This window comes from Leucoraja erinacea, chromosome 19, assembly GCF_028641065.1.
Source record: "Leucoraja erinacea ecotype New England chromosome 19, Leri_hhj_1, whole genome shotgun sequence".
In the NCBI taxonomy this organism is placed as follows: domain Eukaryota; kingdom Metazoa; phylum Chordata; class Chondrichthyes; order Rajiformes; family Rajidae; genus Leucoraja; species Leucoraja erinaceus.
This window is the reverse complement of record NC_073395.1, coordinates 14,780,007-14,914,874: the sequence shown is the minus strand read 5'-3', so window position 1 is coordinate 14,914,874 and position 134,868 is coordinate 14,780,007. Positions and strand designations below refer to the sequence as shown.

The 134,868-nt window shown below is 43.4% G+C and overlaps 1 protein-coding gene and 1 long non-coding RNA gene across 3 annotated transcripts; both read right to left on the bottom strand.

Annotated features, from left to right (window-relative positions):
• Positions 1-16,517: 16,517 nt before the first annotated feature.
• LOC129706241 (uncharacterized) lies at positions 16,518-87,911 on the bottom strand. The gene is made up of 3 exons (XR_008725024.1): positions 84,993-87,911; positions 23,945-24,009; positions 16,518-17,161 (listed from the first exon to the last, which is right to left on the bottom strand). It is a non-coding gene; the product is annotated as an uncharacterized LOC129706241 (long non-coding RNA).
• A 9,003-nt stretch (positions 87,912-96,914) lies between these two features.
• LOC129706240 (putative nuclease HARBI1) lies at positions 96,915-103,227 on the bottom strand. 2 transcript variants are annotated; one of them, XM_055650359.1, is made up of 2 exons: positions 103,081-103,227; positions 96,915-100,957 (listed from the first exon to the last, which is right to left on the bottom strand). In XM_055650359.1, the coding sequence occupies exon 2, from the start codon at positions 100,330-100,332 to the stop codon at positions 99,046-99,048; it is 1,287 nt and encodes a 428-aa protein (XP_055506334.1). In that variant the 5' UTR covers positions 100,333-100,957; positions 103,081-103,227; the 3' UTR covers positions 96,915-99,045. The 2 variants fall into 2 exon arrangements, with proteins under 2 accessions (XP_055506334.1, XP_055506335.1); XM_055650360.1 differs by having other exon boundaries at positions 96,915-100,979; positions 103,081-103,150.
• Between the last annotated feature and the right edge of the window lie 31,641 nt (positions 103,228-134,868).

Below are 134,868 nucleotides of genomic sequence, written 5' to 3'. Positions count from 1 at the left end.
GGTGTGCCCCACATCCACAGCTTTACAACAGTTGAAGATGAAGTTAAGAAAGGTGAGATCTTCAGATGTTGCGGGGGTGGGTGCTAAATGGAGAGTAGAGTGGAGACAAAAGAGGTCTTTGAGAACAATGACGAGCTTTACAATTTACATCTTCTTGGACAGTGTAAGGCATGCACTAGAAGGATGATGGCCATTGGGAATAGGATGATGCAAAACTCTCGACAAGAAGAAGTCTGTGTTGCACATTATGTCATTATTTTAAGGGCATTTTGGTTTCTATTTATTGAAATAAGTTTTATGTCCGCCAAGTCATTGATTGTAGCGTTGCAACATCCTAGGATATTAACTGTCCTTGGACACTTACATAGAAACATAGAAAATAGGTGCAGGAGTAGGCCATTCGGCCTTTCGAGCCTACACCGCCATTCAATATGATCATGGCTGATCATCCAACTCAGTGTCCTGTACCTGCCTTCTCTCCATACCCCCTGATCCCTTTAGCCACAAGGGCCACATCTAACTCCCTCTTAAATATAGCCAATTAACTGGCCTCAACTGCCTTCTGTGGCAGGGAGTTCCAGAGATTCACCACTCTCTGTGTGAAAAATGTTTTTCTCATCTCGGTCCTAAAGAATTTCCCCTCTATCCTTAAACTGTGACCCCTTGTCTTGGACTTCCCCAACATCAGGAACAATCTTCCTGCATCTAGCCTGTTTCTATAAGACCCCCCCTCAACCTTCCATTTAGAGAGCACTTCTTCCATAGTGCTCTCCAAGTGGAAGAGTTGGGGAAATTATTCACTTTCTCTCAAACCCGGAAGGGTGAAAATAATTTGTTTCATCCAGATGAGTTGATTGTGGATTATTTCACATAAACATCACTCATTTCCAGTGAATAAACACTTACACATAACTAATGGATATCTCAAACATGGATTCACAGCATGGAGTAAATATTTCCTCTGGCCAATAATCTTAAGGTCAGATAAAGGGAATTGAGTGGGGACTTGGGGGAGTAAGAGCACTGGGATAAAAACTACCAATAATGCCGAGTAGCCTGTCTCTGTGACATACATTTAATGAATGGTGATTAGCAATAGCAACTCTGTCAGATGTGAGACAAAGTCCACACAGGCTCCCCACATCATCTCACCAGTCAACATAAAAGGAAAGATTTCCATTCATAAAGCAGTTTTCATGATCTCAGGTCATTCCAAACAAATTAGTTTGACATGTAGTCACTGTTTGAATGCTGTGTCTGCAGCTACAGAATAGGCTTCCACAGCAAAGAGCCAAATATAATTTGTCTTAGTGACCTCAGTTGAGGGATAAGTCAGTGGGAAAAACTTCTCTTCCTGAAACATCACTATTCCTTTTCTCTAGAGATGCTGCCTGACCTACTGAGTTACTCCAGATTTTTGTCATAGTCATAGAGTCATACTGTGTGAAAACAGACCCTTCGGTCCAACTTGACCACACCGGTTCCAGCTACACTAGTCCCACCCGCCCGCATTTGGTCCATATCCCTCCAAATCTGTCCTATCCATGTACCTGAATAACTGCATCTTAAATGTTGGGATAGTCCCTACCACAACTACCTCCTCTGGCAGCTTGTTCCTTACACACACCGCCCTTTTGTGCCTAATCATCTGCCTTGTGATTCAAGGGCTCATTTTTGAGCCATTTCTCTCCAGCAGCCCTGCTTCAGCAAGTGCAGCAACTGGGAAATTGCAAGTTTCAGTGTGAGTGTAAATGACCAACAGTGAGGGTGTAGCCCAGGAGTGCAAACTGTAAACTTCCTGAAGAGGCCAGGGATTGTAAATGATAGGGCACAGAAACAGTGGACTTCTGCCCACCAGGTCTGCACTAATCATCAACCACCCATTTGCACTAATCCCATATTTCATTTCCCCTCAACTCTCCCACGTTTTTTTACGATTCGCCTACACACTGGAGAGCAATCTGAGGAATCTGCAGGAAGTGCTGCTTCACTAAGGCAGCTAATATCATCAAACACCCACACCAACCTGGTCCCATCACATTGCTGTCATTGGGAAGGTACAGTGGGCTGAGAACCATTACCTTCAGGTTCAAGAACAGCTTTTCCCATCAACCATCAGGCTCATGAACCACCCTGCACAACCCTAAGCACAACTCTACAGCACCAAACTACGATAGACTTTGTATAACATACTTCAGTTTACACTATTACCTAGTATAACTAATAGTATACTAACCCAGTTATTATAACCCCTGCAATCGATCTGAAGAAGGGTCACCGAGCATCTTGTATCTATCTTTGGTATAAGCCAGCATCCACAGTTTCTTTTTATTACGTTTTAACTAATAATTTATTATTAGTCAATTCTTTAATGTATATTTGTTGGTTGTGTTGTTGCAATAATATGCCTGTAAAGCTGCCGCAAGTAAGAAATTCATTGTTCCATTCCCTATGCATATGACAATTAAACACTCTGAACACTGTGCGGAGTTTGCCAGTTCCCTCTGTGACCATATGGGTCTCTTCCGGGCACACCAGTTTCCTTGCACATTCCAAAAACATGTGGGCTGGTATGTTAATTGACCACTGTAAATTGACCCTATTGTATTGGTCAGTGGTAGTATCTTCGGAGAGTTGATGAGAATGTGAGAAGCATAAAAAGATGAATTAATGTAAGATTAGCGTGAATGTGCCATTGATGGTTGGCACAGACTGGGTGGGCCGAAGGGTCTGTTTCCATGCTGTCTCTATCGCTCTATATTGCTTATGTTCTTTCAGATTAACTAATTCTTTGCATTTCTAAAGATGGGGAAATAAATATGAGTTAACAGATTGGCAACAAGGATTGGAATTGACACCCATATGAAGCCTGTTTCCATCCAAATCCTTGCTCACAATTCCACATGGTTCAATATTATCTGCAGACTTAGATCCATGACTTTCGGTCACCTCAGCCAAATCAATGATACAGCTCATGGATAGCTGGGGCTTATGTATTGGTCTCTGTTATAAACTGTCCCCTGAGAAAGATCATTTTATTCCAACTCTTTTCTTTCTGTCCGACACTCAATTCTAAAACAGATATTGCCCCAATTTCCATATCTCCAACATTGTAGACCAACTTCCTGACTGACCTGGTGCAAAATCCAAATAAACTACATCCACTTTAGTGTTCCACCTTATCTATTCTACTAGTCACATCCTGAAATCATTTTTTGTTCCACATCACCATGCTGCTTCTGCTCAACCGTTCAAAGCGCTCTGTTAATATTGCTTTCACATTAGACTTCAGCACCCCCATTGACTTTAGGCTAACAGATTGTTGTATTTCTGTTTCCCTTTCCCTCCTTTCCTAAACTTTTACTGCCCTCTAACCCACAAGATGATGATAATCAAAGTGCTCAGTATTTCTATAGCCAAAAATTTCTGGATGCAGATCAATGAATCCTTGGGATGTATCAGCGTTTGTTGTTATCAACCTCTGTAGCACAACTTTTTCCAATCACGGCTAATTCACTTCAGTCTGTATGTTGCCACGAGTCTGGTACTTTTGTAGCTGTTCTGTGTCTTCCGTGATGACAATAATTGCAGGGATCAGGTGGCAAGTATGTGGTAATGAGGGTTACACAAAAAAGCTGGAGAAACTCAGCGGGTGCAGCAGCATCTATGGAGCGAAGGAAATAGGCAACGTTTCGGGCCGAAACCCTTCTTCAGACTGATCGGGGGCGGGGGTGGGTGGGGACAAGAAAGGGAAAAGGAGGAGGAGCCCGAAGGCTGGGGGATGGGAGGAGACAGCAGGGGGGCTGAGGAAGGGGAGGAGACAGCAAGGACTAACAAAATTGGGAGAATTCGATGTTCATGCCCCCGGGGTGCAGACTCCCCAAACGGAATATGAGGTGCTGTTCCTCCAATTTCCGGTGCTGCTCGCTGTGGCCATGGAGGAGACCCAGGACAGAGAGGTCGGAGACGGAGTGGGAGGGGGAGTTGAAGTGCTGAGCCACCGGGAGGTCAGCTTGGTTATTGCGGACCGAGCGGAGGTGTTCGGCGAAACGATCGCCCAACCTCCGCTTGGTCTCACCGATATAGATCTGCTGACATCTAGAGCAGCGGACGCAATAGATGAGGTTGGAAGAGATGCAGGTAAACCTCTGTCGCACCTGGAACGATTGCTTGGGTCCTTGAACGGAGTCGAGGGGGGAGGTAAAGGGACAAGTGTTGCATCTCTTGCGGTTGCAAGGGAAAGTGCCCGGGGAGGGGGTGGACCGAGAGGGAAGGGAAGAATTGACAAGGGAGTTATGGAGGGAGCGGTCTTTGCGGAAGGCAGATATGGGGGGAGATGGGAAGATGTGGCGAGTGGTGGGGTCACGTTGGAGGTGGCGAAACTGACGGAGGATTACTTTTTGTATGTGACGGCTGGTGGGGTGAAAGGTGAGGACTAGGGGGACTCGGCCCTTGTTGCGAGTGCGGGGATGGGGAGAGAGAGCAGTGTTGCGGGGTATGGAAGAGACCCTGGTGCGAGCCTCATTTATGGTGGAGGAGGGGAACCCCCGTTCCCTGAATAATTAGGACATTTCAGATGTCCTGGTGTAGAACGCCTCATCCGTGGAGCAGATGCGGCGTAGACGGAGGAATTGGGAGTAGGGGATGGAGTCCTTACAGGAAGCAGGGTGGGAAGAAGTGTAGTCCAGATAGCCATGGGAGTCAGTGGGTTTATAGTGTATGTCGGTCAGAAGTCTATCACCTGCAATGGAGATAGTGAGGTCAAGGAATGGTAGGGAAGTGTCGGAAATGGTCCAGGTGTATTTGAGTGCCGGATGGAAGTTAGTGGTGAAGTGGATGAAGTCAGTCAGTTGTGTGCGGGTGCAGGAGGTGGCACCAAAGCAGTCGTCGATGTAGCGGAGGTAGAGGTCGGGGATGGGGCCCTGGTATGTATTGAACAAGGATTGCTCGACGTAACCTACAAATAGGCAGGCATAGCTGGGGCCCATGCGTGTGCCCATAGCTACGCCTTGTATTTGGAGGAAATGGGAGGAGTCGAACGTGAAGTTATTGAGGGTAAGGACCAGCTCCGCTAGGCGGAGGAGAGTGTCAGTGGCTGGGTATAGGTTGCTTCTCTGGTCGAGGAAGAACCGGAGGGCTATAAGACCATCGTGGTGGGGGATGGAGGTGTAGAGTGATTGGACGTCCATGGTGAAGATGAGGGGGTGAGGGCCTAGAGAATTGAATGCGCTGAGACGACGGAGAGTGTCTGAGGTGTCTTGAACATAGGTAGGGAGGGATTTAACCAAGGGTGATAGGATGGAGTCAAGGTATTTGAGCCTGTCCCACTAGGGTGTCATTTACGCATCATTTACGCGACAGGCCGGAAGTGACTGTCGCGGGAAAATTGTCTAGCATTACGGCAGTCGAGCGCCAAGTGCTCTTGAGGGCCCTGCGTCTTTTGGGATGTTGTTCGTACTTAATCCGATCTCCGTGGCAAGTATTTTCCCAGTGAAAAAATTTTGAAACTACGCGCTCTTTATACCCGGGTGGTCAGGTGGTGTGGCGCTCAAATGATGTGCAAATGGCGCGCCGACGACGTATGGGCAGCGCATGGTTACGGACATGGATGCACAATGGCGCATAATAAATTAACATAGGCGATGTTCGTGCGTCAGCGTGCGTAACCATGCGTCACCAAGTGCTACATGTACGCCATCAGTACGTCAGCGTGCGCAGGTAGCGCGCGAGGATTTTGAGCATTCCAAAATACTGGGGCACCGCGCATTACCGCGCATCACTGCATACGCCACCAAGCCTCACCACGCGCCATGCGCGTTTCACAACGCGCCAACCAATTTTTAGGATGTTGCGTAAATGACGCGCAAATGATGCCCAAGTGGGATTGGCCCTTAATGCTATCGGGCCTGCGCATTAACAACAGATTTGTATTATTGTGCATTCAAATATGCATAGGCTTCTCCTGCAGGCACTGTTGTGGAGTTCCATGTACCGTGAACTCCGGCTACAGAGCAATAACATCTCTAGTCAATTATGTGAATGAAACTGCAAATTTATCCCGTGATTAAAGTACTGCAAATGGCAGATGATGAGGCTTATTGAACAGATGTACTTTTCCTCAGCTAATTATGGGACAATATTGCCAACAGACATGAAACGAGTTCATGCCTGGATTCAGCCCAAAGCCATTCTACCGTCCATGGGTAAAAACACTAAAGCAATACATTACTATATTGTCATTACTTGTCCTCCAATATATAAAGGCTGCAGATTGACTTTCCTCTGTGACTTTTCCAATATGCTGAGCATGTTTCTGTTGTGCAATGATTATGTTAGAAGTAACTAAATGCATCATTCCTCTTTTTGTTTATGAGTAATGCAAAATGATTTTTTTTTAAGGGGCAGCAATTTTCCTCATCTGTTGTTCTCAATCACCAGCCAAACAGGCTGCTAACATTTTATCTGGGCATTTATTAAAGGCTGTTTCTGTTCTGAAGGTGACAATCTCCATCAACCTGATTGTAATCATACCAGTGAAACCATGGCATTACCACCTCCAAGTGCAAGTTCCCATTAAGGAACCGTTCACTTTTTATGTTGCTGTGGACGTAACAAACCATATCCTCTTGCAGAAGGTTTGTTCAAAATGTAAGTAGCTCATTTCTTACAGGATTCAAAGTCTAGTTCAGTTTCTTCTATTCCTTTTTCGAAAGTACTTTTTTTTTCTTCTTTGTCTTATTGTTAATGTTTTATGTATGTTATAGTCTATTTTGGGGTGGGAGATTGCAACCTTCACATGGTCCGCCCAGTTTCGACGAATGCAATCAACCTGATGTGCACAATCAAATAAGATCACATAGAACAAGTTGTCCTACAACTTTAGGCTGTGCACGCCATATGCAAGAAGAAGAAGATAGTCTATTTTTAGTTGTGTATTATGTGGGGGGGGGAGGGGGGTGGGGGGGGCTGGTGGCCTCCAATTGGAATCGATCTCGAGGGCTCCGATCGCAGAGCCTGTGGATTTACCATCACGGAACTGGCTGGCTTCGGAGGCATGAAACGTGGCGCTGCAGCTGCGACCCTACTTCGGAGGCTTCGGCCGTGGGCCCTGTGGACTCGGGAGCCTGCAGGCCCCTGGTTGGTGACCGATTTTCGGGAGCTTCAGCAACAGCAGCTTCGTCCGCCCCGAATCGTAAGGCTTGAAACAGCCATTTTGCAGGGCCCTTCATCGATTGGCGCGGCTTAAAATCAGCCGCAGGGTGTTCCATCGTCCAGCAGGAGCTTCAATATCGGGAGCCTCGATCGCCTCGACACAGCAGTTTGACTACCTGATCGCGGGAGAAGAAGCAAGGAAGAGATAAGACTTCTTTTACCTTCTATCACAGTGAGGAGGTGCGAGGAGGAGAGTCACTGTGATGGATGTTTATGTTAAATTGTGTTTAATTGTGTGTTTTTGTTGCTTTCTTACTGTTAGGACTGCATTACAACAACATTTTGTTCAAACTTGTTTTTGAATGACAAATAACGAAATTTAATTCAATTGAATTCAATAAAGTCCCACTTGGGCAGTGTACAACACGGTATGAACATTGAGTTCTCCAATATTAGGTAACCTCTAACAACCCTCGCTCCCCCCACCCATTTCTTCCCCCTTTGCCCCACTTGAACGCATCTGTTTCTCCCCTCCCCATCCACCTCCCACCTCCCACCTCCTCCTCCTCCTTCCTCTGGCTTCACAATTTGCAAATGTTCAGTCGTCTCTCTCACACTTCTGCTTTAATCTCTGGCCTTTGTTCCAACAATGTGCCTATCAAAACCACCCTCTCCTGTGTCCGCCTAATATCTGCTTTGTCCTACCTCATGTCTCTCCCAGCTTTCTTCCCCCCCCACACTTAGACTGAAGAAGAGTCCTGACCCTAAATGTCTCTTATCCATGTTCTCCAGAGATGCTGACTGATCGCTGTTACTCCATAACTTTGTTCTTTCTAATGTATATAATTGTTTTGTAGTATTTTACATCTTATTACCATTAATCATTTCACACACCCATGTCATATTAATGTAATACTTGTATTTATATTATTTAATTTCTGGCTTTGCTCAGTTTTAATCCGAATCCACGTTGACCATCGGACAATTTACAGAGGCCAATTAAACTGCAAACCCGTATGTCTCTGGCATGTGGGTGGAAACCGGAGCACATGGAGGAAATCCACGTGGTCCCAGGGAGATCACGCAAACTCCACACAGATAGCACCCCTGGCCAGGATCGAACCCGGGCCTCAGGCGCTGTGTGAAGCAGCAGTTCTACCAGCTGCATCAGTGTGCCGGTTTACCTACCGCTCTCGTAGCCTTGATCAGTGTTACCGCACCCAGGTTCAGGCTGAGCTGATGGGATAGGTTTGAGATAACCCGATCTTCCTTATTACCAGCCAAAACAAATAGCATTCTTAATCTGATCTGTAAAATACTACCACATGAGCTGTTCCAGGCCTTGGATTGTGATCGTTACTATTCCGCTACATGCTAAACGGAGCACCTAGTTCCTAAAGAATGGTAGGATGACCATTAATCTGGTTGAAATAACATATTATTTTCTGTTAAAAAAACATTTTTCACACTTTTGACAGCTGCCAGAATTGGCCCCTCAAAGATTTCAAGTGGGTCAGCTTTGATGAAGATTACTTATCTAACTACGCAGAGCAACGGATGTCTCCCAATGTCAAGCAACTTGGTCTCCCAAGGTATTCTCTCTCGGCACAGTGACTAATGTTACTATGGACCTGTGGACTGATGCTCTCTGTCAGAATCTACAAACCCAGGCCACTTGTAATCCTCCAAAGCAAATCCTCTTTTATTCCAAACCGCCTCAGGCTTGTCAGTCCCAGAGGAGAGGGAGGAAGGAGCCAATCGCAATAGTTTAGTCTTGGACTCACAGCAGCCAAATTAAGAGAATCGCACTTTTTAAACTTCAATTTGATTAAAAGCAAGATCACGCATCTTTAACAAATGGCATCATTAGGCAGTCTGAGCTGTAGTCTAATTAAAACAAAGTGCTTTGAAAAGTTCAAATTAATTTGCCACCAGCTGCAATGGAAAACGTAATTCTTCAAAGCTGAATTTTATCTTTTTTTAAAGCAACGCAAATTCAAATTCAAACCCCTGAAGCCTTGTTACCTTTTTTAAAACATATCTGCATATAAACCTTTAGCATAACAATAACCTAATGATGTGGCTGAAGTTCCTTTAATTGTCTTGACCTAACTGCATTTTCAAACTTTTGACATAACTGGTAGCATTTTTTAGACTAATTGACTTTTGAGGCATCAGCATGATGTTTCTTAGTTTTTAATAGTTTTTTTTTCAGTTCCATATTTTCTTCTCTATGTTAAAGCACAATCCAGCTTTCCATTTCTGCTTTAAAATATGGCTCACTGATTGATCGCTTAGCCAACACCTCTCATTGTTTTTTGCTCAAAAGCAATGAAGCACACTTCAATAATTTACCATGCACATATGAATTATAGAACATACATTTTCTGGTGCTCCTCTCAATTTTTCTAAAACTGTGGTCTATCACAAGCAAAACATTCCCTTCTGATTTCTGTGATAAATTATGTGGCACGGTGGCACAGCGGTAGAGTTTCTGCCGTACGGTGCTGGAGATATGTGCTCGATCCCGACGACGGGTGCTGTCTGTACGGAGTTTGTACGTTCTCCCCGTTACTGCATGGGTTTTTTCAGTTCACCCAACACTCCAAAGATGTACAGGTATGTAGGTTCATTGGCTAGGTGTATGGGTAAATTGCCCCTTCTGTGTGTAGGATAGTCTTAATATGCTGGGTGATCCCTGGTCCGCGCGGACTCGGTGGGCCGAAGGGCCTGTTTCCGCGCTATATCTCTAAACTAAAAACTAGCCAATCCCAGGGATCTAAAATAATTAAAAAACACAGACAATAGAAATAGATAGCAGGCCAGGCAGCAGTTGTGCAGAGAGATGCAGATATCAGAATAGCTTTCCATCTGAAGAAGGGTCCTGATCTGAATCTTCACCAATCAATGTCCTCCAGAGATGCTGCCTGACCTGCTGAATTACCCCAGCACCATGCAAGAATTCAGCATTTGCAATTCCTTGTGTCTCAGCTTTCCACTTATGTTTGTTTAGGGTGTTGGTTACAATTTATAATGTGGTCATAAAGAGATAGACACTGGTTTCGTTAAGTTTGAACCAACAGTCTCTTCATGTGTTGTTTTCCATCTTTAACAGAGGCTCGTCCGAGAATGCCTGTGTTAGTGGTAAAGACATCTGAGTAGTATCAAAAAAGAGACTAGATCTGTAACAAGACACCTGTGTGACTTAAGGGCCTGTCCCACTTTCACGACCTAATTCACGACTTCTGCCGAGTTTGCCCTTGACGCATACTCGCAGCATGGCCGTAGGAGGTCGTAGGTAGGTCGTAGGTAGGTCGTAGCAGGCCGTGATGCTAGTCGTAGGTACTCGTGGCATCAAGTAGGTCGGGGCGTTTTTCTAGCCTGATGAAAAATGTCCACGAGTGAAAAAGGTCGTGAATTAGGTGGTGAAAGTGGGACAGGCCCTTTAGCCCTGAACAGTTACAAATCACAAGCTTTTAAATAGAAAATTAAAATACTGCAGAAGGTGGAAATCGGAAATTAATAAAAACACACTTGAGATTCTCAGTCAGGTAGACATGATGTGCGGAGAGAGAGAGAGAGAGAAGTCTGCATAGGGACAGGAAGTTTCTAGCAATTATTAGCCCATTGCTGGCAATTCCCCAACTACATACAATCATAGAGTCTTATAGCGTGGAAACAGGCCTTTCAGTCCAACCTGCCCACACTGGCCAACATACCCTTTCTACACTAATCCACATGCCTGCATTTAGACTATATCCCTCTAAAACTATCCTATCCATGTACCGATTTCTGAAACGTTGTGATAGTACCTGCCTCAACTACCTCCTCTAGCAACTCGTTCCATACCCCTACCACCCTGTGCGTGAAAATGTTAACCCTCAGGTTCTTATTAAATCTTTCCACCCTCACTTTAAACCTATGTCCTCTGCTTCTCGGTTCCTCTAATCCGGTAAGAAACTCTGTGTGTCTACCCGATCCATTCCTCTCATGATTTTGTACCTGTCTGCAGGTTATTGAATCCTGCGGAACGGTATTTGCCGCTATCATTCCTCTGGCGCTCTGAAACTGGACTTGGCTTGGAGTCTATCAGTGGTGGACAAACCATGTACTGTCCCAGTGTTCATGCCAGGACACCTGTCGACTGAACCTGCACCAGCTTCGATCTTGTCAAAGTCCAGGACTCGTTCCATATCTGCTGTGGGGGACAATGGCAAGAGAGGGCTAGTTTCAGGTAAATTCAGGCAATAACCAAATTATTTTTCCCACAGGATTTTCAATAAGTTAACAAGTTATTAGCTGAGTTAATGTATTTAATTATTTTTAAGTGCTTTCTCGTGCTTAAAGTTTTTCTATGTTAAATATATTTTTTTAATTGTGGGTTTAATATTTAATATCGTAGCTGCTAGAACATGTTTGCACATCGCTAACTGGATACATTATATTGGGGGATCGATGAATTAGGGTACACTATTTGCATGGAAGAATGGAAAAAAGTTACATGGAAACATTGGTATTGTATAGTTTTTCCATGCAACCTCCCTATAGTAATCAAGCATCGTTGGCTCTTAATAACACATAACGCTTTCTCCACGAGGGATCATTGAAATTGACAAGTGATTGCTGCTAATGACACTTGTGCAATGATATTCCATTAAACAATGTAAATATGGCCTTTAGTATTTTTAACTTGCCGTATCAAATGTGAACTTTTGTTAAAAAAGTCTTTATTATTTGAAAATTCTGCAGGGAAAAATAATGTTGTTGTCATGTGTCTGTAACCCTCCAGCCCCTCATTTTTTCCCCCCATTGACACAATTGTTTTTATAACGTGATTTTCTGCACCACGAGTGTTCTTCGGAATACAACTATTGTGTTACAGCAGAACTATGTCAGACACAATCCAGTTGTTCAAGTTATTTGATAGCATTGACGGCTGATTTAGTCCGGGGGATGTGGTTAAACAGGCTGTCAAAACACTTCTGAGGAATTTGTGGACAAGTGGCCCCACTCAGCACAGCACCTGGCCTGTTTGTTGGAGTTACTTTGAATCAGGAAGTTCTAGTTGGCAGATTTGTTTAAACAAAAAATGAAAATGCTGGATAAACTCAGCAGGTCAGGCAGCATCTGTGGAAAAAGAAACAGGAAGCATTTCAGGTCTGGGATCATAAATTCATATGTTCATAAGTGATATGAGCAGAAATAGGCCTTTCGGCCCATCAGGTTTACTCTGCCATTCAATCATGGCTGATCGATCTCTCTCTCCTAACTCCATTCCCCATAACCCCTGACACCTTCCTTCATCAGACTGGTAGGTGTGGGTGTAGTGAGTAGGTGAATGCTGAAGAAGATCAGCGTCTTCCTTCATCGAACCTGCAATGAGAGAGAAAGTGTAAAGTTTTGGATAAGTTTGACCTCTCTCATTTAATGTAACTTATTGTATTTAATTGTTTCAATGATTTGTATTTCTTAAATTAGACCAATCATTTTTAATGTTATGTTACATTCTGAAAAGTTATTGAACATTATAGACATTCTCAATCATTCAATCAGGTCCCAGGAATTTCAGTGCAAATTTAATTTCAGTTTACTTTAGAGAAGACTGGACCTTCTGTCCACTGAGAACACGTTGACCAACAATCACCTGCACACTAGTTCTATCTTGCACACTAAGGACAATTTACAGAAGCCAATTAACCGACAAACTTGCACATCTCTGGTGTGTGGGAGGAAACCAGAACACCCAGAGAAAACCCACATGGTCACAGGGAGAATGTACAAACTCTGTAGAGACAGCGCCCATTCTCAGGATTGAACCTGGGTCTCTGGCGCTTTAAGGCAGCAACTCTACTACTTTGCCACCGTGCTGCCCTCCTTCAACCTTTCATTGATAAAGAAGAAAAGTTAAGCAAGTTGGTCGACCACTAGTCAACCACATTTTGTGTCTTGTGTGGGTTCAGCTTCACAAATAAAATACCATTTAATAATTCCATTTCCATTTTTCATGATTTGATTCATTGCACTGGGTAATTTCTGCCATTGTTGTGCGGCAGTCAGGGGAAGACGGTGCACCTGGAATCCTCTCAAACATCCCTAGTTTTTAAAAACAAATTAAAAAAAACTTCCAGGGAGCATCGTGGACTTTGTTAGTTGTTAGCAGTTAGTTGTAATTGAAATTCAACTGGCTTTGTGTTATCCAGCATCCTCTGCTGGAAGCTTTGCCCCCATGACCAGAGGCGAACACATTACCCGTGCCTTTTTTGAAGGAAGCACCAGTTAAATATCCTGTTCAAAGGTTCAAGGTTCATTTATTGTTGCTTACACCAATTGGTGTAGGGAAATTCAAGTTGCCATTGCAGCACACTAATAAGAATACAACACAACATTAAAGAAGAGTTTAACATAAAACATAAATCACCCCCCACAATGGTTCCCACTGTGAGGGAAGGCACAAAGTCCAGTCCCCGTCCCCTTGTCCACCCGTAGTCGGGCCTATTGAGGCCTCCGCAGTCGCCGCTAGGGGGCCCGATGTTTCAGGCCCTTCTCGCCGGGTGATGGCGCTCCGGCGTCGGGAGAACCCTCTCAGCGTGTTGGGATGCCTGGAACGGCCGCTTCCTTACCGGAGGCCACGGCTTCCGAAGCCAACAGGCCGCGCTGGATGGAGCTCCACCACTGGCAATCTCAGCGAAAGATCCCAGGCTCCCGATGTTAAATTCAGCGCTGCCGCCCTGTTGACGATGTTGCCATTAGTTGCGCAGTAGGGCAGATCACTGGGCAAGTAGCCAGAGAAACTCAGTGCCTGTAGAACTGCATCTCAGTAATCCCTCTGACTCTGTTTTTCTGGACACAATAGGAGTCACATGGTGGTGCAGCAGTAGAGTTGCTGCCTTACAGCGCCAGAGACCTGGATTCGATCCTGACCACGTGTGCTGTCAGTAAAGAGTTTGTACGTTGACACCTGCGTGGGTTTTCTCCGAGATCTTCGGTTTTCTCCCACACTCTAAAGACGTGCAGGTTTGTAGGTTAATTGGCTTGGTAAAGATGTAAATTGTCCCTAGTGTGTGTAGGATAGTGCGAGGATCACTGGTCAGCCCAGACTCTATGGGCCGAAGGACCTGTTTCTGCACTGTATCTCTAAACTAAACTAAAAGAAAACAAAACAATCTGGAATGTGGGATGGTGATTGATATTTCACCAAAGCAGTCTGTGGATACACGTAAGTGATTCCACTTGCTCCTAAAATCATCCCAAGCAATCAGCTGATTATGGAAGATGGCAAGATGGACAAAAATGCTGGAGAAGCTCAGCGGGTGAGGCAGCATCTATGGAGCGAAGAAAGTGGGCGAGGCAGTACCCTTCGCTCCATAGATACTGCCTCACCCGCTGAGTTTCTCCAGCATTTTTGTCTACCTTCGATTTTCCAGCATTTGCAGTTCCTTCTTAAACATGGAAGATGGCAAGATGGCTCTGGCGATTGAAATGGATCATCCTGATGCACTTTGACAGGTATCAGGCATCGCCACGTCACCCATCAACGTGAAACTTAAATAACGCAAGATCGTGAGGCTGCAGATCTAATTTTAGCACTAGGACAGAGGCACTAGAAGAGAGGCACATATCATCTTAGAACCTCACACATTACCTCTGAGAGCATTGCGCAGCAGAGACACGCTTTTTGTGAAGGGAATATTGAGGAGCTAGCACTTCATTTCTCTTAATGGGGAATCATTAGCAATGCATGTGAGGGTTGTGTTCCACGGGGGGGGGGGGGGGGGGGGTTTCACAATTTCTGTCAGGGAGGTTATGAGCAAATGTGTCAATTAATTCATTGGCCAATGTGATGGCAAAGTGAGTGGTGGAGCGGAGAATTGTTTGTCACCGTGAGCTGTAATTAAGGCTTGTTCTGTCAGTAGTTTTTCCTACAGCTCATCTCCGAGCTTGGTCTGAACCCATCGGGTGAAGAAAATCAACTCAGACTCGCAAAGCAACACAAGTCAGAACTCCCTTTGACGAAAAATTATTAAAAGCCGACCTAATGCCACAAAATAATGTAACACCAAACACTGCAAATAACATGACATACAATGTTACAAGTAATTATTTAAAGGTAAGACATAAAATATTACAAACTGCAGCGCACTAATACAAGTTTTATATAAGAATCATAGTCATGCAGCCCTTGGCCCACTAACTCCATGCTGACCTTTGTGCTATGCCACAGTGGGTTAGTGGGATACATATTAAATATTAATTCAATAAAATAAGATGAAGGGATAAATATTCAGTCATTGATGACATGTTTATGAAGAAGACTGCGTTCAATATAGAGACCTAAAGTCATATAGCACAAAAGCAGGCCCTATCGATCCAACATGTCCATACAAAACATTCAGGTAAGCATCAACACTAATCCCATTTTTCAGTGCTTGGTTGGAATGTAAATGACAGTCTAAACAGTAAGAAACAGTGAACAACAATTGCTCATCTAAACGCTTCTTAAATGTTGTGAGAACGTCTGCCTCCAGCACCTTCACAGTCTGAAGAAGGGTCCCAAACCGAAACGTCACCCATCCTTTCTCTCCACAGATGCTGCCTGACCCACTGAGTTACTCCAGCACTTTGTGTCTATCTCGAGTAACAAATAATCAGCTATTCCAGTCCGATATTTCACTTTTGCAGTACTCAATAATTTTTTCTCCCTTTTGGTCAGCTTGGATTTTGTTGCCTTCTCTCAGTTACACCTCCCCCAGACACCTTGTGTTACTCGCCAGCCCGTTCCACCCTTTTTCAGCCAACACTACGTCCACCGCATTCAATCTCCGTCAGTCTCCACTACGTGCAAATGCCTCCCCTTTAGTTCTCTACCACCATCCCCCTACCCCACATCCTGGCTTTTATTGCAACCTAACACGTTTTCGGACACTGACTTTCCAGATGTGATGACAGGTCATTGACATGGAATGTTACATATATTTCCATCTCCACATCTGCTGCTTGGCTGTACCAGTATTTCTTGCTTTTGTTTCAAAAAGGTTTCCATCAGGTCTTTGGAGGCCAAGTCATTGAATATACTTCAGAAAGAGGTAGGCATCAAAAGATATGATGCTTCATTTTCATCTCATGCCATTCAGTGTGATGGCAGAAAGTAGCCTGTTTGGAGCATGTACGAGCAAATGAGCCAGTTGCACGGGTTCAGGGCCAGACACTTTATTTCCCTCTGATGCACCAGCTACAATCTGGAGGAAAGAAAATTAATAACGTACTGTGCTGTGAAACATTTCTACACACATCATTGCTTTATTGCAAGAATGGATATTAGATGCATGACAAGACCATTTAGCCCCTTGTGCCTGTCCACTATGCAGTAAGAATATGGCTGATCTTTTATTCCAGTGCCATGTCCAGCAGTCTGGAATACCCTCTTGGCATTCTTCTTCTTTGCTGTATAGCTCGAGGCTATACAATAATACTCTTATTTCTGCCTTGAATATATTCAGTCACTAATCTGCACAGCTCTTGTGGGTAGAGAATTGCATACATCCACTATCTCTGAGTGAAGATATTTGTTCTTATATCAGTCCTGAATAACCAACCCTTTACTTTAAGATTATTCACCCTTGATCTGGCTACCACAGCAAGCAGGAAAAATCAATCTCTCATTTACCCTTTAAGAATTTTGTTACATTTCAATGAGATCACTATTGTCTTTTTTTAAAAGTACAGCCTATGTCAGCTTAACCTGTTCAGTGCCACCTCTGAGTATACTCAGGCCATGGGCAATAGTGGAATTTTTTTTTGTCAGTAAACAGGTTAATCCCTCCACGTTAGATCAATCCCCCCACCACCCCTCCCCGACCACTCTAGGAGTCATCCTATTATCGCACATATATCTTTCCTTCAGTAGAGAGAACAGACCTGAACACAGTCAACCAGATGCAATCTCTCCAGGGCTGCATTTTATTTTGTATAATAATCATTCAATGTACCTCTTGGGAACTTGGTCTTGAGTCTGGAAATAAACAATGAAAGCTACAGTTCTTAAACGATAAGACAGAAACAGTGAAAAATCTGATGTAATGGATTCCACATGCATTTGTTATATCATAGCTTGTTTTACTGCAGACAATGACAGGATTATTTTCCAAATTCGAGAATGCACTGCAACAATATTAAGATGAATAACCAACTAATATATTTTTACTGTTATAAGTTGATCGAGGAACGTGGGCCAACAAATCTATAGAACTCCTTGCAGTAATGTGTAGAATGCCTGAGGATATTTAGCATCTGCTGAACCATGAGAACAGACTAACGCAATCTGGGTTTAATGTTTCACTCAAAAGTTGAGAGTCCTGTGAATCTTGAAGCGTGGTAGGGATGACTTAAGCAGAGCTTGTCATGGTTCCAACGTGAATATTTCTGTATTGTTTTTCTTCTACGTCACATTGGATAGACACTCTGGCAGTTAAGATGTTGCCAGTGATTATAGAGTGATACAGTGTGGAAACATACCCTACCACCCAACTTGGACACACCGACCAACATGTCCCATCTACACTAGTCCCACCTGCCCGTGTTTGGAACATACACCTCTAAACCTGTCCTATCCATGTACCTGTCTAAATGTTTCTTAAATGTTGCAATAGTAAGTGATTAGTTAAATCTTGAGTGGAACCAACCTGTGTACAAAAATAGAAGGGACAATTTTTTTCCCTCCCTTGCTATCTCGATCACTAAGGTTCAGTGAAATTGGATAATTAATTATAGATAGGGTTAGGCTGAAACATTCATGGGTTGAGCAAAGCTGTCTGTTCAGGATGGGAATGGAGCGGTGAGGATCAGGGAAAGGCAAACTGTTTCCCTACATAGACAGCATCACAGTTGTTACTGACTGCAGCAGCTAATACTCAGCATAAATTCTGACAGCTAATGTTTACTTCAAGGTGAGTTTAATGCCAAAACATTTTTTGGCTTGGAAATAATTTTAACACTGAGTCTGTGTTATAAAACAGACAACGCTGGATTTAATCATTTAATTACTTGAACAGAAACCTTGTGTTGCGGATCATTTAGTACATCAATATTTACTGATTGTGTTTTATTAACTTAGCATTTTATTACATATATTTGAAGGGTATTAAAATGGAAACTATTGTGTAACTGCTACTGATTAGGACAATAACTTAATGTCCAGTGCATGCACGTTTTATCACAAATTGATTCAAATTGTGCATTGGTGCAGGTTTGAGCACCCATGCAGCTAACCACTGGGGATAGCTAAAAGATCAGTGTGCGCAGCTGTTTGATGCAAATCCTGCAATGTTGCAGAACGTTGTTGTGGTCCCTTAATGGGCCTGTCCCACTTAGGCGATTTTTCAGCGGACTGCCGACGACTGTCATGTTGCCGGCAGTCGCCTGAAAAACCGGGAACTGGAACGGCGACTGTCAGAATGGAACAAGTCAAGTCAAGTCAAGTCAAGTCAAGTTTATTTGTCACATACACATACGAGATGTGCAGTGAAATGAAAGTGGCAATGCTCGCGGAACAACAAAACAACCAAACAAATTATAAACACAATCATAACACACATATTATTTTACATAATAAATAATAGAAGGAAAAACGTTCTGTACAGTTAGTCCCTGGTGAGAAAGGCGTTTACAGTCCGAATTGCCTCTGGGAAGAAACTCCTTCTCAACCTCTCCGTTCTCACTGCATGGCAACGGAGGCGTTTGCCTGACCGCAGCGGCTGGAACAGTCCGTTGCAGGGGTGGAAGAGGTCTCTCATGATTTTGTTTTCTCTGGAGTTGCACCTCCTGTTGTATAGTTCCTGCAGGGGGGTGAGTGAAGTTCCCATAGTGCATTCGGCCGAACGCACTACTCTCTGCAGAGCCTTCTTGTCCTTGGCAGAGCAATTCCCGAACCAGATGGTAATGTTCCCGGACAAGATGCTTTCCACCGCCGCTGCGTAGAAGCACTGGAGGATCCTTGGAGACACTCTGAATTTCCTCAATTGCCTGAGGTGGTAAAGGCGCTGCCTTGCCTTACTCACCAGTGCTGAGGCGTGTGATGACCATGTCATATCCTCAGAGATGTGGACTCCCAGATATTTAAAACAGTTCACCCTATCCACAGGATCCCCATTTATACTCAATGGAGTGTACGTCCTCGGATGATGTGCCCTCCTAAAGTCCATGATCAGCTCCTTCGTTTTTTTGATGTTCAAGAGGAGGCTGTTCTCCTGGCACCAGAGTGCTAGATCAGCCACCTCCTCCCGGTAGGCCTTCTCATCATTGTCTGAGATCAGGCCCACCACCACAGTATCATCAGCAAACTTAATTATTGAATTGGAGCTGAACCTAGCCACACAGTCATGTGTGTACAGGGAGTACAATAGGGGGCTGAGGACGCAACCCTGGGGCGATCCTGTGCTCAGGGTGAGGGACTTCGATGTATTTGAGGGACTTCGATGTAACACACCCACACACAGCGCTCCCCACGCTTGCCTTGTCTAAAAAATTCACACGGTGCAAAGCCAAGCTGATACAGACACACACCGTGATGAACAGGAAGGTTGGCGCTGTAAAAGTAAAGCAGAGTGTATGGTAAGTCCTTTAAAAGAGGGGGGGAGAAGGGGGAGAAGGAATGGAGACAACTTTTAAGAAGCCAGAGATACACGGCTGTGAAGCTCGGCGGACATTTAACATTACCAATCGGTTATCCTTGGTTCTGAAAACTGCTTACCTTTGTTTCCCAATGAGCCAATGAAACTCACCGGTCAGCACCGGCTCCAACCCACAAGAACCTCCGAGAACCTTCGACCTCCTGGCAACCCACTAGGACCTCCTGCTGACCCACCTACGGCTCGAGAATTCTCGCTACTCTCCATGGCGGCTTCATTCTAATCGCCGCTAATTTCTCAACATGTTCAAAGTCACGGCGACTGTAATGAGGCCACGACTAGTTCCCAGAATGCGGGAGCTCCTCACGATCATGAAGGCGACTCCCCGGCAACCACCCGCGAACATGTGGCGGCCATGTGACGACTGCAGAGTCTCCTGCAATTGCCTAAAAAGTCGCCTAAGTGGGACAGGCCCATAAGCTTGAAGATATGGATATTATGTGAGTGTCTCACCAGCCGGCACGCCAAGCCTTTTTGCCATCTCCAGGACACGTGTCAGGTGAGTGGTGGGGTACTTCAACGATTCAATGATTTTAATTCAATTACTCAATGATACCTCATCACCTCATGCACTAAGGTACAGTGAAATTATTTGTTTTTGCAGAATTACACAAAGTACATAAAGAGTCATCACACTCTGGCGCCGATAAAGTCACAAAAGTACTAATTGGAGTCATATTGGTCCTTCTTTGTTCTTGGATCTCAACTACATGTGGAATTGTAGGTTAACTCGCCTCTGCAAATTGTCCCTAGTTTGCCAGGCTTTGTTCTGCCCCATCACTCTTCCCGCTTTCCCCCCCCCCCCCCCCCCCCCCCCCCCCCCCCCCCCAACCACCCACCACAATCAGTCTGAAGAAGGGTCCCAACCCAAAATGTCACCTATCCATGTTCTCCAGAGATGCTGCCTGACCTATTGAGTTACTCCAACACTTTATGTCCTTTTGTATACCTGCTTCTGCTGTTCCCTGTTTCTACCTTTCTTCTCTTTTCGCTTTTGTTTTGCTTCTGTTTCTGCGACAATATCTTCCCCAAGAAAATCAAAGCTGTGTCAGTCGGATCAGCAAACTGCTTAATGTCTCTTTAAAAAGAGCCACTTGGTTTATAGTTTTCCTTCAGCGGTTCTCTGAACATTATTTGCCCAAAATTAGAGTTGATTTTAATGTTTTGTTTAAGCAGTAACAAGTTTTTATTTAAAAAAGAGAGAAATAGCAGCTGGGCTGAATTAAGGGCCCTTAATATATTAATTCATTAACTGGAAGTTGCTTTCCTCGGGGATGGATTTGCATACACAACAGGTTGTGAATCCTTTTGATTTCTCCATCTGTGAAGAGGAAGATAAAATAAATAGATGTAGAGAAGAAGATGTAATTCAGAGATGTGAAGACTGCCAGGGCAGCGGGTTAAGGGGAATCTGCAGTTCTTTGATGGAGGATAATGATCAGATACAGGTACATGCGATGGTTGGAAGATATCTTGCCTTAAGTCACGTCAGGCTTAATCTTAAAGAATTACTTATTTTAAGTTGTATTATTGTGCGAAGATACTTTGTATTGACTAAAATATGTAACCCTTGTTATTACTGGTGCCCTCCAAGAATCTATTGATCGTTATCTTGAATATACTGGAAAAAAGCATTTGCAACTAGCTCGGGTCGAGAATTTTATAGATCACAACTCATTCAGTGATTAATTGTTCCATTTATCTCATTGCCAAATGGTTAACCCCTTACACTGAGGCATGTAACCAGAGTTTATATTCTCCTCAGCCAGTGGATAAGCCCTTTAAAGATCTTATTTTTCTAGGCGATTATTCTTGCTCCTCCCCAAACTAACAGGAACAAAGAGCATCACCCTCTCCCAGACATGAGTCAATAATGCACTCCCTCAGTATTCCAAATTCCAAATAGAGGAGGGGGTGCCATCTTGTAGCAATGTTACAAAATTTTGAGATTTTAAAAATCAAGTCTGCAATTTATCCCATCAGATAAAGCATAAAAAGAAGTTTAATGTGACACCTAATTCACTTTCATGTCTCAACTATTTAAAAAGTTATGGCCATTTTCATACTCGGAAATTAGCATCTTGTTCCCTATTGATTTTCTATGGATATAACAAAAAAGCTGTGATCGTGGACAGTCAAAAGCCCATAACTTTCTTAAAAATTAAGAGAACTGAATGAAATTTTCAGTTATCATAGACTGAAGCATTCTGAAACAAATATATATCAATCTTACTTGGATGACCTGAAATTAAAGCATATAATTAGTTAGTTACCCAATTGTAGCTAATTTCAGTTCAATTACTAGATCTAAACATCTGTCTATTTCTTAATAAATGATTAACATTTTTAAATAGCCTAAGTGTCCAAATAATATTCACAAATAATTCACAATAAAACAAGATTTTTAAATCTCATTTACATTAATTTATAGGCCAAATGGAAGGAATTTAGTGTTCAATTGCTGTAAATTAAAGTCCATTTAAATCAGCTTTCTAGTGGGTTCCTGTGAACGCGCTGGTTTAGAACGTTCACATTGCACTAGATTTGTGCCCTCAAATGCCCAGAAAAATACTGCGGGATATAATGGGGCCAAAATGAGCTACTCGCAACATTAAACTTTGTATAAAGGGATCTTAAGAAGCCCTTTTTAATGTAAAAATAAACTGCCTACCTTCTGTTGTCTGCTGTATGAGACCCTGCCGGTTGCCGGTGGTCATGGTTTTAGAGGTTAATTTTTAAACTACTACAACAATTATATCAAGCCTTTAAAACTAATAATAGCTAAAGCGACGGAATATTCCAGCGATTTCCCGTTAATAATTAACTAGGCTGAACATCCTCGATTGGAACAGCCTAGGGAAAATCGCGTTTTAAACCCGCCCCCTCTAAACGGCGTCAACATCGCGCGCACCCGCAGCGACAGATTTTCAGTGACGCTTCAGGTAGGCTTTGCAACATACCTACATCTTGGGGCACGGCTGCCTAGCCAGCAGCTGTCCGTCTTTTTCACTCTTTTCCTTAATTTTTAGTGAGTTTTGTGTTTTGTTTTTTGGAGATCTAGACTTTTTTATGTGTGGGGAGGGGGGGGGGGGGGGGGGGGGGGGGGGGGAAGGGGGAAACTATTTTTCTCAGTCCTTACCTGGTCGGAGAGGAAGCTTTTCTCTGGGCTGCACCGTCGACCCTTCCTCGCGGCCTACCAGCGGGCTTGGAGCGGCGTTTTCCTGTGGGACCGCCCAGCACCTTCGGCCAGTCGCAGCACAGCGCTGGAGCGCTACCGCGGAGCGGAGCGGGCGATGCCTTGCCTGGGTCGCCGTGCTGGAGCTCCGGTGAGCTGAGACCGCTGAGAATAACATCGCGGAGCTGCGGGTCTGTGGAGCGGGCAGCTGCGGGTTGCGGAGCTGTCTTTAACATCGGGAGCCTGGGATCTCTTGATGAGATCGCCAGTGGTGGAGCTCCAACCGTCGCGGCCTTGTCGGCTTCGGAAGCTGCGGTCTCTGGTAAGGAAGCGGCCGTTCCAGGTGTCCCAAGCCGCTGTGAAGACTCTCCAGACGCCGGAGCATCATCACCCAGCGAGAACGGCCTGGAACTTCGGGCCTCCGTAGAGGCAACTGTGGAGGCCTCAATAGGCCCGACTATGGGTGAACTGGGGTTGGGGACTGGACATTGTGCCTTCCCTCATATTGGAAACCATTGTGGGGGGATGTTTTTATGTTAAAGATTCTTATTGTTCCGTTTCCAAGATGGCTGCCGGAAGGGAGAGTGAACGCTGGCGCGATTAGCTGTCGCTGCTCTCTCTTTGAATTGTGTATTGTTGATGTCTTTACTATTTTTATTTTTTATTTTTTTTGTTTTTTTTTTTTGTTTTGTTTCATTCCGCTTACATGTTTTGTAATCTGTTTACTAAATTTTGTAAGGTGTCCTTGAGAGTCCTTGAAAGGCGCCCATAAGTATAATGTTTTATTATTATTATTATTATTAAATCTGCTCTTATTAAATTTACTTATAATTGCTATGAGCTTTTAAAAAAAAAAACTTTTATGTACTGTGTAGGAAGGAACTGCCGATGCTGGATTAAACCGAAGATAGACACAAAGTTGGAGTAAACTCACCGAGCCAGACAGCATCCCTGCAGAAAAAGAATAGGTGGCATTTCGGGTCGAGATCCTTCTTCGGACTGTGAGTCAGGGGAAAAGGAAACGAGAATTTTAGACGGTGATGTGGAGAGATATAGAACAAATGAATGAAAGATGTGTAAATAAGCAACAATGATCAAGGGAACGGTCCATTGTTGGTGGAGAGGGTCAATAACTTCAAATTTCTGGGTGTGCATATTTCCGAAGACCTTTCCTGGACCCAGCACACCGATGCAATTATAAAGAAGGCACATCATCGACTCTACTTCCTGAGAGGATTCGGCATGTCGAAGAGCATTCTCCTAAATTTCTACAGGCGCACGTTAGAGGGCATTCTGACTGGTTGCATCGTGGTCTGGCTCGGCAACTTGAACGTCCAGGAGTGAAAAAGATTACTGCCCAGCCCATCATTGGCTTTATCTCCCCACAGTCGAAGGGATCTATCGTCGTTGTTGTTGCCTCAAAAAGGCACATAAAATCATCAGGGACCCACACCATCCTGGCCACATACTCATCTCACCCTTGTTAACAGGAAGAAGGTATAGGAGCCTGAAAACTGTAACATCCAGGTTCAGGAACAGCTTCTTCCCTACAGCTATTAAATACAACAACAAATAAGCTCTGAGCTCTGAACTGCAAAAGACTATATGATTATTTGTTATTTGCACTATATTTGTTATTTATTGAGCTTTTTATTTTTTTTCTCTTCCCCCATTATGTACTATGTTTACATAATTAAATATTCTGTTGTGCTGCAGCAAGTAAGAATTTAATTGTCCCATCCGGGGCATATGACAATAAAACACTCAAAAGGACGACAGTGAAACTAATTTGATGACTCGGGTGGGGGGAGGGGTGGAATCCTTCCATGACTTGAGGAGTTTCGTGTCGAAGGGTTTCGGCCCAAAACTTTGCCTATTTCCTTCGCTCCATAGATGCTGCTGCACCCGCTGAGTTTCTCCAGCGTTTTTGTGTACCTTCCTTCCATGACTGATTGCTACAGCTGCAAATCAACTTTCTGTGATTCTTGCGAAAAAGATCTGTGGGTCACTCTGAATATCCAATTGTTAATAGTTAAAAAATAATCTGCCTTTCCTGTGTTCCTACTGCAATGGATAATTTTACTCCTTTCCATAATATTACTTTACACAGGTCCAGTGAACCTGTCTACATTCCATTATAACCGCTTGGAAAATTCATCACAGCTTTCTTTTCCATCCAGCTTTACATCATCAGCAAAGTGCAAAGTATACTTTATCCTGCAACTTAAATCACTGACGTGAATCGCAAATAACCCTGGCATTGATCCATTGGACGGCTAGGAAGGCATATGGTGTCCCTGTATTTATCAGCAAAAGGGCGGCATGGTAGCGCAGCAGCAGAGTTGCTGCCTTGCAGCGCCAGAGACCCGGGTTCGATCCTGACTACAGGTGCTTGCTCTAAGGAGTTTGTACGTTCACCTTGTGACATGCACGGGTTTTCTCCGGGAGCTCCGGTTTCCTCCCACACTCCAAAAGAAGTACAGGTTTTTTAGGCTAATTGGCAATGTAAAATTGTAAGTTGTCCCTCATGTGTTTAGGATAGAGTTAGTGTGCGGGGATCACTGGTCTGTGTGGATTCGTTGGACCAAAGGGCCTGTTTCCGCACTGTATCTCTAAACTAAATTAAACTAAAGACTACAAGTTCTCAAACACTGACTAGTGGGCTGTGTATAGTCTAATCACCACATTACAGGAAGGAAGAAGAAAGATCTCAACCCGAAACGTCACCTTTTGTTTTTCTCCAGAGATGCTGTCTGACCTATTGAATTATTCCAGCATTTTGTGTATAACTTTGATGTAAACCAGCATCTGCAGTTCCTTCCTACACAGGAAGGAAGTCCTAACATGAGAGAGGGCAAAGAGGTGATTTGTGAGGCGGTTACCAGAAATGAAGATTTTCAGTGATATGGAGAGACTACAATAGAGGAGGATGGAGATTGAAGTCATAGATACATGGAATTGGGCCCTTCAGCCCATCGAGTCTGCACCAACCATCAAGCACCATATGACACTAATTCTACATTATTCTCATTCTTCCCAACACCTCCCCAAATTCTACTACTCACTCACACACTTGGGGTAACTTACAGCTTGTCAACCTCCTATGTCTTTGGGACATAGGAGAAGATCATGGCTCCTGGCATGGACAAGGTGGACAGAAGAAGCCTGTTCCTGTGCTGTACCTTCAATGGTTCTATGAAGCTCAGGCTGTGCAGGAGAATATGCAAACTCCACTCAGACAGAACCAGAGGTTAAGATTCAACTCCGGTCACTGGAGTTGTGAGGCAACAACTCTATAGATGCACCACTTGCCACCCTTTAACTTAACTGCCACGTATAAAAGTATTAAAGTTCTAAATCATTATATGGAGGACCAATTGAGAGGCCAGGTCTATTTAATACTCTTGTTATCCTTTAAGGAAAAGTTAATTGATCACTTTCAACCTTGATATAAAATTATATCACAATATGTCTGCTGCTTCCTAAACAACAATCATAACGTGATAGAATTTTATATTAAGATTGGAAATTATTTTGTTCAGCCAGAAACCAATGTCTTAAACCTGATCAAACTAAACTCACAGAGGCATGATGTGTGAGTTTGTGATGTTACGCTGGGAAACAACATTAAATGGTCCCAAAATAAAACAGCAATAGGTGGCATTCGAAGAACGAATGTGTGTTTTGCTGTTAAGGCACTGCAAAAAATCAACAGGAAATGTGGTTTGCCCATGGCTATCAAGAGAAGTAAAAAAAAAATAACCTTAGTCGATAAAATAGGTTGAAGATAGTATTAGATCAAAGGAAAATACATAATATTGCTGCAAGAAGTAGGTAAGCTGGAGAATTGTAGAAATGTCAGAATTCAGCAAATGAAGACTGAGGCATTGATAAGGAAAGGGAAGACGAATATAAGAGCTGTTCAATGAGACACATGAAGCTGACTGTAACTACTGGTGGTTAAAAGCTTGTTTAGATACATCAAAGGGAATGAATAGCAAAATTGATGTGGATCTCATACACCGATACAAGATTATATCGGGGAATGAGGAATTGAGTATAGAGTCATTATAGAGTAATAAGAGTAATTGAACAAATATTTTGTGTCTGAATTGAGCGAAAATACAGAAAATAACAAAACTAATTGAATATGACACAGATTAAAGTGACGTGACTCAAACAAGGATAGGAATGATAAAAGTAACATACTTGGGAAATTATTGCGACTAAAAGGCTGCCGTAAAGAAAATAAGAATGCATATTATTGATGTATCATATTAGCATAGGAAAACGGAAGATCCCTGAACTTGTCTTCATTGGTGGAACGGTATTGAGAGAGTCAACACCTTCAAATTCCTGGGTGTGTACATCTCTGCAGATATATCCTGAACCAAGCACATTGATGCAATCACAATGAAAGCATATCAATGCCTCAACTTCCTCGGGTGTTTAACATATTGGTCATGTCGCCATATACTCAATCAAACTTCTACAGGAGGGATGTTGGAAAACATATGAAAACCTCGTGTCAAAAGATCTTATCCATCAAACACTGTTAAAATGGATGAGGTACCAAACTGATGGAACTGTGATGCATGTGTGCTAAGTGGAAAAAACTGCACTCAATATTAAAATGTTCAAGAAGGAACTGCAGATGCTGGAAGATCGAAGGTACACAAAAATGCTGGAGAAACTCAGCGGGTGCAGCAGCATCTATGGAGCGAAGGAAATAGGTGACGTTTCGGGCCGAAACCCTTCTTCAGACTGATGGGGGGTGGGGGGGAGAAGGAAGGAAAAAGGGAGGAGGAGGAGCCCGAGGGCGGGGGGATGGGAGGAGACAGCTCGAGGGTTAAGGAAGGGGAGGAGACAGCAAGAGCTAGCAAAACTGGGAGAATTCAATGTTCATGTCATCCGGTCGCAAGCAACCCAGGCGGAATATGAGGTGCTGTTCCTCCAATTTCCAGTGTTACTCACTCTGGCAATGGAGGAGACCCAGGACAGAGAGGTCGGATTGGGAATGGGAGGGGGAGTTGAAGTGCTGAGCCACCGCTGAGTTTCTCCAGCATTTTTGTGTACCCTCAATATTAAAATGATTGGCGGAATTCTTGGGGGGAGTTAAGTTCATAAGTTCATAAGTTCATAAGAGATAGGAGCAGAATTAGGCCATTCAACCCACCGAGTCTCCTCCACCATTTAATCATGGCTGATCCATCTTTCCCTTTTAGCCCCATTTCCTGCCTTCTTCCCGTAACCTTTGACACCCTTACAAATGAAGTATCTATCAATCTTCGTTTGAAAAATACCCAAAGGCTTGGCCTCCACAGCTTTCTGTGGCAATGAATTCCACAGATTCACCACCTTCTGGCTAAAGCAATTCCTCCTCATCTCTTCTTGATGAGAACGTGGGAAGAATAAAATGGGTTAGGATTAGGCTAAAAATGGGTGCCTGGTTGTCAGTGTGAATTTGGTGGGCCAAAGGGCCGTTTCCATGCTGTATCTCTCTATGACTCGAAGCCCATCTAAGATAAGTCTGATCTTTTCCAATGTGTTTATTGAATAGGACCTTTATTGTTCCCGCTTGTCATTTTTAATCTCTTCTCCATCCCTTGCATTTCCTCTACTTGCTAACAGCAGCACACTAAGGTAGAAGTATTGAAAGTGAGTGCAAGAAGGAAGGGACTTGTGTGTGCAAATGTGAATAATACAAGTTTGGGGTATTTAATTTGAAAAAGATCCCTGCTGTTCTAACCTTTGGTTTAGCAATACTCTTCATTTCCCCTGGAGATTATGTTAAAGGAAATTACATGGAAATCTGCCATGTTCCTGGTTGTTCCATTTAAAATGAAAATCTGTCTCTTGCACTTAGTGTTTCAAGCTGTTTCCACTCAAGGGCACAGGCTGCTGTTCAACTCTGTGGTGAATACCAAATTCATTTAGTTACATGGATCAAAGTCCAGTGTTGTATTTTTCAAAAGGTTAATTAAAATCCTGCAGGAATTCAGCTGGAGTTGTTTACCTCACACACTTTACTGCATTACACAACTCATGGAGACTGAGTCCCCTGTCTGAGTCCCCAAATACAAGGCGTAGCTATGGGCACTCCAAATACAAGGCGTAGCTATGGGCACACGCATGGGCCGCAGCTACGCCTGCCTCTTTGTCGGGTACGTCGAACAATCCTTGTTCAATACGTACCAGGGCCCCATCCCCGACCTCTACCTCCGTAACATCGACGACTGCTTTACAGTGCGACTGCGACTGTGTTTATTTCAAGTATCCAGTATCGACAATACTTTGTATTGTGAGATCAGTTGCAATGTAGACCAATAATCTAAAAGCCTGAAATAGTGATCAGATGAATGTTCCAATCCAATCCAACTGAAAAATATCACAAACCCTCTGCAGTTTGCATATCGGGCAAATAAATCTGTGGATGATGCAGTCAACCTGGGCCTGCACTTCATCCTCCAGCACCTAGGGCTAGTGGGAAGACAATTCAATTGTGGGGAATTTACTCCGTTTCGATAATTCAAGTCACCCGATTGATCCATATATAATTCGCAGAATCGTTCTAAGAATTCATCTGCTCCCTCGCCCTTTTTTGGTCTTACATCCAAGATTTTGGCCAAATCAATTGGTTTCTGAAGGGTATTCGCAAGGGCCGTTAAAACAGCCTCTTCTCTTGCACTATTGTCTGCTATTATATTTGCTAGAGCTTCATGTGTCGGATGTCCTAGAATTGTTAAGAATCTGGTGTGTTCGGTTGGGGTAATTATGTGCTGGATCACTGCCCATAAATCTAGGGAGTCTGCGTGATATACGCGCATTGTAGTTCTTGGACGATCCACAAAGGAAGCAGGTGAAACGATCGGGTATTTGACTTAAAATGGTCATCATCTCATTGGGCTTCCATGGGATATAAACTCTTATTGTACGGGGATTATTTGCACTCACGACATTGGCCGGATCAAAGGAAGGATTAGGCATTTCCCTGACAGGGAACTGTGTACGGGTTGCTTGTTTAGTTTTTGTACTTTCTGCCAGATCAAGATCTATCTCGGTATCTTCAATTGTTGTCGTATCTTCCTCTTCACTAGGGGGTTCACAGTACATTCTACTCCCTTTCCTCTCTCGCTCCTCGTCCAACTAATCTAGGTTGAAGCTGGCAAGAATACCCTGGTTTCTGTACCCTTCCACTACTTTCTTTGTCCATAACTGCTTGAGTTTCCGTTTTTGTTTTGCTTCTGGTACCGTGAACTCTCGGACTATTTATTATTAATGGAGCGGTCGGGGTTAAGGAATCCTGTGCTGCAGAATCTGATTGTCTATTCCGTACACAATGCATATTTGAAGTGCTGGAAATGCAAGAAGAATAAGGTGGTGGCCATGGATTTCTAATTTTAACACTTTCCCAATCTTCTAAGTACCCATGGTCGTCCCCCTCAAAAGTACCGCCAACTGTCGGATCCTCATGCTCGAGACCTACTGGTGCCAGTTTCCCTTTGGAAGATTTCCCTCTCCCCTTCTCTATAACACATCCATGCTCTTCTCTCAAGATGCCTGGAGGTCGGTAGGCTTCAGTATCCTCCAATTCTATTCCACGCTTCACTTCCTTCCAACTTGCCATTCTCTCAGCTTCTCTACTCCACTTCCGTTCCCCATAATAATCTTTCCACAATCCAATTAACTCCTTTGCCTCCTCACTAACGCTACATTGCCAGATAATTTGCTCAATGTACTTCACTCCCTTCAATGTCCCAACACCTCCCTCGGGCCATAATTTGTCCCCAAATTCTTTATTTAATACCCCAGAAAGGTTTCTCAATTGTTCAGCTCTTTGTGGAAATCCGCTGCATATTAATTGCAACGGACTTTCGGAATCGACAGGCATATCTTGTTCCACGTGATTTTGATTCCCCATGTGTCTAGACAATGGAAGCAACGCCTAAGCCACTCACACCTTCTTAACAATTCACATTCTCAATCTCCGAAGCTATCGAGCTCGCGCTCCCGAACAATGGCCAAAGGCTCCGGAACGCCAGCAGTCTTGCACTTCTCTCAACACAATCGCACCATCAATCCTTTTAATCTAGTATCCAAGTTCTTCTACTGTCTTGCACAAACCAACACAATTTCAACTCCTACAATTTTAACAATTCTCAATCATCCAAAGATTAAGGTGCACCGGGGAACAATCAAACGCAGTCAAACACAATCAAACACGTTCCAGCAGCCTGTTTCCTATACCCAAAGCAACCTTAATTCAAACTCATGCAAATGAGCTCCAAAGATGAGCAAAATCGTACACAGACAAGAAATTATACCACCTATTATTATCATACAAACCCACACTCCTATATAAGCTACAAGCATTCGTCTAATATCGCATTCGTTAACTGTACAGTTCCAAAAGTTAATCACAGTATATTTTAATCCCTCCTCGTGGTGTGTTCGACCAATGGAATAATCGCTCCACCGACACAGCGATCGGAAGGATACGCACCCCTGCCCGAACAATCACGTCGGACTCCAATTATAAAAACAGTCCCAACCAAACTATATCCTTATACAGTCGATTTAAACTACTATTACAACAGTGTATCTAACATTTAAAATTTAAATCAAAGGCAATACACAATAAAAACAATACAATAATGTCTTAAATACACTTTAAACTACTACTTCGAAGATTTATTATACACAGATTATTCTGCAAGAAAATATGTACACTTTAAATTGACCAGCACCTCAATGTGAGGTTCTAAATATTGGCAAATTTGAATCGAAAAACTTTCAGCTCGTTCTTCTCTATCTAATTATTTTTTAGTACATAAATTCGATGTACACAAATTCGAATTCAAAATTTGTAAGAAATGTCTTTGGGGATATGAAATCCTCAGATAGATTAAAATATTTTCGACCAATTTATACTCTAATCCTGAGTTCCCGATACCTTTACGAGACTCCTCCCCTGTTTTTTCAGAGATCCAGCCACTCTCACACAGACGGGGACTCTAACCCACATAGGCTCGCCCTATCAAAAAGGCTCTTCCTTTCCACCTGTTTGGTATCGGGTGTCAGTGCGTAATCTCTTCATACTGGCAGTCAATGCCGATTTTTAGAGCATCTTTCCAATCTGCACTGCCAGCAACGATGCAGTGCTTTGCCTCTTAGCAATGTGTAATACCCACTTTTGTCTTCCAATATCCAGTCAATCGGATATCTAATTCTGGGCAGGGCCTCTAAGCCATTTATTATCGAACGGTTGGTCTTAGCAGCAGCTGCAGCTATTGACTAAGTTTGAGTTTTACGGGCCTTTAACCCAACCCTAAGAAAGGGGGCCTCTAACCCAAAAGGCCCGAATGCCCCCAGTGCTTACTAGACTATCTGTTCTACGATCTCGTTGGGACCCTTGCCCAAGTTCACGAATGATCGATCTGCTCCGACAAGCCAAGTGGGAAAAACCGATGCAAAAACCTCACTGTGGCGCCGATTTATCCCCTCGCGATCTGTAATAGCTCAACACCCTCGATCGCAAACTTGTGTTTGGGGGTCCGTTGAGATCCTGGACGAACCCCAATGTAAATATGCTCCTAAAGCTTTCCCCCCTTAGTCTAGTTCAGTAAAAACACTGAGTCAAGCACTGGAACAACTAGACTTTATTTTTGAACAAACAATAAGTCCCCCTATACTATACCTAAACCACCACGGGTTCGATCCTTGTCTCTCTGCCTGGCCAAGCCCTTTGGCCTTGTGCAAGCAGACGCTACCAAACGGTCATGCAGTCCCAAGCGCCCTTCCAGAAGATCGACACCGATCCAAATGGGGGCTACCTTTTATAGGTCAATGAATCATGAGGGGCCGAACTACATAGGGGTGGTTACCCTTACAAGCCAATTACACAAATCGATTACATTAAAGTATTATTGACAGTTCCCCAACCCAATTACAAAGAATCCCAAACAATGTTTCTACAGAAGCTTCTGGAAGGAAGTCAGTTAACTGAGTAATGCAACATTTACCCTGGCAGTACAAATAATTCAGCCAGGGCGTCACACTTTGGCCAATCACCAAACAGCAGGGCAACTGTCTTGCAACATTATTTACATCATTTACAATCCCTTTGCAGCAATCCAATCAAAGCAATGCATTTATAACTCCTTGAAGTTTATTTGCAGGGTCCACATACATATTATCAATTGAGAGGACACCTGGATCTTGCCCCATCCTGCATATCAATCAAGGGCTCAGACTGGTTGGCGCCATCCAGAGCCTGCAATTTTCCACAGACAAGGATTAAGCAAATCTTACAAATGCATGGATCCACCATTTTATAGTGTCTTCAATTTGGTCAATATTAACAGAAGGAGAGGGTGACATTTTGGGTCAAGACCCTTCTTCACGCTTAATGTAGGTTAATGAGCTTAACCAGAGTTAAACATTATTGTTGCCTTCATTTGCTGGTTTTTCTGCAGAATTCATGGATAATGGAAATTCTTTAATGGCCAAATTTGTATCAGCTTGTATTAGTTAATTTATTCCCTCATATAAGGAAGCTCCTTTCCTGGTTCCAAATAAAACGCCCATCCACTTTCCTACCTGACAATGCTGACAGTAATAGTGTTGACTGTGAAGTTCATGGGAGAATGTGATTTATGTATAAATGTGATTCAGTCAGTGAGCTACACTGCACAGCAATATTGCTCCTTAGCAATAATCACTACTTAGGAATATTCATATTGCCAGGATACAAGTTATTGTAATGAATGCTGTCAGCTGTTCTTTTAGCATTGCTATCTTGTAGGTTGGGCGGCTCCAGTGTCTTGGCTGATTAGGATAATTCATTACATTATAAAGAATCCAGTCTCAGTTTCTTCTCAGACTGCATTTAGTGACAGTGATCTACCCTTACAGGATGGAATCAATTGGGTAATGGCACTGAGTTTATGCTCTTAAGAAGTATGTATCAATCCTCTTCCTGATTTGGTGCAATGCTTCCAATCCTGCTCTCCCCAGTGGTATGGACATTAAAAGAACAGTAGATGCTTGAAATCTGAAATAAGACCAGAAAGTGCTGACAGTATATGTTGGAGAAGGTAAAACAGTTAATGTTCAGGTCCAATTGATAAAGAAAATTACACTTCGAATGTTAACTATGTTTCACCTCTCAGCCTTTTAATACAGAGACACAGTGCGTTAACAGGCCCTTTGGTCCACCGAGTCTACGCCAACCAGCGATCCCCACACACTTACACTATCTTACATACTAGGGACATTTTACAATTATACCATGCCAATTAGCCTGCATACCTGTACGTCTTTGGAATGTGGTAGGAAACTGGAGATCCCGGAGAAAACACACGTGGTCACAGGGAGAACGTACAAACTCTGTACAGGCAACACTCGTAGTCAGAATCGAACCCAGGTCTCTGGCACTGTTATGCCTCTGTCCCACTTAGGAAACCTGAACGGACACCTCTAGAGACTTTGCGCCCCACCCAAGGTTTCCGTGTGGTTCCCGGAGGTTGCAGGTGGTTGCTGGAGGTTGCAGGTAGTGGAAGCAGGTAGGGAGACTGACAAAAACCTCTGGGAACCGCACGGAAACCTTGGGTGGGGTGCGAAGTCTCCAGAGGTTTCCGTTCAGGTTTCCTAAGTGGGACAGGGGCATAAGGTTCTACCCGCTGCGCCACCATGCCTTACCATTCCTGTTGTTATTATTACTAAGAAGTGTGCTGCAGTTTGCATTTCCCCTTCTCAGGGAAGAGTCAATATTTCATAGTCCTTCGCAGGATCTAATAATGTTTGCTGGATGTTCACATGCAAGGATGTCAAGTGAGGAGAGGAGTCGTGAACACAAGAGGCGGCAGATGCTGCAATCTTGAGGAAAACACAAACTGCTGGTGGAACTGGATGAGGCAGAATCTGTGGAGGGAAACAGGACAGATTATGTTTCGGGTCGGAATCCTTCTTCAGATGGCTGACTTGTAATACCTATGATACTAGTAATAATTAAGCTCAAGGATGCCTGAGGAGAGGCTTTATGTTTGTGCGTGTTCCCATGGAATAATGACTGTGAAAGTAATCAGGTTCCACGCGGGGGTGAAATTCAATAAAAAACTGTATCTAATAGCAACACTGCATCAGCCATTAAGCTACAGCTAAGGTGCAGTGTACATTCAGAGAAAACACACCGCACAGCATACAGAGTAAGTTTACTTGGGGAAAAAATACACAGTGTTGGAGTAACTCAACAGGTTGGGCAACATCTCTGGAGAACACGTACAGGTGATGTTTTGGGTTGGGACCCTTCTTCAGACAGTCAGTCCATTACTAGGGATGATTTTTACAAATACAGGTACTTATAGATTTGTCAGGCAAGATCTCCCCTTCACAAAAACATGCTGACCTGCCTATTTTCTCATGTGTATCTAAGAACTCTGAGGAATAGTACGAGCAGATGCACAGGATCTCTTGTCCAGAGTGAATCGAGGAACAGGGGACATAGGTTTAAGGTGAAGGGGCTGACAGCCCAGGAGAAGCTCCTTTGTATGCTTGGTAACAGCTGGGTCCACTTAGCTGATATTGGTTTAGCCACCTGACCATATTCCCTATAAAACCTGGGCGTTCTAGCCAGAGCGGCAAAGGTGAAGCAAACCAGCATCTGCAGGTCCTTGTGTCTTCAAGTTTATTTGGAAAATAGATTTTCATTAAGAGCAGAGGGCGACACAGTGGTAGAGATGCTGCCTTACAATGCCAGATACCAGAATTCGATCCTGACTATGGGTGCTTGTCTGTATATAGTTGGTATAATTGCCCCATGACCTGCGTGGGTTTTCACTGGAAGCTCTGGTTTCCTCTCACGCTCCAAAGACGTACAGGTTTGTATGTTAATTAGCTTTGTTAAATGTATAAATTGTCCCTAGTGTAGTGCAGGATAGTGTAAGTGTGTGGGGATCACTGGTCGGAGTGGGCTTGGTGGGCTGAAGGGTCTGTTTCTGCGCTGTATCTCTAAACTAAACTAGGCTGAACAAAACAGAGAAAACAAAAATTGTACAGTGTTTTTCAAATGAAAGCAGAGTGATTACTCTGGAAATTTGCAGTGTGGAGAAATATTGCATATTATTTATGTGCATTAGATCAACACTAATGCCAGGCATGACTGACAGGGCAATTACCCAGTTGTTACTCTGGTTGACTATATCCTCGTCACCATGTACAGCCTTCAAAGAAATGCAAACAATTGAGTACTTTGATCCCCCCCACCCCCCCCACTACTGAAATATTCCTTCTGTTGTAGCCTGCTAATGTGCCTTAACCCTTACCCTGTCCACTAATGCAATCTCTGACAGGCACAAGATGCTAATTAGGTTTCTCACATATGCATCACTTGAACTGTTGTGGCTCACTGCAATTTAATTAATGCTGCTTCTGGGCCATGCTTGTGATGTGGAACGATGCCGGCTAAAACTGACGATAAATATACAGATGTGGGTCCATGGTCCTGACTGTGTATTTACTTTGTTTAGAGTTTGCAGTTTAGAGATGCAGCATGGTAACTGGCCTTTCAGCCCACCGAGACCATGCTGACCATCGATCAGCTCATGGAGTCATACAGCATGGAAACAGGCACTCCAGCCCAACTTGCCCACACCGACCAACATGTCCCAGTTACAATAGCCCCACCAGCATCTGTTTGGTCCATATTCCTCGAAACCTGTCCTATCCTGGCCTAAAAGTTTCTTAAACATTGCGATAGTCCCTGCCTCCACTGGCAGTTCATTCCAAACGCCCACCACCCTTTGTGTGATAAAGTTACCCCACAGGTTCCTGTTAAATCTTTCCCCAAGGGGCCACAGTTTACGAATAAGGGGTAAGCCATTTAGAACGGAGACAAGGAACTTTTTCTCACAGGGAGTTGTGAGTCAGTGGAATTCTCTGCCTCAGAGGGCGGTGGAGGCAGGTTCTCTGGATACTTTCAAGAAAGAGCTAGATAGAGCTCTTAAAGATAGCGGAGTCAGGGGATATGGGGAGAAGACAGGAACGTGGGACTGATTGGGGATGATCAGCCACGATCACATTGAATGGCAGTGCTGGCTCGAAGAGCCGAATGGCCTACTCCCGCACCTATTTGTCTATTGTTTAGTTTAGTTCTGAGATACAGTGTGGAAACAGGACTGTCGGTCCACCGAGTCCACAGCTACCAACAACCCCCGCACACTAGCACTACTGTACGCACACTGGGGACAATTCACTACTTTACCAGGCCAAATAACCTACAAACCTGTATGTTGTTGGAGTACATGGTAGGAAACCGGAGCATCCAGAGGAAACTCATGCCAGTCACGGACAGAATGTACAAACTCCATATGGACAGCACCAGTAGTCAGGATCGAACCCAGACCATTGGCGCTGTAAGGCAGCAACTCTGCAGTTGCATCACCGTGCCGCCCATAGGTACCCTACGTGGTAGATACCATGGCCACTGTTCCTCTTGAGCAGGTGGATTATATTTATCAAGCTGAAAGCAGGCATGAATTAACAGACCAGCTCTGGGCACGCATCAGACAGACAGGGAGAAGAACTCACTGGAGGTAATGTTATTCTGCAACCTTGCACTACTTGCACGGGGAATATCTAACGTTGGCATAGAAGCATCCTCGAACATTAATATGCTTCACCCAACCAGCACAAAATTAGCTGAAAGAAAAATTGCTGTTGACATTACAAACATTGCGTAGAAATACTCATTATGTGACTGAGATAGATTTTTAAATAAAATTTGGGTGAGCAATTTCATTGCGGCTGATTCAAAAGACCTGCTGCGTCTTGACACTGAAAGAGCTAGATTAATATTCATGGTTGAAATGAATAGCTGTGAGGTTAACAACTGCATACTACTGATATATTAATTTAGTTCTTGTCATTTTCTGAGGTGTATCTCCAGCAAGGTGGTGTGTTCTCTAGCTTCACTGCTGAATGTTTTAAACCACAGGAACCATGCATAAGAAATATCTGCAGAAAGACATTGCAGCTGGGGTTCTCTGTAGGTGTTTAACCTATTGCCTACAAAGTATTAACTCCATTTATAAAATACAGCATCGGATAAGGAAAGATGAAGAAATCATGTTCTGGATTTAACCCGACAAGTTCCTTTTTTAAAATTCTGATTAAGCAGACCATAGTGTGGCACAATGGTGCAGCTGGTAGAAATGTAGCCTCACAGCTCCAGTAGACTGGGATCAGTCCCGGCCACCAGTGCTCTCTGTGTGGAGTTTGCATGTTCTCCCTGTGACTGTGTGAGTCTCCCTGCAGGCATTCCAATTTTAGAAACATAGAAACATGGGAAATAGGTGCCATTCGGCCCTTTGAGCCAGCACCGCCATTCAATATGATCATGGCTGATCGTCCAGAATCAGTAACCTGTTCCTGATTTCTCCCCGTATCCCTTGATTCCATTAGCCCTAAGAGCTATATCTACCTCTCTCTCTTGAAAACATCCAGTGAATTGGCCTCCACTGCCTTCTGCGGCAGAGAGTTCCACATTTCCACAATTCCACATATTCTCCCATGTCCCAATAAAGGTTGGTTGGTAAATTTCTCTTAGCGTGTGGGGAAGTGGTAGAATGTGAGGAGAATGGCCAGTATTGGATTGGTGTGAATGGGTTACTGATAGTTGACTCAGCGATGGTGGGCCTAAGTGTTTCTGTGTTGTACAGGCCAGACTGAATGACTAAGATCAAATGTCTGACACATCATCTGCAAAGTTGGACTCTATAAGGCTCAGAAAATGTTCACTTTAAAAAGTTGGCTCAAAAATTGGCTGTAAAAAACATTGAAGGGATTACAAACGAGGTAGATGTGCTGGAAGAAATAGGTTGAAATAAATGATGTTAAAAATGGTGTGATTGTATCAGGGTACCTGGTAAAACCTTAGCTTTATAGCGTGTTTGATCAGTGACCACACCACCAGCAATCCCAATGCAGAGGGGATGGACTGATATACTTAATAGGAGCTTAAACTAAGTGTGCTCAGTTTAGTCAAAAGCTCTGCACAGACTTTATCCCTTGACCTCTTCATCGATATTGTCACAACCCACAGAATCATGGAAAATGAATGATACACAAGGAGACTGGTCAACCTGTTGAATCTGTTCTGGTAGTGTGCAGATCATTACAAAAAAACAATTCTTGAAGGCTGATGTAACAATTATCATTCACCACCAATATTAGATCAGATTAGTTTATATTGTCACATGTACCAAGATACAAGTACAGAGAGGTAAAGAAGTTTGAAAACGCACACCGCCAAATTCAAGGACTTCTTCCCAACTGTAATGAGGCAACTGAACAATTTTATCACCAACTAGGGACCCGTCCTGACCTACCATCTACCTCATTGGAGACCATCGGACTATCTTTAATTGTACTTTACTGGACTTTACCTTGCACTAAACCCTGTGTTTGTGTACTGTGAACGGCTTCATTATAATCATGTATAGTTTTTTCCGCTAACTGGATAGCATGCAACAAAAATGCTTTTCACTGTACACTCGGTACACGTGACAGTAAATTAAACCAAACTAAACATTAAAAACTATGTTAAAACATGCTGCACTGCTTCCATCTTTAGATCAAAACATAAACTTGTTTTAACATAATTGCAAATGGTACTAAGTCGCTGGTTTCCATACTCCACCAATATTGTAATTGTCCTGGTTTTACTTCTATTGAAATTCGAGATTCACTGTGTATTGGTGGAGTTTATTTAATCCATCCTTGGACTTATTGCTGACACCTTGACTCTTGCAATTCAAGAAAAACACCGATGACTAGAAACGGGAGCCCAACACTTGTGATCAATACTGGGTCATTTGACTAGTAGTTGGCTTGGGCAGTTGGAGCTACACTTCACCTTTGTGCTTTGGACCTTTGTCTGGTACCAGATGCGCAGTTAATGACACCATCTTGTGTACTGTGGCCATTTCTGTGTTTACCACTAGAAATTGGCAGCTATAGGTGTGCCCTACAACCTGCATGCAAAGAATAAATCTTGTATTGTTTGTTAGGTCAGGTCGGGGGGAGTTCCCCCCACCACGGGTACCATGTAATCCCATGCTACCTGCTCCATGGTTGGATAGTCATCGACTAAACCGTTTCCCCCACCTCGTTTGCCAGGTGAGGAGGGGGCTGTGGACCCCCAGCAGGACCAAAAACAAGACCTGCCAAAGGGCGGATGAGCTTCCAGCGAGGCAACGGCCATCCACACTTCAGTAGAAGTTGCGATCACTATCATACATGGCATTGGAAGGAATGATGATAAAGCACACACGCCAAAATCCTATACTTCCAGCGGCGGAAGCCCGCAGGAACTGGAGGCCAGAGATGTGTCCGTCACTGTTCCCATTGGAAACCAGCACCGCTGCGTCGCTAATGTTTTCAACGATGAAGAATTGTCTGAGGAAAGGTTCCGATCCAAAACCTCACCCATCCTTTTTCTCCAGAGATGCAGCCTGACCCGCTGAGTTACTCCCGCACCCTGTGTCTATCTTTGGTATAAAACGGCACCTGCAATTACTTTCTACACAAATCTTATAAGAGACAGGTATTGAAAAAGACGTGACGTTTGCTCACAGCTTCTGTCAGATTCATTTTTCTATTTGTCCACAGCATCACTGACAAAGTCTGCAGCATCTTTGTGTAATTCACCTTTAGTGCAAGATCACTGCTCCCTTGAGAGAACAGAAGAGCTTCGTCTTCATGTGAAAGTTTGTGTGCTGTGACCTGCTGCCATTAGAGGGGTGAAGAGGTAGGTCAGGCTAATAGACAAATCGTCAAGATACTGTCTTCATATTCAACATATCCAAATGTTCCACGTGAAAGTCTTCCAAAAATTTCAGTACAATTCATTTGCTCTCTCAACCATGCCCTCACCTTATACCATATAACCATATAACCATATAACAATTACAGCACGGAAACAGGCCATCTCGGCCCTACAAGTCCATGCCGAAACAAATTTTTTTCCCCTTAGTCCCACCTGCCTGCACTCGTACCATAACCCTCCATTCCCTTCCCATCCATATGCCTATCCAATTTATTTTTAAATGATACCAATGAACCTGCCTCCACCACTTCCACTGGGAGCTCATTCCACACCGCCACCACTCTCTGCGTAAAGACGTTCCCCCTCATATTACCCCTAAACTTCTGCCCCTTAATTCTGAAGTCATGTCCCCTTGTTTGAATCTTCCCTATTCTCAAAGGGAAAAGCTTGTCCACATCAACTCTGTCTATACAATCTTGGACAATTCATAGTGTCTGTGACGAAAAAGTTTTATCCCTTTATTCAGGCATGTTTGAATCTGTTCATCCATTTAGTAGTGTTTACTCGCTTGCTTCTTTCTTTCTTTTTTCAGAGCTTACTGAATCTCTAGACTTCTCTGACCCAAATCATAATTTAAGCGATGGATAAATGGGGGCAGCACAGTGGCGCAGTGGTGAGATTTTTGCCTTACAGCGCTAGAGACCCAGGTTAAATTCTGACTAAAGGCTGTCTGTATGGAGTTTGTACGTTTTCCCTGTGACCACGTGGGTTTTCTCTGGGTGCTCCGGTTTTCTCTCAAACTCCAAAGATGTACCGGTTTGTAGGTTAATTGTCTTCTGTAAAATATAAATTTAGTGTGTATGAATTGTGCTAGTATATGTGTGTTTGCAGGTCTCGATGGGCTGAAGGGTCTGTTTCTACCCTGTATCACTAAAGTCTAAATACATGAAAGGTGAAAGAAGAAATCCAAGGTCACCAGCCAAATTAATGGGTCAACAAACTTAAACCTTTGCTTGTATATCATTTGTTTGTATATCATATGCTTGTATATATTCACGAACATGACCACTGTTTAAAAACATCTCTTCCCGTCGTCTAGAAGTCCAACAGATCGGCTTGAGTAATGTTGGCTCTTTATCTAGACTGGTTTATGAACTATTTTGTTTGTTAGGTGGAGAGATATTATATTTCTGTGAATTTGTCAGATGTTATCAGTTTCTTCGATTCAGTGAAGAATATCGCAGGACTTGCTACCCCTGCCTTCCCATTATTAGAATTATAGTCAGGAACAGGAAGGCGAGTGTGCATGTGGAGTGCACGGTGTTTCAGTTGCACCGAGTAGTGACAGGGTGAATGGAAATTACCTTATTGCAGTGGGCTAGACTGACCCGTAGCTAACACTTTACATCAACAATGCCCCCCATTCACCCAGTGCTGCCAGGGCACCGGACCTTGAGGTTACAGAAGTGAGAACATAAGAAATGCGTTTCTTCTTAGGCCAAGATCAGACTTGGTCCTTGCGGGCAAAATGTAATAAAAAGAAAATGTAGATGCCGGTTTATACCAAAGGCAGACGCAAAATGCTGGAGTAACTCAGTGTGTCGGGCAGCATCTCTGGAGAAAATGGATGGGTGGCATTTCAGATCAGGAAATCTCTTCAGACTGAAGAAGGGTCCTGACGCGAAACGTCACCGATCCATATACTCCAGTGATGTTGCCTGACCCGTTGAGTTACTCCAGCATTTTGTGTGTATGTTTGATCTTTGCAGAGATTGATAGATACCAGAAGGCACCGTTGCTTGACAGCTCTTTGTGTGCTGTTCCAGTAGAAAATCCACTGTTTCCACTACAGTTATTCCTTTTGTTTACTTGTGCATGATTGTATGGTATGGTATGATTTGACTGTCTAGTACGCAAAAAATGTTTTTCACTGTATTCTAAAATGCACGCTGTTTAATATCATGCAGACTATCTCACCCTGAGAATATCTGAAAATGTTTGATGTTAGGATAAAATGACCACGTCTGCAACATTATTCATACAGTTTGTTCAGTGAAATGTGTGGATTAACGACCTAATTATTGTTAATTCTGTCACCTCTGGAGGCAATTGAGTGAATTGACTGGACATCTCAGTGGGGACTTCTTTCATTTCACACGGAGGGGGAAATAAGATTGAATTATGCAGACGGCCATTGATTTGTAAAGAACAAGCTGGCGTCTTAAACATTGTAGGCTTTACAAACTCAGTGATTCACAACTTTCAAAACATTGATTGTGGAAACCATTATGGGAATTCACTGCTTGTAACATCTTTCCAGCCTTGGCAACTGTGCTTGAATAGACACATATTGCAGGTGATTTACTTCTTTATCTCTTTAAAGGTACTTCTGAAAAAACCCACATCAATTCTGATATTCAAGCTTCAATGTCGCCTGTCTTTATTATAGAATTTGGGAAACGTCTTTGCTTGCTCTGATTTCAATATAATTTCACATAATTAGAAATGAAAAAGGTAACCATAGCTGAATTACTGCTTTATAAACATCTTTAAGGATAACTGAATACAGGTTTCTGACCTGATTTTCAGCTACTTTTCAATTTGTCATCCTCTGCATCAAAACTATGTGGTTCATGACAAGTTATAATGATGATCCCAATCCAGCAATTGTTACAGTTTCTCTTTGAATAAGTAGCAGCTTGATTCAATTGTGTTAATTGTAAAACTAAACAAATTGTGAAGAATTATAGTTCATATAGGATCCGGACCATATCACATAGGCTCTGTGTATGGATGTCTGGAAAATTTCAAGATAAAGATGCCGATGGGCCAAATGGATTAATTCTGCTCCTATAACTTACAAGCTTATACCTCCCTTTATTTAGTGTCCTTGGTAGCTGGGAAATAAAACATCTTCCACTTATGGCTCTGCATTGAGATCTGGTAGACCAGTTCAGTGCACCTCGATGCAAGATCCTGGTTATAGATGTTAACACACAAGGAAGCATTCTCTCCATCAACATCAATTCTCAACATCAATTCCAATGTTACATTGCAGAATGGGCTTGGTTTGCAGTGGACCACACACCATTGCTCTCTCCCATGGTCTTACTCCTCCTACCTAGAAGGACTTCAAAACAAATAAATGCTCACATCAATTCTTGGCACTCTCCCACCGCAATAAAATGAAGAATATGCCCAATGACGACTGATCTTCGGGATGGTCCTACAGCCCCCTCCAAGATAAGAGGCTCCTCTCATCCTGTGATTCACCCTTTCTGACTCCATGATTCCCCTACCGGTCGATATCCCCACCAGCATTCCACTACTTCTGCCTGGCTTCTGATGGATCCAGTGTGTCTCTCTTCCACATCAACTCACTTCATGCCCCAACCAACTAATGGGGATACTCAGCGGGTGCAGCAGCATCTATGGAGCGAAGGAAATAGGCAACGTTTCGGGCCCGAAACGTTGCCTATTTCCTTCGCTCCATAGATGCTGCTGCACCCGCTGAGTTTCTCCAGCTTTTTTGTGTACCTTCGATTCTCCAGCATCTGCAGTTCCTTCTTAAACAACTAATGGGGATGGTGAGTCACAATAACCCTCATCCCAATCCCAACAAAAACACATCTCTGGCGGTCCCTGTCCCTCCTACGTCACCACATAATGAGTTCAGTGAGTTTTAATCACATTCCCCACATTCACAGGTCCGAATAGTCAACATTGGCCAACATGACCTTGGGAGAGGAGGACCAGTCTTATAAGCTGCGGATGTTAACGCTGGGCTGTAGTACACCACCTTTCTGAGCTGTAAACACAACCTTATAAGAAGCTTCAAAAGGAACTTTTGAAAGGCTTAGAAAGAGGTTGGGAGATTTAATGAGGCTGAAGGCCTCAACCAAGGCCGGGAGGGAGTATTTGATTCATTAGAGTCCAGTACTGGGAGAATGTAGAGACCTCATAGGGCTGCCGAGTCAGAGGAGATCACAGAGAATAAGACCATGGAGAACATACACATCGCGCTGATATATTGTTGCCACGTCTCATGAGACTGCACAATATTGTATACAGGTGCATAGACTAGCTCAGATACATGCCTTTTGGCCCATCCAGTCTGTGTCAGCCATGATGCCTATCTCAACTAATCCCATTTACTTGCACATAGTGGGTATCCCTCTATTCCCAACTTGTTCTTGAGTCTGTCTAAACCCTTCTTTAAACAGTGCTACTGTATCTGCTTCCACTACCTCCCCTGGCCACACTTCCAGGCACCTACCATGCTCTGCGTAAAAAGATCTGCCTTGAACATTTACATTAAGCATCCTCCCTCACTCTTTAAACCCTTAGATAGGGAGGCAAGACCTGGGTGACATTTCAAAGGGTGCAAATGATGTTCACCGGGATATTCCTTGGAACAGAGTATATCAGCTGTAATGAGAAGTTGGACAAACTCAGATTGTTTAATCTGGAGCATCAGAGATTAGGGACAACCTAATACAAGTATATAAAATTATGCAAGCCTTAGCTAGGATAGATAATCAGAGACTTTATCCAAGGGTGAAAATGTCAAACATTAAAAGGCACGGGTTTAAAGAAAGATCTTCGGAAATGTGCACGTCCAAGAATTTGAAGTTTTTGACCCTCTCCACCATCGTTCCATTGATATAAACCGGATTGTGGGTCTTCATCCTTCCCCTTCCAAAGTCCACAATCAGTTCCTTGGTTTTACTGATGTTGAGAGCAAGGTTGTTGTGCTGGCACCATTTGGTCAATGGGTCGATCTCACTTCTCTACTCTGACGCATCACCAACTGTAAGCCATCCAACAACACGGTGGTGTCATCGGCGAACTTGATGATGGAGTTCGCAATATGTCCAGCTACAGACTCATGGGTATCGAGTCAGTAAAGCAGGGGGCTGAGCACGCAGCCTTGAGGTGCTCCCGTACTATTTGTTACTGAGGATGAACAATTTCTGCCAATTCAAACAGACTGTGGTCTGTGGATGAGGAAGTCAAGGATCCAATTGCAGAGGGATGCGCTGAGGCCCAGTTTCCATTCCAACCCAATATAGGAAGGATGTGGAAGGATCGCGGGGGTGGGGGGGGGGCAAAGATGCAGAAGAAGTTTACCAGATCGTGGCTAGATTAGAGGGTATTAGCTATAAGAAACCATCATTGAATGTTTTCTCTGGAATGCCAGAGGTTGAGGGGAGATCTGATGGAAGTGCATAAAATTGTGAGGCATAGATTGGGTAGACAGACACAATCTTTCTCCCAGAGTGGAAATGCCAAAAACTAGAGGGCGAGAGGGGCTAAGTCTAAAGGAGATGTGTGCAGTAATTTTTGGATATAGAAGGTAATTGGTGGCTGGACTGCACTGCCTGGGATGGGGGTGGTGGAGGAAGATGCAATTGTGGCGTTTAAAAGTCTCTTAGATGGGAGCATAGACATGCGGGATTGGAGGGATATGGACGACGTGCAAGCAGAGGAGATTAGTTTACCCTGCTATCAGGTTTGACATCGACATCGTGGGCTGAAGAAGCTGTTCCTGTGCTGTACTGTTCTGTGTTCAGGAAGGGACGTTGAAGGTCACAGACATTTGCTGGTGCGGCAACAGGAAAAAAGGATTGATAATATGTGGCTGCCAGAGTGGTGATGATCAGAGACAGAAAAAACAGGAAGGTTAAGAGAAATGCTTTGTAATCATAAATGATTTTAATGAGGTAAATAAGGAGACATAACTTTTAGTGGCAGAAAGGGTCATAATCAGAGGATACAGATTCAAAGTGAGGGAAATTAGAAGCAATTAGGGATTTATTTTAAGCACTGGGTGGTCGTAAACATGAATGCACAGCCTAACTTTCAAAAGGATATTCAAAGGGACATTTCCTAAAGGAAAAATTGACAGTAAAGTGGAGTGTGGGATGTTGGACAGCTCTTTCAAGAAGTACAATGAGCAGATTAGCATCCTGTGTGTGCTGCATCATTTTATGATTCAGTGATTATCATATCATTATGACAAACCTCGTCCGTTGTTTTACTACCGGCACAACTTTCCACTTTATTATTAAGAATCTGCTCATTCCAGTAAACGCTGCTCCATCTGTGGCTATCAAAACTTCATTGTGAATTACAAACCACTCGTTTTTGTAATAACGCTGTGTAATTGCATTCTAAGCGTCTTTGCTGCAAAGTCTCCCCCTTCAATTTCATTTTAATATCATTATGTGGCAAATTATCCTTATGCTGAGAGTTGCTATAATCTGCTGTGGTTGTCTTCACAGACCATGAGCTGTTTTCTGCAGCATCACTGAGCAGAACTATTCTACTCCTCTGACAAGTATACAGCCCTTTAGAAAAGGTTAGGTTTTATAATCCAAAGAGATGGGAATGTAACGATAATAATAGTTACAAAGTCACGTCACCATTAGTGCTGCTCGATGAATTTTGTTTTATATGCCAGCAAATGATGCCGAAGACAAACTGATTATATTTTTTGCAGATTGCCAGGTTTTAATTGAATGCTAGGAAGTTGGGGACTGTATTGCAATGCGAGAACGAGGACTCTCTGACTGTTTAGTAGTTGCTGATGGAGCCATATAGTAAGGCATTATGATTCCAAACCCACGACATCTACCAACTAGAAGGACAAAGGCAGCAAAAGCAAGGGAACAACACCACTTAGAAGTTTCTCTTCAAGTCACACACCATCCCGATTTGGAAATGTATCGCCATTCCTTCACTGTCACTGGGTCAAAATCCTGGAACTGCCTCATTGTCGGTCTGAAGAATGGTCTCGACCCGAAACGTCACCCATTCCCTCCATCCAGAGATGCTGCCTGTGCTGCTGAGTTACTCCAGCATTTTGTGTCTATCTTCAGTGTAAACCAGCATCTGCAGTTCCTTCCGACACACTCCCAATCAACTTGGTGGCTTTATCCACATCTTAAAGACGGTGGGCATTCAAGAATGTAACTTACCAGCAATTAGGGATAGACAACTAAACGCGGGCTGTGAAGCCCACATCCCTTCTGTGACTAAAAGAAACAACCTTTCTGTACTTAGGGTTGCCTAGAGCCTGTTCATTAAACAGTCCTTTGAACATAGTCATTGCAGTTATTACTCCAATTGCAGATCATACAACAGCTCATTTCTGAACAGACTGTTCGTGCAAGCTGTAGTTTAGCAATGATCAGATGTTTTTAAAGTAATGTTGGTTAAGGGATTAACATTGGCCAGTGGACCAGAGGGCAATAGATAGGACAGTTTGGTGTCGTGCCAAAACATGGCGACACTAGTGTACATCCTAGGTAAGGTCTGCTATATGATTTCACTGGGTTCTATGCAAAATAAAACATTTCACTGTACCTAGATACATGTAACTACAAAGTATAATTGAATCATTGAATCCTTCGAATCATTTGCAAGCTTTCCGGAGCAACCCTTAAGAATCGTAACCTTGCCAATTCCCCGTAAATCCCAGTACGTCAGGGCTAAGTAGGACTTTCTTGGCTGGTTGAAGTTCATTGACATAGTGCTTGAGTCTGATTTTTGACAGAATTGCAATTTCGTAAGAACTTACAAAATAGAGAATAGAGTAGACCATCTTGGTGTTTGGTTCAGATACACCACTCAGTACTAGTTTGACCACAAATGACGAACCATATCAGGTCCTAAAAGTCACACAGGGTGTAGAGAGGGTGCAGAAGTAATTTACTAGATTTACTAAAATGATTCCAGTCAAGTTGATAAACTGGAGAAGCTAAAGATATTGTTCATGGGACAAAGGAAATGGCGAGGGGACATGATAGAGGTATTTTAAATCATTAAGCTTATATATGGAATGGATAGAGAGAAATTGATAGGAAGGTCAAGAACCAGAGGACTTAGAAAGAATGTAACCGCAATGGAATCAAAGTAACACAAAGCATTTTTTAACATAGTAATTGGTTAGGATCTGCAATACTCTTCCAAGGGTTTAAGTAGAGGCAGATTCAATTGTAACAGTAAAATGGGAGCTGGATAAATATCTGAAAGGAAACCATTTGGAAGCCTATGGGGAGGCAGTGAGGGAGAGGAATTTGCTGGATTGACCTAACATATCGTTGAAGAGCTGAACCATTCTGTGCTGTAATCTTACTGTGATTCTATTTATAATCTACATGGATTTCTTTGATGAGGGGACTGATTATGATCTATCCAACTTTGCTGACAAAGCTAGAAACCAGCTGTGAGGAGTAAATAAAGAGGCTGCACTATACAATGGCTGGGTAAGAAGCTGTCAGATGCAATAATGTGTGCTGCGATATGAAGGATGGAAAAGAAGAATACTTTCTTTAAAAGAATGAGAGATTAGGAATTGATGGTACTTTGAGTGATTTCGGCATCCAAGAATCAAGAAATTATGAAGGCTTACTCTTATGTTAGTTTTATTGCTATGGACTTCACAAGTCCTGATGCAATTATACTGGTCTTTAGTGAGACCACTCAGAGCACAGTTTTGGCCTCTCTCCAAATGTCTTGCAGGACCTATCATGATGGATATTGGAAGGTGATTCCTCTGCCTTGAGTGTTGAGAACTGCTGGTCAAGATGAGGTGCCGGTGACAATGATAGAATGGGTTTATCGCAACCAGTTGTCTTCAGAGTCTGAAGAAGGGTCTCGACCTGAAACGTCACCCATTCCTTCGCTCCAGAGATGCTGCCTGTCCTGCTAAATTACCTCAGCATTTTGTGTCTATCTTCAGTGTAAACCAGCATCTAACGTTCCTTCCTACACACACTATCAGCAGAAAGAAGAGGAAACATCATTACCTTTATCATATATCTGTGACCGGCTTGTTTGTAATCGTGTATAGTCTTTCCTCAGACTATAGTTAGCATACAATACAAGCTTTTCACTGTACTTCTGTGCATGTGACAATAAACTAAACTAAACTGAAGTAAAAGGATTGCAAAAGCAGATTTGAAAGGGACTATGGATATTAAAAGGTCTTGCAGGAATTGCAAATGTAACAAATTACTTGTCAAGCATGACCATTATCGTAATTTAAATTAGGTCTTGACTGAACTTCTGTTGAACAAACTTATATATAATCAGAATAATGATTAAACGCTTTTCTCTGCTTTAGTTCAGGTCGAGAAAAATATTCCATCATCAAAATAAATAAGATACTCCTTTAGGAAAGAAAAACTGGAAACTTGTTTGCAGAGAAGTGGAAGTTGTTGCATGACTCTACCACATACTTATCAAGTATCTCCATAGTTTTACCTGTTGCCCATGTCCTAGTAAGTAAGTGCAATGTCATATGTTAATGGGCCAAGCCTTTGGTCAGTCAGCTAATGTAAGTAAAGTTGTGTAGGAAGGAACTGCAGATGCTGGTTGACATCAAAGATTGTCACAACATGCTGGAGTAACTCAGTAAATGCTGGAGTAAGCAGAACAGGCAGCATATCTGGATAGAAGGGATGGGTAATGTATCGGGTTGAGCCCCTTCTTCAGACCTTTCAGGGTCTCGATCCGAAACGTCACCCATTCCTTCTATCCAGAGATGCCTGTCTCGCTGAGTCACTCCAGCATTTTGTGTCTATGTTTAGAATAATAAGTTGATTGATTTGACCTTATAATCTAGACAGGCACAGCCAACACAATACTGAAATGGGACCACGCTGATGGTGCAATTTTTTAGATGAATTGTTCAACCTGTATTCATCATTGGGTGAAGACACCATAATATTCAGTGACGAGGCAGAAAGTGGTCTACTTCTCCTGCATAACATCCATCTCACCCAAAAGCTTTGAACCAGGTTACCTGTTCTTTTATGTTGGTGACACAGGAACTGCAGATACTGGAATCTTGAGCAAACCACAAAGTGCTTGAGGAACTAAGCAGGTTACGCAGAATCTCTAGAGGACATGGATAGGCGATGTTTGTGGTCAGGATCTTTCTTCAGATGATTGCAGCAGGGGGTTCGAGCTAAACAGAGAGATGGGAGCGGGATAAAGCCTCGCAAGTGATAGGTGGATACATGAGGGAGGTTTGATTGGCAGGTGGTTGGAGGTGACAAAGGCTAGAGGTGAAAAGAAGTCAAAAGAGTTAGATAAGGAAAAAAGGAGTGATATGTAAAGCCAGAGGGAAGGACATAGGTGAAAGAGGATGGTGGAAGAGGAGAGTGACAGATTAAAAGGGAAATTGGATACTTGGGGTTGGGAACCAATGTATGATTGAGGAGAAAGGAGCAGGGTGACTGGGTGGGAGGCATATAGTGGGAGAAATGGGTGTGCACTGGGGTGCATGTTACTGAGAACATGTCTTGCACAAGTGGCTGTTGTGTTTTCAGCATTTAGCTTAACAATTATGTCTCAGAAATACACAGTGATTACTTTTATGCATTTAAAAATTATTTCTTTAGTTTCTTTCTCACAGCTCCTTATGGAGAGAAAGCCTGGCACATTAGGCTCTACTTTGTCTGTGAGCCGGTCCCCTGGCCATATATTTTATTTCATCTCCACATTTGCACGTTGGCAGAGGACGGAAGACTGGTTCAGAAGTGAGGAGGCTTTTCGGTCTGGTTTGGGAGTGGAGCAGCAGTGAAATAGCAAGGTGGTGTTCAGTGGTTAGAATGCAATTAACAATCTGCCTCACTGCACAGGTGATGTGTAGATATCTGATGTGCAAAGTTCTGGTAAGTGTATGATCATCTTTTCCTCTCTAATTTTCCTTTATTGAGTCCTTTGTTTTGCAGTGGCTTCTCTCTCTCCTGTCCTTGAAACACGTGTTGTACAAGAACTTAATGCAACTGTGTCAAAGCAGACAAAATGTGTATGCTTGCATACTCCGAAGATAGACTCAAAAAGCTGGAATAATTCAGCGGGTCAGGCAGCATCTCTGGAGAAAAGGAATAGATGACGTTTCAGGTCGCGATCCTTCTTCAGACAGAGTCAGGGGAGAGGGAAACAAGAGATATGAAAAGTTTGCATTTCTTTCATTCATTTGTTCTTTGTGCCTTTTCATATCCTCATTTCTCTCTCCCCTGACTGTCAGCCTGAAGAAGAGTTTCGACCCAAAACGTCACCCATTCTTTGTCTCCAGAGATGCTGCCTGTCCCGCTGAGGTACTGTAGCTTTTTGTGAATATGTTCTGTGTAAAAGCAGATGTTGCTGTGGCAGAGATTTCACTTTTGACCCAATTATTTTCATTCTTAGAGACACAAATCTTGGCCATCTTCCTAATACACTATCCAGCTGACTTTTCAATTGATGCAATATTCTGGATTCAGTCAAGTTTCCTGTCTGATTATTGCCTTCCACTCAGCCTGAAACAACTTGCCCCACTCTCCCACAATTAAACCGAAAACAAAATCAAAGCAATGGGAATATCACAAGGGTGACCAGATAACACGTTCCCATTGCTCTCGCTGTATTTGATTCTCCAATTCTAGATGTCCTTGTTTCCTTCACTTTCTGGAAGGAGAATGCACTTTAACATGGTTTTAACACGCAGCAGATTTATAGCTTAAATACTGGAATGCTTTCCAAATGCCTCGCAAATGGGGGCGGGAGGATTCACCTCACGTTTAGCATTCGGAATGGCGGGGGATTGAAGTTAGTGGATTTTACGAATCGTTTATGAATCGTTACACGCCTGTGATCTGATCCTATGCTTTGTGACATGCTTGACATGGGATGTATTTATTGAGTTCATCAGTTAATGGGTCTGATTTAGTCGAGGTTACTATTCAGTAATATAGACTATTACAGTCAGAATCAGATTCAGAATCAGAATCACACTTTATTCGCCAAGTATGTTTTGCAACATACGAGGAATTTCATTGACGTATTCAGACTATTACTATTATTGGACTACATTTGTTTATTTATTGAGTATGTGTGTGTGTATGTGTAAATATACACACTGAACTATTTTCTTTTTTTTCCTGTTATGTACTATGTTTAAATATTCTGTTGTGCTGCAGCAAGTAAGAATTTCATTGTCCTATCTGGGACATATGACGATAAAACACTATTGACTTGACTCTTGACTCTTGAGATTTGCACATGATAAAAATGGCATTTGAAGCCTTCAGATAAATCAAAACAAAAAAAAATATTTTCTCTCTTGTGCATCGGTTCGATACCAAGAACAGTTTCACTGAAACTACTCAGCAGAAAAAGTAGCCTCTCCTTTAAGTGTCGACTGACAGAATTCCATCGAACCTTTCATTGATAACATGTCTTAATAGATTTCCTCACGTCTCAAGCAAATAAAGCTAATTAGTTTAAATTAAAATGGAACAATTAATTGCCTCTGATAAAATTAGCCAGTATTCATTCTCTCCTGTGCAGTGTAGTTAGAAGGTGACCCTCCGGTGCTTTTAAAATCTTTTCAGCAACTAAAGCAATAAAAGTTTGAGTTGTTTATATTACACATGTTCGCTTGAGGTTTCTCTCATCTGTATATGTAGCTGGTTGCTGCAGTGAACAGCTTAGGCCTCAGTGTTAGCATGGTGCCGCAGCTGGTAGTGCTGCTGCCTCACACCTCCAAAGTTCATTCCCGACCTCTGATGCTGTCTGTGTGGAGTTTGCACACTCTATCTGTGATTGTGTGAGTTCTTGCTGGTTTATTCCCTTGTGCCAAAGCTAAGCTTTGTTGGTAGGTTTACTGGCCACTGTAGATGGGTCACTAGCCACCCTTTAGATTATATGAAAGTGTTCTGCAAAACTGTCACCTGATCTGTGTTTGATTTCCACCCCCCCTCTCACAGACCCACAGACTCACAACTCTCTGTGAGAAAAAGCGTTTCCTCGTCTCCGTTCTAAATGGCTTACCCCTTATTCTTAAACTGCGGCCCACTTCTAGACTCCCCGAACATCGGGAACATGTTTCCTGCCTCTAGCGTGTCCAAACCCTTAATAATCTTATATGTTTCAATACTTTCTAAACTCCAGAGCCCTCTTCTAAAGCCCAGCCACTCCATTCTCTCAGCATATGACAGTCCCTCCATCCCTGGAATTAACCTTGTAAACCTATGCTGCACTCCCTGAATAGCAAGAATGCCCTTCCTCAAATTAGGGGACCAAAACTGCACACATACTCCAGGTGTGGTCTCACAAGGGCCCTATGCAACTGCAGAAGGATCTCTTTGCTCCTAAACTCAACTTTTATAGGAACATGTAAAATTCTTAAGGGGTTAGATGCAGGAAAAATGTTCCCCTTGTTTGGGGGAGTCCAGAACCAGGGGTCACAGTGTAAGAATAAGGGGTAGGCCATTTAGGACTGAGATGAGGGAAAACATTTGCAGCTAGAGAGTTGTGAATCTGCGGAATTCTCTGCTACAGAAGGCAGTGGAGGCCAATTTGTTGGGTTATTCAAGAGAGAATTAGATATAGCTCTTTGGGCTAATGGAATCAAGGGACATGGGGAGAAAGCAGGAACAGGGTACTGATTCTGGATGATCAGCGATGATCATATTGAATGGCAGTGCTGGTTCTAAAGGCTGAATGGCCTACTCCTGCACCTATTTTCTATGTTTCTACATTCTTTTTGAGATGTTATCGGGCGGTGAAAGCAGAGCAAGGCCACTCTTGTTAGGCATTCCTGTCAACCAGCCTTGAGTCTCTGTCTTCCATTTATCTTTGATCTTTCACTCCCTGTCACAGTTAGCTGCCTCACCCATCAGTCAACCTCAGTGAGAAGGTGCAATTTATTAGAAAAGGTTTGAAAATGTCAGTGATGAATTGGGGCATGTTCGTCCAACTCTGATTGTTTTTCAAATCGTGATGCCATTATATTAGAACATGCAATTATTAAAGAAATTGAAAACACTATAGAGCCAGTAAGCGTCTTATCGTGACCACATTTTTACTTATTTAATCACCTCCTTTTTCTAAGATTGTGCCCAATTAAATTTTCAGTTGATTTATATTATCTGCGTATCCTTCCCTGCTGACATTCCATTTTTTTTGTACTTGGATATTAAACCCTGGATCCCTGTCTTCTCAACATTTGGCAATAGTTCAACCAATGCAGCCCTTCTGATAGTCTCTTGGACAAATTGTAGACTTTTTAAACCAAAGGACTCAGATCCTACCATCCCTTGTACAATGTAACTTTAGCTGCATCACTCTGCACTAGTATGTTACTAAAGATAGGAAGGGAATTGGGTTGGCCACTTCGGTAATTGAATATACAATGTATATTCCAAGGTGTAACTTTACTCATTGATTCTACAGGATTTCTCCAATTCAATTGCATTTAAGTATGCGGCGGCAAAATTTAATTTGGTTTATTAAATGTCTGATTTAGAGGCTCTTATGCACACAAGTAGGTGAATCTCCTCCCTAATTACCCTACTAATGCACTCTGCACCATCCATTCAAAGCAGGCTGATTTAATCGCTCAAATAAGGACAAAATCTGAATCGGAATTTGCTTCCACTTTTATCCACCTACCCCTTGAAATACTTATTAGAATACTGCAGCCTGGGCACTCGTAAAATGACTCCCTTTTAGTTTTCAGGATGCATCTAGTTGAGATACAACTACACCTTCCCTGTTGTAAGCAATTAGGAAGGCGGATGGTATGTTGGCCTTTATTCCTAGAGGATTTGAGTAGCAAAGTAATAACGTCCCACTATAATGACATTGGGCCTTGGTGAGACCATCCTGGAACATAGAGTCCAATTTTAGTTTCCTTGGATAAAACAGGACATTTTTAGCACCATCCAAGGAATCTACAGGAATTGTTGCCTCAAAGAGGCAGCCAGCATCTTCAGAGACCTATACTGCCCTGACCACACTCTCATTTCACTCCTGCCATTAGGAAGGAGTTAGAGGAGACTGAAAAATGTAACGTCCAGGTTCAGGAGCAGCTTCTTCCCAACAACCATCAGGCTATTAGACACTCCAACCTCCAACTAAGCTCCAAACTACATGGACTTTGGGGCATTGCTTTTGACTTTAGATTTTACTTTACTTTGGAGTTATACTGCAGAAACAGACCTCCTTAGCCCACCAGCGCTGACCAGCGATCACCTGTACACTATTATCATCCTACACACTAGGGACAAGTTACAGAATCCAATTAACCTACACACTGTACGGCTTTGGAGTGTGGGAGGAAACCAGAGCACCTGGAGAAAACCCACGTGGTCACAGGGAAAACGTACAAACTCTGTACAGACAGCACCCATAGTCAGGATCGAATCCGGGACTCTGGCACTGTAAGGCAGTAACTCTACACTGCACCACTGTGCCGCCACGTCTTTGCACTATTATTGATTGTGGTTTATTTAATGAACTTTTTTGTTGTTATTATAGTGTTTACAGAGTTTACATATCTGTTATACTGCTGCAAGTAAGAATTGTACTGTTTTTGGAATATATGACTATAAAACACTCGTGACTCTTAAAGTCAAAGGTCGAAGGCTTAGAGAGTGTGTAGCGCAGATTCATTACATTAGACTGATTCTTGTGACGGTAAGTTTTCCATATCAAGAGAGATTGCGTAAACTAAACCTGAATTCTCTAGAGTTTAGAAAAATAAGTGCCATTATAATTAAAACGTATACATTTATTATTGAACCTACCAGGCTGGGAGGATGCAGGGAGGATGGTTCCCCTGCCCGAGGATTCTAGAACCAGGATGAACTGTTTCAAATGGTCGAGAACGTTATGTTACGAGGTGTAAATATCAGCAAGAAATTGGACCTGGTTCAACCACATCTACAATACAGCCAAGAAAGCACACCAAATTCACTGCGTCCTAACAAGACGTACTAAAGCAATTTGGCATCTCCCTAATGACTTACCAATGCACCATAGAAAGCCTCCTGTAGGAATGGATTATAGCTTGGTTTGGCAACAGCTCTGCGCAAGCATACAAGAAACTGCAGAGACGTGGGCGCAGCCCTGTCCAGCAAGTAAACCAACCTCCACCACTATCGATTACATCTACACTTCGTGCTGCTTTGAGAAAGCAGCCAACATAATCATAGACCAACCATTCTCTCTTCTCTTCTCTCCCAACAGGCAGAAGATACAAAAGCTTAAAATCACCTACCACCGGGTCCACGAATAGTCTCTTCACTGCCATTACTAGATTTTTGAATAGAATTCTCATACAGTCCGGAAGTGGCGGCGCTGTGAAACGGCTGCGGCTCGCCTGCAGTCTGTCTGTTTTTACTTTTTTGTGTTGTTTTTTTGTCTTGTTCAGTTAAACTTTTGGTTATTAGGTTGTGTTATGTGTGGGGGGAGGGGTGAAACAGGGCTTGCTGTCTTTCCCTTCGGGGGAATGCGACTTTCTTGTCATATCCCCCTTCTCTTCCCCCGTCTGAGCTGAGGCCTAATGGCGGAGCTGGCGGCCTCCAACCTGCGACCGACCTCGAGGATCCGGAGGTAGAGCCAGCCAGGACTTACCAACGCGAGGCTGGCCGTCTTCGAGCTGCGGCGGCGTTCGGGCAGCGGCACGACTCGGCGCTCCGGTGAGGGTGGATGGCGCGGGGCTGAGACACTCCTGTGAGGGCGGCCCGGCTCCCGGCTGGAACGCGCTCCCGTGTGGGCGGCCCGGCTCCGGGCTGCAAGGCACTACCGTGTGGGCGGCCCGGTGCGGTGCTGAGACGCTCCCGTGAGGGCGGCCCGGTGCGGGGCTGGAAGGTGCTCCCGTGTGGGCGGCCCGGCTCCTGGCTGGAAGGCGCTACCGTGGGGGCAGCCCGATGTGGGGCTGAGACGCTCCCGTGTGGGCGGCCCGGTGCGGGGCTGAGACCCTCTCGTGGGGGCGGCCCGGTGCGGGGCGGAGACGGTGCTCCGGTGGCTAAAGCGGCGTTCTGGTGGCGGCGACCTGAAACCGGGGCTCGGCCGCGGGCCAGTGGATGACATCGTCGGGAGCTCGCGGGTCACAGGTTGATGCCTGTTTTCCGGAGCTCCCGTGGCAACAGCAACCCTAAGACTTTTGCCTCCATCACAGTGAGGAGGTGCTTGGTGAACTCACTGTGGTGGATGTTAATTTATGTTTATTGTGTGTTGTTTATTATTACATGTATGGCTGCAGGCAACGACATTTTGTTCAGACCGAAAGGTCTGAATGACAAATAAAGGATTCAAAATTCAATTCAATTGAAGTTCGAATTTTCCAATCTACCTTGCAGCAGCTCTTGCGCTTTAAAAAAAATCTGCACTTTCTCTGCAGCTGCAACACTCCATTCATTCTACACTCTGTTTTACCTTTTGCACAACCTGCTTTAATCAGCTACGGTACGATTTGCCAGGATAGCATGCAATATCAAGTTTGTTACTGTATCTTAGTACATGTGACAATAATAAAATATCCCAATGCCAATACTAAAATCAGGGGTAAGCCTTTTGGAGTAAAACAAAGAGTAACTCTCTCAGTTCAACCGGGGGTGAATCTTTGGAATTCTTTTAAAGTGACAGTTTAATTTGTCACATGTTACAGTCGGTGCAAATTAAAACGATTTCACACTATTGGGTAAGTATCTGGTGCAAAGAACATTATGTGGGTTATACAAAATCTATGGGATGTGTTATTTCCTGGGGGCTCGGGCCAGAGATGGATGTCAATGGGCTCCAGTGCTAACCATTATTGGAATGAAAAAACTGTCAACTTTGTCGGGAAAATATTGTAGCGAGCCACATCGCTCTCTACAATATTAACAATCATCTTCCAATATTAACATTAACTCTCCTCTTGTGAATTCTTACTGATGACAGTTTGAATGAAGCAGTGCAAAAAGCTGGGCATTTCTTCATGAATCCAAAGCCTAGGGATTCACTCTGAGGTATTTCAGTACAAACTTCATATAGGTTGTCCTCATGTTTTCTGGAAATCTAACTCAGTATTCGTATGCTACTTTATAGAAATGAATTGCTTTAATCTATAATGTAGCACAGTAAAGTAAATAATTAATTATACAAATGATTTGCCATTATAACTGGAAAATTAATCCATGCGTCTAGAAAGTTGAATGAGAAAGTTGAACTGGAAAGTTGAATTCAGCTTGTATGTTTGATTTATATTAATCACATTGATTACCCTCCAGCACCTACAGTATATGGTAATGTGCACAATCTGTTCTCTACCTGCATCTCTCTGAGGAACATGGGGAATGCAGCATGTTGGTCTGAGTGCTTGTAAGTCTTCTTGTAAAACCCAGTGGTAGAGGGGCGTCTTGGTCGGCATAGATGAGTAGGGCCAAAGGGCCTGGTTCTGCACTATGGGCAGCACAGCGGCACAGTTGGTAAAGCTGTTGCCTCACAGTTCCAGAGACCTGGGTTCGATCCTGATCTCGGGTACTGTCTGTGTGGAGTTCGCATATTCTCCGTGCGATCGCATGGGTTTCCTCCAGGTACTCCGGTTTCTGCCCACATATGAAAGACAGGCTTGTTTGTAGGTCAAATGGCCTCTGTAAAATTGCCCCTAATGTGCAGGGAGTGATTGAGAAAGTAGGATAACATAGAACTAGTGTGAACAGGTGATCTATTCCTTCAAGATACCCTGACATTCCCTCTCTCTCTATCCATCCCCCACCTGTCGCATCAGGTTCTCATTTTCACCCAACAGCTACTTTTTTGCACATCTTTCATTCAATGTTCTTTATCTCTCAACATCACCTTCTATATCTCCCGTTCCCCTTTCCCGTGACATCAGCCTGAAGAAGGGTCTTGATCCGAAACGTCGCCCATTCCTTCTCTCCAGAGATGTTGCCTGTCCCGCTGTTACTCCAGCATTTTGTGTCCATTTTAGGTGATTTACTCTCTTTTTTCCATCCATTAACTAGTCCTCAATTCACACCAATTTGTAATCCCTAAACCCATTTAATTCAGTTTAATAATCCCTTGTGTGACACCTTATGAAAAGCCTTCAGAAAATCCAAAAATAACTGTGAGTCACTTGTATGTCATGATCCCAAAACATGTTTCTCAATGCTAAGTCCACTGGTTCCATTTTATCTATTCTGCTCATTACAACCTGAAAGAACACTAACAGATTTATGAAACATGATTTCCCCCCTCATAATTCTGTTTTGACTTTCCCCAATTTCATTATTATTTTCCAAGTGTCGTGTTACCACTTCATTAATGATAAATTCTAGCATTTTCATTATTACTGGTAAAAAAAAATAGCAGGAAAGCACGAACAAGTATTTTTAATCAAACAATGCAGAGAGCAATTAAAATTAGAATCTGCAATGTGTCCGTTGCCAAGGAAATAGACAAAAATATTCATAATATTAATTTCTAATGGATGAATAAGAATGAGGGTGAATGGCTTGACTTGCTAATCCTTGGAGGATAATGAGCAAATTTATAATTAAAAATCTCAAGATGCTTGGGTTTGTTTTTGCAATGTTTTATTTTCCTAGCACTATAGGGAGTCTAATTTAGAAAGCATTGGAAATAATGTGTTGGAGTTACAACATGCAATTTACCCTCACATGTTTGATCAGGTGCAGGATTCATCTGAAATTTGTTCTCCGTATCATTATTACAAACAACAATTGCAAATTTGATTTGTATTCCCAGTTCTCGTTGTCCTCTGATTTGCTATTTATGGATTTGTATGGTCAAGGTTTGGCTCCAGACTCCCATCCTGATAATTTGTTCCATCCTACCTATCTGATCAATACCGTGATCATTTTCCAGACGACTTCTGTCAAGTGACTTCCCAATGTGCACCATTTAGTGTGGTCTTCACTTACACACATAGGGCGGCAAGGTGGTGCATTGACAAGCAGCAGTAGAACGTGCATGGTCGAAGCCAGTCTTAAAAATAGTCGAAGGAGGTCGAAGGAGGTCTTCAACATAGTCGTGGGAGGTCTTCAACAGTCGTGGGAGGTCTTCAACATAGTCAATAGAGGTCATAGACATAATCGTGGAAGGTCGTAGGAGTTCATAGGTTTCCGCGACCTTGATTTTTTAAAAGTTGTTTAAGGTCGTCAGAGGTTGCGAATTAAGTCGTGAAAGTGGGACAGGCCCTTTACAGTGCCAGGGACCCGGATTCGATCCTGACTATGGGTGTTGGCTGTAAGGAGTTTGTACGTTCTCCCTGCATGCTCGTTTCCTCCCACACTCCAAACACGTATAGGTTTGTGGGTTAATTGGCTTCGGTAAAAATTGTAAATTGTCCCTAGAGTGTAGGATAGTCCTAGTGTACGGGGAGCACTGGTCAGCGCAGACTCGGTGGACCAACGCACTTCTTTTCACACTATCGCTAAACTAAACTAAGCTACATACTTGCACCTTATAATTTCAAAGGCAATCATGGGTTGTTAGTTTCAATGTAAGTAGCTTGTTAATTAATATCATTTTCTTTTATGTATCCGAATGATTTAAAGTGTTTATTAATGTGATAATACAGTTTACAACGTTATGGGTCATATTAATCTTTGTTTCGCATTACATTGGTGTAAAGGAAAAGGTTTTAACAGATTGTTTTTTTATCTCCACAGGAAGCCTCCATTATCTTTTTGCTAAGAACAAGGACTTACCGTATGGCATCTTTAATAAAGCAAAGCATCTCAACGCATTACATCGCTGCAGAATCAAGCTACTAATGCTGGGCCAGATAACATAGGGCAGATGCCCAAACATGGTCGAAAAATAAGGTTTTAAAGGAGAATCATGAAGGAAGAAATAAATTCCAGAGCTTAGGGGGCCTGGAGATGGCGGGCATTGATATAGAGTCAATACATTTGGGGATGATAAGTATTCCAGGACCGGAAGAACATAGATAATTTGTATGATTATTGGGTTGTAGGAAATTACAGATATGGGATCATGGAGGGATTTGAGAACAGCACTTGAATTATAAAGTCCAATTATTGTTTAACCACACTAGGAACTAATTTATTTTAATTAGCACAGGCATGATGGATGAACTGGTGGCAAAAGATTGGACACAAACAGTAGAGTTGGATGTCCTCAAATTCAAAGGTAGAATAAGGGAGGCCAGGTAAACCTGTGATCTGGAGGTAACAATGGCACCAACATCAATTTAGTCAATACTGCAACTGAGCACAGTGTTGAGGACAGTAGGTGTCTAGGGAAATACTTTTGTTGCTGATAATTATCTGAATCCATCTAAAGCCTTAGCAATAGCATTCCTCCTCTACTACAAGGAGATGCAACAACCAACATCCTCGATAAAGACTAAATCACTGACCACAGGAACTAATAACTGGGCTAGACCCTCCATGCCATGAATGGACAGCGCTGAACTGGGCACAAACTGGACAAGGAGGATATAACCATCTTTTCTACTGATACAGTGTACAGAGAAATAAAGGAAAATAGTGATGGCAATTAACAAACAGAATTGTATGAGCATCGAAAATAAAAAGCTAGTAATCAATAGATGAAACTTTATCGTGGAAAGAACTATGCACCATATACGATTATTTTCTGCTGCGGTTCACTCCTATCAGGAGATGAAATAATTACAGGCTTCTACCATAATGGTAATATATTGCAAACCTTTTCTTTCCACCAGAAGGAAGTGTTTCAAAGAGATAAACAATCTCTACATTTTTGTGTGCTTTTGACCGCGATTTTCTTAGCTGTATTCTTAAAGACTGGAGGATTAAGTAGGGAAGTAAGAGTGGAGAGGGTTAGAGGGGGAAACAGGGCAAATTGTTGACTTCAGCATGGGAGTGCTGCAAGGAAGATAAATAGCATGTTGGATGCCTTGCTTATTAACTGCTGAAGGGAGACAGCTGAACGAAGCACCAACCACGGCGATGTCGGTGAAACGGAGTGAGGAAATGTCGTGATTGGAGTACAAGCACTAAATAATGCATGAGTTGCTCAAAATATTTCAGGTCAATACATTTTCTTGGGACACTTTTATTACTTAGCATTATCTAATCCCTTGTTCCCGGTTTGGAACACGGTCGTTACCTGCACCGTAGATTGTAATAACCAGCAAAACACGGGAATGTATCAATATCCCATTACATGTATTTTCAGTGTTGCTGCCAGGGATGTGAAGTGATGTACGAGTCTGGCACACACACAAAGGATTGCCAGTTCAGCAGTAAGGGAAGACACCATGTATATTGCCTCTGCAAATAATTCAAATCATTCCGAAATGTGTTCAAACTGCACTACCTCCTGCAAAGAGCAATGCCCAGAGGGCCTCTCCAAAGTTTGTTAATTATTCCTGAGGATTTGCATTCCTGCAAATTAACTGTCAATGATTAGTGACCCCAGGATAGAGCATGATAGTAAAATTAAATGGCTTGAGAATTATGATCATGTTTGGGTAACATGTTTAAGCACAGTTTGTGAAATCACTTTCCCTGGGAAGTGGGCAAGTTGTTCTACTGAACTGTGCAGGGAATCATCTGGAAAACTCAGCTGTCAATATCTGTACTGGAAATCAATTGGAGATTATTATTTGAATAAGCCAAAGATAATATTTTCAGATCTCTTCGCAAATTGTAGACTATTATTGAATTTGCTCAACAGCATTGCAAGAACGTTTATCATCTATAATAGGTTCTAGCAATCAGACTTAACATTAAAACCTCACTATGATTGAGCCGTTATTCGTTTTCCAAATTCATTTGAGGCAGTAACATGGCCTCTTATGATACTACTCATTACAATCAGTGGTAAATTGCCAAGGTCCTATTGAATGGTAGAGCAGATATCAGGAACTGCACGGACTTGTCTGCCTTCCAGTTTGTATATTCTTATGTTCACAAAAATATCAAAGATGGCAGGCACCAACCACACCATAAAAATGTAATTAGGCATGTAGTTGGGAAGCGATGACCTGCAGGGCTGTGGACTGATTGCTGGAAGGTGGGATTGACTCGGCAGCTCTCTTTTGACCGACCTGCTATACTGTAAATGTTCCATGTTTGATAAGATCAGGTGGAGACATTTACTAAAGACAGCACCGTACTCAATTCCATTCACAATCCTTCATTGGTCTATACCTGCACCCAGCGAGATCTAGACAACCTTCAGAGATGGTCTGGGAAGTGGTGAGCAGCTTCCATGCCATCCAAACCAGGCCACCTGAAGGCGCACTTTACCCATTTTCCAGAAAGCTTTTTGCAGAAGGTGCACACTGCAGACACATGATTCAATGATGGAGAGAATGAGTGTTCAGGGTGATTGATAAGCTTCCAATCAAGTGGGTTGCTTTGTCTTGAATGGGTATGGGATTTCTTGTGAGCTGTTGACAAAGTAAATGGAAATTATTATGTTGCATGCCTGATAGTGCATTGTAGATGGTGGAAAGGTCTAGAGAGGTTTGGAGGTGACTTGCTCACTGCAGGATCTCTAGCCTTTCAATTGCTGTAGTAGCCACAATATTTATGGAGCTGGCCCAGTTGGCTTTCTGTTGAATGCAGTGCAACAGTTACTTGCTGCCTTTTAGCCCATGCCTGACTGTTGGGGTCTTGCTACATGTAGGCATGGGCTGCTTCATTTTCTGAGGAGATGCAAATGGAATCGAACAATCATTGTTGAATCATCTATGATCAAGCCTTCATCTGACTATATAATGGCAGGAAGGTCACGGATGAAACAGCTGAAGATGGTTGGGCCTAGGACACTGATTTGAGGAATTTCTGCAGTCGTGCCAAGGTAAATGTTAAGCAAACCATCAACTGCTGGAAGAACTGCTAGCGGCTATTAAAAATAAACGAAAACTAACTCAGTGGGTCAAGGAGCATCTGTGGAGGCAGAGGGTTGGTCAATGTTTTGGGTCGAGACACTTTTAAAATTGAGGGCAGAGAGGGAAGATAGTCACTATATGGAGGTGAGAGGGAGGGGGTGAGACGGAGGTTGGTACTGGATAGACGGAGCCAGAAAAGGGAAACAAAGACAGGTGGAGCCTGGTTGGGGAGAAGAGGGGGAAATCTAGAAACAGAGGCTGGCAGTTGATAGGTGAAACTAGATAAGGGAAAGGTGATGAGTGGGTGGAACAAGGCAAGGGAGACAATATGAACGTTGAACCAGAAGAAACCCAGGTGGATAGGTATCTGGATGATGGACAGATGGAACTGGGGTGGGAATCATCTTAATAATGACGGGGAAGAGATGGAAAAGATGAACAAAGGGAGACAGACCCTGGGTGGATTGGTGGTAGTGGGAAAAGAACACAGGAGATGTGTGTTACCAGAAATGGGAAAATTCAGTATTCATATCATAGAGCAGTGGGATACTAAAGTGGAATAGGAGATGCTATTCTTTTTGCTTGCTTTGGGCCTGATTGTAGCAATGCAGAAGGCCAAGGATGACAAGGTTGTTATAGGAAAGGGAAGGCGAGTTACAATAACATATAACTGGAATTTCAAGGTGGCCACTGTGAACAAAGCACAGTCACCTAATGTGTGCTTTGTCATAAGAGGCAAAATGAATATGATGTTAAGTTTGCTACAACTTTAACCTGGAGACGAATCTAGCTTGTACTGAATGTTAGATCAACTGAACGGTGGAATGTGCATGAGGGGCTGAATGGCCTACTCCTCTTCTTACTTGTTATACATGGTGGCGCAGCAGTAGAGTTACTGCCTCAAAGCGCCAGGGACCTGGGTTCGATCCCGACTACGGGTTCTCTCTGTACGGAGTTTGTATATTCTCCCCGTGACCTGCATGGGTTTTCTCTGGGAGGTTCGGTTTCCTCCCACACTCCAAAGACGTTAATTCGTCAACTGCAAAGGTTAATTGGCATGATATGATTGTAAATTGTTCCTAGTGTGTGTAGACTAGTGTTAATGTGCGGAGATCATTGGTCGGCCCGAACTCGGTGGGCCGAAGGGCCTGTTTCCATGTTGTATCTCTAAATTAAACTAAACTAGTTCTTGCTGATAATTTATTCAGTCTGTTAAAGTGACATTCCTGTGCAGCTGTGCTGAAGGAAAGATATATAAACATATACTTCCATCTGCAAAATGCACTCGATTTCATTTTCAGTAGACTTGATTTAATTCTCATTGACTCGGAGAACCACATATTTTCCTTCAATAACTGGCAGTACCTGGTCATTATTTGTGAGCAAGACTCCAAACCAAACACTTGCTTATATCTTTATCCTTAGAACTGTGCTGTGTCCCTGTCTGTCTTTGGGTAGAAATAAGGTTTTAGATGATTTGAACTACAACACTATTTAGTTTAGAGATACAGCGTGGAAACAGGCCCTTCGGCCCACTGAGTCCGCGCCGACCAGCGATCTCCGCACATTAACAATATTCTACACACACTGGGGACAATTTACACGTACATCAAGCAAATTAACCTACAAACCTGTACGTCTTTGGAGTGTGGGAGGAAGCCGAAGATCTCGGAGAAAACCCACGCGGTCATGGGAGAACGTGCAAACTCTGTACAGACAGCACCTGTAGTCGGGATCGAACCCTGGTCTCTGGTGCTGCACACACTGTAAGGCAGCAACTCTACCGCTGCGCTACCGTGTACCTCAATGCGAGCAGAATCTAATTATCTACAATTAACCCTAAATGTTATACTTTATCGATCTCACAGAACTTTCCCTTAAAGTTCTGGAGTTTCTAACATCTGAAGGTGAATGTATTCCTTAGAAACGATGTGATAATGTCCTTTCTTTATCAGCAGGCAAAATCAACAGAATTTTGACACACTGCTGAAGCCTCTATTTTTCAGAAATGCATCAGTTCTCCTGGCTGATGTCAGGCTGTCAGGAATAGCACATTAAAATCAATCTTGCTACACAGCTGTTATCTCTCACTGTGGTGCCTGTCGTGACAATGCAGATAATACTAATCCTAATGGATCAAGTAATATTCAAAGCCTGGCTACACTACATGGTTGCTAAACCTCCAGGGGAAGACTAATATTGAATAATCACAGACTTGTTCCGTCCGCTGGTTTGGGGAAGAGATTTCTTCACCTTTGTTCACACCCACGCAGAAACAGACCCACCAAGCGCATTGAGGATTGTTGGGGTTATTTTATCCATCTATATGACAGAGATTATGCTTTGAGCCGTTATAAGATGAATTAATTCTTTCCGCAAATCATCATCCATTGACATCATATCCATTCAATTTCTGAATGGCACATTACAATTTTCCAGAATTTGAATTCACCAATTTCAGATAACTGATCATTCCAGCCTTTTATCTCACATTGCCCAGCATTTATAATGTTTTTATCTCCTCTGCCCATCTTGGATTTCACTCATTTCCCCTTACTTGCAGCTCCTCCATATTTATCTTGTCGTTCGCTTGTTTTACCACCTCTGCTCATCATTTCCCTGAATCTTTCCTTTCCTCTATCCCACAAGTTCCTTTTGATCTCTCTGTGTCTGCCTCTACATCTGCTGCAATCCAACTCTAACCTTTCCTTGGTGAGTGGCAGGGGATCAGTGGGAAGAGCTACTGGGCATGTCATTGAGTCATACCAGCATGGAAACAGGCCCTTCAGCCCAACTTGCCCATGCCAACCAACGTGCCCCATCTGTGCAGGTCCCACCTGCCCACGTTTGGCCCATAATCTCTCCAAATCCCTCCCAGCCATGTACCTGTCCAAATGTCCTTTAAATGCTGTCATTGTACCTGCCTCAAACCGCATCCTCTGGCAGCTCGCTCCATGTACACACCACCCTATGAGTGAAAAAAGTTGCCCTTCAAGTCAATTCAATCAAGTCAAGTCAACTTTATTTGTCAAATGTGCATCCAAGATGTACAGTGTAATGAAAGTGGCAATGCCTGCAGGATTGTGCAAAACAACAGAACAGAACCAGTAATTACACTTAAAAAAAAGACACGATAGTCCTCGGGTTCCTGGGGAGAGAGAATAGAATGCTGGGAGACAAGCGGAGAAATGGGAGTGTGTTGACAACTGACATGGACACAAGGGACTGTATAGCTGGCTCTGTAAGGCAGAAACTCTACTGGCACGCCGCCGTGCCGCCCATATTAGCCACTCATTTCCCCTTACATAAGCTCCTCCATATTTATGTGTGAGAAGGAACTGCAGATGCTGGTTTAAACCATAGACACAAAAAACTGGAGTCACTCAGCGGGACAGGCAGCATCTCTGGAGAGAAGGAATGGGTGACATTTCGGGTTGAGACCCTTCTTCAGACTGGTTAGGGATAAGGGAAATGACAGATATAGATGGTGATGTGGAGAGATAAAGAACAATGAGTGAAAGATATGCAAAAAAGTAACGAACTCCCCCACCCAAGTCACACAAGCATCTCATTTTCACCCTACAAACAGCTTACAATGGCCTGTTTCCTTTATCATCATTACTTTGTTGCATATCTACCTGCTATGATGCTAACTTTGTGGTAAATAGGAAACATGTGCCCTAAATAGGTGCTTAGTGGAGGACATCCGTCTAATCTGGATGCACCAGCTCCATGGCAACTGCCCTGCCCAAGAAAGCAAGAAATTGCAGAGTCATGAATGCAGCCTGGTCCATCACTCATCCGATCCACCTACACACACTGCCTTAGGAAAGCAACCAACATAATTAAGGACCGCTCACACCCAGGTCATTCTCGCTTGTTCCTTCTCCTATCGGGCAGAAGATACTAAAGCTTGAAAGCACATGTCACCAGATTCAAGAACAGCTTGTTCCCTGCTATTGTCATACTCTTGAATGGGACCTCTTATATGCTAAGGATGAACTCTGGATCTTCCAATCTACCTTGTTGTGGCCCTTGCACTTTTTAAAATTTGCACTTTCTTTATAGCTGTGCCACTATATTTTGCACTCTGTTTGTTTTCCCTTTTGCACTACCTGATCTACTCCTGCATGGTATGATGAGCAAACACAACTACGTTTTTCACTGTTTCTCACTACACGTGACAATAATGAACCAATACCAAAAATGAGTGGGTGCATTGTCAGAGAATGCTTCGTGTCTTTTAGTGTTCATTCCAACTAGTCCCAGGAATGATGATTAATAAATTGTGACAGTGTGGAGGAATGTATTTACATCACCATTAATCAAATTGTAAGCAATTATTCTCTGCATGTGGGCGTCAGAGGCAAAACGGTCTTTTAATTTCGGGAGAATGCAATGAACCTTTGCCTTGAAGGACTGTGTAGCAGAGGTGAGCTGCTTGTTATATCAGACTAGCTTGTTCAGCCACATTTGTGATGATCTGAAGTAACACAGCAGCCAGACAGAACAACCATGGCTAGTATCTGACCTAAAGAACAGGAAGTAACTAAAGTGGAGTTTTGTAATAGGCTGGTAGCTTCATATTCATTTACACCAAAAGCCATTTTATTTCCTGACTTGGAAATAGATTCAATTGAACTTCCCAAACTGCTCACAACACTATGGCAAACTGGTTCAGAAAATGCTCAGCTGGTCAGGTAGTATCTATGGGGAGGGAAACGGAGTCAATGTTTCCCAGGACTCAGTGGCACAGCGGTAGAGTTGCTATTTTACAGCGCAAGAGATCTGGGTTCGATCCTGAATACGGGTGCTGTTTGTACAGTGTTCGTACACTCTTCCGGTGAACTGCATGTTCGTTTCCTGGAGCCCTGGTTTCCTCCCACACTCCAAAGGCGTACAGGTTTACCGCTGTGCCACTGTGCCAATGAGAAACAGGCAGCATAGCTTTGTAAAAGCAGAAGACCATTCAGCCCATTGAAGTCTGCTTTAGATTAGTTAGATGATCTGAGTTTTACTGGACTCAGTGTGTACCTCAAGCTCTTCAATGTCCTCCAGCATTGCAGTGGGTAAAGAACTGACAACACGGGTTAAATTCAGCTGCTGCTCACTAACACTGATATTACTCCCCTTATTGTGTGCTAATCTTCAAAGCAGCAAAAGTTAGCCACACATAAGTGCACAGATCATTTCATTGTGTGAACAGCTTTAGTTTCCAGGGTAAACAAGCTTTTGTCCCAAACCTTCTCATTCACCTTGAGCAATGACTTCTGATAAAAGTGATTTATATGTTAATTCACATTTTTTATATTTATGAGAAAACCTCTACCAACCTTGCCCATCGAACAGCTTAATGTTTTCTGAGATTGCAAATTACGTGGCCAGACTACCATCTCCTCCAACCTCATCTACTGCATCCGCTGCTCTAGATGCCAGCTGATTTACATCAGGGAGACTAAGCGGAGGTTGGGCGATCGTTTCGCTGAACACCTCCGCTCAGTCCGCAATAACCTACCTGAACTCCCGGTGGCTCAGCACTTCAACTCCCCCTCCCATTCCCAATCCGACCTCACTGTCCTGGGTCTCCTCCAGTGCCAGAGTGAGCAACACCGGAAATTGGAGGAACAGCACCTTATATTCCGCCTGGGTTGCTTGCGTCCAGATGGCATGAACGTTGAATTCTCCCAGTTTTGCTAACCCTTGCTGTCTCCTCCCCTTCCTTAACCCTCGAGCTGTCTCCTCCCATCCCCCCGCCCTCGGGCTCCTCCTCCTCCCTTTTTCCTTCCTTCTCCCCCCCCACCTCCCATCAGTCTGAAGAAGGGTTTCGACCCGAAATGTCGCCTATTTCCTTTGCTCCATAGATGCTGCTGCACCCGCTGAGTTTCTCCAGCATTTTTGTGTACCTTCGATCTTCCAGCATCTGCAGTTCCTTCTTCTACACTTTTAGATGCTCTGTGCCCAGGGCAAAATCAAGTGCACATTGTTTTAAGGCATTCTCCAGAGAGACCAGGTCTCCCAGTTCTTGACCACAGGCAGTAACCTGCTATGCATCTTTGCTAAGACAGCTCATCACTGGTGCTTTGTTTAAGGAGGAAACAAGCGAGCCATGGACACATATTAAGATAATGTATTTAATTCATGTTGCAATAAACGTAGAGAATGATGTGCAACAATTGTAGGGCGTAGCGGTACGGTGGGATAGCGGTAGAGCTGCAGCCTTACAGCATCAGAAATCCACGTTCAATCATGACTACGGGTGCTGTCTGTGCGGAGTTTGTACGTTCTCCCTGTGATCGCGTGGGTGCTCCGGTTTCCTCCCACACTCCAAAGACGTACATGTTTACAGGTTAATTGGCTTTGATAAAAAAATTGTAATTTCACCCTAGTGTGTGTAGCTGAGTGGGGATCGCTGGTCGGCGCGGACCCCGTGGGCCGGAGGGCCCGTTTCTGCTCTGTATTTCTAAACTAAAACTAATTGTATTTGCTGTATATTTTATGAATATTACAACACAGGAGGTGGATAATCAGCTCATTGGACAGCTTATTGCTCGCTCCCATTGTGGGAATCCCAACAATCCCTTTCTTCTCTCCTTATTTTCCTACAAATTCCAATGTTTCACCTGTCTATTCCTTCCTGATTTATTTCTGCCAATAATGCACACTCGGGGTAATCTACAATGGACAACACACCTTCCATTAATCTTTGGGTGTGGGACAGAACCAGAGCACTCGAAGAAAAATCAGGCAATCAGAGGGATGCAATCTCCACCCAGACAGCACCCGAGGTCAGAAACTCTCCAGGACAACATACGTCAACCATCCTGGTCCCACCTACAAAACCCTCCACCATCTGCTCCCCCCCATATCTCACTGACCTCCTCTCCCCCTACCAACCCTCACGGTCCCTCAGATCCACATCAGCTAGTCTCCTCTCCATCCACAAATCCAACCTCTGCAGTTTTGGGGACAGAGCCTTCTCCAGGGCAGCTCCCAGGCTCTGGAACTCCCTCCCCCAACTGATCCGCAATTCCGTGACCCTCACCATCTTCCAGTCCCGCCTCAAGACCCATCTTTTCACCTCTGCCTATCCTTAGCCCCACGTCCCCCTCCCTTTTCATCTGTGCTTGAATTGCCTCATATTGTGTTTTGAATTGAATTCTGTCTTTAATTTGTGTACTAGTCCTGTCTCTTCTATTTATTTCATTCCGCTTACATGTTTTTCCTCTACTTGCTAATTTTTTGTAAGGTGTCCTTGAGACTCTTGAAAGGCGCCCATAAATAAAATGTATTATTATTATTATTATTATTTGAACCACACTGCACATCCCTACCCACAACACAACCTCAGCAGCAAATTACTATGGGGTTTTTATAGGTTGCATTATGATCTCTCAGGACATGGAGATGGAAAGTTTCGGGTCGGGATCCTACTTCAAACTAAGCTTTTACCTCAGTGCCATTTTACTGCACTATCCCCATATCGCTTGGTTTCAATGAATATCTGAAGATCAAGCTTCTCTTGAACATACTCAGAATCTGAAACTCCACAACTCTCTTGGGTAGGGACTATTAGTTGATTGCATTAATTGTATATATTGATTTGCTGTGTTGATGTGTTAATGTGCTCGCAAAGCTGCAGCAAGTAAGAATTTCATTGTTCTCTTTTCAATGATCTGATAATTAAACACTCTTGACTTTTGACATTTCCATCAAAGGTAAACCACATCTTGAAATCTACAATTATAAAATTCACTACCAAAATTAAAATTCTTGTGGTTTTATGATGATTGGAAAAAAAGTTGGCTGGGATTTGTTGGGATGGCAGAAATATATTCAATCTTAGCCTTCAGGATAAAAGTGGAAACACATTTAAGTTGAAAAAACATTAGTGAAAAAAGGGGAGATTGGGGACAATGGGATTGATTAACCTAACGCAGTAAGCACGACTAGCTGTTCTTAATGAAATTATAGTGTTTTAGTTTTAGAGATACAGTGCGGAAACAGGCCCTTCGGCCCTCCGAGCTGACCAGCCATCCCCGCACATTAACACTACCCTACACACACTAGTGACAATTTTACATTCATACCAAGCCAATTAACCTACAGACTGTACGTCTTTGGAGTGTGGAAAGGACCAGAAGATCTCAGAGAAAACCCACACAGGTCACGGGGAGAATGTACAAACTCTGTACAGACAAGCACCCGTGGTCAGGATTGAACCCGGCTCTCTGGCGTTGTAAGGCAGTAGCTCTACCGCTACGCCACCGTATCGCCCTCAACTGTGCCGCCACGTCTCACCCTATAGTATCCCAATCTGTTGCACTCAGATGGACATGAGATGATATAGCTATTTGTGAAATAAGGTGACATGTGAACTGCATGGCATCAGGTGTAACGCTTGGATCGTAACACTCTTCAGAGTATATTGGAGAGCCATTTTAATTGGCAACCATATCATTTTGCACAAAGCACTCGGGCTTAAAATGGTTCCTATCCCTGACTGGGAAAGGAGTATTTCAAAGTTTCTCAATTTCCAAGAAAAGCAGCAGAGAGATAAAATCTCATTGCACTTCATAAAATATTTAAACAAGAAATCTGCCACCCGTGAACTAGTGGTCACCTTCCTCCGCGACTCTGCTCCTATTAAAACTGAAATGCGTGAGTTAGAAGCAGTTTCGATTTGTGCCTGAAATGTTTTAACTCCCTGCGCACAAATAAAAAATAGAAATTGCTGTGAAATATTCACCAGATCAGGAAACGTTGATTAGTACGCGTGTCAGAGCTTATGGGGAGAAGGCAGAATAATGGGATTGAAAGGGAAAGCTAGATCAGCCATGATTGAATGGCGGAGTATTCTTGATGGGCCGAATGGCCTAATTCTGCTCCTATGGCTTATAAACTTCTGAACTTACGAGCGAAAATCAGTCACTCAGGGTCATTCAGTCTCCAACCTATCACACACATAACCTCTACTCGCTTCATCCCTGCCTCTTATCTGCAGCTTCCAACATGTTCGATGGAATTTTACACAGTTCTGTTCAAAACGTCATTTGCCTGTAACACTAACTATTTCTCTCTCCACATTTGGTGCCTAACCTGGTGAAAATGTCCAACTTCCTACATTTTTTTTTTAGATTTGCTGAACCAACTATTTTTTGCTTTTCCATCCCCAAACATAGAAACATAGAAATTAGGTGCAGGAGTAGGCCATTCGGCCCTTCGAGCCTGCACCGCCATTCAATATGATCATGGCTGATCATCCAACTCAGTATCCCGTACCTGCCTTCTCTCCATACCCTCTGATCCCCTTAGCCACAAGGGCCACATCTAACTCCCTCTTAAATATAGCCAATGAACTGGCCTCGACTACCCTCTGTGGCAGAGAGTTCCAGAGATTCACCACTCTCTGTGTGAAAAAAGTTCTTCTCATCTCGGTTTTAAAGGATTTCCCCCTTATCCTTAAGCTGTGACCCCTTGTCCTGGACTTCCCTAACATCGGGAACAATCTTCCTGCATCTAGCCTGTTCAACCCCTTAAGAATTTTGTAAGTTTCTATAAGATCCCCTCTCAATCTCCTAAATTCTAGAGAGTATAAACCAAGTCTATCCAGTCTTTCTTCATAAGACAGTCCTGACATCCCAGGAATCAGTCTGGTGAACCGTCTCTGCACTCCCTCTATGGCAATAATGTCCTTCCTCAGATTTGGAGACCAAAACTGTACGCAATACTCCAGGTGTGGTCTCACCAAGACCCTGTACAACTGCAGTAGAACCTCCCTGCTCCTATACTCAAATCCTTTTGCAATGAAAGCTAACATACCATTCGCTTTCTTTACTGCCTGCTGCACCTGCATGCCTACCTTCAATGACTGGTGTACCATGACACCCAGGTCTCGCTGCATCTCCTCTATTTTTACTGGGTTCAAACTATATTTGTGCTCTCAGTCTCACTAATAATCATGTTGCAATTATCTGAAATCCTGCACAAATGGAAGCCAGCTGATGAATTATAAAGACAGCTTGTCCCTGTGGTCAAATGCTTGCTTCTTGGATCTGGATTCCATGCAACAAATACAGTTGCCAGTCTGACATGTGTTGCTCAGATGTTGGTTTGGGACATACTACTGTTTTTTGACAGATGGTTCTTGGCAACTTTCATTCAAGAACTGAATCACCCAACGGGACATTACAGCTTTTTCTCCCACACTTGGGAGGTGCCTGCAGTTTATATTTATAAAGAAGAATACCGGCACTGGCAGCACAGTGGCGCAGCGGTAGAGTTGCTGCCTTACAGCGCCAGAGACCCAGGTTTGATCCTGACAAGTCAAGTCAAGAGAGTTTTCAGTCTTCAGTCTGAAGAAGGGTTTCGGCCCAAAACGTTGCCTATTTCCTTCGCTCCATAGATGCTGCCGCACCCGCTGAGTTTCTCCAGCATTTTTGTCTACCTTCGATTTTCCAGCATCTGCAGTTCCTTCTTGAACAAGAGAGCGTATTGTCATGTCCCAGATAGGACAATGACAACAGGTGCTCTCTGTACGGAGTTTGTACCTTCTCCCCGTGACCTACGTGGCTTTTTTCCGGTTGCTACAGTATTCTCTCCCACTCCAAAGACGAACAGGTTTGTAGTTTAATTGGATTGGTGTAATTGTAAATTGTCCCTAGTGTGTGTGTAGGATAGTACTAGTGTGCAGGGATCGCTGGTCGATGTGGACTTGATGGGCAGAGGGGCCTGTTTCTGTGCTGTATCTCTAAACTAAACTAAAATAGCATAATGATAGTTCTATATCTGACACAAATAAATAAATAAATAAAAATTGCTTTTGATTGTATTTTGCTTATCGCATATACATCCTTGTGCATCACATTCAGGAGATGCCATGTAAACCTTCGTGAGTTAATTGTCCATTTTGGTTCTGCCTAGAATGATCTAAAATAATCAGTGACGCAATCAATAAATAATTTTTATTTGAAATCCTTGGATGGTGAAGCCTTATATTTAGAATTCCAGTTTGGGATTTTCCAGCAGTATCATTTCAATAGGAATACTTTATTGTCTCATGTGACTAGTGAAATTTTTTGTTTGCATACCCAATGTATACAAATTGGTCACTTACGGCACTGACAACGTTACAAAGCACTCTGGCTCCTCCCACCCCACAGCGGTTCCTCCACACCAGGTCAAGCCTTTGGATTTAGTGTATGCCAAACTATCTCAATAATGTAAATCTGAAAATGCCCCCAAATTAACACATGATGATTGAGGAATGACGCAATATTTTGGGAATGGATCACATCCAAATCATTTTTATTTAGATTTATATTTAATCTGCTGAAACACTTTGATGAAAAATAAGGGACGCACATTTAAATACATTTACCCTCGTTATTACGGACCTCTATAATACGAGCCATTTGTTGGTGGTGGCGATTAGCGGGCAGTGTACAGTACAGCACAGCGCTGCGCAGCAGAAAGGTGGCAGCGGGAAGAGAGTGAGCAGTAAAACACTCTCGAAGAGTGTTGTATCGGTCACGGGTTTGCAGCGGCTGCAACAAAGCGAGATGTCATCGCACCTACACCGCCCTGGCAACACGTGCCCTGATCGGCTGGTAACGGCGTGAGGCTCCGGTTGGCCAACACCCACTCCCCCACCAGGTTACCCATTTAGCCAGCGCTGTCTGCCGTGCTCCTGATGGCAGAGCAACAAATGAAGGCGCATGAGTATCGGGCCCGTGTTCCTGCGTTTCTTCCCACCTGGCCTTAGGTTAAACTAGTTAATATTTATCCCCCTTACTCGGTTACAGCAATCGGCAATAACGTACACCGTCCTGCCCCCATGGTCTGTTATTACCAGGGTTTATTGTAGTATCTTTCACAACCTTAGGATATCCTTTCCCCAACACATCACCCATCCTTTTTCTTCAGAGATGCTGCCTGACCCGCTGAGTTACTCCAGCACTTTGTGTCTACCATGAGACCTAATGCTAGTTACAACCTCAGATATCTCTAACATATTTGTCAAACATAATTTTTCTTTCATTTTTGTCCAATCGTTTTTTTATTTCCCATGTGCCATTTTAATCGCCCTCTTAATGATCGATTCCAGTATTTTTGCTACGAAAGCTAATGGTGTAACAATTATAGTCACATCATCAAACTCAACATTCATCAGATTTAATGGCTTGTCCTCATCAACTTTGCTGGTATTAATTTCAAAAACTACTTTTTATCAATGATGAACTTCTTTCCATAATTGGAATTTGCCCAATCCGATCATTATTTTCTAAATGTCCTTCATTAATATTAGATTTTTGCTTTTTTCCCCCAACTACTGATGTCAGACTCCCAGAGCAGTAGTTCCCTGTTTCTCTCTCTCAATTGTTAAATGGTAACATCATGAGATTACATTTTTGTTAGTTCCTAATCTGTAAGAATCATTAGTTATAGAGTTAAACATGGAGTCCATGCAGTCCAAGTTAGCCAATTGAGCTGATCCCCTTTGACCCATATTGCTCTAAACATTTCTATCTAGTATCTGTCTAAATGATTTTTTAAACTTTTAATTGCACCACCTTTATTGCTTCCTCTGGCAGCTCATCCATATAACCTATCAGCCTCCGAGTGAAACATTGGTCCCTCAGGTCTGCTTTAAATCTTTCCCTTCTCACCTGTTACACTTCCCTGCTCTGGTAAAAGGATTGCGATTGATTTCAGGAAGCAAAGCAGTACACACATCCCAGTCTACACTGATGATGCCAAAGTAGCGCTGGTCGAAAGCTTCAAGTCCCTATGAATACATATCATCATCAATTTGTCCAGGACGTGCCTTATCGAAGCTTTGGCCATGAAAGCACACCAATGCCTCTACTTCCTTAGAAAATGTAGGAAGTTCAGATGTCCCCAACAATCCTCACCTCACTAACTGACAGATGCGCCGTAGAAAGCATTTTATCGGGATGCATCACAGCTTGGTTTGGGAACAGCTCCATCCAACACCGCAAGAAATTGCAGAGTTGTGGACGTAGCCCAGACCATCGCACAAACCAACCTCCCTTCCGTTGACTCCATCTACACTTCATGCTGCCTCGGCAAGGCTGCCAGTATAATTAAGGACCAGTCTCACCTCGGTCACTCCCTCTTCTCCCCTCCCCCATCAGACAAGCGGTACAGAAGTTTGAAAACGCATACCTCCAGATTCAGAAACAATCTCTTCCCAGCTGTTATCAGGCAACTGAACGGTCCATCCCTCATCTACCTCATCGGAGACCTTTGAACAATCTTTTATTGGACTTTATCAGACCACGTTATATCCTTTATCTGTACACTGTGGATAGCTTCATTGCACTCACGTATAGTCTTCTTTGATTGGATTACATGCATACAAAAGTTTTTCACTGTATCTTGGTTCACGTGACAATAAACTAAACACAATTAAAATAAACTAAGCAATTGACAGAATGAAAAGACTAGTAAATGTGTCAGTGAGTCAGGTCCAATTAATATGTCCAGTACTATTTTTAACCTCCAGCAACTTCTCATTCTCGCTAGACCTGTTGCTCTCTGCTATTGCCATGAGAACAAACAAAATCATTTTCATATTCTCTACAATTTTGTAATTCCCCAATATAATTTCTATCTTAGTCTGTAAAAGACCCACATTAACTTTTGCTAATCCTTTCCTTTCATGTACTTATAACAGCTTTACCGCCTGTTTTCGTGTTTCTCAGTAGATTATTCTTGCATTCTACTTTCCACTTCCATGTTGATGCCCTGCTGAATTCTGAAATTTCCCAATCCTCAGCCTTGCAGGTCTTTCAGTAATTATAAGCCTTTCCTTTGATCTAATATTATCTTGAAATTATTTTGTTAACCAAGGTTGGACTACTGTCCCAGTTGTTGTTCATTGTTGCAAATTATGTATAAACTCTTTAACTGAATGCCCACTCCCATACTTTGTCTAATCCCCTACGTTTGAACGTCAAAGCTAATTCATGTCCCATCTTGCTCCATATTTCTTCCATAGATCCCACGATTGCATGTTGAATAAATTCTATGGGATACACCACGGGTTTCGTGTCATGTTTGTGGTCTTGAGATCAAACACTTTTCTCCTCAGACAGCCAAAGGCTGTGCTGACGCATTGATGTAATTGGTACATTTTATTGTCAATCCTGTCGTCACTGAGAGTTTGCTCCTGAGGTATGGAAAGTGTTCGCAATGCTCAGGGTAACACCAAGATTCTGGGGGGTGGTGTGGCATGTCAGGGGCAAGTGAGTGGGGGACCTGTTTGCAGAGGATCCTCTCTAACTTGTCCGTAATCGAGGTAACAACATCTGGGAGCTTGGCCTCCAGAAGAACATGTGGGCAAGACCATAGCTGGATTTCGCTTGGGCAGCTTACAACCCAGTGGTATGAATTTTGATTGCTCCAAATTCAAGTAACCCCTGCATTTCCTCTCGGTCCATCCTTCCCCCACTCATCACACCAGGTTCCCATTCTCACCAGCAAACAGCTAACAATGGCCTGTTTCCTTTATCGTCGTTACTTTTTTACATATCTTTCATTCATTTGTTCTATATCTCTCTATATCATTGTCTAGATCTATCGTTTCCCTTTCCCCTGACTAGTCTGACGAAGGGTCTCAACCCAAAACGCCACCCATTCCTTCTCTCCAGTGATGCTGCCTGTCCCGCTGAGTTACTCCACCATTTTGTGTCCATCTCCGGTTTAATCCAGCATCTGCAGCTCCTTCCTCCACAGCTGGATTACTGAAGTGGGGGAGACTTAGGTTCAGGTGTGAGGTGACATAGGTCTCCTGTGAGACTTCTGACATTCAGCTCTCTGAGTAGCATGGGGAAGACTGAAGCCATTGTCTACTAGGTTCGTATTCGCTGGCTCCATCCATCCCTCTGATCACGTCGAGAGGCAAAGCCAGTTCATCTGCAATCTCTATGCTATATTTCATTCTTAAGTGAGATTCTAATCAAGCAAATCCATCATCACCAATGGTCCTGTCGCCAGTATCTTCCTAACTCAAACACTGCCTTAGCCTGAGCTCATCCGATGTCATTCCAGCGCTGACAAACACCAATGTTGTCTCTCAACAACTAGGCTTGCCTTCTCCCTCACGTTGCCCTATAAAAGCCCATACAAATGGTTGCTGAATATATCCTGACACACACAAAATCACATTCGCTTGTCACTTCACTGCTTGCTGAAGTTTGGTCCTGGTGTTATGAAGATGCTGAAACTCAAATAGAAACATAGGAAATAGGTGCAGGAGTAGGCCATTCGGCCCTTCGGGCCTGCACCGCCATTCAATATGATCATGGCTGATCATCCAACTCAGTATCCTGTACCTGTTTCTCTCCATACCCCCTGATCCCTTTAGCCACAAGGGCCACATCTAACTCCCTCTTAAATATAGCCAATGTAGGTTCAGGTGTGAGGTAAGTCCCCATTGTTTAATTATTCTGTATTTCTTGATTATTCTGTATCTTCTCTCTTTCTATTTTTTTATTTCTTTATGTCCAACTACTACGGACTGACGCAAAACTGCATTTCGTTGTACTCATACTTGTATTTGTGCGATGACATTAAAGTTGAATTGAATTGAATTGAACTACATTATGTGGCAGAGAATTCCAGAGATTCCCCACTCTCTGTGTAAAAAATGTTTTTCTCATCTCAGTCCTAAAAGATTTCCCCTTTATCCTTAATCTGTGACCCCTTGTTCTGGACTTCCCCAACATCAGGAACAATCTTCCTGCATCTAGCCTGTCCAACCCCTTAAGAATTTTGTAAGTTCCTATAAGATCCCCCCTCAATCTTCTAAATTCTAGCGAGTACAAACCGAGTGGGGTTCATCTCTCTGTGGGATTAAACCTTGTTACCTTTTCAAACTCTTCAACGCTGGGAGCCTGAGATCCCTGCTCCCCTGCCTTCTCCCTGTCTGTGCATATACCCTCTAACAGCTGATACTAAACTCTACAGCTCAAAACTCTCCACCTCATTCATCCACTTGAAGATCTTTTTAAACATCACAAAGCATTTGGCCATTGTTCTCTACTGTATGTGGTTTGGACATAAAGCTTCCTATGAAATGCCTCGGGCAGTGTTATGACACTGAAGGAATTATATAAATGGAGGTTGTTATTGTAGCATTGGGTCGGATGGTTCTGCTTGGAGGTAAATTATGTAAATTAATTCTGTAATAAAAGACGACAAGGCTGCATAGTCCATCAGCAAAAGTAAAGTTAAGGTTATACTATTGAGCTAAAAGGTCTCAAATTCCTTTTGGTGTTGTAAAACTGTTTAAGTGGTTACATGCCAGCCTTGGCATAATTTTATAACTCATAAAAAGGAACAGATATTCAGTATTTACTAGCTCATAAAAATCCAAGATCCTTTCAAGTACTTGGATGTTCTGTAGGTTTGAAAATGTGGTATTTGTTTTATTTATGTTGGTCCAGGCATTAGGTCGTAAATCCAATTTTCAGTTATTCCCACGAATTTGGTGAATCAAAAGCAATCTACTTTGAGTTCCGGTGTTTTCAGAGACACTTGTGAACTTCGGGCAATTGCTATTAAACTCGTTTACACAGGGAGTGTCCACAGAAAACAATTTTCTTCAGAGACATTATAAATAACGATCCTGGGTTGGAGATTTGGAAACACAATCACCCTTCTGTACTGAAGTGTAGAAGCTAGTTTATGGAACTGTCCAAGAAGGGAATACCTGGACAATTTAAAACTGTCTTGCAAATGAATGACATATTTAATCCAAAAAAAAGGAGATGCTTATGGAAAACAAATAGTTATGCAGAAGGTTGTCAAAGCTGAGGATTTTCTGGCCAGGATCTACTATTGCTAAATGTTGTTGAGGATATTGAAGGCGGAAGATACATTTTTAGTGTAAGAGACATAAGGTTTGATCAGGACAAGCTTTCTCCGTTCTCATGAAGGGTTTCAGACATAAAATTTAAACATTTTCCCTCCCCATAGATTCTGTCGCATCTAGAATTTTCTATTTTGGTTCTAATTTCCAGCATCTACAGAATTTAGATTTTTACTTGAGCCATGGAGTTAGTCATAATGTTAACATAGAATATAGAATAGTACAGTACAGGAACGGGCCCTTCGGCCCACAATGTTTGTACCGAACATGATGCCAACTGATCTCACCTGTATGCAAATGATCCGTATCCCCTATTTCCTGCAAATAGACACAAAATGCTGGAGTAACTCTGCGGGTCAGGCAACATCTCTGGAGAGAAGGAATAGGTAATGTTACGGGTCAGAACCCTTCTTCAGACTGGCTCTCTATTCCACGAACTTCCACGTGCCTATCTAAAAGCACTCTTAACCACCACTAACATATCTGCCTCCACCACCATACCTGACACTCTCTGTGTAAAAAAACAGCCCCGCATATCTCCATTAACCTTCCCCCTCTCACCTTATAGCTGCGCCCTCCAATGTTGGACATATTCACTATGGGAAAAAGATTTGACTGTCTACCCTATCTATGCCTCTCATAGTTTTATATACTTCTATCAAGTGTCCCCTCAACCTCTGACGTTCCAGTGAAAACAATTTAAGTTTATCCAACTACTCCCTGTAGCTGAAAACATCCTCTGCACCTTCTCTAAAGCTTCCACATCTTTCCTGTAATGGGCCGACCAGAACTACGGCCGAACCAAAGTCCTATAGAGCTGCATGTTATTAAAATGCTTGCGAGGCTGAATGGTCTACTTCTATATTGTATCTCATAAGTCTTTGACCACAGAAATAGGCCCTTTGGCCCACCCCGTCCCTGCTGACGTCAAGCACACGTCTACAATTTTCTCACATCCTCATCAAGTGAAGCAACTCACACCCACAATTTTCCTGCCACCCACCACCAGGCTGGCTGTCATGCTTCCAGCATTATATCAGTGGCTGCACATCAATTTGAAATGGTCTGTTTGGACTTCATGGGGTTGTGAAATACACATTTGGAAATGTCAGCCTTTTTTTCCTGGGGGATTTGTTTCTTTGGAAGATATTTGCCTTTTACGTTTACACGAGTTTTAGATGATTACTTTGGATGTCAGGGTGATCTGACATCGGTGGGATGGTGTGTTATGTTGACCCACTTGGGTAGTTCTTCAAAAAACATATTGACTGAACTGGCATTCAGATATCCTTGTAAAGAAAATGAAACCTCTCTCAGTCTAATATTATTTTCAATCATTGTTAGTCAAGTATAAGATCTAATAAAACTTCTACCTGCACCACAGCAGTCTCAATAGATATCAAAATACACTTTAAGAGCAGGAGTAGGCCACTTAGCCCCTCATGCTGGCTCCACCATGCAATACTGCAATTGCTGATCTAACAGTAGCCTTAACTCTGCATTCACATTGATTCACATATTCTAAGAGTTGGAGCAAGTGTTTGCATTTTGTCCCTCAACAAAATGTCCACTTTAAGTTCCCAGCACCAGTCTTTTGTCCATTTGCCAGTAGGTATGCATGAGCATATTTCAGAGGACTTTGCTTTTTTCATGAACACTTTGATCTTAACGAAAGGCTTGGATAGAGGGATGTGGAGAGGATGTTTCCACAAGTGGGAGAGTCTAGGACTAGAGGTCATAGCCTCAGAATTAGACATTCTTTTACGATGGAGATGAGGAGAAATTTCTTTAGTCAGAGGGTGGTGAATCCGTGGAATTCTTTGCCACAGAAGGCTGTGGAGGCCTTCAGTTGATATTTTCAAGGCAGTGATAAATAGATTCTTGATTAGTACAAGTGTCTGAAGGCAGGAGAATGGGGTTGGGAGGGTGAGATAGATCAGCCTTGATTGAATGGCAGACTAGACTTGATGGGCTGAATGGCCTAATTCTACTCCTATCACTTATGACATGACCTTAATGAAAATGATTTGCATTCTCATTTGAAAGTCACTGAGGAAGGATGGCTTGAGTTTAGTCTCAAAATGACAGAATACTGAGCCAATCATTTCCATAACCAAACCCCAAACTAGTCTGAAGAAGGATCTCGGCCTAAAACATCACTCATTCTTTCTCTCCAGAGATGCTGCCTGTCCCGCTGTGTTACTCCAGCTTTTTGCGTCTATCTTCGGTTTAAACCAGCATATGCAGTTCCTTCCTACCCAACTGCAGTGAAATGTGTAATGGAAGAGAATGCGAGCTTAACTCCACGTATCTGAAGCTAAATCGAAGTCATTGCTGTTTAAATCTAAGGTAGTATTAGTATTGAAACTCAAAAAAGCACATCGAGCAGAAGGCTCAATATTGTGACAACATTTACGAAGCAAAGTAATGAAGATTCATTCCACTGAACCGCAAATCGATGAATAGGATATATGAAGCACAGACTAGTTTAGGAATTGTGAAAAAGACCAAAAGAATTTGCTGCTTTTTTTTTGCAGAATATTGGATGACTGTATACATCACCCTGTCAATATAGAAGCCGAGACGAGTACAACATTTGAGCTGCCATATGACAAACATTCTAAGATGAGAAATGTTAAAAGAGATGGAAAAAGGAGAGCATCTCTGTGTTTCATTATCAACACAGAACATTCATTAAAAGGCTTTTGAGCTGAAACTCCCATCATTGACACATTTCAGCACAAATATTTTATTTTTACTTGCTGGCATGGAAAGTTCCAATAGATTTCTAAATTGGAGGGGAATAAAACAGTTTTACGATCAATACTTGGTTTCAATTGCTGTCTGTTTGAATGGACAGTCTCATTATTTATGATCTAGGCCCAGCATAAAGGTTCGGCATAAAACCTCAGGCCAATCCATTTTATTGCAGAATACTATCAGTAGAAGATAAGATTGTAAATTATGCCTATAAATACATAAGAAATCTTGTTTAATGGCCAGCCTTTACAGAACTACTTACATGTCAATAGGCTGAAACTCTTTTACTTAACTATTGAGATTTTGCAAATGGGTACCAAGAAATGAAGAGCTCTTGTCAAAATGTGTGTGTGTGTGTTTATATACACACTGAACTTTTTTTTTCTCTATCTCGTTTTATCATATTGTTTACAGTGTACTATGTTTACATATTCTGTTGTGCTGCAGCAAGTACGGATTTCATTGTTCTATCTGGGACATATTTCAATAAAACACTCTTGACTCTTGACTTTTGAAATGAGACCCTGATTGATTTTCTTCATATGGTCTGTCAACCAAAGAAAACATTTTACTGGCTAAAAAATGACAAATTCCTCCAAAGTGTTTGCTGTTGTTACAACTCTTCTTGGTAGAAACCATTCCCGCCTGCATGAATCAATTTGTCAGCTTCTAAATGAATTGCATTTTGAATTGTATTGAAAGATAAAGCATGGAAACAGATTGAGCCCACACTGACCACCGATTACCCGCTCACACTAGTTCTATGTTTTCCCACCTTTCATAGACACCAGGAACAATGTACAAACCCGCAGGTCTTTGCAATGTGGGAGGAGACCAGAGTAGCCAGGGGGGAACCATACCTTCACAGGGAGAACGTGCAAACTTCACAGACAGCACACGAGGTCAGGATGGAACCCTGGTCTCTGGCGCTATGAGTCAGGGACTCTACCCGCTGTGGCACTGTGCATGAATGTCACGTGTAGAGGAAGACCCTTTACTTCACCAAGAGATCTGAGTTGTTCCAAAGCTTCTATATCTGTAGAGATATAATGGAGTTTCTTCATCGATGGAATTGTTCCTTTGCATTTAATAATTCAGGCTTGGTACCTTTCTTGACAATTAATAATTGAGGGAGACCTCGTATCAATATCCCAAGAACTGTCAATAATTACGACATGGTTTAATCTTATAGTCAATTATTTTTTATCAGCATCAATTTGAACATCAAAGTAGTTACCTACATATCACACATGGATGTATATATAGAACACAGAAAAGTGCAGCATAGATACAAGCCCTTCAACTCACAATGTCTGTGCTAAACATGATGTCAATGTAAACTAATCTCATCTCCCTGCACATGAGGGGAATAGATAGTGTGAATACACAGTGGTTTTCCAGAATAGGGGAATTAAAATCTAGAGGGCATAGGTTTAAGGTCAAAGGGGAATAGAGACAATCTTTTTACACAGAGGGTAATGGGTGCACGGAACAAGCTGCCAGGCTTGACTTAACTTGACTTGACTTGACAGAGGCAGGTACAATTACAGCATTGAAACAACATTTGGACAGGTGCAAAGAAAGGAAGGGTTCAGAGAGATTTGTGGCAAATGTGAGCAAATGGAACTAACTTAGATGGGGCACCTTGATCGGCATTGAAGAGTTGGGTCTGTGTTTGTTTCGATGCTGTATGACTCTATGAATGACCCACTTGTTTGGAACAGGCTGGTGCACAACATTCGTCATCGAGTCAAGAAGAGACGTAGCACAGAAACAGGCACTTAGGCCCATCAAGTCCATACCTGGTCGTCAAGCATATTAGTCACCCCCCTCAATATCATCAAATCCTCCTAAATTCTATCACTCATCTATAAACCAGGGGCAGTCTACAGTAGACAATTAACCCACCAATCTGCTCAACTCTGGAATGTGGGAGGAAATCCACACCATCACAGGCAGAATGTACAAACCGCACAGAAAACACTGGAAGTCAGAATTGAACTCAGGCTGATGGAGCTATAAGGCAGCAGCTCTACTTGTGCTACTGTTAAAGTAGGTGGGTTGGGATCAAGTTTAAGATGTTTTACTTCTTACCTAACTCAAGCAAAGCAATTCTGTGTATCAAATTGATCCGCATCTTTGCCCACACTCCAATTGTCCTTCATTCTAATTTGTCCATTGTGTGTTGGCAACTTTAGGGCTGATATTTTGTGCAATATTCAGATATATTTTAGATGCTAACCTGACCCTTTATTTGGTATTTGCTCTCTAACGTTTTGACCATTTTCAAAACCAGTCAGTGGAAATGAGGTGGGGCAATTTTACATCAGCAGTTGCAGTAAAACTGGAAAGAGAATGCAAGTGACCTGGTTCATTGGAATATGGGATACTGCAAATTAGGAGTGCTACTCTGTCCCCTCTTCCAGTTACGCTTAAAACTACTCCCAATATTTCACCGAGGGAGCAATCAATCTATGAAATCGGTGAAAGTGGAACCAGTTTGTATTGAATACATTAATTAGATTGATTTATTACAGGGTTAATGCAATTAATGCAAAGTATGTGAGTCATTTTAGATATTAAATGCTGCAGGCCTAGTTCGCTTGGGAACAATAAGTGATTTTGGATCAAAGATTCGGCGTCCTCGAGGACTGGGGGACTGTTCATCCAATTTCTGGGTCTGTAAAGATCAGTCAGGTATACGATTGATTGAAAATCCCGATAGATTGGCATGTGGTTTCCTCACTAGTACACAAAGTACTCATTATCTGTGGACTTATTATTCATGGATCCATGTACTGGAGATCAGCCATGTAAGACTGGGAGTGTGGGGCAGGTGTGCATAGAGTCATGGTCAGGAACACAGGCAGTAGGGATGTGGGTGGGATTTGCTATTGGAGCCAGTGTCTGGAATGAAGACTGGGTTCAGTACTGCTTTAAACTCAACAACTTAACTCAAACAAACAATTATACATATGTTAAATCTCTCAGTACTGTGGTTCGAGGCCCCTACCTTTAAAAAGCCACATAGTACCGGTGTCCAAGAAGAGTAAGGTGTCAAACCTCAACGACTACCAATCTGAGACACTTGCATCTACTGTCATGAAGTGCCTCAATAAGTTAGTTACGAACCAAATCATCTCCTGCCTCAGTAACGATCTGGGAGCATTTATATTCATCTATCGCCGTAACGGACTGACAGTGAATACAGTGAACACTACTCAACAATGTACCTCGGTGACTGCCAATCACCCCCCCCCCGGACACTCCTCCCACAGGAAAAACACTATGACTGTATGCATGGAAATGGATTTATTTATTGAAATCATATTCCATGTCGCTCTTCCAGGGAGATGCTAACTGCATTTCGCTGTCTCTGTACTGTACACTGACAATGACAATTAAAGTTGAATCTGAATCTGAATCTGAATTACGCTGGTTCTCCATTCTGCACCAGACCACTTGGACAACAGGAACATGTTGCTCATCAACTACAGTTCAGTGTTTAATGCCATCATCCCCTCTAAACTCATCGTCAAACCCAGAGAACTGAGCCTCTGATCTTCCCGATGCAACTGGATCCTGGACTTCCTCATGGTAAGACCTCAATCAGTATGGATTGACACCTGCCCCTTGCTGGCCTTCAGCACAGGTGGCCTTCAGGGCTGTGTACTCAGTCCACTGCTCTACACACTCCATTATACCCATGTCTGTGTAGCCACAGGTCCAATGTCATTTTTATATTCATTGAGGATACCACCATCAATAGACAATAGGTGCAGGAGTAGGCCATTCGGCCCTTTGAGCCAACACCGTCATTCAATGTGATCATGGCTGATCGTCCACAATCAGTACCCCCCCCCCCCCCCCCGCTCCTGTCTTCTCTCCATATCCCTTAACTCCGCTATCCCTAAGAGCTCTAACTCTCTCTTGAAAGCATCCAGAGAACCAGCCTCCACAGCCCTGAGGCAGAGAAATCCACACACTCACAACTCTCTGTGTGAAAAAGTTTTTCTTCATCTCCGTTCTAAATAGCTTACCACATATGCATAAACTATGGCCCCTGGTTCTGGATTCCCCCAACAGAGGGAACATGTTTGCTGCCTCTAGCATGTCCAAACCCTTAATAATCTTATATGGTTCAATATTATCCTGGTATTGTTTACTTAGAAAAATATAGTTTATTGTATATTTACTTATTGTTTTTGCATTTAATATGCCTGTAAAGTTGCATTAAGTGAGGCTTACGTTGACCTGGTTCATATCCAATGCACAAGATAAATAAATACTCTTGAATCTTTAATCAACAGAGTAAGGTCATAAATCACCTTGCACAGGAGAGTTGCTGCTTTGAACTGCCAGAGACCCAGATTTAATCCTGACCTGCAGTTCTGTCTGTGCGAAATTTGCCAATTCTCCCGGTGGGCTTCCTTCCACATTCCACGGGCATGCGGGTTGATTGAGTGTGGTAGAAATGGGGGAGCTGATGAGAATATGGGAATAAAAACTGCGATTAATATAGATTTTGGCTGGTCGATGGTTGACATGGACTCGATGGGCTGAAACTCCTGTTTCTGTATTGCATGTCTCCATATCTCCAATAATCTTATTGATTGGTATCAAAGGGGCCAAGTGAAGTTCTCCAATATATGTGTTCCTTGCACAAACAGTACGTTGTGCGAAATTACCTCTGTTTAGTTTATCTATTTCAGATGGACGGTCAACAATATTGTAGTGAGCAGCAACCATTGGTGTTAACCAGCTCAACAAAAGGAAACAAACCAAACAGTCCTTCCACACGAAACATCAAATCTTCCAATCTATACGGATTAGGTGACCACTTTGAAGCCACTCCTGTTTGATGACCCGTTTCCAGCCCCTTATTGTCTAATTTTGTGGAATCTTATTTCTGTTTTTTTCTCTCTCTACGGATGATGCCTGATCTGCTGAGCATATCTAATGTTTGTTTTTATTTATCATTGACAATTTACCCCATGCTTGTTATAATCTCCACAATAAAAACAGCTATCAGGCAAACAGTGTGTCACCTTTGATTGATAAATATATCAACTCTATGGAGGGAATTCTGTGCCATCCTTTCTTTATCCCAGTTTGGTCTTTGGAGCAAAATAAATCAAGTTACAGTGAGATTTCTCAAAGGCATGCCTTCTTCACCCTGTAGACTCAAGTTGAGTTAGTTGGAAACACTTTCTGAAAGATGTGACTTTACATAAAGTCTTAAATTGGGATGTTGCCTAAAACGTTGATTCTGAAATTAAAGTCCGAGTGAGAAGTCAAGTATTCTTCTGGTGCAATCTCATGAATTAAGATGAACTTTTATTTAATTTTAATTCTTAGCATACCCGACACATTGTTATATCCTGAGTTGTCTGCCAGACAGATGAATTTAGGATGGCCATCTATTATTCCCTTTGTGTACTTTATTTCTCAGTATATCTTACGTGGGGGGGAACTTTTCAGTCACTTACCTGGACGGAGATGCGTCTTTTCTCCGTGTCGCAGCTTCGCCCTCAACGCGGCCTGCCAACTGTATTGGCGCGGCCTTTCCTACCGGGGCTGGCCCTGAGCTTCAGCAGCAAGGGCAGTGCTGAATTACCATGGGATCCTTGTGGAGGATCGCCAGTGTTGGAGCTCCATCCAGCGGGGCCTGCTGACTTTAACATCGTGGAGCTGTGGTCTGCGGAGCTTCTAGCTGCGGGCACGGCGGTGACTTTAACATTGCGAAGGCCTGAGATCTTTTGCCGAGGATCGCCAGTGTTGGAGCTCTGCCCAGCTCAGCCTGTGGACTTCGGAAGCCACAGGTCTCCGGTAAGAAGCGGCCGATTCGGAAAGTCCAAGCCACAGAGTGTGTTCCGACCCGTTCCGACGCCGGAGTTTCGATCATCCCAGCGAGAGGGCCTGTACATCGGGCCACCCGTAGCGGCGACTGCGGAGGGTTCTAGGCCCCGACCACGGGTGAACACAAAGAGGAAGATGACTGAACTTTATTGCCTTCCATTATAGTGAGAAACGTTGATTCCGCTGTGGTGGATGTTTATGTTAAATTCAATTGTGTACTGTGTACTTTTTATTCCCATGGCTGTATGGTAACTCAAATTTCACTGTACCAATTGGTGCATGTGACAATAAATGTGAACTTGATGAAAGATTCATGGATTTTATAACATGTTACACGTAATGTTATGTTCATATTCACTGAAAGCATTTTTACAAGAAAATAATGTCACCTGAAATGTGTACCAGAACTTCAGAACTTTTGAAAACAGCAAGTTGGGATAGGGATTTATATCTAAAGTTCTGATGAAATGATACTTTTACATTCTCCACAGATGCCACCCAACCCATTGAGTATTTCCAGCATTCCACTGCTCGAACATTTTCAGCGTGGGCTGCATGGTGGCGCAGTGGTAGAGTTGCTGCCTCGCAGCGCACGGGAGCTGTCTCGACAGTTTGTATGTTATCCCCACGACCTGCGTGGATTTTCTCTGAGATCTCTGGTTTCCTCCTACACTCCAAAGACGTAATGGTTTGCAGGCTAATTGGCTTGGTAAAACTGTAAATTGTCCTTAGTGCGTGTAGGATATGTTAGTGCACGAGGATCGCTGATCAGCGCAAACTCGGTGGGGCGAAGGGCCTATTTCCGCGCTGTATCTCTAAACCAAACTAAACATTTTCAGTTTCTTTTTTGCTTTCAGATTATTAACAAAGTAATGCTTTTAAGGTGTGAGGCATAATGCATGAAGGAGCTCAGTGCGTAATTAGAGTTTAAAAAAATGTTCACTGGGGAATGGCCCATCATGGTAAAAAGGGAGCTGAAGAAAAGATTAGGATGAAAATGACAAGGGTTTATCTTGAATCATGGCCAACTATTCTCAATACTCAGCAGCAATGCACTGAAAATTCATTATTATTCAAAGAGATTTGTTCAGAGGGGATGTGGAAAGACAATCTAATTTGCAACAGGTGTATCAACTAGATTTTTCTCAAGTTGAAATAGTTGATTAAAAAAATCCAAATCCTTGTTGAGAATGATTCACGGCATATTTCGCAGACTGGAAGTTTGAAAGAAACAATGTGTAAAAATGTCATCAATGTAATTTTTATAATTAACTAATCTGCATATTATGCCTTTGGTGATTCATTTAATCGTTCTGAATAATTCCAGAACCATTTATGAATCATTTCTATATTGGGTTATGCTGGATAAGATACAGTTGGGAGAATTGTAGCAGACAACTCTGTGGATGAAGGAATGTAAGGTGCAGCCTCTAACACGCTGGGAAGGACTCACAATTGATTCCAAATGAATTCTTTATTAGCTACGCAGCCAAGCAATTACTGTGAGCCTACACATGGGATCATTGTGACTGAATTACAAAAGGGGAAACAAAAATCGACACCTGAACAGCACCTTTAAGATGTTAAATAATTGCCAGGCTCTTCACAGCAGCACCATCACATTGCAAATCTGCAAATAGTCAGAACTATACTGCATAGAAAAAGTCCCTTTGGCCCAACTTGTACATGCCGACCAAGATGCCCATCTATGCCTGCGTTTGATCCATATCTCTTTAAATGTCTCCTATCCATGTATCTGAACAAACATTTTTTTAAATGTTATTCTACCTGCCTCAACTTCTTCCTCTTCCATATGTCCACCATCTTCTATGTTAAATAGGGACAAATAGGGAGCATTGTTCAAATAAGATTCCATCCTGACCTTGGGTCCTGTCTGTGTGACTGCATGTTTCCCCAAAACACAAAGATATGTTGATTGGTATGTTTATTTTGCCACTGTAAATTGTCCTTAGTGTAGGAGGTGGTGGGAGAGTTAGGGGGATGGGAGGGGTAAATGAAAAGTTGGTGCTGATGCAAGATGAAATGTGATGAATGTAGATGGATATTGATGGTCAGTGCGAATTCAGTGTTTGAAAGGTCTGTTTCTGTGCTGCATAATTCTGTGACTTTAAAAGAGAAATACTTTAATAACTAGAAGAGAGTTAGTTTAAAAAGAGTTGTCAGATAGAAGTGATTATTGCATGGTTACAAAAAAAAGTGGTGCGAGTTCTAGACAGAACATTGGGGACCATAACAGGAGATAAAAGAGACAATAAACAAACAACAGAATTGAGACTACTGGGGCTTACAAGGGAGTTAAGAGTGAAGGTGAGAAGGTGAGGAAGGAAGTTGACAAGAATAAAGGAAGCAGAGATAATATGAGTAGGCACTCAAATGATGCATAATTAAGTATTCTACAAATAAATAGGAATAGAATTGCTAAATGTGAGGCAGGCCTTTGACAGGATAATAAACAGAAATTGTGAGGAAGTACTTCAGATGATTATTTAAAATCAGAAGCTACCGAGGAGGAGACAAATCATGAATTGGTTCAAGGGAAGCTGAAATAAATAATACAGTAGGTTGTTCAATCAAAGATCACCACGCAGTACTAATGTGATAGATCTATGGGGAAAATGCAAAATAAATAACAAAGAACTGTAAATAATTTTCAGTTACTGGGTTGAGGATGGATTTCTCCTATAGGGCTGATGTTCAATGTTGAAACACATATGAGCATGTTATCATAAATCGAAGAATTGAGATACAGGGAAGGGTTGGGCAGGCTAGCACTTTATGCCTTGGAGTACAGGAGACTAAGAGGTGATCTTATAGCTTGTATAAAATCATGAAGGAAATAGATAGGGTGAATGCACAGAGTCCTTTACCCAGGGTAAGAGAATCAAGAACCACGCAATCAATCCGAAACGTCACCAATCCATTTATGCCGGAAATGCTGCTTAAGCCAGCATTTTGTGTCCATCCTAGGTAAGAACTAGAGAATATGGGTTTAAGGTGAGATTGGAAATATTTAGTAGGAACGGAGGGGCAACCTTTTCACTCAGAGGGTGGTGGGTATATGGAATGAGCTGGCAGGGGAGGTAGTTGAGGCAGGTACCATAAAAGCATTTAATTCGCTTGGAAAGGTACATGGGTGGTAATGGTTTAGAGGGATATGGGCCAAATACAGGCAAATGGGACTAGCTTAGATGGGGTATCTTGGTCGGCATGGGCGAGTTTTTGCCAAAGGCTCTGTTTCCGTGCCTATGATGCTATGACTTTCAAACCATACTAGGTCAATCTGTTTAACATCTAATGTGGGTAATTTAAAAAAAAATCTACATTTATAAATTAAATCATTCATTATCTCTATGAAGATAAAATAATTATAAAACTCCACCAGGTTTCAGTAAGCAAGTAAGTAAGTAAGAGTTTCTACAATGAAACAGATATGATGGATAACATGTTGGAGGTGATTTTTCAGAAGGTATCAGAAGATACCCTCTGGGCAACTTTCACAGAAATTGAAGAGTATTAAATTTAAATTGGGTTAAAAAAAAAAGCAAAATGAAAAAAGACTAAATGACAGCAAATTAAATTGGAGCCAAAGCTAGTTTCTCCTAGTGGTGGAACAGCAGACCGTATCAATAACGTACACCAATGATACGGACACAGCATTAATCTGCAATGTCCCAATATGCAAAGGTAAGATAGAAAGAAAAGAAAGTAATCCTGGAAACCAAAGAAAGTTGTCTGGATATATTTATCAGAAGATAAATGGAAATAAACTCTGTATGGAGAGGATATTTAATACCAGCGATCAAAAGTTAATTTCTATTGCCGCAGGTAAAGCAGACCAATTCCAAAAGACGTGGTCTATGTTTCTGGACCTATTACAAGTATGAGGTGCAATAGAATTTAAAAAAAAATAAACTCTGTGGTGGAGAGGATATTGGTTGGTAGTCCCCTTTCTGATCAAAAGTTAAATTTGTTTTTTTCTCTTTCTTTCTTTTCTAGGGTCTGGCAATACTGGGTCTAACTTCTTTTCTAAGGTAGAATTTTCCCACCCTTGCACTTCACGACTATGTGCACTTTCTTTACTTCTACTTTTTTCTTTTTAAAGCTCAAAAAAAATGAAGCGGGTACAAAAAATGTATTAAGATATATGTGTTGTGTAGGATTGTAATTTACCGTACTTCTAATAAAAATAAAATTAAAAAAAAGAAGGAAAAAATAAATAAATAAATAAAAAAATATAATAATTTCTATTGCTGCATCACTGGCAATTTGGGTGAATTTGTAAGGTAGAATGACCCTTGGTTATGTACTATGTACTTGAGTGACTTTGTATTTGGCACAAATTTAATCTTTGCATTGAAAATCACTCTGGCAAGATTACATCAATGGTGAACTGACATTCTGCTTTATTTCACAGTAAACATAAATGAAAACAATTCAGTTTCCATTATGACATTACCCTTTCCTGTTGTCCTCCATATAAGTCAATCAACTCTGTCTCTCTTGAGGTCCAAATCCAGTTTCAAGGACTCCAGAATGTTGTAGACTATGGGCATTTAGTTAACCTAGCAGTTGGAGGGGTGGGTACAAATTGTGTTCCTTATCTTTCAGATCAAATATCCTTCCTCAGTACAAAACATTTGCAGGTTTGTAGATTCACTGACCTCTGTAAATTGCCTCTAGTGTGCAGGGAGTAAATGAGAAAGTGGGATAACATGGAACGGAGTGAATGGTCAGTGTGGATTCTGTGGGCTGAAGGGCCTGTTTCCATGCTGTATCTCTAAATTAAAGAACTGACAAAGGGACTTTTACCTTCAACTTGTTCCTCTCCCCATCGATTCTGCCTGACCAGTTTCAGGCAATTTTTGTTTTTAATGTCAGATTTCCCTTATTGATCTTCTCAGATTAGAGAGATACCAAATGCCTTAAATCTAAAGCATTAACTGTTAATGAACATCTTCAGTATTAATCACAGTGATAAGTAAAGGTGGATAGAATGGAAATGTGCACATTGCATCAGGACCAGTTCATGGCTTGTCAGTTGACTATGGTCAGCAAACACACTGCAGTGGGAAACTTAGAATTTATCAGAAGCATCTTCAACCCCAATGATATTTAAGGAATCAGTCATTTGTAGTATTGTTGTAGTATAGTATTGCAGTTGTACACCCAGTGGGGACATTGAAGTCTTGGGATAAAGACAGGTGCAAAATGTATTTTTGGAGACTTTGAGCAATTAAATCAGAGAGTTTAAATGGGAGCTGTTTATAACAGGAAGAGTATGCAGAGGGTTGACAGTGCAGGCTACCTGGTGCAAGAGTAGCAGAAACATGAACAGAAGGCTTTATCCCAGAAGGTAAACCGAGAACTCTTCACGTCCATCTTCACCTGAAGCAGTGCCTCAGGAGGCTGTGTTTAGACAAGAAAATGGTCCGAGGGATTTGCTGCATGTTACAGGCACAGCTGAAACCATGTAGGATCCTTCCTTAAATGTTAAAAGGTGCTTTATTTGTCATATATGTTACTCATGCAGGAATCGCCATGTTTTTGGCACCATTTCCAAAGTCCGTTTGACCCGCGGGCTCGATGTACTGGAGCAGTTCACACAAGTCCCTCTCCTGGTCATCCTCGTGTCCCGGGGGCACCTCCTGCAGCCGACCTTGAAGGTGGCTGGAGGCATTACCACGGATCACCCTCCTACCAGCCCTTGCTCTTCGTGTCCGACGTCACCATCTCCCTCCCGATTTACGCAGTCCAACAAGCCGTCAGGCGGGTTCCATGTCCCTCCATCCACCCAGACTTCGGGCAGGTGCTGCTGACTGACAAGCCTTTGTGAATGGGTATCCTTCCTGACTACAGCTTTTGATCTACATCATATTTTTTAAACAGATGCCTGTTGATTCTTCGGGGAGGTTATGGAGGTTTTTTGCCAGCCAAGTCCTCTAGTCTCTTCGAGGAGACCAGGCAGTGCATGCAAGGGGTTTTATGAATACTGCTACCCTCTCACTGTCCAGGAAACTGTGGACGTTGCCTCAAGAGTAGCTTGTCAGAACCTCAGGTTAATTAGAAGGGATTTCATTTCATTCGTATAGTGTTGGTCTGTGACCAGTTACAGCCTCCACGTGGTTAATTCCAGGTATCACACAAGAAATAATGACACCTTTATCCTCAGACCGTGCCTTTGATTATTACTCTACCACACCAGACTAGTGCTGGCTGCTTGGCCAAAAGGACAGCCTGCTAATGAACAAGCTTGTGGCAGTAGCTCAAGCAGTATCTCTGGAGAAAAGGGATGGGTGATGCTCCGAAATTTGGAACCCTACTTTCCGACTGAAGAACGATCCCGACCTGAAGCATCACCCATCCTTTTTCTCCAGAGATGATGCTTGGCATCTTGATTAGTACGGGTGTCAGAGATCATGGGAAGAAGGCAGGGGAATGGGGTTAGGAAAGAGTGATAGATCAGTAGACTTGATGGGCCAAATGGCCTAATTCTTTTCCTATCACTTATGATCTTATGACCTGCTGAGTTACTCCAGCACTTTGTGTCTATCTTTGGCATAAGCCAGCATTTGCAGTTCATTGTTTCTACAAGCTAGTGGCAGTGCTGTGTCAGTCTAGTACCAGTCGAGTGGTCAAACTGCAAGAGCCACTTATGTTGGCACTGAGCATGCAATGTGTCCTGAGGCTCTCCAGGTGTTAAGAGACTCACATCATTTTCCATAAGCTAATGTCAACTAATGTGGGCTTGTCTGTTGTCAGTAGGTGCTGGAGGACGAGACAGTGAAGGCTACATCTCTAGCCTCTTTCTACTCACTTAGTTGGAGATTGTCGGACACACACTCCCTCCATCTATGTCTCACCAGAATAACATTTTCACAAAAAAACTTGATTACACCAGTCCATTTTTAGCTACGTTTTATAATTGTAACCATAAAAAAGCAATGAACAATAGATACATCAATCATTCATTCTTGTGTATTTTAGTGGCTGTGCTCCACAGACCTAAGCCTGTCCTAGTGTTGGTACGGAGAGCCTTGCCCCAGGGTTGTTGCAGATGTGATAGACCTTAGTCAGCTCTGGATATATAAATATTTGCACTGCGCCACTTGCCATGAGGAGCAACAGCAGCAATAAAGTAATATGGTGTGGAAACAGGCCCTTCGGCCCAACTTGCCCACACCGCCCAACACGTCCCAGCTACACTAGTCCCATCTGCATATCCATATCATGGTCCATATCCCTCCAAACCTGTCCTATCCATGTATCTGTCTGTTTCTTATGTGCTGGGGTAGTCCCTGCCTCAACTACCTCATCTGGCTGCTTGTTCCGTACATCCATCACCCTTTGTGTGAAAAGGTTATCCCTCAGATTCCTATTAAATCTTTTCCTCTTCAGACAGAGTCAGTGTTGGTTGACTTGGTAAATAATAAAGCTCGAAGAACTTCTATCATCTTGAGATCCGCGATTCCCTAAACTGCTCCCTCCCGGGACAGTGCATGAGCAATCCTAGTACAATCTGTTCAGATGACAAGTTGTGGACTTAGATACAGTATTTAAAACGGCACTGGTGCAACATGTAGAACCGCTGCTTCACAGTGCGAGAGACCCGGTTCAATCCTGACCTCCGCGTAGAGTTTGCATGTTCTCTCTGTGACTACAGGGCTGCAGTTGACATCTGCCATTGTGGCACGGGTCCCAAGGCTGTAATGGCAGCCGTGCAATCTGTCCTGCAGCAGTTTGCACACTCATCCAATTTCCCTTGAAGGATGTGTGGAGAATGGATGTGTGGATCAAAAAACAGCTGCCCCACAAAAATCATACTCCCACTATTAGTTTTCCACAAGCCACCCCTCAGCCAGCTCACCTGGACCACTGCTTCACAGGCCAATATAGTGCAGTGTCAGGGATGGGTCACCTAGCCCAAGACTGCTCAGTCTTGCCCTCACCTTTACCTGCTGCCTCCTCCATTATATCAGAGCAACCTTCCACCAACTCAACGTGTATTAATAGACCAGGCAAAGGCAGTTAAAACACAGCCATGAAAAAGTACATGGTTTAGTTAACATTGCCATTAAGAAGTATTTAATTGTACATTTCCATTGTTTTAAATTCATTGTCAGACATATTGCTGGAGATTAGTTCCTTTTGCTTCTGGTTTTAAGGTGTGCTGCTGAGATGGGCATTGAGAGGGCAAACCAACTTAGGAAAAGGGTCAGTACAAGAATTATTTTTTAATTCACTGGCAATGGTATTGCAGGGAAGTTACCTTGTGGTCATTGCTGTCCCAAGTAGTAGCAGAGAAGCACAGGAGCTCCCGTTCACATCCTACACAGTGCCTGTGGGAAGTACAAGACTACATCGATTGTCGGACTAGTGCCAACATTTTGATACAGAGGTAACACGGGCAAGAAATCACTTTTCCATGCATGGATGTCGTGGAGTTTTGGGCGTCCATTTTACAGGTGGTCAAATACTCGGTTGACACTATTTTTATGGGTGGAAGAGATTGAGAATTTTCCTTGCGATGGGAAGGTCCTGTCACTTAATTGCAGGCTGGCAATTAGTGAGGTCACTGAGCCAAAGACAAGGCATGTTGACGCAAAGTATTGTAGGCGAGGCTGCTATTGTCTTATTGTAGGAGGTAGCCTGTTGTTCAGTATGGTCAGAATTACATGTGTTGAGCCAAGAATAGCAGGCATCTTCCTGAAGAGTTGCCCTTGCACATTCAGGAATGGGTGTTCCAGGTGGTGGTTTCCCTCATGCAGATAAGTGGTTAGCTTTCTTTAAGATACTTTAGACCCAGCGTTTTGCACGACAGCCTCAGTGACCAGGAGGTTCGATAGGAAGGTATTGGGAACCTTCCACTTGCTACGGTTAAAGACGGTGGTCTTGTAATCAGTGATCTTGGTACTTCTGATGCCAAAATACTGACTGCCAAAAGTCTTGTACAGTGGAGAATGTTAGTCACGGCGTCGAGCTGAATTGGTGCAACTTTCACTGCTCACTGCTGGCTACTGTGCCTCAGTTTGAAAATCACACGGTGGCATGATCTGGCTTCACTGGGTATAGGAATGTCACTGTGCCTGGGTGCGTAAACATCAGAGTTCCGGAGAATCTCCGGGCTATGAGACATGCCCGAATGGTACGTCCAGACAAGGCCTCTCTTTTCCTGCCATTCTCTTGCTCCCCATCCTCCTCCTCGTCGACGTTTTCCTCCTCCTCTTCATCTTCCTCCTCTTCTTCATCATCATCATCATTATGATCTTCGCTGTCCTCATCATCTGGATGCATCTGGTCATCGGGTAATGGTTGTCCCCTCATAATGGCCAGATTATGCAGCATGCAGCAGACAACGATGAAACGCGAGACCCTCTCCGGTGAGTACTGGAGGGCGCCGCCAGATCGGTCCAGGCACCGGAATCTCATCTTGAGGAGCCTGATGGCATTTTTCACCAGACCCCAGGTGGCCCTGTGACTGCGGATGTAATTGTAGTGTGATGTGCTTGCAGGAGACCGGATAGGAGTGAGGAGCCATGGCAGGAGTGGATAGTCTTTATCTCCCAAGAGCCAACCGTCCAAGTGCTGTGGTGGCTGAAACATGCCGGGCACCTTGGACTGCCTGAGGATGAATGCGTCACGGGTGCTCCCAGGGTACATGGCATTCACCATGAGGAACTTCTGCTCGTGGTCACACAGAAGCTGCACATTCAGGGAGTGGAAGCCCTTGTGATTCCTGTACAGCTCCGGCTTCACGTGGGGAGTCCGCAGAGCCACGTGAGTGCAGTCTATCGCTCCCTGAACCTTGGGGAAACCGGCAATGCTGGCAAACCCTTTTGCTCGCTCAGTCTGTTGATCGCTGCTCGCGGGGAAGGAGATGAAGTCCTCTCTCTTTGAGTGGAGGGCGTCCGTGACATCCCGAATGCAGCAGTGTGCCGCAAACTGCGAAATGTGGCAGAGGTCCGCTGCCGCCGCCGCCTGGAAGGAGCCTGAGGCCAAGAAGTTCAGGGTGACGGTGACCTTCACCTCCACTGGCAGGGCAGTCCAGGCTCGGGTGCGTGGCTGCAGCTCCGCCTGCAGAAGTTGACAGATCTCCGTCACCACTGCCTTGGAAAACCTCAGCCTCTGGATGCATTGCTCCTCAGAGAGCTGTAGGTAGGAGCGGGGCTCCTTGTAGACTCTCGGGCTGTAGGGCCTCCGGGGAACAGCCCTTCTTTCTTTCCTCCTTTGGAGCACCCTGGCAAGTCTGGCTTTCCGTTCAGCTCTCTCCTCTTGCTCTTGATCGTGCTCTAAGCCCAGTGGGACAACTACCAAAGCACCCATGGCTGAGCTAATGAAGTTGTTCAGTGATCTTCCAGGCTCCTCACTTTACCTGTGGCTGCATTTGGCTGGCTTCATGGGAGGAACTGAGCTGATCTGGACCACTCTCCTTATGACCCTCCCTTAAATAGGACTGGTGCTAGGCCCAAGCTTTATCTTGGTGAGATATTGCTGGCAGAAATTCACAGAGGATCCTGCAAACCAGGTGTAGGTGCGCTAACATCAACTGCGCTCCATCTTCATGCAGGGAGCTCAAGCCCTATGGGGAAGGAACTACTTCTCTGCACTTCCATGAAGCGAAGATAGACACAGAAAGCTGGAGTAACTCAGCGGGTCAGATAGCATCTCTGGAGAAAAGTAATAGGTGACATTTTGGGTCGAGACCCTTCTTCAGACGCGAATGAGATAACCTGGTTATTCATGCAAAGTGCTTAAGGAGCAAGCGTTACTTGATAGAATCTCCATCCCCGCGGATACAGGAGTTTACAACCTCTAAACTCCACCTGATAGAATTGCCAGGAACATACCTCCCAGGCCAAATAGTTCAACGTGCCAAAACGTTGCAGCTATAAGGTGATCAGCTATGGGTTGTCGCACGGGTTGGTGTGGCAAGAAGGAATCCACAATCCTACAAGCAAGCATAGAATGACCTGTGAAAGATGTAAATTGTCATCAAAAGAACTCATCAATCAATTCAGCGGAAGAGAGAAAGGGTCAGGAAGCAACGAAGATAGACACAAAATGCTGGAATAACTCAGATGGACAAGTAGCATCTCTGGAGAGAAGGAATGGGTGACGTTTAGGGTCGAGACCCTTCTTCAGACTGATATCAGGGGAGTGGGCCGTAGAGATAAAATGTAGTCAGAGACAGTGGGTGAAGGGGGAGGGGATGGAGGGAGGGGGAAAGCACGGGCTACTTGAAGTTCGAGAAGTCAATGTTCATACCGCTGAGGTGTAAGCTACCCAAGCAAAATATGATGTGCTGTTCTTCCAATTTACACTGGGCCTCACTCTGACATTGGAGGAGGCCGAGGACAGAAAGATCAGATTGGGAATGGGAGGGGGAGTTAAAATGCTGAGCAACCAGGAGCAGGTAGGTTTAGACGGACTGAGCGGAGGTGTTCAGCGAAACGATCAACGAGCCTGCGCTTGGTCTCGCCGATGTACAGGATTAGACACCTGGAACAGCGGATACAGTAGATGAAGTTGGAGGAGGTGCAAGTGATGAGGCGGTGCAGGGAGTGTGTACAGGAAGAGAAACAGAAATAGGGGATGAATTAGCGGGGCGGTAGAGCGGGAGGGGAAAGGGACGGAGGAGAATGCGTAGTAGAGTGGAAGGAGGTAGGGTCATGGATAGGAACTCTGGGATGGGGAGGAGGGAGGAAGAGGTGTATATGGGGGGAGGGGGTAAGAGTGAGGACGAGTTGTAGTACATTAAAAGGGGTAGTAGTGGGATAGCTAGGAGGAAAGGGGTGTGGGTGGGGAAGAGAGGAGGAGAAGGAGAATGGAGTGGTGGAAATAATGAGTGGAGGGGAGAGGGAGGAGGGACAGGGAAGTGGAGGGAGTTCTAGATTAGATGGGGTGGGGGAGGCAGGTGCTGAGGGGATGAAGGGAGGAGGAGGAAGGAACTGGAGGGGTGGGGAAGGAGGGAGGACACGGAGGGGCGGAGGAGGAAGGTTCTAAGGGGAGAGGAGGAGGAGGAGGGAAGACTTGAGGAGATGACGAGGGGGGTAGAAGATGAGGGAGACCTGAAGGGGTGGGAATGGCTCGAGGATGAAGGCTGGGGGGGGGGGGGGGGGGGGGGGGGGGAGCTGGAGGGACAGCGGATGAACCGGGCGGGGGGGAAACCCTCCCGAGTTTGGGGGGATGAGGGGGGCCGGGGATGAGGGGGATGAGGGGGGCGGGGATGACGAGGGGGATGAGGGAGACCGGGGATGAGGGGGGGCCGGGGATGAGGGGGATGAGGGGGGCCGGGAATGAGGGGGATGAGGGGGACGGGGATGAGGGGGATCGGGGATGAGGGGGATCGGGGGGGACGGGGATGAGGGGGATGATGGGGGGATCGGGGATGAGGGGGATCGGGGGATGAGGGGGATCGGGAATGAGGGGGATGAGGGGGACGGGGTGAGGGGGGCCGGGGATGATGAGGGGGATGAGGGGGACGGGGATGAGGGGGATGAGGGGGATGAGGGGGGCTGGGGATGGGGGGATGAGGGGATGGGGGCGGGGATGAGGGGGATGAGGGGGACTCGGGGATGACGGGGGAATGAGGGGGATGAGGGGGACGGGGGACGGGGGATGAATGAGGGGGAGGGGGAATGAGGGGGACGGGGGTGAGGGGGATCGGGAATGATGCTGAGGGGGATGGGGGGGATGAGGGGGGGGGATGGGGATGAGGGGGGGGGATGAGGGGGATGAGGGATGAGGGGGACGGGGGATGGGGATGAGGGGGGAGGGGGATGAGGGGGACGGGGGTGGGGATGAGGGGGATCGGGAATGACGGGGATGAGGGGGGGGGGGAGAATGAGGGATGAGGGGGCCGGGCCGGGCCGGATCACCCATCTGCGGGCCCCGCTGCCGGGCCTGAAACCGCTGAGCGACGGCGATCCTCACGCCCGCTTTCCCCGGTCCCGAGCCTCAGGCCGCCCGGGGACGGAGACGGAGACGGAGACAGCGGCTGCCCGGGCCCAGCATTACCGAGGCCGGAGGCCGGAGCCCTCACCCTCCCACCACCGCCCAAACCCCGCTTACGCTGCGCTCTCCGCGGCCAGGCTCCGACTGAAGCCGCGCCTCCTGCCTTGGCGGGCGGGGAGAGGGAGGAGGAGGAGGTCTCCTGCTCCGCCTCCAGCCTCACGTTCCTCCACCCCGCCCCCGATCCATGCACCTACTCCTCAGATCCCAGGGTCTGCTCCTGTCCCAACGGGTCACTTTTCCTGCTCCCCTATTCCTGCCCACACTCCCCCTGCCGCTGTACTCAGATACCTAGACTTGTTCGTAAGATCCCTGTACCTTCTACTAAGACCCCGAACCCTGCCCCTAAGTTCCCTGGACTTGCTCCTCAGATCCCTGGACTTGCTCCTCAGATCCCTGGACCTGCTCCGAAGATCCCTGGACCTGCCCCTAAGTTCCCTGGACTTGCTCCTCAGATCCCTGGACCTGCTCCGAAAATCCCTGGACCTGCCCCTAAGATCCCTGGACTTGCTCCTCAGATCCCTGGACTTGCTCCTCAGATCCTTGGACCTGCCCCGGCCCCACCAGGTCATTTTTCCTGCCCCCACATTCCTGCCCCCATTTCCCCTGCCCCTATGCCCAGATACCTGCACCTGTTCCTCATATCCCTGGACCTGCCTTTTGCCCTCCCCCACCCACACCCCCCTCCAGATCACTTTTCCTGCCTCCAGATACCCTGCCTCAGATCCTAGGGACTGCTATTTTCCCCAGATCCTTGGGCTTGCACCCCAGATTCCTTCACCTGCCCCTGGGCTTGTCCCCGGAACCCGGGTCCTCCCCTGAATTTCCCAGTCCTGCCCCTAGATCCCTGGATCTCGGTACCTGCTCATGCCGCCCAGGTTTCTGTGCCTGCCTCCGGATCCCAGCAACTATCCCTGCTCCCTATCCTCGCGCCTTCCCCCATATCACCGGGTCAATGAAACTGCCTTTCAAGTATGGTAGGAATTCATTCGCAAAAAGTGCTATTGTGGCTTAAAGATGCGACTCACCATAATCATAGTCATGAAGTGATACAGTGTGGACACAGGCCCTTCGGCCCAACTTGCCCATATCGCCAACAATGTCCCGGCTACACTAGTCCCGCTTGCCTGCGCTTGGTTCATATCCCTCCAAACCTGTGCTATTCATGTACCTGTAACTGTTTCTTAAACAATGGGATAGTCCCAGCCTCAACTACCTCCTCTGGCAGCTTGTTCCATACACCCACCACCCTTTGTGTGAAAAGGTTACCTCACGGTTTCCTATTAAATCTTTTCCCCTTCACCTTGAACCTATACCCTCTGGTCCTCGATTCCCCTACTCTGGGGAGATTCTGTGCATTATCAGATTTATTCCTCTCATGATTTTATACACCTCTATAAAGTCACTCCTCATCCTCCTGCGCTCCATGGAATAGAGACCCAACCTATTCAATCTCTCCCTAAAGCTCACACACTCTTGTCCTGGAAACATCCTCGTAAATCTTTTCCGAACCCTTTCAAGCTTGACAATATCTTTCCTATAACATGGTGCCTAGAACGAAACACATTATTCTAAATGCAGTCTCACTAACGTCTTGTACAACTGCAACATGACCTCCCAACTTCTATACTCAATACTCTGACTGATGAAGGTCAAAGTGCCAAAAGCCTTTTTGACCCCCCCCCCCTCCTTATCTACCTGCGGCTTAACCTTCAAGGAACCATGCACCTGTACTCCTAGATCCCTCAGCCCTACAACGCTATCCAGAGGCCTACCATTTACTGTGTCGGTCCTGCCCTTGATCGACGTCCCAAAATGCAACACCTCACACTTCTCTGTAGTAAATTCCATCAACCATTCCTCCCCCCACCTGGCCAATGGATCCAGATTCTGCTGCAATCTTTGATAACCATCTTCGTTATCTGCAAAACCACTAACATTTGTATCATCAGAAAACTTGCTAATCTTGCCCTGTATGTTCTCATTCAAATCATTGATGACGACCAACAGTAACGGGCCAGCACCAAAACCTGAGGCACACCACTAGTCACAGGCCTCCAGTCCGAGAAGCAACCTTCCACCATCACCCTCTGCTTCCTTCCATGGAGCCAATTTGCTATATATTCAGCTATCTCTCCTTAGATCCCATGCGATCTAACCTTCCAGAGCAGCCTACCATGCAGAACCTTGTCGAATACCTTACTGAAATCCATGTACATAACATCTACAGCTCTGCCCTCATCGATGTTTTGTGTCACATTTTCAAAAAAAGCAATCAGATTTGTGAGACACAACCTCCCACGTACAAAACCATGCTGACTATCCCAAATCAGCCTTTGCCCATCCAAATGCCCGTATAACTTATCCCTCAGAATACTCTCTAGTAACTTCCCAACTACAGATGTTAAACTCACAAATTAGCTGCAATAGATATATTTACCGTGTGTAGAAAAACAATTATGAATAGCATCCATAGTCCAGAAAATCTGTTTGTGCAGCACCACCAATATTCTATTCCTGTCAAATTAATGGAGCATTACTGCAGATGCTACTTCACTAATAGTTGAGGAACTCAACTTGTCAGGCAGTATCTATGAAGTCAAATGGATGGTCAATGTTTTAAGTCAACACCTTGCATTATCTGCAGTCTCTTGGGTCTCAATGTACTAAATTACAATGCAAATATTGTAGTACTGTGCAATTGTAAATGAAAAGAGGCCAAAAAACAGCGACTTGGATGTAACATCCAACAATCTGGAAAATGTCTTATTTGGCAGAACCAAGGTCGAAGGCGCCAGATTATCAGAGTTTGAGTGCGCATTTGGCTCCTGAATCAGTTTGGAGGATGCTACATAAGAACTCAACATGGGGAAAACAACCCTCCAGCTTTAGCCTTGCGTTTCCACTGGCCCAGGAAGGAGCGGGTGGCGGCTTTGTCACAACTAACCAATTCAAAAGTCTGGCTGGGAGCTGTCAAGTCTGGAATGTGACTTATTTATGGCACAACTATCTCTGCAGCTGGAGCAGAAAATCTCAGTTGCTTTCTACTTTACATGCCATCTTGGCCCACAATGATTATGGTGATTAAATTATGACGACTTCTCCACGGGTTGGCTTGATAATGTGGAGCAAAAATGCTGGAAATATTCAGCAGGCCAAGCAAAATCTGTGGAGAGAGAAACAGGGTTAATGTCGCAGGTTGAAGACTGTTCATGAAAAAAATGTGTGAACTTGGTGTATGTGCTCGACTTAAGTTTGAAATTCAGAAAGCTGTTTCATAAAGCCTGGATAGAGTGGGTGTGGGGAGGATGTTTCCACTAGTGGGAGCGTCTAGGACCAGAGGCCATAGCCTCAGAATAAAAGGACGTAGCTTTAAAAATTAGATGAGGAAGAATTTCTTTATCAGAGGTTTGTGAATCTGTGAAATTCATTGCCACAGAAGGCTGTGGAGGCCGTCAATGGATATTTATATGGTGGAGATTGACAGATTCTTGATTAGAATGGGTGTCAGGAGTTATGTGGAGAAGGCAGGAGAATGGGGTTGGGAGGGAATGAAAGCTCAGGCATGATTGAATGGTGTAGTTGACTCGATGGGCCGAATGGCCTGCTTCTGTTCCTATGACTTATGAAAATATCAATTATAGTTGTCACTGCAAAGCATAATGATTGAACAAAACTGAGGAGGAATGTTTCTAGTCAAAGGGTGGGGATTCTGTGGAATTCATTGCCATAGACAACCGTGGAGGACGTCCTTGGGTATTTTTAGGGTGGAGATTGACAAATTTGTGATTAATAAGGGTATGAAAGGTTATGGGGAGAAGGCAGAAGAATGGGGTTGAGAGGGAAAGATGGATCACCCATGATTGAATGATGGAGTCTATTTGATGGGCTGAATGGCATAATTCTGCTCCTATAACCTATGAACATTAATTCAACAAAGTGCTTAATTTTGCTGACTAATATGAAATTGTTAGCTGTGTTGGAAATTGTGGAGCATGATCAGTTGGATTGTGTCTGCCACCAAGAATCCTTCTTCTCCCTCCTCCTCCTGACTCTCACAGTTGCCCTCCAACACCCTGTGTACTCCCTTGCCCGTCTACTCCCTCTCCAGCACACTCTGCCCTTCATCTCATATACTGTTCCCCATCTGATTCCCACAGCTGCCTTGTTGCTTAACCTTGTTGCATATCCCTCACTCTCAGTGCCTTCCTCCCGTGCTCTCCTGACTTTCTGCTCCCTCACCCTGACCTTCACAACTCATCCTCATATTGCCGCCCTGCCTTTATCATTGCTAGGCCTGGTAGGTCAGACTTCTCCCTGGGCATTAGGGAGAGTTTGGGAGCTCAATGGGCAAATTACAGTGTGTTTAGAATCCCAGCCTATGCTTTGTGGGGTAGTGGGCGAATATCACTCTGCCCCATTGACTGAGAGTGGGAGTTGCGGAGAAAGAAAAGGCAAACATGGGGGCATGCAGAGAAGATGGACCTCTCCTCAGCATGGACTCCAGTCTTGGTTCCTTTGGTTCTCTGGTTGTTTCTGGTTATTAGTTTGCCACTACACTCTCCCTTCCTCTTTTTCACTCTCTCTCTCTTCCATCTTCACTCTTTCCTCAACCCCCACCCTCTCCCTATCACTCCTTTCACTCCTGCCTCCACCCCCTCTCTGTTCATAAATATTAGTATTCTATTATTGTTGAGCAATGCAATTAAAAAACATGATTAGGATTTGATAAATTATAGCTAATCTTTTTAATCACTCAATAAACCTAATTATATGTAAATGTGAAAGATGTTGATAATAATCTGTCACATTGTAATATAATGTTTTATTAAATGTTAGAATGAAAACTACATAATTATGTGAAATCATTTATAGATTTTATTTGATAAACTAGTTGAAATTCTGTGTTTGTCCTTATATATATTTAAATTATTTTGCATTATTGTTATATTTCAAAATCTTACTTTTTGGAGTTCCATAAGCAGAAGCAATCCTAAAGGGCCGGTCCCACGAGCATGCGCCTGCATGCAGCAAGCGCGACCTAACGTGGTCACTTGAGCCATACCGCCTCGCGGGGCTGGTCCCACTTCTATCGTCGGAGCCGTATGGAGTTGTGCAGAGCTGGTCCCGACATCGCGCGTGGCTCCGAAAAACTGACCGTGTTCAAAAATTCTGCGCGGCAACGCCGTATGCACCGCCTCGACGCTGTACATCGTGCGCGAACGTCCTGCGGACTTTGCTCGAACCTCACTTGACCTCCGCACGGCCCCCGCTTCTGGTTTGGTCGTGTTTGCCACATGCAGGCGCATGCTGGTAGAACCGGCCCTTTAGGTCGCGCTTGCCGCATGGAGTCGCATGCTCGTGGGACAGGCCCTTTAAGGTTTGATAGCCCTAATATACGTTAGGCTGAAAACAGGTTGATGGTATGCTTGCTACATTTTTTATTAACAAAAAAATACAAAGGTTCATTACATAGTAAAGCCTTGTTATAACGGACCCCGGGAGGGATACAACAATCTATTATTGCCGATTGTCTGCTATAACCGAGTAAGGCAGCATCTATCGAGAACACGGATAGGCGACATTTCAGGTCAGAATCCTTATTCAGACTCTGAAGAAATCCGACAAAAGGTCCTGATCCGAAATGTCGCCTATCCATGTTTTCCAGAGATGCTGCCTGACCCGCTGAGCTACTTCAATACGTTGTGTCTTTTTTTTGTTTGTAAACCAGCATCTGCAGTTCCTTGTGTCTTCACCTTGCACCAAGACCTACCCGCCAAATCCATCCTGCATGCTTGGAATCACATTCCGAGCCCACACTGACCCTTGGGATATCTGCAACGAGAATGAGATGATCGTTCACCTCTGTGGACTTTGCATTTGCAAAAACATCTGGAGAAAAATGCAAGGGACTGTCTAGAGATTAATCCTGAGCTGGATTCCAACTGATCCAGAATGTGGAACTCTGATCTACATCACACTTTGCAGGGGTATGTGCTAAGGGATGCACTGAATCTTGGTTTAGCCAGTGCAAAGACTTTGTGCAGAGGAACTGTTGTCGAACATAGTATGTAGAACATAGAACAGTACAGTACGGAAACAGGCCCTTCAGCCCATAATGTTTGCGTTGAGGATGATGCCAAATTAAATTAATCTCCTCTGCCTGCATGTGATCCATAGTCTTCCATTCTTCCATTACCTCCATACTCCTGTGCCTATCTAAAAGCCTCTTAAACACCACTGTCATGTCTGCTTTCAAAAGGCAGTGCATTCCAGGCACCCACCATTATCTGTGCAAAAATCTTTTCCCGCACTATTCTTTTAAACTTTTCTTTAAAAGCTATGCCCTCTAGTATTTGACATTCGCGCAATGCGATAGGGAGAGCATGCAAACTCCACACAGACAGCATCAGATGTCGGGATCAAAGAAGTTCACTGGACCAGTTGCTCCACCATTGTGGCCTTTCCAGCTCCAGCTAGCTTTCTTCAAATAGTTGAAGCACTGACAGCATTGGACCTTGTTTGGAACGCATTAAGCTGCTAAACTGCAACATCATTGCTGGTGAGAAACAAGGAAGGAGTACAAATGTGTAGAAAGGAACTGCAGAAGCTGGTTTAAACACAAAATGCTGGAGTAACTCAGCGGGACAGGCCGCATCTCTGGAAAGAAAGAATGGGCAACGTTTCGGGTCGACGTTTCAGACAAATGTTGTGTGTCTTATACATGGATACAATGGGTGCTGGGTGACTGTCATGATTCCAGATATCCCATCCTTCAATAGCCATTTGCAGTAATTAATTCTTCATTCCAAAAACTCTTTGCCTAAGCAAATTCTGACCTCTAGTTTTTTGTTTTAGAATTATTGTTATTAATTCATTGATCAGACCCACATAATCACACTAGCAAGTTGTTCAAAATCAAAGATAACATGACAGCATTAAAATGAGAAAAGCTCGAGCTGATCAGATCAGATTAGAGAGGGATTTGAGATAATTAAAGTTTTGGAAAGGCTTTAAATAGAACTGATCATTGGTGCTGATCAGTGAATTACAAACAAAAGGTTCAGGATTTAAAAGGAGAACAACATTCTATCATGCCAAGATAAGAATTATTGGAATGTGCAAATGGCTAATGAAACACATAATCTTGGGAGGATTTAATTTGGACTGAAAACTGGAATTGTTTGATGCACAATGGCACAGGCCTGCTGAGTGATGTCATAAGTCCACCATTGCTTTTCAGTCAGTAGGAGCAGCAGAGTTAGCCAACTGATCACTAGTCACCTAGTTAGCCAACTGATCACTAAATGGCCAAACACACCCTATCTTTCTGATGCACCCCACCCCACCCTGTATCCACTTTATCCTTTGATCTCCAGTCAATCTCTCCAGAACCACCCCAAGTCTAATCCAACCCAAATTCTTTCCACCGTCAGCATACCCAACCTTTTCATAAGAACCAAATTAGCCCATTCAGCCATCCCAGTCCACACCGCCATTCGATCATGGCTGTCCTATTTTTCCCTCTCAACCCCATTCTCCTGTCTTCTCCCTGTAACCTTTGATGCCCTTACTAATCAAGAACGTATCAATCTCTGCTTTTAAAATACCCGATGTCTTGGTCTCCACAGCCATCTGTGGCGATGAATTCCACAGAGTCACCACCCACTGGTTAAAAAAATTCCTCCTCATCTCCATTCTACAGGTACGTCCTTTTATACTAGTGAGGAAGTTAGTCGCAATGTGTTGATTAGCATGAGTGACTGGCAGGAAGTAACTCATCATGGGGAATTCATGGTCAGGAGCTTTGTTTAAAATTAAATAAAATGGTCTTACAATCTAGTTCTACCTGAGAATGTGGTAAAGGTTGATGGCTAGAATCGTTTTTTTGTGGGGCGTGAAGATAACACAACAATACAACACATGATCAATTTTTTTTGGCCCACAATGTCTATGCCTAACACAGCACCTACTTGAACTAATCCCTGCTGCCTGCATGTGCTCCATATCCCTCCATTCCCTGCATCCCATGTGTCCATCTAAAAGCCTCTTCAACTCCACTATTGCTTCCACCACCACCTCGGGCAGCACTTTGCAAGCACGACTCACCCTCTGTGTAAAAAAAAAAAGCTCTGCATATGTCCTTTAACCATTCTCTCTCTGACCTTACAGGTATGCTGTCTACCCTTTGACATTTCCACTCTGGGATGAAGGTTCTGATTGTCTACCCTATCTATGCATCTCATATTTTTTATAAAATTAGTCAGCACTTTTATACAGAAAATACTGTTACAAATTCCAAATAGGTTGGCAATTGGCATTTGATACATTTATCACTAAGTCATTCATATTTATAGCCTCCTGAAATGTTCAGAGATTATCCAACTGGTTAATTTCTCCACACCCGCTTTGTAATCAGGTTCACAAGTGTGTCTGTAAATTCTTCTGCATCCTGCCTCTGTCAAGTAGTATATACTATCTTGGTGCTTTTATAAATCTTGGCTATTCTTTGGCTCTGCACACAGTTAAACCCTTCATCCTCTGTCCAAGTAAACTAACTTTCATCCTTCATAAGTCAATATTTACTGCCTCGCATATCCCATGATAACCTTTACTTCACAGCAATCTATCAATCTTAGATTTAAATTTAACAATAGATTTATCACCATTTACCACTTGCAGAAGATCCACGTTTCTTCTTTGTGTGGAAATGCTCCCTCCCTTTACTCCAAAAAGACTCAGCCCCAGTTTTCCCCTAAGTGCGCCTAGTTTATGGGGAAAAAAAAACATGTTACAGATATTATGATCGAAATCTTGGTTTATTTTATTGCATTCATTTTTGTAATAATACTAATTTGAGGAAGGACATTCTAATTTGAGGAAGGACATCCTTGTGATTAAGGCAGTGCAGCGTAGGTTCACGAGATTGATCCCTGGGATGGCGGACTGTCGTATGAGGAAAGATTGAAAAGACTAGGCTTGTATTCACTGGAGTTTAGACGGATGAGGGGATATCTTATAGAAACATATAAAATTATAAAAGGACTGGACAAGCTGGATGCCTGAAAAATGTTCCCAATGTTGGGCGAGACCAGAACCAGTGGCCACAGTCTTAGAATAAAGGGGAGGCCATTTAAGACTGAGGTGAGGAAAACCTTTTTCACCCAGAGAGTTGTGATTTTGTGGAATTCCAGGCTGCAGAGGGCAGTGGAGGCCAAATCACTGGGTGGATTTAAAGAGAGAGTTAGATAGAGCGCTAGTGGCTAGTGGAATCAAGGGATATGGGGAGAAGGCAGGCCCTCTTGTCGGGATGATCAACCTCTGACGTCGGGACGGTCAAACACACTCCGCGGCTTGGAGTGCCTGAATCGGCATTTTCCTACTGGAGACCGCGGCTTCAGGATGTTATAGGCCGCAGGCTGGCGGTCGGAGCTCTTCAAGATCCAGACTACTATGGCAGTTTCATCGGAAATTCTTTTAATGAAGTTAGAGCAGAATTTTACAGCACAGTCATAAGTGTACAGGAAGTGTAACAACGAGCTGAGAAAGCAGCCTTGAGGAGTGGAGAACTATTGCGGAGGATATTTTTTTGTCTATCCTCTGTAATTGCAGTAATTGGTTCAAGAAGCCGAGGATTTCAATCAAGTGGGGGTCCATGAATTTGGAGTTGAGTTTGGTTGGAAATATAGTTGAAGGAGTAACATTGTCATAGAGTCACGCAGCACGGAAACAGGGCCTTGCCCGTGTCCCATCTACGCTGGTCACACTTAGCTGTATTTGGCCCATAGTCCTCTAAACCTTTCCTAACCTGTCCAAATGTCTATCACAAATGTTGTTATAATAACTGCCTCAATTACCTCTCTGGCAGCTCATTCCATATACCTACCATCCTCTGTGTGGAAAAGGGTACCCCTCAGCTTCCAATTAAATCTTTTCCTTCTCATTTTAAACTTTATGCCCTCCGGTTTTTGACCACCCTACACTGGATAAAAGGCTCTGTGCATTCACCCTCATGCTTTTATACAATTCTATAAGATCACCCCTCAGCCACCTGTGATCCTGGCCACGGCACACATCAACAATAAACAGGATCTATGTAGGATCCTTTGATATCCAGATGTTCCAGAATGAACGTAGGGTCCAAGAGATGGCATCTGCTACAGACATGTTGCGACGGTTAGCAAATTACAATCGATCAATGTTGTCTGGGAGGCAGGAGTTGATGTGTGCCATGATTAGCCTCTTGAAGCACTTCATGGTGGAGTGGTCATTAAGGCATGCTACCTTGCTTTGGTTTGGCACTCGGATTTTAGTAGTCTTCTTAAGAAGGCGGAATGGTGGCACAGCAGTAGATTTGCTACATTAAGGGCCTGTCCCACTTAAGCGACTTTTTAGGCGAGTGCAGGAGACTGCGCTCGCCTCATGATCGCCACATGTTCGCTGGTGGTCTCTAGTGAGCCTCCTTCATGGTCGCGAGTAGTTCCCGCATTCTGGGAACTAGTCACGGCCTCAGTATGGTCGCTGCAAATTTTTCAACATTGTTAAATTGTAAATTGTCCCTAGTGTGTGTATGATGATGTTAGTGTGTGGGGATTGGTTGACGGTGCAGACTCGGTGGGCCCGTGGGCCTGTTCCTATGATGTATTTCTAAACTAAACTAAATTAAACTTAAAGCAGATGAGAGCCTCATCTGGGAGTAGGGAGAGGTTAAAAATAATAACCTCTAAATGATGGTGAAACTTCCATCATTATTGTATCATAATATTTTACACAGCGATCTGTTGGCACTTTCCTCCACCATACCTAATGGAAATTCATTAAGTTGTTTTATTGGCTTGACCCATGATAAAACATCCTGAAGATTTTATACTTTGTTCAGTGAGGTCTAAGTGAACCTTTAATGGTGGAATGCTCTATAATTATTGCTTGGTAAACCTTAAAAAGCAATTTCTAAGATTTAATTAATCATTTCATAAAAAAGGCTTCAAAATTATTCTACATATGCATTTTCATTTCCCTGATGTGAATAGCGTTAAATACAAGAACAATGTATGAGTAACTATCTATATTTTTCTTTTCCAATATTTACTTAGCTTTCAATATATTGCTAAAATGTTCATTCAAATTTCTACTTTGGCTTCCCAGTACATTGGCTGTAAGACTTCTTTAACATGGCTGAGTTTGAGGCAGGCTTGGTGACAAGACAGTTAGTGGAATCCAGTCTCCTCAGGATCGAGCACATAAATTCTAGCTAAAGGAATCACTGGATCTTGGTGAGGACAATTCTTCAGGGTCAGCAACAAGTATGTTGTTCTATCAAGGACTGGAAGGTCGGGACCATTATGTTTTATTCATTCTTTGAATGTCCTTTGTTTGTAGTTTAGTTCAGTGATGCAACACAGAAACAAGCCCTCCGACTCACCAAGTCCACGTCGACCAGTGACCCCCATGCACTAGCACAATCCTACACACACTAGGGACAATTTACAATTCTTACCAAAGCCAATTGACCTACAAACCTGTCTTTGGAATGTGCGATGAAGCCGGAGCTCCCGAAGAAAACTCATGCGGTCACGTGGAGAACGTACAAACTTCGTACAGACAGCACCCGTGGTCAGAATCGAACACAGATCTCTGGCGTTGTAAGGCAGCAACTCTACCGCTGCATCAACGTCCATTGCATAATCATCACCATAATTTTTGTGGGCTGTATTGAGATTAATTGAACAGGTTTCTGCTTTTAATAAACATAGAAAGTCACACACCTATACTTCCTCTTGCAAAATGGAAGGAACACCCCATAATGGCAAGCTGGGCAGTCGAATATCAGTGTTGGGGAGCCTTAGAGACAACTGCCTGGGACAAACCAAAACGCAACTTGGAAAAATGAACCTTTTTAAGTAATAGCAAGCATGCATTAGTTAATTGTTAATCAAGTTGCACTAACTTGATTGTGTTCTTTCATGAAGTAACAGTGTTGGATAATGCTGTGCATATGGTTTTTCAGATGGCAATTGACAATCACATTGAAAACACAAGGAATTATGTCAAAATTAGCTGAGACAGAAAGTAGGTGGTAGATGTTTTCTTTTGAAACTGGAGGAAAGTAGGCAGTTACACGGAAAAGGTTATTTATGTGTGATAAATGTTGGTGTTTATTAGGGTATGGCAGGGCACACCAGAGTCACGGCTTTACACTTGCTGAAACACATTTGTACAGATACATCTCGAAATTAAAGTCTGTAAACTAACAAGGTATTCCTCTCCTGCAATTACTGCATCCAAATCGATAGCTGGGATGGAGGCAAACCATTCAGTGGGCCACTCTATCCTTCAAATTATATCATGATTGCAAGGAACCCACAATTTCATTTTCCAGTCTTGCCACCTTTAACTAACGTATTGGTCTCATTGTAGAAAACTGTGGTTGACTCAAAGCATTCAATAGACCTTTAGGAAAGCGAATTGCATTGTGCGGCAATTTGCTTCCATGACTGATTTCCCTTTGAATCGGCCTAGCTATGATTTCAAGTCTTGTTTTTCATCTGTCTATCAGAAATGATTGTTTCTCTGTATCTGTCCAAATTCTGATTTGTTTAAAATCATCTTAATCGTCCTCGGGTTTCAGTGCATATTGGTGTAAACAATGCCTTTCTTCAGATGAGTATGTGACACTCATACATTATTATTCTGGACTCTGAACTTTAGCCTGTGCTGCAATTTTCTCTGAATACAATGTGACTTCCCTTCAACATTCGTGAGCTGACAGAATGGTTTAAAGTTGTCAGTTGCTCAAAGGGAACCTTCAATTTTGCTTGTCTTTGCACGCCACCCATTTTAGTCTATTCTATCAACTCTTCTACTTCAGTTTTAACACGATGTCGGGTCACTTTGAATGAAGCATGAAATACGTCTGAAAATTAAATTGACATGAAGGTCACAGTGCAGGACTGCGGAATCCATACCATTGCTTATTTGTAGTTTTTATACACTCAGAAGTGACATATTTCTTCAGGAGAAAGCACCCCAATAGCTTTTTTAAGAGACCGGGAAATATTCAGTAATTCACTTTAAAAAGGGTACTTTGTTAACTAAGGGGAATGCTTATAGTGGCAAAAATGACCTCTCTCTGCTGCAGCTTTCTCCACAGAGACAAATAGGCTCCCTGGCAAATTTTACCCGAATGATATTTGCAACAACACGGAGTGTACTGATGGTCAAACTAAATATTTCTTAAATTGTTCCCCAAAAAAATGTTACATACGTACAGTGCATCCTATATGTTTACTGAAAGGGGTTATTTTAGTTTTTATTCAATTGCATGAGATCCCATTTAAATCAGGTGGTGGACTCCTCGGGTCAATTAGTTTATTGGTTCCACCACAATGTGTTTTCAGAGCTGAGATCATTAGTAAATCAGATGGAAGCTTTAAATGAAATACCAATCAGCCATTAGCTCAGTGGCCATTCTCTCTCTTCTGAATCAGCACGTTGTGTGTTTAAGTTTCAGTCAATGGCAGATGGGACATCTGAACACTGCCAGATGTTTGGGCCTCAGAATGTTTTGGACACGGTGGCGCTGCGGTAGTGTTGCTGTCTTACAGCGCCAGAGACCCGGGCTTGACCCTGACTATGGTTGTTGTCTGTATGGAGATTGCATGCCCCCATGACCTGCATGGGTTTTCTCCGGGTGCTCTGGTTTCCTCCCACATTCCAAAGATGTTTGTAGGCTAATTGGCTTGGTATAATTGTAAATTGTCCCTAGTGTGTATAGGGTAGTATTAGTGTGCGGGGATCGCTGGTTGTTGCAGACTCGGTGGGCCGAAGGGCCTGTTTCAATGCTGTATCTCAAAACTAAACTAAACTTAATCTCTATGTGTATCCATGTGGGTTTCCTCCGGCTGCTCCACTTTCCTCCCACATCCCAAAGACGTTAATTGTCTTCTAAATTGCTCCTTATGTGTGAAATAGATGAGAAAGTGAGATAACATAGAACAGTGTGAACAGGTGATTGATGGTCAGCATGAATGCAATGGACTGACGGGGCTATTTCCATGTTATATCTCTACACTTAACTAGACTAAAATACCTCCATGTGTAGGAAGTAACTGCAGATGCTGGTTTACACTGAAAATAGACAAAAAATGCTGGAGTAACTCATCGGGCCAGCCAGCATCTCTGGATAGAAGGAATGGGTGACATTTCGGGTTGAGACTGTTCTTCAGACTGAAGATTTGTTTAAGAAGGAACTGCAGGTGCTGGAAAATCGAAGGTAGACAAAAATGCTGGAGAAACTCAGCGGGTGAGGCAGCATCTATGGAGCAAAGGAAATAGGCAACGTTATGGGTTGAGACCCTTCTTCAGGCTGAAGAAGGGTCTCGACCCAAAACATTGCCTATTTCCTTCGCTCCATAGCTGCTGCCCAGTCCCACTTAGCAAACCTGAATGGAAACCTCTGGAGACCTTGCGCCCCACCCAAGTTTTCCGTGAGGTTCCCGGAAGTTTTGGTCACTCTCCATAGAGTCACCAGAGGTTTTGGTCACTTGTCTGGAAAGCCTCGACCGAAGCGTGAGCTGCATCTACTGATCAAAGATCCTATAGGATCTTTGCTACCGACCGCACACACACAAACACATCATGAAGGTGGGGGCCAAGGACAGCGGAGAAGCGCTTTCTGCATGATGAAGAGGAAGGTAAACAGCTGCCACAGAGCACGGTAAGTCCTTTAGAGAGTGCGGGAGGGAGGGAGAGAAGGGGAGAGAAGGGGAGAGAAGGACAGAGAAAGGGAGAGAGAAGGGGAAGAGAAGGGGGGAGAAGGGGAGAGTACGGCGGGGAAGAAAGAGTGGAGACAGTTTTAAGAAGTTTAATAAGGTTAGTGGGCATTTTACCTTCCGGCGGATCTTCTAGGTCCTGAAAACCAAAGATCCGACAGGATCTTTGCTGAAAACTCCAATGAGCCAAACAAAATGGCCAGTCAGCGAAGGAGATTACTTTTGACTGCCTGTAAGTAAATAGCAACCCCACTCCACTGGCTTTGACAAAACGACAACCTATTTTTAGTGGAGGTCGGTTTTGTTTTTTTTTAAATAATCGCAGGAACATAGAAGAAGCCACAACTACGTGGAAACCACTTTCCACCAATAGGGAGAGTGACCGAAACCTCCGGGAACCTTCGGGGCCACATCACTGTCATTGACATTATTATCGTGAAATCTTGGTAAATATAAAATGTCTGTCAGCTTTCTTAAGTTATGGCAGTGACTATACTGCAAAAGTCCATAAGTGGCTGTAAAACATTTTGAGGTGCCCTGAGGTTGGAAAGGTATGATATAAAATTCACATCTTTTCCTATTTTCCTGCACTCAGTTATAAACTATAAATTCTTTCTGGCTGCCTAGCTACTTGGGAGCTATTACTCCAAGATGCTTACAAATTCACTGGTAAATTGTCCATTAGTTCAGCGTACAAGCCTTGCGAAAGTGCACAGAATAGAACTGTGGATTCTTGATGAATTTTAAAAAGGCTGAAAGAAGATTTATTCTCCTTTTGTATGCTCTTTCTCTGCTAGAAAGAAATTGCCTTGAATTTTTTTGCAGGCCAATTGACGATGGGATCGTGGTAAGTCGATCTATATTAAGATGCGCATGTCAGCAGGGAGCTCCTGAATAGCATTTTAAAGCAGGAGCACGGATTGATCCATCGTAACCGTAGGATGCTGAGACCAATAGTAATGATGCCACTTCAGCCTTGGTTAAGGTCAGCCGGCACGGCACGCAATGCTGATTAAAACAGAAATCGTTACACCATTTACATTAACAGCAGCTAATTCACCACTGGGGGAAATCAAAACCTTCACCTGCTTCATAAATAGAGGAAAATACACATGTTAGTAGGTATGAAGTTGAGGGACTGATTTGTTTCTGCATTAAATAGATTTTAGCCTCTTTTGTTCGTCGGCTGAGAAGGGTGAAGTCAATGAGTGGGTGGCATTGTGGATTACAGGGGCTGGATGTTTCTCAGAATGCGGAAGGGGATGGAAGGAGGAGGGGGGTTGCAACTTGATTGATGAACATATTACTGAGCTATAAAGGGTGCATTTTCCTGAGGTTGCAAAGGCAGAATAAAATAATTAAGGGTAAGAAACAATGAAGGTTATATATGAGCTGTAATTTGTAATAACACCCACAACAACAGTTTGCACTTACATAATACTTTAGACTTTACTTTAGACATACAGCGTGGAAACAAGCTCTTTGGCCCACCGAGTCTGCACTGACCAACTATTATCCTGTACACCCGCACTATCCTACACACTAGGGACAATTTACAATTGTCAGAAGCCAATTAACCTACAAATCTGAATGTCTCTGGAGTGTGGGAATACTCAGAGCACCCAGAGAAAAGCCATGTGGTCGCAGGGAGAATGTACACACGTGCATTCGGGATCGAACGAGGGTCTCTGGCGCGTTATGGCCGCAACTCTACTGCTGTACCACCAGGCCGACTATGCACTATTTGGATAGTAAAGGTTTAGTTTATTGTTGTTTATTTAGTTTAGTTTATTCTTGTTCCATGTTCCGAGGTGCAGTGATAAGCTTTTCTTTGCATGCTATCCATTCAGCGAAAAGACTATACTTGATTACAATCAAGCCATCTATAGTGTACAGATACAGGGTAAATTGTTTGATACAGCATAAAGGATAGAGGGATATGGGTCAAACACTGGATGATGAGACTGGCATAGATGTGCATCTTGGTTGGCATGGATGAGTTGGGCCAAAGGGCCTGTTACAGTGCTGTGTGACTATCACTCTATGACTATAGTACCATAAACCTGCTGAAAGATTCCAATGTACTTTGCTGATGCACTTAAAGAAAGCTCAACACTTGGCCCCACTAGATGGTACAAGAGTTTGCAAAAGTTTAGCCAGTGGTTTTTTTAAGGTGGTTTTAAGGGGTTGATGGAGGCATTTCAGAGATAAGGGAGTTTAACCCAACGAAGGAGCTATTTAATTTAGGGATGTGCAAGATGTGTTTGAACCGGAGGAGGTTTGGTCTCTTGGGGAGATCACAGGATGGAGGACATTCCAGAGAATGGAATGGGCAGTGATTTAAAGTCAGTTAAAACTTTTAGATTGAAATCATTACTTAATTTGTAGTCAATATAGGTGGGAAGTCGTTAAACAGTTCAATACAGAGAAGGATATAAGGAAACAGGTTTGAGCAAAGTTGCTGAGAAAGGCAAGAGCCACATAATGATGAAGGGAACTGTCACTGCAGCATTATTGGGTCGGACACAAATGGTCCCAACTGCGGAGTACTGTGCTCTAATTTGGTCAGCAAGCTGCCTTACGAATCTCATTGATTCACAATCTGGAACCTTAAAGTTGACAACAACTCCCTAGCTCACACATAGCTTATTTAGTTAAATGAGTATTATAACCTTTCATCATTTTGTAATGTATTATTGAAAATAAATCACAAAGTTCAATTTAACCAATTTAGTGCGCAGATTAACTTTGTCAAAAGGGTCAAAATGCTGGTTTAGTGAAAGAGGTCTCGGAGGCCTCCACTAGGTCTCTAGGGGATCTTAGGGTAAATAACTCAAAGTTTGTTCATTAAGGTATGCGCAAAAGGTGGCAAAGAGCCAGTGAGGCTGAGAAAATGAAATCTATAGTGTAGTGCCTTGGCCACTGGAGATTGCTTGCTAAGAAAAGACATAAAATGCTGGAATAACTCAGTGGGTCAGGCAGCATCCCTGGAGAACATAGATAGATGACATTTCGGTTTGGGACCCTTCTTCAATCGTCTTGACCGTCTCCACTCCCCTTACCAATCCCAATCACACCCCCTCCGAATGCACAGCCCTCCGCTCACTCAGCAGCATTCACAACATTGTTGTTAAACCTACTGACAAGGGACGCGCCGTTGGACTCTGGCGAACCCTCTCATGAAGAAGGGTCCCAACCCAAAATATCGCCTAACAATATTCTCCAAGGATGCTGCCTGACCTGCTGAGTTGCTCCAGCATTTTGAGTCCTTCCTTAGTAAACCAGCATCTGTCGTTCCTTGTTCCTACACAAAGATAGCCAACTAATAGGACTATTAAAATACTCACGAGTCATAGTCATAGAGTGCGGAGCAGGCCATTTGGCCCAACTTGCCCACACCGGCCAACATGTCCCAGCTACAGTAATCCCACCTCCCTGTGTTTGGCCCATATCCCTCCAAATCTGCCCTATCCATGTAACTTTTTCTTAAAGGTTGAGATGGTTCCTGCCTCCACTACCTCCTCTGGCAGCTTGTTTCATACACCCCACCACCTGTTGTGTGAAAAGGTTATCCTACAGATTCTTATAAAATGGTTTTCCCCTTCACCTTCAACCTATGCCCTCTGGTCCTCGATTCCCTTGGGTGACCTTGTGGAACTTTCAACAAGACATTTTAACTCTCCATCTACTCCTGCTCTACCTTTAGCCTCTTGCACTCTTCCAATAAAGCTCAGTCAACTCAAGAAACAAACCTCACCTACACTGGATGCAAACATTTCACACAGTTCCAGCATTTATACATAAGATTTCCAGTTCCTGCAATATTTAGTAACTTTGCATCCACTCACATTCATATTTCCAGACATGTCTTTTGCTCCTTGGCACTATTTGGCTCTCAGTGTCTCCTGCCTTCCAACTCATCCAGACCTTACCTCCAATCCTTGCTTCACATTAAAGCCTTAAAGCCGGCCTCCATCTAATTTTACCTGTGTCACCGATATAAAGACGTGACACTTAGATTGGAACCAGGTAAAGTTAGAGAACCATGTAAACATTGATGATGTTATCTCCTGCACCCATGCAGAACTCACTGACTTAATCAATTTCACCACTAATTTCCATCCTGCACTCAAATTCACTTGGACCATCTCCGATATCTAGATCTCACCGTCTCCATCACAGGAAACAGACTATTGACCGACATCTACTACAAACCCACTGACTCCCATAGCTATCTTGACTACACTTCTGCTTTCTGTAAAGACTCTATCCCCTGCTCCCAATTCCTCCGTCTACTTTGCATCTGCGGCCAGGATGAGGTGTTCCATACCAGTGCAAGCAGAGATGTCTTTAGGAAATGGAGGTTCCCCTCTTCCATTATAGATGAGACTCTCACTAGGATCTCCTCAATATCCCGCAGCTCCACTCTTGCTCCCCCTCCTCCCATTCGTAACAAGGACAGTCCCCCTTGTCCTCACCTTTCTCTCCGTCAGCCGTTGCATAAGCATATAATCCTCCAAAATATCGCCACCTCCAACGGGATCCCACATCTTCCCACCTCCACCCCTTTCAGATTTCTGCAGAGACCGTTCCCTCTGAAACTCCCTGGTCAACTCCTCCCTTCTCACCCAAATAACTTCCTCCCCGGATACCTTCCCTTGCAACCGCAGGAGATGCAACACCTGTCCCTTTACCTCCCCCCTCGACTCCATCCAAGGACCCCGACAGCCTTTCCAGGTGAGGCAGAGGTTAACTTGCACCTCCTCCAACTTAATCCACTGTATCCGCTGTTCCATGTGTCAACTTCTTTACGTCAACGAGACCGAGTGCAGGCACGGTGATCGTTTCGCTGAACACCTCTGCTCCGGCCGTTTTGGGCCTCCTCCATTGTCAGAGTGGAAATTGGAGGAACAGCACCTCATATTTGGGTAGCTTACATCCCAGCAGTACGAACATTGACTTCTCTAACTTCAGATAGTATTTGCTTTCTCTTTCCATTCCTTTGCCCTTCCCAGTTCTCTCACTAGTCTTACTGTCTCCGACTGCATTCTATCTTTGTCCTGCCCTGTCCCCTGACATCAGTCTGAAGAAGGGTCTCGACCCGAAACACCACCAAATCCTTCTCTCCAGAGATGCTGCCTGACCCGCTGAGTTACTCCAGCATTTTGTGTCTACCTTAAAGTTAGAGAGAACTCTATTTGTCTTTTTACTTACTTTGACCAGAAAGAGCAAGTAAGAATGTCATTGTTCTCTCTGGGACGTATGACTATAGAACACTCTTGACTCCTCCTGAAACTGAAACATTATCGCAATCACACATACCCATTATCTCCGTTTCACATCACAAGGGGGGGGGGGGCAATTTACTGTGGCCAATTAATCTACCAACATGAGTTTAAGCATTGGGGGGGGGGGGGGGGGGCACTGAGGGCAACCCGTGTGGTCACAAGCAGTGGTCACATGCAAACCCCCCACGGGTGTTAGGGTGGAGCAGCGGTAGAGTTGCTGCCTTACAACGCTTACAGCGCCAGAGACCTGGGTTTGATCCTGACCACGGGTGCGTGTCTGTATGGAGCTTGTACGTTCTCCCCGTGGCCATGTGGATTTTTTCCGAGATCTTGGGTTTCCTTACACGCTCCAAAGACATTCAGGTTTGTAGGTGAATTGGCTTGATATAAATGTAAATTGTCCTTGGTCTGTGTAGGGTAGTGTTAATGTGCGTTGATAGCTGGTTGGTGCAGACTTAGTGGAGCCTGTTTCAGCGCTGTATATCTGAACTAAACTAAAAGGTGATGTACCAAACCATACCAGACAGAAACTGATGTCAGGATGGAGCCGAACCTGTATGGGTGTCAGGGGTTAAGGGGAGAAGGCAGGGGAATGGGGTTAGGAGGGAGAGAAAAATCAGCCATGATTGAATGGCGGGGTAGACATGATGGGCTGAATGGCCTTATTCTGTTCCTATCACTAATGACCTTGTGACCTTACGATCCCCTGGCAGCAGCTCTTCCTGTGGATGTTGCCTGCCTGCTGAGCATTTGCAGCCTTTATTGGTTCCCAGAAGTAGACGAGATCCATGCAATACTACTCTATCTATTTTGCCCCTGAAACACTGACTAGTTGTCTGCTGTTGGTTTGCGTTTTAAGGGGAGGTGTGGTGGTTTACTTAATAAACAAGCAGTCAGATTGGCTGCACTGTTGATTCAGAGCTGTGATTTTGGATCTTACCATTCAACTGGGAATTTAAATACAGGTAATTAAGTAATAATGAAATAGAATCAACAGAAACAATTATTACTAGGAACCTTGCAAGTATTGCTTGTTGTAAAAATTCATTTGATTCACTAATATCCTTCAGGAGAGGAAATCCGTTATCCTTACTCAGTCTGTGACTCCAGACTGAACAATGTGGTTGACTTTTAACTGCTGAGGATTGTCAATGGAAATAGTTCCTGCTGATCGTAGACTAGAAGGTAACAGACTGACTTCTGGCTGCGTTCTCCCTATTTAAGAAAGAATGAAGGGATTCCCAGTTGGGAAAATGGAGGAATCTTTAACTAAAGATATGATGCTAAGGCAAATTAGACCACAATAAAATGACAGATCAGAGTTGACATGAATCTATAACCAGGAACCAATGTTGCTGATCACCCTCAGGTTGGCAGGTTATGAATAGTGAGGTACCACAGGCCCCAACTATTCACTATCTACGTCAACAAGTTCACTGCTGGGGTCAAATGGAATGATTCTAAGCTTGCTGATGAGACAAAACTAAGTTGGAAGTAAAAAATGCTGGAGAAACTCAGCGGGTGAGGCAGCGTCTAAGAAGCGAAGGAATGGGTGACGTTTCGGGTAGAGACCCTTCTTCAGATTCCGGCATCTGCAGTTCCTTCTTAAACTAAGTGGGAATGTGAGTTGTGATGAGGATATACACAGGTTGAGTGAGTAGGTAACAGCATGGCAGATGCTGTACAATGGTGAAACTGAAAAGCTTATTACTTTTACCATGGTGGAAAATTAGGAAATGCTGATGTTGATGGAGATGTGGATGTCCCTGCGCATGTCACTGACAGGGGGCCCAGATAATTAGAAGGCCAAATGATATGTTGGGGGGTTTTATGTAAGAAGGATTTAAGTACAAGAATAAAGATACCTTATTATAGGTAGATGCCTCATTGCAGGCAAACTAAAATGTAAGGTGCCCTATAATCTAGGGTCATGAAAACACCAATATTGGAATCCAACAAACTCTCTTTAGATGGGTCAACCCAAGCATGGTATGCAATGGGAGAGGGAGAGGCTCACTCATCAATAGATCATTTGGCTGAGTTGCACATGGCCACCATTGGACGTGTTCAATATCATGGGGGGGGGGGGAAACAAAACTGTAAAGGAGCATTGTCACGAGAAACTTGCAGGATGTCTTGGGTGAAGATAAGTAACATTCCATTCTTTTCTGTGTTAGAAATACCCAGGAGGATGCTGTACCTTTGCAAAGATAAAGTCGTGTACCCGAGTTTACACCAGATACAGGGTTTTGTTTAGCGAGAGGGAGCATCCTGATTGATTAACCAATTTCCCCAATCAACACAAGATCAATGGTTGCAGGTTTTGTACATAATGCGGGAGGAGGAACTTTATGTGGAAACAAATAACTGCTGATGCTGGTTTATAGCAAACACAGACACACAGTGCTGGAGTAACTCAGTGGCCCAGGAGCAGCATCTCCGATGAAAAAGGATGGGTGGCGTTTCGGGTGGGAGCCCTTCTTCAAACCAAGTCTGAAGAACGGTCCTGACCTGAAACGCCACCCGTCCTTTTTCTGCAGAGATGCTGCCTGAACCGCTGAGTTACTCCAACACTGTATGTCTATCTATAGGACAAACTATATGTTTTGCTGCAGGATTTACTGCCTGTAGCCCATTGAGGTCTGTCCAGTCGCCCTCCAACAGTCTGGTGAAGTTCAGCGGTCACAGACTGATACTCCACGAAAGACTGATCATCATGGTTGAGGCGATGCAAATCATGAACCTTGATTGCTAAAGACACCCCCAAGTCCAGCAACACCTTCTCTTACAGCAAAGGCTTATTGAAGCCAGGCTGGGTAAGTGTCTGAAGACTGGAGGGAGCCTTGGTTTACTTCATGATGTGCATCATGTCTACATTTCTGACAAGCCTTGAAAAGTAGAGACTACACCAGGGATATTATCTATCAAAAGCCCGTCATCCCGTGGCATGACGGTGCTATTTTATTTATTGTTATTGTGGCTTGTCTGACATTTTAGTGAAACAAGATATTGAAATTCACTGTAGGCAGCCAAGCATTTCTAAGCTGGTATTGTGGGAAATCAGTGACAGCGCTGAAGCAACGACTTCCCAAAGCTCTCCTGTTCAGTCTGCTGAATCAATAAAATGCACTCATGAACGGGTAGTGCCGGCAATCACACAGAGTGGATGTAGGAGCCATTCTCGCTTAAGTTAGTCAATGTTTGTATTTTGTCTAGATATTTCTAGCTGTATCTTTTTTAAATGCTTGTGGGAGGGATTTTGATACTTAGATGGGCATATCTACTTCTGAGGAGGCTAGTGAAGCCACAGGGTGTGGTCAGATCAGATCAACCACGGGGAAGGAAGAGCCAACAGTTTTTAACCACGACGTAGTTAGTAAGAACGAAAAGTTACAATTTGTATTAGAATAAGGAGTACGATATGAATAATTTCTTTGTTTGTATTACTTCAGTAAGGAACCAGTTAATCAAGACATAATGACTGGAAGATTCGTTTTTACTATTCCTAAAACATACCTTAGATCTAAGCGCATTAGTTCTTTCTCCTACATTCCCGTGCAATAATGGCAATTAAAAGTTAGACATTGGGAAAGGTATGAATTGCATTTTCAGAGGAAATACAGCATAGTTATTCCCTAATTTACAAAAGTTATCAGAAAATCATTAACTTCCACCCATTGGAATAGACTTCACCGAAATACATTTCATACTTTGCAATCAACCTTTCTCATTTATGAAAGTTGGTTTAATGTTTCCTAGGAATGTGTCCCTTTAGTTTAACTTACAGTGTGGAAAATGGCCCTTCAGCCCACACCAACCAATGATTACCCGTACATTAGTTCTATCCTACACGCTAGGGACAATTTACAGAAGCCAATTAACCTACAAACCTCTACGTCTTTGGAATGAGGGTGGAAACCGGAGAAAGCCCACATGGTCACGGGGAGAACGTACAAACTTCGTACAGACAGCACCTGTATTCTGGATCGGTCCGGTTCTCTGGCGCTGTAAGGCAGCAACTCCCGCTGCCCCATTGTGCCTTCCTTGTATAAGTTGAGGCAGGGATGTAACATGTCTTGAAGTCAATGTCTTGTCTTTTTAGTTTCCTTTTATTGGTCCTGGTTCCTCCACTCCCTTCACTTCCTTCATCTCCATTCGTCAGTGACCCAAATCAGTTTTAATGTTTGGCCTCAAATCTAATGTTCCTGCTTGTGCATTGACTCCTCTGTGAAGTTCAAGGTGCCGTAAAACCTATTTGGAAATCCCATTGGTTTGGCATCAAGCAATCGGTGCCTTGATTCCATCACGTCAGTCACGGTGGTGCAGCGGTAGAGTTGCTGCCTTACAGCAAAATGCAGCATCAGAGACCCGGCGTTCGATCCCGACTACGGGTGCTGTCTGTGTGGAGTTTGTACGTTCTCCCCGTGACCTGCGTGGGTTTTCTCTGAGATCTTCGGTTTCCTCCCACACTCCAAAGACGTACAGGTTTGTAGGTTAATTGGCTTGGTTAATTGGCTCGATAAAATGTAAAAAATGTCCAGTATAAAATTGTCCAACTTGCAGTGCTGAGTGATGCTCTACTTAGAGATGTTCAGCGTACTACATCCAACACTTATCATGGCAGCCACTCAGAATATTCTGCTTGTGACTCCTTACAAATTCCCCATCTCTCTCAGTTCTCTTGTTATCGAAAAACCATATCCGTGACAACTTAATTGACACACCTTTCCCTTTGATCGTACCAACTTAATCTGTTTGTTTAATATTTGGTGTCAAACCACTTACAAAAGAAAGTGCTTTGACGGAGAAAAGTTTAGGCTTATGGGCCTGTCCCACTTAGGCGATTTTTCAGCGGACGACTGTCAAGTTGCTGGTAGTCGCCTGAAAAACCGGGAACTGGAACGGCGACTGTCACAGTAGAACACACACACACACACACACACACACACACACACACACACACACACAACACACACACACACACACACACACACACACACACACACACACACACACACACACACACACACACACACACACACAAAAACATCGCAAAGGCGGGGGAGAAGGGGGGAGAAAGAGTGGAGCCAACTTTAAGAAGCTAGACAACTTTTAATAAGCCAGAGATACGCAGCTGTGAAGTTTGGCGGACATTTAACATTAATCGGTTATCCTTGGTTCTGAAAACTCCTGCTTACGTTTTTTTTTCTCCACAATCAGCCAATGAAAATGACCGGTCAGCAAAGGCGATTAACTGAAACTACCTATGACTACCTCGGCTACCTACATGGCGACCCCACTACAACTGCATCTACGACTACAGGATTATCGATTATCTCCATGGCGAAAATTTATCAACATGTTGAAAAATTTGTGGCGACCATACTGAGGCCGCAACTAGTTCCCAGAATGTGACCATGAAGGAGACTAACCAGAGTCCTCCAGCGAACATGTGGCGACCATGTGGCGAGCGCAGAGTCTCCTGCACTCGCTTAAAAAGTCGCCTAAGCGAGGACAGGCTCATTATCAGCAGTCTAAAGGTTTTTTTAACAAATATTGCTCCTGATATTCATGCTTGCATACTCTGTTGTGAACAGAACCAGATGCAATGCAAACATATTATAAAATAATATATGTGTGTGTATGTGTTTATATATATTAATATATGTGTGTGTGCCTGACCTTTTCACATCTTGCATGTTCTTTGTACCCTTCCATATCTCTAGATGCTGTATGTGTGTGTGTATATATATATAATATGTATAATACATATGTGTGTGCGCGCACATGTGTATACATATTTATTTATTTATTTATTTATTTATTTATTTGTAGATGTATACATAACATTTTATAAATATGTTAGGCAATAACTTGTTATTCTGGTGATATTGTTACATTGCAGAAGAAAAAGGTTTCCAGGATTTCCTATCCAGCTGTTTGTAAAACTGAGCATTGATTCCCTTGGGATAGAAATTACAGTCAATTGTTGATCAACGTTTTCCCTTTTGCTGAAGGGGTCATACTGCAGTACCAGTTAAAGAAGAATTCAGTGTATGATAATGGGGAACTTACTGTGAGAGCTGTGTGTGAGGGAATGAGAGTACAAATCCTTGAAGAAAGCGGGGCGATACAGAATAGTGAAATCCTGAACAAACCAGGCAGAAGGAGCACGTATGAAATGGGTTCAAGGCAACACGATAAAAAAATTCAATCACTGTGCCTGAATGCAAGTGGCGTTTAGCATTTTTCTTGAATGGCTGGAATGATTTTCAAGGTCAATAAAATTATAGATGTTAAGGCAAACATAGTGGAGAATAAAATGCGGTGATCCGTGAGTGAAAATAAGGCATTTTAATGCCAGCAGTGGCCTCGGACTTTGATGTAACGTTAGTTAATGTGTTCGTCCACAGAGTGGAGCTGATGTCTCCTTTGAAAAACTGGTTAAGAAATTAAAGACACTTTTTGTCCCACCACCATTTCAAATTTTTTACAGCTACAAATTCAGATCATGTCATCAGAGGAGGCAACTGGAGGCTACGTTATGAATTTGAGAGACCCAGCACGGCAATGCAGTTTGTAAATGTTGATGAATCGAGTGTTCAGAAACATTGTGTATTTAGCAGTTGAGGGAATGAAAGCTGTTTTCTTTGCTTCTGTTTTCTTTCTCTCTCTTTTCTTAAATAGTGGTCACAAGTCTTCATCTCCACTCATCTGTGGGAGTCAACTAGAATCTGTGGAATTTGGGAAGTGAGGGTGACTGGTTTCTGTTGCCACACACGATGTTTAACTGGCTGAAATCTTTCACCATTTCTGTGTTTGATCCAAATTGTTGCTCTATCTTACCACGGCCCTTAATGTCTAGAATTTATCCATCCCCCTATCGTATAATTCAGGGGATGGGGAAGAGCCTGCGCAAGTGAGAAGAGGGGTTAGTGCTATTCTGTGCCAAACAAACCATTGAATTGCCTCTCTGCAACACCAGGCATATGTTTTGCAGTTAAGGATCCTTTGTGTTGGTTTATAACTTTGGGGCAAGATATTGTCCACGTACATCACTCTTTGTGAAGACTGCCCCATACTCCTAGTAATATTTGGTGGCGGGACAACATTAACTGTGGTAGGCAGCTTCTCGTGCCCCTGGAGGCCCAGTGTGATGAAGTCCACAGATGCCACTGCTGGACCTCCTCAGGTATGTTCCTGATGGCTGATCATCCTGCTCCACCCCCTCAACCCAATCTCAGCAGCCACACTGCCTGCAACCTGCGGCCTATCCAGATTCCCCCAAACCACTTCCAGAAAACTTTAGGAGATTCTAACTAAAAGTTAGCATTGTAATGTCATGAATGTAGCAACTGACCGGCTCAGCATCATGGGTCTTAATTAACATTCATTCCACCAAAGTGCTTGATAATGATCACCTCCAACATGGGAGGATCTTGAAACAAGCTACTCTTGACATTGAATGACATTGGCATTGTCATGTCCCCCAATATCAGCATCTTGGCTATAGTCACCATTAACCAGAAACCATTGAATGGGTAAAATGAAAAAAATCCATATTCTCATCAAAAACGTACCCGGGTCAGCACTTGCTGTATAGCAAGCTACGGACTTTGAGCAGAAGCTCGGGACAGGACTCATTCTTCACTGGCATCGATTCATGAACAATGGCCCCTGCGTCTGCTGTAAATCTCCATGAAGTCTTTCATTAACCATTTATCACATTGCCCTTTGGATTTTTACAATGAAAATAGAAACTGGCTGGAACCACTCACAGGTCAGGCCACGTCTGCGAAGACAGAAACTGTTAATGTTTCAGGTCAAAGACCCTTCATCTGCTTCATCTACTGATCATGTACTGTATGTTTATTGGTGTTGTATCTAATGTCTCGATAAAACTATACCAAATAAAAATGACATTGATCTGGTTCATATCTGGTGTTTATGACAAATAACCACTCTTAAATCTGGAATTATTAGATAAAAAGGAAAGACACTAAACCTGAAACGTTAATTGTATTTCTTCCTACAGATCTGGCCTGACTTGCTCAGTATTCCACGATATTCTAACATTTGGATTTTTATTGAATTTTCGCACCTTGTTTACCTTCCTGCGTGCAGATTGGCTGCCATGTTTTGAACGTTGTGATGGTGACTCCATTTTTGGAGACAATTTTTAGGATATTTTGGGGTTGTGAGCACAATATAAATGTAAGTTCTTACTTTGTTTTCTCGGTAAACATCTAGCCTGCAATGCCACTGAAAGGTACATGTAATATATTGAGAACATACCTTTCCTCTGCATTCCAAATAGTCTTCCCATGTTGTACTGTGATGATTTTCTGCTATGATTGAAAGATCAGGTTGTGGTTATGTTGAATGCATTAACCAGCAGATGGTGCAAAGGTCCAGGCAGTTCATTGCATTCCCTTCTCCAAATGCTGTTTGCACTTCACTGACAACCACGTCCAAAACGTTTTTGTGTAGGAGGGAAGTGCAAATGGTGGTACACACCAAAGATAGACACAAAATGCTGGAGTAACTCAGCGGGACTGGCAGCATCTCTGGATAGAAGGAATGGGTGATGTTTTGGGTCAAGATCCTTGAAGGGTCTGGACCCAAAATGACCTTTTATCCAGGGATGCTGCCTGTCCTGCTGAGTTACTCCAGCATTTTGTGTCTATCTTCAGTCCAAAACTACATAGGTGGCATTGAATCACTTTTTCCATCCTTCACTTTGCGTGTCTTGCTGTCACAAAGCTCATATACGTTTCTGCTTCTGTTGACATTATGAAACTAACTGCTCCCCCTGAATTGCTGAACTTCCTTTAGCCTAGAGGACACAATGGAAAACCTGATCTGGAGGTTGACTGTAAAAGGAGTAAAGTGGAGGGGAAGAAGGAGTCGCCAGCTGAATTTCCCCCTGAAATCTCGAGCAGTGTTCATCCATCAGCCAAAGTGCTGTAGGATCTCAACAATATCAGGCAGCATCTATGGTAGACTTGGATGGGCAATGTTTTAGGTCGGGACCCTTCTTTAGACTGATTGTCCATCAGCCATTGTCTAAGTGTGGTGATCAAGTCATAAACACCATGCTGCCTTGACCATCTGCGACCAAGCAAACAGGTTGCTGCTTTTCCTACGTTATAGTATTGGCCAGCTTTAAACATCCTTCATTAGCTGTGAACATGTGTTTGTGAAAAGCGCAATATAGCTGTAAATTTCTTTGTGACTAGCGTTTGCAAGTCTTTCCTGATTGTATTAGCATTTCAGAAGTGTGTGAAATTGTATACGGTGCGGTACATTTTTACAAATTAGTTCTCCAGCCTGTTATAGTAAAATCACACGATGATTTAGGCACTGATTCTGCATCACTTATCCTCAGATATGCTGTTTGGATACCCATTTGTGAAGTTAATACTATCCACGATGTGTAAATTTCTTTCCTGATATATATATCCTGAACGTACCGGAAGTAATTGGCGTATCGTGCCTCCTTGATCTAGATCTTCTCATCTGATGAAATTATTCCTCTGTCTTTGTACAAAATAACCTCCTTACCTTTCAGAGGCACAAGCTTGGTTTAAGTTAACTGTCCTGGTGATTTACGCATGGATGGCCAAGTGGAGGCAGGAAAGTGGTGAGCAGCCACGGAAAACCATGGGCTGTTTTGAAATCTAAGTCAGAGCAGAGAGGCAGAGGTTGTCTTCAGCCCTCTGTTTTGTACACTTTTGACCGATGATACTTGAGCACTGAACCACTACAATGGTTGCCCTACATATTTTGGTGTTTTTGTGCTATGATGGTCTAGTTTACTGTGAATAACTGATAATTTATTGTATATTTACTGCTGTTGTTATATCTAATGTGCCTGTGAAGCTGTAACAAGTGAAAATTACATTCTTGTGAATATCCGGTGCATATGATAAATAAACATCTCTTGAATTTCTGGGAATCTGTGTGCTTTTCACAACTGTCTCTTCTACCTAGTTTCATAGTAAGACAAATGTGGATGTTACACTCTTGTCTATTCATCTCAGTCATTTATATTACATAGCCATGTGAACAGCTATGAAACCAATTGTAATGCTAAAGGCTCCCTGCTGGAAATATCCACCAACATTGATAAAAGACATTGATAACAATGAATTTCTCCTCCCTCCATCCCTGTCCCCTGTGAGGTATCTTGCTGGTGTTACTGTTCGTATCCCTTCGTTATCATCTCGTCCACAGTCATCAATGGACCATTGTGGGCTCCACCTTTCCCGAGTCATTAGTGGTGGTTCTGATTTGTTCTGTACCTTTTCATACCTCTAGTTTCCCTTGCCCCTGACTCAGTCTGAAAAATATCACCTTTTCCTTTTCTCCAGAGATGCTGTCTGACCCACGGAGTAACTCCAACATTTTGTGTCGATCTTCGGTGTAAGCCAGCATCTGCAGTACCTTTGTAAACACATTAATATCTCTGTTTCATGCTGATAATCTGAGCCGAAGTATCCCTCGCATTCCTGGTCATTGTTTTGTGTCATTTAATTGGTATCTTTTGAAAATCCAGGTAAATTACATTCAATGGTTTCCCCTTAATTATCCTTTGAGATTCATTCTCAACGAATTCTATTGCATGTGGCGGCAATCTTGATTTTTCCTTCATAAAACCATATGAATGTTCTCTGAAGGGCACAACGTGCTGGGGTAACTCAGCAGGTCAGACAGTTTCTCTGCAGAATATGGAAAAGTTACATTTCAGGGTGAGATTGTCCTTCAGACGAAGGACCTTGACCCGAAACGGCTCCTTTCCATGTTGAGTCAGAAGAATAGTCTTGACATGAAACATCAACTATCCATGTTTACCAGAGATGCTGCCTGACCTGCTGAGTTACTCCAGCTCTTTGTGTCCTGCTTCCTACTAACCAGCATCTGCAGGTCAGATGTTTGTGAATTTTCTCTGATATGATTTTCCAAATGTTAAATTCAGAAGAGATTCTTTCTCACCCGCAGTTAGAAAGCATTACCTTTGGTATTTTCCAATCTACAGGGACTATTCCAAAATCAGGAGGAATTTGCAAGATCTTTATCATTTTTCTGGAACCCAATCAATTGATTTCAGGGCATTGTAGGGTTTTGGTACCAATACGTCCTCCAGTATTTTCTATTGGTGATGTTAATCATCCTATGTTCTTCACTGACATTAAACCCTTGGTGATTCTCTTATCTAGATTTATTAGATACACTGCGAAAAAGACAGGGAAAAAAAATATTTGCCGTTTTTTATTCCTTATTAAATCTTCACCTGCTATTCCCTCTAGGAAATCATAGTTAGGTTTCACATTTTCTCTTTTTTTACAGCATTGTTGAAGCATTCTTACTCTCCCCTTGTATGTCTTGCTAATTTACACTCAAAATGTTTATTTACTTCCATCATCTTTGCTGTTTCCTGTGACTTTCCCAATTATCTGGCATTTGGAGCATGGCTGCTGGGGGTTTTTTTTGTTGATATTGTAAGCCGTTTGACCTGAAAATTCACCTTAACATAAATAAATCACATTTCGTGTAGAATTTTTATTTCTCAAAGGAATGTGCACTTGTTGAGAAATTGAAATGTTGTTTCAAATTCTGTTTAAAAACCTGTTAGTGTTTGTCCTCCAGTAAACCTTTAAAATCTATTTTCTTAATCTACTCCAAGCAATTATCTTTCACACTAACCTAATTGGATCTTTATTTTGTCTTTGTTTTCTCACTGAACTTTATCCCTCCCAAACTGCATACAAAGTTCTATCAATTGTCCC

Excerpts from the sequence above, each read along its gene's own strand:
- LOC129706240 (XM_055650359.1), bottom strand. The coding sequence starts at position 100,332 with ATGGGTGCTTTGGTAGTTGTCCCACTGGGCTTAGAGCACGATCAAGAG.